Source organism: Quercus lobata, chromosome 9 (assembly GCF_001633185.2).
Source record: "Quercus lobata isolate SW786 chromosome 9, ValleyOak3.0 Primary Assembly, whole genome shotgun sequence".
In the NCBI taxonomy this organism is placed as follows: domain Eukaryota; kingdom Viridiplantae; phylum Streptophyta; class Magnoliopsida; order Fagales; family Fagaceae; genus Quercus; species Quercus lobata.
The window spans coordinates 4,487,879-4,632,057 of NC_044912.1; the positions used below are offsets into that span (position 1 = coordinate 4,487,879).

Genomic DNA, 144,179 nt, shown 5'->3' on the forward strand with positions numbered 1-144,179 from the left:
ATAGTGAGTGAGAGAGTGTGAAGAAATGTTCAAGATTGTGCAAGGATGCAGAGACTTGCGACTGGACTCACAACTGGCAAGCCGCCAAAGTTGGCACACATGTGAAGCATGCAGGAGAGTTGAAGAGTCATGTCAGCTGTTGCACTATAGGACAAAAGTCCCAGGCTGGCCAGGCCGTTAGCTCGCGGCTTGAACTCGCGACTCAGCCCAATCGCGAGGCCAAGTCGCCAGACCACCCTGTTTGGGAAAAATTGACTCTTCGCGTTCCTTTCTCACCCTACTATATATAGACCCTTATACCCACGAAATGTAGGGAGCTTCCAAAGAGAATTTTGAGAGAAACCCTAGAGAAAAACAAGATTGATTCATCCATAATCTTCACATATAGACTCTTCAAATTCTTCTACTCTTTTCCTCTCCATTGTTAAATTCTTGAGAGGTACATTACCAAAACCTTTTCTCACCATACCCATATCTGTGAGAAGGCTTTTTGGTGCTTTGGGAAGCAGTTAAGAGGGGACCAATTTCATATTGGTAGATGCTATGGTCAAGTAGCGGAATCTGGTAAGTTAAAGAAGAAATAGGTTTCGCGGAATCTCGTTGGAGTAGGAGCTTGGAGGGCTTAGGTACATTAGGTAGATTAGACTTGGAAGGTCTTCTACTGTTCATGTATCTCAATTACATTCTTTAGTGGATTATTTACCGCTTGGAGGACGGCGGAGAGGTTTTACGCCGAGGGTTTCGGTTTCCTCTTCGATAACACATCATTGTGTTGTCCTTGTATTTGCATCTCTCTTTCCTTAATCTTTGCCATTTAATTCCTGCTATGGACGTGATTTTATTTGGTTTAGATTGTTTATCAATTCTGTACGTATTAAGCTTATGTTCATATTCCGCACATTAATTGTTTGATATTAAACTTGAATTGGTAATTTGTTAATTGTGGGTCTAAACGTTCATAGTGTTTTATACACTAATTAAACTTTCAATGATGATGAACAGAGAGAGAGCAGTGGTGACTCTAGGATTTTTTTTAGGGGGGTCAACAAGAAGATGTATTTTGGGTAATGGATGAATTTTGTGCTTTACAAAGATTTCTTATTACAAAATTGCCCATAATATGCACGAGTAAAAAAATAAAAAATAAACTATAAGTTCATTTAACACATTATTTCTTAATACAATGAACATATTAATTATTTTCATTAAGTGAACTTTAGTCATTACTATTTAAAATACTTTTATCTATTAGTTTAGGACAATGATATGTTAATATTGTACTATTAATGTAAGATTTATAATGTAGACAAAGCAAATGTGTGCAATATTATAAAAATTTGCAAAAAATGTACAATACACATTTGTTTAGAGACAATGTAAATCTTATATATACACTGTAAACTAAGAATTTTCTGTTAGTTTATTTCAAATTTGTTAAGATCTAAATAGGTTTTTTTTAGGTTTAAGATGAATTTTTTTTTTTTTTTTGTTGGGCTTTTTTTGTGTGTTTAAAAAGACCAAAATATTGTTAAGAAGATCATATTTTAGCTTATTTTAATTGTATTAAAAAAAGAAAATTTAGGGTCAAAGTATTCAAATTTTCATTTTAAGAGGGACAAATCAAAAATTAAAATTAAAAATATTATATATTATAAAAAAAAATGCCAGCTCAGGGGGTTCATTTGAACCCCTTGAACTTTACATAACGTCGCCAGAGAGAGAGAGAGAGAGAGAGAGAGAGAGAGAGAGCTCCAAAAATGAAGATTGAAAATGAAAAGCTTTTTGTTTTTTCAGTTTTTACCTTCACCAAACTCGTCCAATTTTTTAAGTCAGAATTTGAATTTCAACAGAGAGTTAACATTTCTGGATTAACGGAAGTTAAAAAGTGTGTATTGTTTTTCAGTGAAGTGGCAGGTAAGCTGACATTGTAATCCCAGATCACCTAATAATTTCCCCTGAATTTGTGTAGTCATGCACACATATATATTTTAGGGAAATGCTAACGAGCGCCCTTAGGGCACTGGTTAAGAATCCAATTAAAGAAAGTTTATGTGGGAAAAGAAAAAAAAAACAATTAATGTTTTAATAGCTTTTTTCATTTTCCATAAAAGTGATGTCAAAACTTTCCTAAAATGGATTCTTAACCAGTGCTTTTAGGGCACTCGTTAACATGACCCTATATTTTATTTATAATTTGTAGGTTTTGAATCCTTTTATTCCTTTCAATAGTTATAGGCATGAAATATTCTTTTGAATGTAACCCATTTTTCACTTATCTTTCTCTATTGTTTAGTCATATATATTTTGTTTTGTTTCAATAATTTTTAAGTAGTGAATCATTTAATTCTTTTTAATATTTTTTGGTCTTTCAGAAGTTTTAACATCTAAATTTTGTAGTAATTAGACCCGCATCCGACTGACTTGGGTATTTGGATTTTGGAACCGACCGTGGGGCTTCAGGTCAGGCGGGTCCTGAAGCCAAAATCTGAACAGCTAAACAAAAAGAAAAACAAAAAAAATACGGGGCCGAGGTCTGACTCTGAACAGCAAAACAAACCCAAAATCTGACAGGTGTGTTCGGAATCTATCTTCTCAGATTTTCTTGGGGCCCAGCCCACTTTTTTTTTTTTTTTTTTCTATTACCCATAAAGAAAAAAAAAAAGAAAAGAAAACAAACCTATATTTCCAAGGCGGAGGGAGGAACACGTCTTCCAAGCTTGTGAGTTGGACCAATGCTGAAAGTTTTGTACTCCATGGATTTTTGTCAGCCACAAAAACAGTTGGCTTTTGATCCCAAAAAAAGCAAAGAAATTAGAAAATGACAGAACGAACAATAATAGTACATGTTACTGGGGGTAGCAGCCAACCACACGCAGAGGGCACCCGCGCCATTGAATCATAGAATCAACACTCAGCCAATCACAACACGCGTTGTGGATCTCCAACGACCCCCCCATGCCCAATGGTACACGATAACGACCCTCATTCTCTCTGTATTCAAATATCATTAAGCGGCTCATATTTTCAGTTATAGTCGTTGTATCAGTATTAGAAATCTAAGAAGGAACAACTTTCACGGCAACATTCCTCAATTATGCAAGAAGGGGAGCAAATTGAAAATGATTGATTTTAGTCAAAATCAATTACAGGGGTGGATACCAAGATCGTTGGTGAATTGTACTATGTTGGAAACTCTTGTTCTCGGAAACAATCAGATAAATGATTCTTTTCCCTCCTGGTTGGGGGTTCTTCCAGAATTAGGGGTTCTTATATTACGATATAATCAACTCCAAGGTGCATTTGGGAAACCTGAAAATAATTTTGTATTTCCAAACTTGCATATCATTGACTTTTCTTACAATAACATCACTGGTGAGTTACCATTTGAGTACTTCCGAATTTGGAAAGCCATGCAAATCATTCATAAGCATCGTCAAATGTACATGCAAGCGAACACAAGCTTCAATGTACCTGGATATAAATGGACAGATCAATACAGTTATTCAATGACATTCACAAACAGAGGGATAGAGATTGCATACGAGAGAATCCCATATATTTTCATAGCCATCAAGCAATAATAATAATTTTTAATTATACAATCTTGTTACAGTACCATCCTAAAAATAGGATGGTACTGTAGTAATATTATAAATTTTTTTTACAATTTTCATATTTTGCAAGTTGGGCTGGAACGACATTTTAAAGTTGTGATGGTAAAAATATTTTTTTGGTAAAAATATATCATCATATACAGTATATCATTTGGACTGCAGATGCTCCTGGACAACGAAGTTTGCTTTAAAAAGGTGTTCATAACTTTTTTCACAGTGCCTAATGTTTGTGGTGACGTTTGGAAATACGTGGCTGTGGATGGGAATGGGGTCTACAGATTCTGAATAAGTTAGGAGTGTGCATTTGTGGGTTGAGGGGATTTTTTGACCCAATCCATTATGATAGGTCAAAAAAATTTAATTCAATCCAATTCATATGAGTTGGGTTGGGTCAAGTTGAACCTATGGGTTGGACAATTATTATTATTATTATTAAATTGAGTGGAAAAAAATACATCACACTTACCACCTGAGTTAATAAACAAAATATACATTAATATATAAACTAATATTCCAACTTAGTTGTAAACAAAATATATTTAAGTATCCAACTGAGTTGATAAACAAAATATAAATGAACTAGTATCCTAATTGACTTATAAACAAAATATGCATGAATTCCTAACTCAATTATAAATAAAATATATCTAAAATTTTTAATATTTTTTTATTAATTATATAATATATTTAAATATATATTAAAAGAATAAATAGGATTTTATATTATATATGATAGTAGGAACCGAGGAAGTGCTCTAGAGCTGGTTTTTTTTTAAAAAAAAATTTATTAAATATATAATATATTTTAAACATATATTAAAATATGGTTGGGTTGGGTTTGACGGGTTTGTAATTTTATGACTTAAACCCAACCCGACTCGCTATAAAAATTTTTTTTGTAACCCAACCCAACCCACCAAGCCTTAAAAACCGACCCAACCTGACAGGTTGGGTCGGGTTTAGTGGGTTGGCGGGTTTTCTGCACACCCCTAGAATAAGTCTAATGCCACATAAAGTGGCACAATAAATGTCACAACTCGATTATGTGGTGAGTTGTGGTTGGTGGAGGAATAGTTGTGGGTCCACGTGGAGACACCCTTTTACCAACTACAGCTCTCCACATAGGTGAATTGTGGCATTTATTGTGCCACATTATGTGACACAAGACTTATTCACAGATTCTACGCTATACATTGAACCCTCAAGAAAAGTTTGGCCCCCAATGTAGGAGAAAGTATACCATGTTTCGGTAATACCAATTCAACATCTATTTTGATATTTCCTACCCAATAAATGAATGATATATATTTCAAAAAATCACATCACTATTTAAAGTGAGAGAAAGTATACTATGTGTAGGGACACGTTTTGCAGCCCAAGCCCAAGCCCAAGGTGTATGGGATCTTGGACCAATGAGCCCAACACAATAAATTTGTAGAGAGTGAGTCAAAGAGTTAGGTTTTAGTACATGGATAACAGTTAATATGGTGTTCATGATAATCAAACAGAGATGAACTGAGTTTATCAAAGAAAGTTTGTTCTCGGCATAATCCGAGGAGTTTTGTTCTCGTAAATATTAAATGAGAATGGTTATAGGAGTTCTTGAGATTGCTACAGTACTTTCTCTGTTAATCCCAAAATCTTCTCTCCATGGTGGGTTTCTCCTATTATATAGTCCTATTTGAACAATCTTGGCATTCCACATGTTGATCATCCAAGCCTATATTTGAGTGTCTGTCCCTCTCTGGCATTCTGTGAGTTGCGGTAACTGAGGTAGCACTATTCAGGGGTTTTGTTCACATAAATGCGGTGTTAGTAACTTTCCCTTAGATATTCCTGAGTTCCTATCCTTTAGAACTTCCTGGAAGGTCACTCTGACTATTTAGGACTAATATCTGATCGTGTTTTAGCTGGTCCGAGGAGATATACCTCTTCGAACTCGTACTACCACGCTTTTGGCCAAAACCCCATGCCCCATTGTATGATTTTGAGCCCATGACCCCACACCATGTTTCAGAAATCATCTATCACCACTTAAAGAATTAGCAAAATGAGAGTTATGATCCATTAAATTACTTTGAAAAAGATGTTTCTTCAAAAAGATTTAATTTTTATTTAAAAAAAAAATTATCTAAAGAAGTAATTGACAAGACCTTCATTGATTTGAAAACCACAAAAAGAGAGAGAGAGAGAGAGAGACAAAATTAATACTTCTTTTGGATCATGAAGGTATAATAGCTCCATTATGTGTTTCACATGATTGTACAGTAAGGATGGGGCGCCATAAATATTCCATTCCAAAAAAGGAAATTTCAAGATCTTATTGCATTTAAAAAAAAAAAAAAAAAAGGAAAGCTCATGATCTTAGGGCTGTCTAACACGCCAAAAAGTGGTGGTTGGTTGTCTGTGACTACCATAGATATAGGACTCAATAATGATTTTGACAACTAATTTAGAGCAAGTGGTGTCTGCATATCTAAAACAAAACTAAGAAGATTTTGAAAGACCAACCAACTAAAAGAACCATGCTTTTGAAAAAGTGGCATGCAACCACAACTCTAGCCTTTTCTACTGAAATGACTAAATAATATTCTATTCAATGGTGACATAAAACATCCTTTTTAGCTGAAATGGCAACAACATTAGCTTTTTGTCCAACCAACCACGGTGATTTGATTTTGTTAAAGCATTGGGTGCTAACCAGCATCAGGTCCTCTAAAAATTTTAGCAATATTTAACACATCAAAAAGTTACTTTATCTATTTTAACATATCATTTTATATTACACTTTATATCACATCTTCTATTTTAAGATTACATCAAATTAAAATAATTTAAAACAAACCTCATCTGTATTAAAAAATTAACAAAACAAATATATTTTATTGTGGCCCCCATGTGACAAAGAGAGAGAGGTAGAGAGAGAAAGGGAGAGAGGACTTGGGATGTGACATGGGAGAGAGAAATTGAAGTAAAAAAATACCAAAATATGTTTAGCACATATAAGATTTTATGCCCCTACATTTCTAAATATGAAATTGTATTGTTCATCAATGCTAAATTTTTTAGCATTTAGAACATCTGATGTGGGAGGTTTTTTGTGTGCCAAATGCCAAATTGGCATTTGTCACACCTAATGCTAGTGCTCTAAATAATCAACCGATAAAGTTTAGCTACAAAATTAGTTATAACCTAAGGTTACAATCTTACTCAATATCTTCTTATTAGAGGTGAATTTTGAGAATTCCACCATTGAATTACGTCTTCTTCTTATATTCGCCATGTTTGTAAAATTTCTAGAAAATTAAAAATCAATAGCTATGTCATCAATAAATTATTTAAATTGCTAGTTTTTATAGTTTAAAATTATGGGTAAAATATAAGCTTATAAATCATATAGTATATAATATCCTATTAATACAAAATTTGACATGTGTATTAACATTGTAAAGAACATACAATTCAACGGTTAGATTTTCAAAATATATAGTGATGTTTATTTTATTAAGTAATTACAATCAATTTTATATTTAAACTTTGTCCATAATTGAATACGATTTCTTGAAAGTTGAAACCTTTGTAAACAAAACAATTCATCATCCCAACTGGGATATGTCACAAACTCACAATCACAAAAAAATCAAAACCCATCACACATACTAGCAATTCAGATAATACTAAACAACAAAAACAAAAACAAAAAAGAAAGAACTTTGCAAGGTGTATTGGTAAACCTATGGGAAAGGTTGAACTTGCCCAGTTTGTAAGGAGTAAGAAGAGGAATGGTGGGAGCTTCAGCAGCCATTTTCAATGATTCTATTCTATTCTATTCTATTCTTTCGTGTTGAATGCTAGTACTTTGCTAGTTTGCTTCTGTTCCTGATTTCAGACAAAAGTGGGAATGAAATGCTTGTTCCACCAATGGGTATTTAAAGATTTGTGTCAAAAAGTCTCCAATAAGCTAGGAGGATGGTTCCAAATCAATTGGACAATGATGTTTGCTTAAACATTATTGATAATGATGTCTGTGCTGACGTTTGGAAATACTATACATTGAACCCTCAAAAAATGTTTGGCCGCCAATGTGGACCATGACCCTATGAACCATGTGTTCTGCTTCTATGAATAGCACCACTTTACGTGGGCAATAAATTTCATAATTTTTTTTTAAAAATAAAATTTTGAGAATACAGATTGTGTTTTAGAATTTAGTATATTATTTTTACATCATATCACCACTAATTTTATTTTTTATTTCAAGAAAAAATAATTTTTATTATTTATTACTCATCATTTTATTATGAAAATATTGTTAAATTTGTTGTGTCATCAGTTGTTTTACTTAAAAAAGAGCAATCTTTGAGACATAAAATAGTTCACAATTATGTTTTATGAGATTTCTAGAATTTGGGCCAAAGAAAATTTTTTTTAGCCCCCGTAATATAATTTTATTCCCCTTTAAATAATAACAAAAATAATTCAAACAACGGTTGTGACCACAAAAACAACATAATTAGTTCAAATAACAACAAAACATCTAGCCCATACAACAACAAAAATTAGCCCAATCAACTAGAACATCACTTTAAAAATCATTATTTATCAAATCTGATCAATAAATCTTAGATCTATTAATTATTTTTTATTAAAAAAAATCCCTAAATTTATACAAATACCAATAGAATAAAGAGAGAATATTTCCTAGACATTGTCAATTGACTAATACACATCTATAAGTTATAAATTTATAATTAGCTCAACTGTTAAAGTCTCTGATGATTGAATAAGAAATTTGAAGTTCAATCTCCGCTTACATCAAAAACTTATTTGTGTTTTGATCTAGGGAACGGATGCTATAGGTTGATAAATTTATAATTAGTGACTGTTGTTGGATGGGTTGGAATCATTATTTTTTAACTTACTACCTTAATACTTTAGTTTATTTTATCTATTTTGTCTTATCTATTTTATTGGGCGGTCCACTATTTTTGTGAGTCAAGTTTGTGATCTATGTCTCTGTGTTTTGAGGACTTTGGCATTGTTAAGGCTTACTAAATATAATTCCTCACTTGTTTATTTATTTAATTATTATTATTTTAGTTTGGCATTTTTTTCCTTTCTCAAAAAAATAAAAAAAAGTTTGGCATTCTTTCCATCTGATTCCCCATATTGGATAGAGTAATTGCGGCTTTAGAAGACCAAACTTGCCTTTTCAATTTGAAAATTTCTATGGACAAACTCAAATCCATATTTTGTAATTAGCCATTATCAAAATTTTTTTTATGGAATCCTGGTTGAAATCACACACACACACAATGGAATGATACGCGAATGTGGACACACAAAATTTGGCTAAATGCTAAGTTCATGTTCATAGTAAATGGATGTTTCTGTGCTATGCATCTAGGAGCGTTCCAAATTTTATTATCTACTTCTATGCATAGAAAATCCAACTAATTAAAAGTCCTTACTGCTAAAGGTAAGTTTCTGTATGTTATCTTTGAGGTGAGACTCCCCAAGGCCTCATGAGACTTAAGAATTTTCAATTTTTCCTCTATCTCCTGTCTGATCTTCTATTACTTATTCTGAATTTCTGCACTACTGTGCAAACTTGTCATCTGTATGTCTGTCCTTTCTCCCATACTTATCCTTGAAGTGCTACAGCTTTGTCCAAAAACTCTAAACCTAACTCTATGCAGCTTTCAATCTTAAGATTGGATGCAATTGAAAAATATCATAGGTTTGCTTTGGATTTATTATTTATCTAGACCTGCTCCCATCATCCTGAAGAACCTGAACTTATTAGAATTCAGAGCAATTGCTTCCCTAATTCACATTAGTGAACTTTTGTAGTTTAGTCTACTTTAACTTTATTAGTGCTGTTGAGTTTGTCCCTCTGCTTCAAGATGGACAATATATGTTAGCAGCACAAGGATGACTGCAGAATGGTCTGTCAGTGATTTTGATATACTGGTTCCTGAAGATGTTGCTAGCTCTGGTGTTAGCTTTGATTGATCTTTGCACAATATATTCACCTTTTCATTTGGTAAAGAATAAGTAAATAGAGTAAGTAGAACCCATTACAGTTCTACTTAAACCACGTTATCATGTCAGAAACTGATTCAACACACCTACACGTGATAAGTGTTATGTATATGTTATCTGAAATCCACAGATAATCCTCCTGACTTTCTTTGCTTTTCAACTATAAACATTGGAGCTAATCTCATGATGCCAATTGTCAATCATAACTTAACTTTTCCTAGATTCCTCTTGGTTGCCAAGAAACTGAGGAAATGCTATTTGCTAATCATGTGTATGTGTATAATTCCATTTGTAAACTCCACTTGTGTTTGTGCTTAATGTCACATATTTTATACACAACCTGTCTCAATCTTAGAAAGATAAGGTTGACAGCTAGTTTGAAATTTAGTCACAAGTGATTGAGTAGCCACTTATAATGGTTCATGCAGTCCTTATTTAAGCCAAAAAGTAAAGGAGACTGAGTCCATTGTAACCAAAACTGAAGCCAAAATCCTATTCGCATAGTAGTCAAGTGAAGCAAAGAATCATTGCTTGTAATAGACAAATTATGCTTCAAAATCATGATTAGTCTGGCACAGAAGCAGATCCACACCAACAATACTATCACTAGAAGAGAATAACCACTTCAAAATTATTTAGATCTATGAAATCTTTTTGTTGCACTTACACAGTACAATGAAAACACTAAAAACAAGAAAGGAATTACATAGGGCAATGTTTTTGGACAATTTATTTTCACTCTTCTCCTTGAAAACCTAAGCAATGTCTTCAAGGAATGAATAATCACTGTATCCAAGGACAGGGTCAGAGATGTAGAATGTGTCTCTGTTGTACTTGTTGAGAGGAGCATTGAGCTTCAATCTCTTAGGCAAATCTGGATTAGCTAAAAACAGACGACCATAAACAACAAGATCCGCACGGTTTTCAGCAATAGCTTTGTTCCCATCTTCCCTGTCATAACCCCCAGCAACAAAAAAGCTCCCCTTAAAAGCCTTTCTCATTGGCACAAGATTATGGGGACATTCACTCTTTTCTCCAACTGTCTTCATTCTTGGCTCAACCATGTGGCAATAAAGAATCCCATATTTGTTTAAGGATTCAGCCATGTAAAGGCCCAAAGCTTCTGGATTTGAGTCTCCGGATTCCATGTAGTTTGCAAAAGGAGATAGCCTTATTCCAACCCTGTCTGCTCCAATCTCTTTAGAAACAGCTTCAACAATTTCCAGAGCAAACCGGCAACGATTTTCAAGGGATCCACCATATTGATCTGTTCGATCATTCACTTGATCCTTCATAAACTGGTCAATTAGGTAACCATGAGCCCCATGGATCTCTACTCCATCAAAGCCTGAGTATAAGACAAATAATGACATTTTAATGAAGGGAATATGTAATAACAAAGGAAACCATGAGCCCCATTGTTCTTTCAGTTTTCTTTCATCAAGTACAAAGTACATTCCTTCATTCCCTTGTACATTTGACCAATCAAATATCTTTTATCTTATATAAACACATGAAAAGAACTTACCAGCTTCAATAGCATTCCTTGCAGCAAGCCTAAAATCATTGACAATTTGAGGAATTTCCTCTATCCTTAGCCGCCTTGGAGGAGTGAAGTCTGCAACGTCAATTCCATTAGCTCGAATTTGAGGGGTCAAAGGCTTGTCAGAGGAAGAAATTGGGGCTTGACCATTTGGCTGAAAACCTGTAGACATCAATATAAAGAAAAATAAATATCCAAATAATTCAAATGAGTTTGATAAGACATCATCAATCACCACTTAAAGAATTAGAAAAAATGAGAGTTATGATCTGTTAAATTACTTAGAAAATGATCTTTCTTTTCTTTGCAAAGATTTTTTTTTTTCTTAAAAAAAAACATTTATCTAAAGAAGTAATAGACAAGACCATTATTGATTTGAAAACTCACCCAAAAAAGAAAAATAAAAATAATAAATAAGATGCAAAATTAATGCTTCTTTTGGATCAAGAAGGCATAATAGCTCCATTATGTATTTCACATGATTGTACAGTACAAGATGGGGTTCCATAAATATTCCCCTCCAAAAAAGGAAATTTCAAGATCATGTTCCATGTCAAAAAAGGAAAGCTCATGATCTTAGGGCTGTCTAACATGCCAAAAAGTGGTGGTTGGCTGTCTGTGACTACCATAGATATAGGACTCAATAATAATTTTGACAATTGATTTAGAGCAAGTGGTGTCTGCATATCTAAAACAGAAGTACAAAGATTTTGAAAGACCAACCAACTAAAAGAACAATGCTTTTGAAAAAGTGATATGCAACCATCCACTCTAACCTTTTCTATTGAAATGAGTAAAGAACATTTTATTCAATGGTGATACAAAAATGCCTTTTTAGCTGAAATGACAACATCATTAGCTTTTTGTCCAACCACCTACAGTGATTAGATTTTCTTAAAGCAGTGGGTGTCACCTTATTCGTATCCTAAAAACAAAATGACATTAACATATCAGACTTATAATGGAAGATGCCCCTTCCACTGAGGCAATGATCATCATAAAAGGCCCCCTGAAAGAAAAAATCCATGTATAGTAGAGAAGATAATGCAAAAAATAACACCACTAAAATGATAGATCAATAGTTTTTCAAAATAATTATATTGTTGCATAAATTTTCCTTTTACTCCATGAATCCAACAATGATCATCACTTTTGCTTATTTTTACTCTCTAAAATGATAGTTAAGCCAATTAATGCTCTTCCTCAAAAATTATGCTTCTTTTCAAATGTGGCACTCATTTTGCAAGGAATAGCATTCTACAGCACCGACGCATGGTTATTTCAGCAGTCAACCAAAACTTCCATCTAATTTGATCTTTACCAAATAGGTTCATATGCAATACTTCCTTTAGGATCAACAGCAATCAATAGTTAAGTAGCACAATGTGGTATAGAAAACCCAAATCTACTCAATTATTGAATCATTTACCATAAAGTCTTTGTAATTTAGCATATTACAAAACATTCAACTCTCTCCATCCATTACAAAAGTTCAATTGTCAACAAGCAATAATAGAAGAGAAGATATAAAGGTGGTCTCAGTCAAAGACAAACCTTGATTTGAAACCCTCCCCACATGCCAAATTTGACAAAAGAAAACTCCACCTTTGGCATGAACAGCATCTACAATGGGTTTCCAGGCTTCAACTTGCTCTTTTGTCCATATACCAGGTGTGTCTGGATACCTTTACAATAGCAAAGAAATCTAAGAAGTCATAAAAATTTTCAAGGCAAGAAAGAGAACCCTCAAAATGGCGATTGTCTTTCAGTGTGAAACATGGTAAAAAATTTATTACCCTTGAGCAGTGTCAGAAACTCCAGTGGCTTCAGCTATCAGTAGACCACCTTTGGAGGTTCTCTGAGAATAATATAAGATAGCATGTGGCTGAGGAACATTGCCATAAGATCTTTGTCTGGTCAATGGTGCCAAAACAACCCTGAAAATACAAATTAAATGATAAATTGAGTAAATCAAGCAAGAAATCTTTTAACTGAAGAAAGTAGTACCCTATAAGAATCAAATATATATTGCCCGTAGCAAAGGCTGGAAGAATAATATGATTAAGCCCCTTTTCTATATGTTATAATATATACTAATAAATAAAAAAGGCCAAGTAACAACTGAAACCAAATCAAACAATTCATTTTTGAATGATTATGGCAGAGATAAGGACAGATTCACAACTTCACCTGTGGATTGCTTAAATACAAACCATTAAATAAGGTTTGAGAAGTTGAAGAAAAACACAAAATCAGAAAAACTCTGCAAATAGCATAACGCTTTTCCTTGTGAGTAAACAAATAAATACCTAAATGAGAAAGAGTGACAAAGACAGAGACAGAGAATGCTTGACTTGATCTACAACTTATTTTTTTCCTTTAGAGTTTGTTCATCCTTAAAGTACAACCATATTGTCAAGTATTAAAGATATATTTCACAAAATGCAGTACTGGAATGGGGTAGGAGAACCTCCAAGATCCTATAGGTCCTTTAACTATGAAAATTTCTGTATCAATCATAGCTAATTTGCCATGCACTTGAAATTTGAAAATACTTAGTTTCAAGTTCAGGGCCTACGTTGTTTTTAATTCTTGTAACTCTCTTTTCAACCTATGTTTATATCATAAGCTTACCTTTTTCCAAGACCTACAAAGCTGCAGCAAAAGGCAGTAAGTTTTTTTTTTTTTTTGTTGAAAAAAAAGAGTGGCACTTAGTTTATGGCTTGTGCAATACATGAATGAGCACGTTTTACTTTAAGAAAATACCGGAAAAGATAAGTAAGAAACAAAATGAAGCATGTAAAAACTTGGAACAGTAAGAAACAAAATGAAGCATGTAAAAACTTGGAACAATTAATTTGATGAATTTTTATGCACAGAATAGGGTGAATTAGTTTTGTTAATCACATGTAGTTTCAAGATCATCAAATGACAACATTCAGCATTTGAAGAATGACTTGGGTACTATGGCAGGATATAGATGAGGGAGCCAAACTGGATTGCTTTTCATCATACAGAATGTGTAGTCATAGGTATCAACATAACACTGATAAACTGAAGGGTCTCATCTCCCCTCCCCAGCCCGAAAAAAGTCAGACCAAAATTGTTGAGTAATGATTTCATAACTATAGATTGATATCTTATATAATCAAAGCAACTGTAAATAAATGTCAGCACGCTCATGATGAAGCTACAAATACATTACTTAGAGGTTCTGAAAACACAAAGAATCCTGACAGCCAAGGTGATCAGATACCCCTCTAATCTGTTAGATGTTTTTCAGTTGAGCCTTTATGGCCTTTGTCATGTCAGGATGTGTCCTGACTCTAATGTAGTTGCTGGTTCTAAGTTTGTTTTGAATGAAGTTTCCTTTTTACCAAAATAATAATAATAATAATAATTTTCAGTTGCAGCCAAGAATGCAACCATGAATAAGAAAGCAGTTTCTCAAAAAAAGAAAAAGAAAAGGAGAACAAGAAAGCAAAACTTTCTCTGGAGATCTTTTCCTAATAAAAACATTTTGTTTGAAAAATATTTTTTGACATCATTTTAAGGGTGAGCTCAGAATTTCAGAAAAATGATTATTGTATTGATGAAAGTAAGGAACAGTGGTTAATTATGGGTACCTTTGCAATCATACAAAGAATTAAGCAACGGGGATAAGCTATGACAACTAAAAACTATTTTTGGCATTTGGCACACCTAATTCTAGTGCTCTAAATAATCAACGGATAAAGTTTAGTTACAAAATTGGTTATAACTTAAGGCTACAATCTTACTCAATATCTTCTTATTAGAGGTGAATTTTGAGAATTTTACCATTGAATTACATCTTCTACTTATATCCTCCATGTTTGCAAAATTTCTAGAAAATTAAAGATGAATAGCTATGTCATCAATAAATTGTTTAAATTGTTAGTTTTTTATAGTTTAAAATTATGGATAAAATATAAGCTTATAGATCATATAGTATATAATATCCAATTGACACAAAATTTGACATGTGTATTAAGAGTGTAAAGAACATACAATTTAATGGTCAAATTTTCAAAATATATAGTAATGTTTATTTTATTGAGTAATTACAACCAATTTTATAGTTAAACTTTCTCCATAATCAACTACGATTTCTTGAAAGTTGAAACCTTTGTAAACAAAACAATTCATCATCCCAACTGGGATATGTCACAATAAAAAAAAATCGAAACCCATCACACATATTAACAATTCAGATAATACTAAACAACAAAAACAAAAACAGAAAAAGAAAGAACTTCACAAGGTGTATTGGTATACCTATGGGAAAGGTTGAACTTGCCCAGTTTGTAAGGAGTAAGAAGAGGAATGGTGGGAGCTTCAGCCGCCATTTTCAATGATTCTATTCTATTCTTTCCTGTTGAATGCTTGTACTTTGCTAGTTTGCTTCTGTTCCCGATTTCAGACAAAAGTGGGAATGAAATGCTTGTTACACAAATGGGTATTTATAGATTTGTGTCCAAAAAAAAAAACAAAGTCTCACAGTAAGCTAGCAGGATGGTTCCAACTGGACAATGATGTTTGCTTTAAAATGGTATTCATAATGATGTCTGTACTGACGTTTGGAAATACCATACATTGAACCCTCAAAAAATGTTTGGTCGCCAATGTGGACCATGACCCTATGAACCATGTGTTCTGCTTCTATGAATAGCACCAATTTACGTCGGCAATAAATTTCATAATTTTTTTAAAAATAAAATTTTGAGAATACAGATTGTGTTTTAGATTTTAGTATATTATTTTTACATCATATCACCACTAATTTTATTTTTTATTTCAAGGAAAAATAATTTTTATTATTTATTACTCTTAATTTTATTATGAAAATATTGTTAAATTTGTCGTGTTATCAATTGTTTTACTTAAGAAAGAGCAATCTTAGAGACATAAAATGGTTCACAATTTTTTTATAGCTTCTTAGGGCAGTAAATTAGTATGTACATCCAAAAAAAGATTATAAGTAGTTTTCTTAATATGAACTACATATTTTTTATTTTGAAAGAAAATTGGAATTTGCCTACTTTTTTGAGGAAAAAAATTTTTATTTTTGGAAGGGAGGGACAGAGCCACCCAAGGGGGCCATGGATCCTCTAGATTTTTATTTTTAAAATTAAGAGTATATATGTTTTATGAGATTTCTAGAATTTGGGCCAAAGAAAATTATTTTTAGCCCCGATAATATAATTTTTGTCCCCTTTAAATAATAAAAATAATAATTCAAACGATGGTGATGAGCACAAGCACAACGTAATTAGTTCAAATAACAACAAAACATGTAGCCCATACAACAACACAAATTAACCCAATCAACCAGAACATCACTTTAAAAATCATTATTTATCAAATTTGATCAATAAATCTTAGATCTATTAATTATTTTTATAAAAAAATCCCTAAATTTATTCAAATACCAATCGAATAAAGAGAGAATATTTTCTAGACAATGTCAATTGACTAATACACATAGACACAATTAATTAATATCGAAATGATAACTTATAAATTTATTATTAGCTCAACTAATAAAGTCTTTGATGATTGAATAAGAAATTTAGGATTAAATTCCTACTTACACCAAAAACTTATTGGTGTTTTGGTTTTAAGAGTGGACATCATAGGTTGATGAATTTATAATTAGTGATTGTTGGTGGATGAGTTGGAATCATTATTTTTTAACTTATTACCTTAATACTTTAGTTTATTTTAACTATTTTGTCTTATCTATTTTATTGGGCGGTCCACTATTTTTGTGAGTCAAGTTTATGATCTTTGTCTCTGTGTTTTGAGTAGGGATGGCCATACCCATTGGGTAATGGATATCCAACCTTATCCGATCCAAATGTTTCGGGTAATACCCAGTTCTCATGGGTAGAGCTTAACCGGGTAGGGTATGGATATTATCCGAATTGTTCGGGTAAGGTATGGATATTATCCAAACCCGACCCGTAAAAAAAAAAAAAAAACCCTAAACCTTATTTATATATATCTAAAAGCTGAAGCGTAGCATTTATTGCTGCTGAGTTCCTGTTGTGCCACCTCATCGCCACATCAATCGTCACATAATTATTATTTTTCTTATTTTTTTTACAAAAAAATAAATAGATTATTGACTTTACATATTCATCTTGGACAGTTTTAACGTTATATATTAATTTTGCCTTCACATATTCTCCTACTTTAATTTAGAATTTATTTTTTATTCTTATATAAATCAATTGATTAAACTATAGACACAACTTTCTGTCTCCTAGGAAGTTACAAATTTTGCACCTTTTATATTCCTTTCCACAAAAAACAAAAAGGAAAAAAACTTTTTTTTTTTAACTCTCTACGCTCTTCTTTCTTTGTAATTTATTTCTTGCACAACTTTGAAACCAACGCCACTTCGTTTTAGAGGAGTAATAGTAGAAGAAAAAGAAGGAAGATGAGAGGACTGTCTGCGGTCTTCACCCTGATAGAGCATCTCTTCTTTCTCCCACTATTTTTTCCCATAATTTAAATGGTTAATTTGACATGCTCTGTTTTTTTTTTTTAATCTATTTTTTCTGTTTTTTATTGTTGTGTTTGGTTTTGGGGACAGAACTTCAAAGCATAAAAGCCCTAGAACCATCTGTAAACCAAAATCTACAATTTATTTATTTATTTATTTTCATTTTACTTTCTACTTCTAATTTGTTTTGTGTTTTCTTCATTACAGATATGCCTTTCTTTTTTGGTTTTCAGGAAACAAAAGTCTCTTCTCATGAAAGCTTGCAGCAAGTTGTCGTCCTAGCACAGATTCTAATATGTACATCTTATTTCTTTTTAAAATTTTATTTCTGGACTTTGTTTGCTTAAGTAATCCAATTTATTGCTCTCTTAACACATTATTATTATATTAATACGCACTTGAATATTGTCCTAGCAACGTTGATCGAATATGGGCTCAAATTGCAAATTTGGAATTACTAAGTTGTAAGTGTAAAACCACATAAGTGATTCATTTTAATATACATACCTGTTTAGGACGTTTTTCAGTGATTCATTAAGTGTTGTTTCTTTTACACGTGATGTTTTGTTGGCCCAACTTTAGCCCAAAACACCGACTCCTTCAAGAAGGTCACTCTTTTCCTCTCTCTCCAAAAAAATCGGATCATATATTTGTGAATCATTTTAATTTTTATTTAGTTTTACTAATTCGTTTATTTTCAAATTACTTTTAGTTTGAGAATTGTTGGTTTCAAAAGTCAATTTGGATTATAAGACTCTAATCTGCACCTAAGAATTTGTTAAATTGTTTGTTCGTTTTTCAGATTTCAATTTGCCTCCAATAAGGTTCCCTTTCTTTCTTTATGCATGTTTTCTTTTTCCTTTTTTCCTTTTTATTGTTGTGTTTGGCCGCAGAGAAGAGCTCAAATATTTTCAGTAGTATAATTTGAGTTTATTTATTTATTTGTAGGTGGTATTGACAACTTTCATTGTGATTTAATGGTTGGGATGGTGCACACGAAAGCTTCTTCGAGAGAAACTTGGCCATTGTTGGTGGCAATGTACGGTTAGTGAGGACGGTTATGACTTGTGAGGTGATTGGAGCAACGGTATTCCATATTACCTTTCTGTCACTCTTAATTTCTTGCTTAAGGTAATAAAAGGTTTCCACCTTCTGTTGGGTGTGAAAGGAGTGTGGGCTGTTTTTTATTTTTTGGTTTTGATGGGTTTTCCCAACTCTTTCATGTTAGAGCTTATTGCATTGATATTAGCAATGGTCATGAATTTTTTTGGGGGAAGGGTTTGTGTATAACATGACTGATAAAATTCCTCAATGAAGGAGTGGTACTGGAATAAATATATATATATATATATATATATATTAAAAAGGAGTTGTAGCTGTAGTTTCCTTTATTTAATTTAATTTTTTTGTTAGCCCACCAAGGAGGTTAAATTTAATCTCAAACCATTGATATATATGTAGAACAAGATGCTTTTTTTTTTTTTTCAAGTTATCCCATTTAGTTATAAAATCTACTAAAAGTTGAAACTATCTATGTTTGGTATGGCTTTTGGAGCCTAGATATGTCTTCTCCAGCAATCACTTCAGCCCAGAGATGTTTGCCAAAGCTTTGTAGGAGTTTCTTTATGTTGTCTTGCTCTGAGTCTCTCACCCTCAGTTCGTCTTCTTCTCCCTTCAATTATAACCTTCTTAGATGCCTATTTATTTATTTATTTATTTGAATAACATATTGGTAAGCTATCTCAGTAAGTGCAATATATATATATATATATATATATTAAAAAGGAGTATTTTTCTTTAATGTTTGGTTTTTCTTTATGTCTTTTAAGTTTTGGATTTTCTAAAAATAAATTAGTCTTGAAGGTGTTAGCAGTTAGCACTATTTGAAGAGTGAATTGCACTGGATATAGGATCAAGAAAGTTAACCAGTTTGTGTTGAAAATTTAGAATTGGGTATTGTTGAGAGTGATTTATCTAATGAGGAGAAAAAATAATCTATTCAAGTAGTAATTCTGCACTAACAAATGCATTTAAGAAATGAGAACCATGAGAACAAAAAAGAAAGCTTGATACTTTACAACTACTAAGTTTGGTCTAGAATATCAAATTTTAAGGCCTACTGTTATTGGCATCATAAAGCACGAAACAACTTGCTATATTCTATTTTCATTAAATACTTGGTATTATTTTGTTATGAGAGATGGTAGTTAAATAGTATTAATGTTATAGGTTATAGCAATCTAACACTGATCATCTTGAATGCCATTTGATATTCTATTATGAATTAAATTGCCATAAAAGGCTAGGATAAATCTATTAGCCAAAAAAAGAAAAAAGAAAAAGATAGATCATCTATCTTAGCATTTATCTAGAGATTGTGTTTGTGTAATGTGTAATGAGCATTGACTTTACTGTGTGTTTGTTGAGTTTGCATCATCTTTACATGTTTGATAAATTATGTTTGGTCCTGCATTTTATTATTGTCATTTTTTTTTCCCTCCCAAATGAAAGGCTTTGGAGTGCCATTTGCTGGGTCTAAATTGCTAAATTATTTGATTGGTTGCACTTGATGTCATATGAGCTTGCTGTACTTTTTTGTAGAATATTTGTGTGGACCGCATAACAATAGATTGTATGGATTAGGGGTGGCTATTCGTGATAGTGCAAGCCAATGTATATGAGCAATGTGTGTAGAATTAGAAGTAGGGAATGACCATATTGAAGTGCAGGCTATAAGATTACGAAGTGTAGTGCTTTGTGAATTTGTGGCTTCAAGAAGTTGAAGTAGAGTGTGTAGTAAAAAATTTGATAGATGAACTAAAGTCAGTTGGTCCACTAATTTGCAGATTGCCCAGATCCTTAATGATAGTAGTGGGCTTGACTCTTCTATCAAGAATATATGTTTCTCTTATCATCTTCCTCGAAGCAGCATATGAAGCAAAGAACTATATTGATGCAATATATTGGCTAGAGGAGTCCCTTCCATGTATTATGAGTCTAATAGGCAGTGATGTACCTGTTACTTAATATTATTAATAAAGTATACACTACAGTTTTATTCACACACACAAAAAAAAGGTGTCTCTATTAAGCAAATTCAAAATATTGTTATTTTTCCAACAATCTAAAAACATTTTTAGGCATGTATGATTAGAGATTCCAAACATGTAGATACCTTCATACAAATGTATTTTTAGTGTAGTTACTCCTTTGTTTGATATTCCGTGTGTACTTAGATACATTTCAATAAAGATTGTTGTTCATAAAAAAAAGAAATAGTCATTTTATCCATTTTAAAATCATAGTACCTTCAAGCAAAGTAAATATTAGTAATTTTTATATTTAACTACCCCGTGCATCGCACGGGTTAGCGACTAGTTAAGTTAATAAGGTTTACAAGCACAAAGCAAAACCTGTATTTAACTCTGACAAGTATATAACAAGTGCATACCCAACTATAATCTCCACCAACAAAAAAAAAAAAAAAAAAAACTACTACTTTTGCAAAGAGATTGACTCAGTCGTCTGGGTCCTACTAATATTCCCCAACCACTAATAAAAACTACAACATGATAGGTGTGAAACCATAGAAAGATGGGATGATTAAACTATACAAGTAACAAAAGTTGACGTTTGGTAATTGCAACTGGCACATGCTATTTGCTCATGTTGACGCAGCAGGTGACATAGACTCCAAAATCATCGACCACAAAAATTTTCACAACCATTCGAAAGTAGCAAGTTCTTAACTCAGTCATACCTGTCAATTTGTAAGTCATGAAATAGTTGTGAAAATATTGTATTTTCGTGATCAAAGCTCAGATTTTCCAGCCCGAGTTAATAGGTATGGATTTAATGAGTGCTACTCTTGAGGCTGAAAATTTTCAGAGTTATTTTGATACACCACTTATGAAAGTTTCAGGGAGGCTTTATCCAGTGGAAATATTTTACACTGATTGAAAGTGACTTTTATTACTGTTACATTGGCCTTGATTTTGTAAAATTTATTTTAGGAGTTGCCATTTGCTTGACAAACAATTGAAGAGGCAAAGGAAAATGTTGCTTCTTTATTTTATTTTATTTTTTATCTAATAAAATTTCTATCTCTATCTCAAAAAAAAAAAAAAAAAAAAAAAAAAAAAAAGAAAAGAAAAAGAAAGAAAGAAGCAGATACAAACTAATCAATAAAATTTTTTTATTGATTAGTTTTTCCTTTTTTAAGATTGGTTAGTTTTTATGTTAAAAAGTTTTGAATTAAAAAAAAAAAAAATTAAATGGGTTTTGGGTTTCGAGTAGGGTATGGATATCCATAGATAATATATTCGGGTAAGATTCGGGCATGGATATTAACAGGTATTGATAATTGGGTATCCATGGGTAAACTTTTCGGGTCGGGTATGGGTATACCCAATCCATACCCTATCCATGGCCATCCCTAGTTTTGAGCACTTTGGCATTGTTAGGCTTACTAAATATAATTCCTCACTTGTTTATTTATTTAATTATAATTATTTTAGTTTGGCATTTTTATCCTTTCTCAAAAAATAAAAAAATTTTGGCATTCTTTCCATCCGATTCCCCATATTGGATAGAGTAATTGTGGCTTTAGAAGACCAAACTTGCCTTTGCAATTTGAAAATTTCTATGGACAAACTCAAATCCATATTAGTAACTTAGCCATTATCAAATTTTTTTATGGAATCCTGGTTGAAATCTCACACACACACACACAAAGGAATGATATGCGAATGTGGACACATAAAATTTGGCTAAATGCTAAGTTCATGTTCACAGTAAATGGATGTTTCTGTGCTATGCATCTAGGAGAGTTCGAAATTTTATTATCTACTTCTATGCATAGAAAATTCAACTAATTAAAAGTCCTTACTGCTAACGGTAAGTTTCTATATGTTATCTTTCAGGTGAGACCGCCCAGAGGCCTCATGAGATTTGAAGAATTTTCAATTCTGCTTCTATCTCCTGTTATCTTCTCTTACTTACTCTTAATTTCTGCAGTGCTGTGCAAACTTGTCATCCGTATGTCTGTCCTTTCTCCCATACTCATCCTTGAGATGCTACAGCTTTGTCCAAAAATTCTAACAATAACTCTATGCAGCTTTCAATATTCAGATTGGATGCAAATGAAAAATATCATAGGTTGGCTTTGGGTTTATCATTTATCTATACCTGCTCCCAGCATCCTAAATTACCTGAACCCATTACAATTCAAAGCAATTGCTTCCTCAATTCACATTAGTGAACTTATTTTAGTCTACTTTAACTTGATTAGTGCTGTTGAGTTTTTCCTCTGCTTCAAGATGGACAATATAGTTATAGGGCACTAATGGGAAACATATTACTATTGACCAGGATCCAGGAACTGAACCAGCAAGGCATGTATGGTGTTCAATTAATGTTGGTACAGAGATACATGTTAGCAGCAGAGGGATGACTGCAAAATGGTCTCAATGATTTTGATATATTGGTTCCTGAAGATGTTGCTAGCTCTGGTGTTAGCTTTGATTGATCTTTGCACAGTATATTCACCTTTTCATTTAGTAAACAACAAGTAAATCCAGTAAGTAGAACCCATTACAGTTCTACTTAAACCACGTTATCATGTCAGCAATAGATTCAACACACATACCCATGATATGTGTTATGTATATGTTCTCTTCAATCCAGAGATAATCCTCCTGACTTTTTTTGCTTTTGAACTATAAACATTGGAGCTAACCTTATAATGCCAATTGTGAAACATAAATAACTTTTCTTAGACTCCTCTTGGTTGCCAAGAAACTGATGAAATGCTGTTTGCAAATCATGTGTATGTGTATAATTCCATTTGTAAACTCCACTTGTGTTTGTGCTTAATGTCAAATATTTTGTACAAAATTGGTCTTAAGCTTAGAAATATAAGGTTGACAGCTAGATTGAAATTTAGTCACTTTATTATGAACGGAAGTGAGAAAATAAGCCTACTTGCCCTAAATATGGATAATATCACAAGTAATTGAGTAGCCACTTATAATGGTTCAATGCAGACCTTATGTACGCCAAAAAGTAAAGGAGATTGAGTCCATTGTAGCTAAAGCTGAAGGCAAAATCCTATGTGCATAGTTGCCAATTTAAGAAAAGAATCATTGCTTGTAATAGCCAAATTATGCTTCAAAATCATGATTAGTCTAGCTCAGAAGCAGATCAGCACCAACAATATTATCACTAGAAGAGAATAACCACTTCAAAATTATTTAGATCTATCAAATTTTTTTGTTGCACTTGTACAGTACAATGAAAACACGAAAAACAAGAAAGAAATTACATAGGGCAATGTTTTTGGACAATATATTTTCACTCTTCTACTTGAAAACCTAAGCAATGTCTTCAAGGAATGGATAATCAGTGTATCCAAGGATAGGGTCAGAGATGTAGAATGTGTCTCTGTTGTACTTGTTGAGAGGAGCATTGAGCTTAAATCTCTTAGGCAAATCAGGATTGGCTAAAAATAGACGACCATAAACAACAAGATCTGTACGGTTTTCAGCAATAGCTCTGTTCCCATCTTCCCTGTCATAACCCCCAACAACTAAAAAGCTACCCTTAAAAGCCTTTCTCATTGGCACAAGACTATGGGGACTTTCACTCTTTTCTCCAAGTGTCTTCATTCTTGGCTCAACCATGTGGCAATAAAGAATCTTATATTTGTTTAAGGATTCAGCCATGTAAAGGCCCAAAGCTTCTGGATTTGAGTCTCCGGATTCCATGTAGTCTGCAAAAGGAGATAGCCTTATTCCAACCCTATCTGCTCCTATCTCATTAGAAACAGCTTCAACTATTTCTAGAGCAAACCGACAACGATTTTCGAGGGATCCACCATATTGATCCGTTCGATCATTCACTTGATCCTTCATAAACTGGTCAATTAGGTAACCATGAGCCCCATGGATCTCTACTCCATCAAAGCCTGTGTATAAGACAAATAATGACATTTTTTTTTTTTTGATAAGTAATAAAGATTCATTGATATCAAAAAGAGAGAGACACCCAAGTACACAGGGGTGAACAAATCAAAAACGAACATTACAAAAATCAAGTAAATCCAAAATAGAAGAAAAAGGGTGGTTTCTCTGCACAGAGAACCAATCAAGTAAGGTTCTAAAAAAAGAAGCTTGAGATCAGGCATGGAACGCTCCTTGACAAATAAAGGTAACCATGAGCCTTGTTGTTCTTTCAGTTTTCTTTCATCAAGTACAAAGTACATTTCTTCATTCCCTTGTATGTTTGACCAATCAAATATCATTTATCTTATATAAACACATGAAAAGAATTACCAGCTTCAATAGCATTCCTTGCAGCAAGTCTAAAATCATTGACAATTTGAGGAATTTCCTCTATCCTCAGCCGCCTTGGAGGAGTGAAGTCTGCAACGTTAAATCCATTAGCTTGAATTTGAGGGGTCAAAGGCCTGTCAGAGGAAGAAAGTGGGGCTTGACCACTTGGCTGAAAACCTGTAAACAACAATATAAAGAAAAATAAATATCCAATTAATTCAAATGAGTTTGATAAGAAATTATCAATCACCACTTAAAGAATTAGAAAAATGAGAGTTATGATTCGTTAAATTACTTTGAAAAAGATGTTTCTTCATAAAGATTTAATTTTTATTTAAAAAAAAAAATTATCTAAAGAGGTAATTGACAAGACCTTCATTGATTTGAAAACCACAAAAAAAAAGAGAGACAAAATTAATACTTCTTTTCGATCATGAAGGCATAATAGCTCCATTATGTGTTTCACATGATTGTACAGTAAGGATGGGGCTCCATAAATATTCCACTCCAAAAAAGGAAATTTCAAGATCTTATTACATTTTTAAAAAAGGAAAGCTCCTGATCTTAGGGCTGTCTAACACGCCAAAAAGTGGTGGTTGGTTGTCTATGACTGCCATAGATATAGGACTCAATAATGATTTTGACAACTGATTTAGAGCAAGTGGTGTCTGCAAATCTAAAACAAAACTACGAAGATTTTCAAAGACCAGCCAACTGAAAGAACCATGCTTTTGAAAAAGTGGCATGCAACCACCACTCTAGCCTTTTCTATTGAAATGACCAAATAATATTCTATTCAATGGTGATATAAAACATCCTTTTTAGCTGAAATGGCAACAACATTAGCATTTTGTCCAACCAACCACAGTGATTTGATTTTGTTAAAGGTGTAACCTTATTCGTATCCTAAAAACAAATTTACATTAACATATCAGACTTATAATAGAAGATGCCCCTTCCACTGAGGCAATGATCATCATAAAAGCCCCCTTGTAATAAAAAAAAAAAACCATTTATAGTAGAGAAGAAAATGCAACAAAATAATTATATTGTTGCATAAATTTCCTTTACTCCCTCAATCCAACAATGATCATCACTTTTGCTAATTTTACTTTCTCCATAATGAGAGTCCATCCAATTAATGCTCTTCCTCAAAAAGTATGTTTCTATTTCAAATGTGAAACTTATTATGCAGGGAATAACATTCTACGGCACCAACGGATGGTTATTTCAGCAGTCAATAAAAACTTCAATCCAATTTGATTCTCTACCAAATAGGTTCACATGCAATACTTCCTTCAGGATCAACATCAATCAATAGTTAAATAGCACAATGTGGTATAGAAAACCCAAATCTACTCAATTCATGAATCATTTACCATATAGTCTTTGTAATTTATCATATTGCAAAACATTCAACTCTCTCCATCCATTACAAAAGTTTAATTGTCAACAAGCAATATTAGAAGAGAAGATATAAAGGTGGTCTCAGTCAAAGACAAACCTTGATTTGAAACCCTCCCCGTATGCCAAATTTGACAAAAGAAAACTCCACCTTTGGCATGAACAGCATCTACAATGGGTTTCCAGGCTTCAACTTGCTCTTTTGTCCATATTCCAGGTGTGTCTGCATACCTTTACAATAGCAAAGAAACCTAAGAAGTCATAAAAATTTTCAAGGCAAGAAAGGGAACCCTCAAAATGGAGATTGTCTCTTAGTGTGAAACATGGTAAGAAATTGATTACCCTTGAGCAGTGTTAGAAACTCCAGTGGCTTCAGCTATCAGTAGACCACCTTTGGAGGTTCTCTGAGAATAATATAAGATAGCATGTGGCTGAGGAACATTGCCATAAGATCTCTGTCTCATCAATGGTGCCAAAACAACCCTGAAAATACAAATTAAATGATAACTTGAGTAAATCAAGTAAGAAATCTTTCTAATTGAAGAAAGCAGTACCCTATAAGAATGAAATATATATTTCCTGTAGCAAAGTCGGGAAGAATAATATGATTAAGCCCCTTTCTATATGTTATACTAGATACTAAAAAATAAAATAAAATAAGGCAAGTAACAAATGAAACCAAATCAAACAATTCATTTTTGAATGATTATGGTGGAGATAAGGACAGCTTCACAACTTCACCTGTGGATTGCTAAAATATAAACTTTTAAATAAGGTTTGAGAAGCTGAAGAAAAACACAAAATCAGAAAAACTCTGCCTATAATATAATGCTTTTCCTTTTGAGTAGACAAATAAAAACCTAAATGAGAAAGTGATAGAGAAAGAGACAGAATGTTTGACTTGATCTATAATTTCTTTTTTTCCTTTAGAGTTTGTTCATCGTTAAAGTACAACCATATTGTCAAGTATTAAAGATAGATTTCACAAAATGCTGTACTGGAGTGGGGTAGGAGAACCTCAAAGATCCTATATGCCCTTCAATTATGATAATTTCTATATCATTCATAGCTAATTTGCCATGCACTTGAAATTTGAAAATACTTAGGGTCTGTTTGGATAGAACTTATTTTGTTGAAACTGAAAACTGAAAACACTGTAGCAAAATAATTTTTAAATGTGTGAATAGTATTGTGGGACCCATTTTTAATGAAAAAGTTGATGAAAAATATAATTTGTGGGACTCGTGAACAGTGCACGCAGAAAACGCAATGCAGAAACGTGGGATCCAAACTGCCCCTTAGTTTCAAGTTCAGGGCCTACGTTGTTCTTAATTCGTGTACCTCTCTTTTCAACCTATGTTTATATCATAAGCTCACCTTTTCCAACACCTACAAAGCCGCAGCAAAGAGCACTAAGTTTTTTTTTTTTTTTTTTTTTTTTTTTTTTTTTTTTAAAAGAATGGCACTTTGTTTAGGACTGTTTTCGAACATAAAACTTAACAATTCTAATGCGAGCATTTTGGAAAGAAGGCAAGTATATATTAGTGTAGTATGGACTTCAAAAGTGACTGCTTATGACATTTCAACTCTTGTAGTATCCAAACCTAGCCTAGACTTAGTGTACAATAAGTTAAATTGGTGAAGTCGCTTCCACTCCTGGTCCAACCCCTGTACAAGCAGACCAAACCGAATGCAGCAGTTGACCTCGGATATTTCTTATTTCAACAGAATCACAGTCGCTGCTTTTCTAAGGTAGAAAATCATATTTTGGCAGATCCAAAAGGAAGTTTGTACTTCCCAGTTGTCTAGTTTAAACACCCTTGAGTAAAATCCCATGAGTACTGTAAATTTGCTGCTGAGGGGCCAGTGGCTTGTGCAATACATGCATGGCCACGTGTTACTTTGAGAAAATACTAGAAAAGATAAGTAAGAAACAAAATGAAGCATGTAAAAACTTGATGAATTTGATGAATTTTTATGCACAGAATGGGGTGAATTAGTTCTGTTAATCACATGTAGGTTCAAGATCATCAAATGATAACATACAGCATTTGAAGAATGACTTGGGTACTATGGCAGGATATAGATGAGGCAGCCAAACTGGATTGCTCTTCATCATACAGAATGTGCAGTCATTGGTATCAAAACAAAACTGATAAATAGAAGGATTTCATCCCCCCTCCCCAGCCCCAAAAAAGTCAGACCAAAATTGTTGAGAACTGGTTTTATAACTATAGATTGATATCTTATATAATCAAAGCAACTGTAAATAAATGTAAGCACTCTCAATCTCTCATGATGAAGCTACAAATACATTACTTAGAGGTTCTGAAAACACAAAGAATCCTGACGGCCAAGGTGATCAGATACCTTAATCTGCAAATCTGAAACCAATTTACACAACAGAGATGCCGTACAAGATTCAGGTAAACCAAATGACAGCTTGATTTTCCTTTGAGATCAAGTAAACAAAATCATCACTAACAACTCATGAACTGAGTAAAGCTCAGCAAGACAGCTAATACAGTTCCAACAAAATCCATCAATCTTAACATTAGAAAAATTAGCATAGTCTCAGACTTTTAGCAGATTAATATTGAGAATTCTTGAAAAAAAATGTGTAATTTCTTGGTCAAAACACAAAACAAACACAAATGTGAACTGACAAGAAAATGCTTAAAAGGGCAATAGTGTTACATAATGAAAACGACATATATAAATAATCAACTACGATTTCTTGAAAGTTGAAACCTTTGTAAACAAAACAATTCATTATCCCAACTGGGATATGTCACAAACAACTTTTTTTTTTTTTTACAAAGTCAAAGTCAAACCAAAAAAAAACATAACGTGATTCTTAAAAAAAAAGAAAACCCAAAAAAATAAAAAATAAAAACACATCACACATATTAACAATTCGGATCATACTAAACAACAAAGACAAAAAAAGAAAGAATTTTGCAAGGTGTATTGGTATACCTATGGGAAAGGTTGAACTTGCCAAGTTTGTAAGGAGTAAGAAGAGGAATGGTGGGAGCTTCAGCAGCCATTTATAATGATTCTATTCTATTCTTTCCTGTTGAATGCTAGTACTTTACTTCTGTTCCTGATTTCAGACAAAAGTGGGAATGAAATACTTGTTACACAAATGGGTATTTATAGAAATGAAAAAAGCATTAAAGATTTGTGTCCCAAAAAAAAAAAGTCTCCTATAAGCTAGCAGGATGGTTCCATTTGGACAATGATGTTTCCTTTTAAAATGGTATTCATGACTTTTTTCACAGCGCCTGATGTCTGTGGTGACGTTTGGAAGCAAACACGTGGCGGGAATGGGTCTACACTATACGTTGAACCCTCAAGAAAATTTGGCCACCAACGTGGACCATTGGCCTATTTAACTAGAAAATACCATGTATACTGGATGCGTGATATACCACCTTTTATTTAACTATATGTTCTGCTTCTATGAACAGAACCACTTTAAGTCCACAATCAATTTCATAATTTTTTAAAATAATTTTTTTGAGAATATAGATTGTGTTTAGATTTTTGTATATTATTTTGAGTAAAACTTAGGTACAATATTTAGGTTTTATTGTTTAGGTTCTCTTTTTAAAATTATGCCATTTGGATTTTTTCTTATAGGATGAAAGTGTATTTTTTAATTAAAAAGCTACATGGTTGAATCTTAAAAAGAGAATCTAGGGAACAGCATCTAAGGTATTATACCTAAGTTTTGTCCAATTATTTTTATATGAGATCACCACTGTTTTATTTTTTATTTAAAGAAAAAACATTTTTATAATATACTACTCATAATTTATGTCCTCAAAAATCATGAAAATATAGTTAGATTTGTCATGTCATCAATTGTTCTACTTAAAAAAAGAGCAATCTTTGAGACATAAAAGAGTTCAATTTTTTTTTAATTTTTTTTATAGCTTCTTAAGGCGGTAAATTAATATTTATAGCCAAAAAAATTATAAATATTTTTCTTAATATGAACCACATATATATATATATATATATATATTTTAATTTTGAAAGAAAACTAGAATTTGCCAACTCTTTTGAGGATATATATATTTGGAAGGTAGGGATAGTGCCACCCAAGGAGGCCATGGCCCCTCTAGATTTTTATTTTTAAAGTTAAGAGTATATATGTTTTATGAGTTTTTTAGAATTTGGCCAAAGAAAATTATTTTTAGCCCCCTTCATATAATTTTTTCCCCTTTAAATAATAAGAAAACGACAATGGTGACGACAAGAACAACATAATTATTTCAAATAACAACAAAACATCTAGCCCATACAACAACAAAAATTAGCCCAATCAACCAAAACATCACTTTAAAAATCATTATTTATCAAATCTTTTTTTTTTTTTGGAGAAAAATTATTATTTATCAAATCTGGTCAATGAATCTTAGATCTATTAATTATTTTTTTATATAAAAAAATCCCTAAATCTATACAATACCAATCAAATAAAGAGAGAATATTTCCAAGACATTGACGAATGACTAATACGCATAGACACAATTAATTAATATCATAATGATAACCTATAAATTTACAGTTAGTGATTGTTGGTGGATGGGTGGGAATCATTATTTTTTAACTTACTACCGTAATACTTTAGTTTATTTATCTATTTCATTGGGTGGTCCACTATTTTTTTTAAGTAAAGTTTGTGATCTATGTCTCAGTGTTTTGAGCACTTTGGCATTGTTAGGCTTACTAAATATAATTCTCACTTGTTTGTTAATTTATTTATTATTATTTTAGTTTTGACATTTTTTTTTCCTATCGGATTCCCTGTATTGGATCGAGTAATTGTGGTTTTAGAAGACCACACTTGCCTTTTCAATTTGAATTTCTACAGACACACTCAAATTTATATTTGATCTCACATGCTTGAGAGTGTCATCTTATGGTACATAAATATTTTTTTCTTTTTCATAACTAGTCGACCCATTTGTAAGTGACGAACCAATTGACAAATTGAGAATCAAGCATTTTATTTTTACTCTTGTTAAAGGCAACAGATTTTTTTATTTATTTTTATTGAGTAAGTCCATAAACACTCTCTTTCATTTTTGTCAAGAAAGGCAACTCATTATGACTTATGAGAACGACCAAAAAAAAAAAAAAAACCCTCATAATTATGTATATACAGACTACGTACAGAGGACTCCGGTGATGTGGATGGATCATCTGTTTTCATATGATATGAATTTAGACGAATGGCTGTCGAAATTCAGATTAGAAAGGAAGTAGTATAGAAAAGAGCTTCTTCTTCTTCTTCTTCACCAAGTAAAAACCAATGGGTGGTCAAAGAATGAAAATTTTAAAACAAAGACCAGCACAAAGTAACAAAGTTCGTCTCATTATTAAAGTTTGCATGGAATTTGAATTTTTGTTCTTATAAACTATTAGTTTTCGTATGGTCCTTAAATTATTAAAAACAATTTTACTTTCTGTTGATTTTCTATCATGTTTGTCTGATTTCAAACAAACTTTAGATATGAAACCAATAAATTCTTCCCAAAAGATAAAATCATAAAATTAAGGAAACACAAAAATCTACATAATTCTAGGATTTACAACAATCATATTTTCTACTGATACATATTTTTTTATGTGTTCAATCTGACCGAAATGTAAGAAAAAAGAAACAAAGAGTAGAAGATAATGATAATAAGTTGACAAAGCCTACAAAATTTTCCAAAAAGAAACAATTCTCATAAATCATGGTTTGAGAAGCCAAGTCAAGTTGATATCTTTTTCAGCCACCTTGACCTCTAGATTGGTAAGAACTTCCTTGATAGGCTCCCAAAACTTAGCCCTCTCTTCATCACATATCACAAGCTTCAATTGCTCAAGATTTGTGGTTGATGGTGGCAACTCATTACGCAAGCTCAAGCACCCTTTCATGTGGATCTCCTCTAATTTACGTAACTCACCAATCTCTTTTGGCAAGTGTCCAATGCTTAGGCAATCAAATATGTCGAGAAGTCTTAAGTTTTTAAGGCCTGTGATAGATTCAGATTTTTTAAGGCTTGTGATAGATTTTGGCAACTCAGATAAATCAGTACAAGACCTAAGCCTGAGCACTTCTAAATTCACTAGCTTTCCAATCTCTTTGGGAAGTGTAGATAGTTGATGACAATTGGTGATAATGAGTGTTTTTAGGAGGATAACATCACACAACACTGCAGGCAATTCACTACAAAAAAAGAGTACTAGCGATGGTAAAATGCCCTCGCAAAAATTCAAATATTGTCGCAAAAAGTTATTAGCGAGAGTGTATGGCTCTCGAAGGCTGTCATATTTGTTGTTGTTGCTAAAATAGATTTTGCGACTGTACCTTCGCAAATAGATAATTTACAAGGGCAATCCATCATCGTTACTGAACAAATCTGCCCTCACAAATATATTATCAAATGACGAGAAAAGTCAACGACTTATTTTTAGTGAGGGGAAGCAGTCGTCGTTAACAACTATTTGTGAGGACCTTTATACCCTCGCAATTAGTTATTTGCACTACAAAAAAATTGTACTATTGTGGCGGGCCAAAAATGCCGCTATAGGTCTTCAATTATATTAAAATGTTTGCCCTTTAATGGCGGTTTTTGCTCACTGCTATGGGTTATTTTTTTTTTTTTTGTGGAGAAATTTCCTCATGGATTCTAAACCCACATATGTATTACAAATAACTTGTAATAATTTTAGTTCCACTAAAACAATACCACAAATGTAATTAAATAACACCATAAATGTCTCCAAACTAACATTATATTAACATAGAAATATATTATCAAATACATAACGTTGTCTATAACCATTATCAAAGTTCCAAAGTATTTAAACAAATCCTTCAACACTTCCAAAAAATGCAGTTGTTTAAATGTGGTTCTTTGTACATAAAAAGCTATCAAAAAATCAAAGCATCTTCAGTATTGTAGCACCATCATTAGTAATTGTCACATCTCCAATATCATCAACAAGCATCTAAAACCATCAACCAAAAAGCGAATCAAAATTATACCCTTTGGTAGAACCACATAGTCCAAATAAACCACCTGTAAACAAATGAAATTGTAATTAAAAAGCAAGAAAAAAAAAATCATTGTGTTGCTTTGAAATCATAGATTGAAAAGTATAATTGTTACCATTCAAGCATTTTCTTAGTGGTATAGCTTGACCAAGTCGAGAGAATATCAAACATGGAAGTAAAAGTGGAAAGACCAACTACATTCCACAAATAGTGGGAACAATGATTTATGGTGCTCAAATTTGCTGATACGTAAATCTAAGTAGCAAAGAAAGTTAATAATAAGTGAGTATCAGTATGACATATTCAACAACAACACCAGTAACAAGAAGCTTTAGTCTTAAAATTTTAGGGTTAACGAGTATTACCCCATTTAAAAGTTTCCTTCCACTAGCAAGCAAAATGTTGAGATACTTGGAAGCCATAAGGAAGCCTTAATCTTTCATCTAAGATATATATTATAAAAAACAAAAATAAAAATAAAAAGGTAAGGAAGCCCCAGACTTCCTTACAATATAGTATAAGCCAAGATGCAACCCTCATAATCATGCTTTTATACACTGGACTAGGGCTGTCCACAAGTCGAGTTTGTACCTAACCAGGAATTGACCCGACTAAATCGGGTTTCAAAAAAACTCACATGCTGCTGACCGTCGGAGTAAACAAGTTTGGCGGATCAGACTTCAATGGGTACACAAACAGGTCGATCGGAGTCAAAGATCTGAGAAAACGACAAAAAAGGGCGAGGAAACTGAGAGAAAAGGTGAAAAAAAACCTAGATCTGGCAAAAATCTCATCGGAATCTATGAGATTTCGCCAGATCCGATGGTAATCTCACCGAATTTGATGAGATTTCGCTAGATTCACTCAAAATTTTGTCAGATCTACGTGAAATAGTGCCTGAATCCAGGTTTTTTGGCCGAGATCTGGGTTTTCTATTGCTAGAATCTGGAATTTTCTCGTCGAAATCTGGATTTCTTGTCAGAATCTGGGTTTTTCTTCAGATTATGGGTTTTTTTGCTGGTCGGTTTGGGTTTTTTTAGGTTTTTGGGGAGAGAAACAGAAACCGACCCACCGGAGTCGATTTCTGGTGGAGAAAATCTGCTGCCAACCACTGGAGTAGGTCGGGTCGGCTGGTTTCGAATTAGTTCCGATCGTGTCTCCGATGGGTCGGGTCATCAGATATGTTTGGACAGCCCTACACTAGACAAAGCACATCAGCCTTGACAAAGTAAAAATAATCAATCCCAATCTACAATACTATAAACCCAAATATACATCTAACATCTCTAGAGTACCAGGATTCTCAATTTGTCATTTGAATCTCCATAATTAAAATAATTCCTTTCTATTGGTAACAAGATCCAACTATTATTAGATTGCCAACTTGGCAATTTTGCAGGCCAGGCTTTTGGAGGACCACCTAATGGCCATAATTATAACACGAAATTTAACAAGTTCTTTGCAAAAACTTATCCTTTGCACATGAAAAATGTAGACAAAAGTTGAGGAACTCGAAAGTCAAAATGACATGAGTCCAATTATACGGGCATGGCCCACAAACCCATGCGATCCGACCATTCTCCTAACACCTTCATTGCTCCTTTCTTGTCCCATCCGTACCGTTTGCTCAGCTCCCTCACTCTCTCATGCCTAAACACAAAAATTGAAAGCTTTTAATTTTTATTTTTTTTAGACTTATTCTAATATAAGTAATAGATTTAATATTTTTTGGCAAAATTTTTGTTGCCATTCATGGGTTAGTAGCAACAACAACAAACTCAACACTTTTAAAGTGAAGTGAGTACCTTAGCCGGGTAGGGCACTGATTCATCCGCATCCAAAATGCCATGAACCCCAGGAGAGCTAGTATAGATCAGTCTCTTCACTTTAAGCTCAATACAAGCATCAACAACATTCTTGGTCCCTATAATAGATCATAAACAAACCACAACATAATAAGACAAACAAATCCAAATACCCAAAACAAAGAAAGATTTAACAAAGTACAAAGGAACATCAAAAAAGCCAATAGGCTAGATACCCATCCCGCGCCTAGCACTCTGTACCTTCCACATTGACCGAATAATGTAGCTGGTAATCGTTCATCGAAGAACTCATCGAAGAATGCTGTTTATTATCATTATTAAAACAAAAAAAAAAAAACAACAACAACAACAACAAAATTCAAAACTTATGCAGAAAAATTTTCAGCTAGGCATTTTTTCAAACAGTTGGAAGGGATGAGCAAACCTTTGAGAACTTGGGCCTCGTTTCAAAGATCCATGGAAACATAAACAGCTTGAGCAGAGCGCAAGGCTTGGCTGAGAGTTCCATTCTCCTCATGAGGGTCAAGGTTAATGGTGGGACCCATATCTGCAATTCGGACGAGGAACATGTTATATGAGATGAGCTTTTCAACCAAATGACGAGCAGCAAAACCACGACCTCCTATCACCACGCACCATCTCTCAGTGCCATCATCCCCAGATGCCATTTCTCTCTGTAAAACCAGAAAAACCCAATTGACTAAAGCATTAATTGTGTGTATTTGTAATGTGTTTGACACAGATCTTGATAAGGAAGAAGAATTATGAAGTAAACTTTCAATAAGGGAGTGGTTGATGGCTGGGCTCGTCCAAAAATATGCATCACAAAAATTAAATTACTTCACCAAATCCAAACCCAAATTTCATAAAAATCATAAAATAAAAATTAAATAAAGTATCTACATATTACACCACAAAATCCAAACCCAAATTTCACAAAAATCAAAACTGAAAATTAAATAAATAACCTAAATGTTAAGTATCCAAATCCAAACCCAAAATTTCACAATAATCAAAAACAAAAAATCAAATAAATAACTTACCAAGCAAAATCGGAATGGGTATGGGTATGGGTATGGTGAGGAAAAATGAATGGGTATGGGGGTGGTAATGAGAGAGAGGGAGAAAAGGAGAAAGGATCTTCTAGTGAGGGAGAGAGAGATCGAGGAGGAGAGGAGTCGATGGCTGGGCTCAGCCTCGTCGGCGTCGTCGCTGGGCTGGGCTGGGCTCTGCTGGTCGACGCCGGCGGGGTTGTGTGTGTGTGTGCGCGTTGTGTGAATGTGAGAGGCCGTGTGAGAGATAGAGAGAAAATGAGAGAGTTTTGTGAGTAAAAACTTTGTGTGAGAAATGAAACTTTTGTGTGGGAAATGAAAATGTAAGTGGGAAAATTTTTTTGGAGAATTTTGTGCGGGAAAGGAAAAAAAAATTTGGGGGGAAATTTTCTTCCTAACACCTCTGTTCTTTAACTTTTCATTTTCGTCCTCAACTACCTAACTCCTTATATCTATATTTGAGCAGTGAACAGCATTTGGTTAAGTGTGCCCTTGACAAGTGACAACATCACTACACTCATGTGAAGTACTGAAGTTTAATGGAGTGTTTATTCAACTTTTTTTTGAAATTTTTTACCATCTGTCAAATTGATAACGTGTTGTGCACCACAAATACTATTATTATTATTGTATTATTATTTATTAAATAAATAAACTAAAAAAAACTATCTATTGAGTATTTATTGAATAGATAAACTATCTATTATTATTATTAAAATGAGCTAACATTTTAAGTTTTTAACTAAAGTTTAGCATATTATTTAAGATATAGACTTATAATTGTAAATATTTTTAATAAATTATATGGATTTTGACTAAAGAACTTATAAATAAGTAAATAAATAGTTATATAATTATTTTTATATATACATATATAAAATTAGCGGTAATCCCGAAATGGTACACTAGTTTTAATCGGTACTGAAATATTTCATTTATTTGATCAAACCGAAATAATCTCTGGTACACTAATGAAAATTGCTTACATGACAAACAGAGTCCATTGTTTTCATACTAAATGCTGACATGACCATTAAAAAAATGATCTTGAGATCATTAGACTTGGTGAAATTCATATTCAAATCTTAATCAATAGAATTGAAGAGTATGGTGACACACTAGACAATTGGATAGTCAGATTGAGTAAACATAACCATACAAGTACAAAGCACATGTCTATCATGCGCTATACTTAGATTTGAAATCTAACCGTTAGATTTGAAGAATATAATGAAAGGTTAATTCTAGTAACTTATGATAATAATCAAATTATTAGATTTAGAGAAATGCGTGGTCAAAGTTGGTCAAATCCGATCAAACTTAATAGATGGTCCCAATAACACTGGATTTGGTGAAATTCATATTCAAATCTTGATCATTAGGATTGAAGAGTATGGTGACATATTGATGTTGGTGAAATTTGAGACCAACTGGATGGTCAGATTAAGAGAATATATATAGTCATATAGGTACACAACACATGTCCATCACGTGTCATGCTTAGATTTGAAATCTAACCATTGGATTTGAAATCTAACCACCTAGTAACTTATTATTGAAATCATATTTTGGAAATCCAATCATAAAATTACATTTTCTATATGTTTTTAACATGCATGCCAATTTTCATGCTAATCGGATGTAATTTACCATTTATTATATAAACTCATCTTTTATGCATTATTTTAAACTATAAAAACTTGAATTTAGACAATTGATTGTTGACATACCTATTAATTTTTTATTACCTTCAAATTTTATAACCATAAAAAATGTATGAAAATAATGTAATCTAACGGTAGATTTGTCAAAATTCACATCGAATTAAGAAATATAGAATTGGGTTCAAGTTATACCTGATGTAACTCTAAAAAATGTTACACCACCAATAACTTATTATTGAATTCATATTTTGAAAATCCAACCATTGGATTACATGTTCTATATGGTCTTAACATGCACGCCAATTTTCATGTCAATCGGATGTAATTTACCATTTGATCTCTAAACTCATATTTTATGCATTGTTTTAAACTACTAAAACTTGAATCTAAACAATTGATTGATGACATGACTATTAATTTTTGATCACTTTGAAATTTTGTAAGCATGAAAAATATATGAAGAAATTGCAATCTAACGGTAGATTTGTCAAAATTCACATCGAATTAAGAAATATAGGGTTAGGTTCAAGTTACACTTGATGTAATTCTAAAAAATATTACACCACCCAATAACTTATTATTGAATTCATATTTTAAAAATTCAACCATTGGATTACATGTTCTATATGGTCTTAACTTGCATGCCAATTTTCATGCCAATCGAATGTAATTTACCATTTGATTTATAAACTTATATTTTATGCATTATTTTAAACTACTAAAACTTGAATCTAGACAATTGATTGATGACATGACTATTAATCTTTGATCACTTTAAAATTTTGTAAGAATGAAAAATATATGAAGAAATCGTAATTTAATGGTAGATTTATTAAAATTCACATCGAATTAAGAAATATAGGGTTGGATTCAAGTTACATGTGATGTAACTCAAAAGAATGTTGCATCACCAAATAACTTATTATTGAATTCATATTTTGAAAATCCAACCATTGGATTACATGTTCTATATATTCTTAACATGCATGCCAATTTTCATGCCAATCGGATGTAATTTACCATTTGATCTATAAACTCATCTTTTATGCATTATTTTAATGGGAATAAATTTTTATTCATTTTGTGAGAGAGAGAGAGTACAAAAGGCTGAAATTCTTGAATTTTAGGCTACCATTTTGAAGTTGAAAGTGCTATCATTTTTTTATGGGTACAATTGTTTAGAAAATAAAGACAAACATTTCTTATATATGATGTATATAAAAGGTTTTTTAAACAAAAAGTTCACCTAAAGAATACAAAGTGCTCTATGTTTATACGTTTCTTTTTATTTTTCTTTGAATTTTAGAATAACTTTTATCTCCAAAAAAAATTAATATTTTAATGATTTTTTGCGAAGGTCAATTGTGACCCTCTCAAATAATTTAGTGTTAATAAGGGCATATTTTTAACCCACACAAAAAATAAACTTTTTACAAGGGATTTTTATTGTCCCTCGGAAATAATTTGGTAGGAATATTTCCCTCCAAAATTTTTGACATTTTTAATGATTATTTGTGAAGGTCAATTTTAACCCTCACAAATAATTTAGTATTAGTGACAGTTTTTTTTTACCGTCACAAATAATACACTTTCTACAAAGAGATTTTTAATTGTCCCTCGCAAATAATATGGAGGGAAAATTTCCCTCCAAAATATTAGTATTTGTGATGGCTATAACACATAATTGCGACAGCTTTTCTTGTTAGTAAAAAATATTTCACATTTTACCAAGTATTTGAGAGGGCTTTATTTTGCCTTTGCAAATAAGATTTTTTGAGAGGGCTTTTTGGGTCTGTCAAAAGTTCTTAGTCGCTAATAGGCATTTTTCTTGTAGTGATTCCACAAGATCATTACAATAGTCAATGTTTATCTCCATTAGATTTGGCAATGCATCTGAAACTTGGATAGTACAATTCCCAAAAGCCTGAGCAATATTACACATGAACAAGGATATTTTCTTCAAACTCTTCAACAATATAGGGGCATTGCAAAGGGAAGGGATTGAAGCCTTCTCCAATCTGATTGTCTTTAAATTGGGTAGAGAATTGAGTAGTTGAAAATTTCTTAATTCAGTAGGAAAGAAACCATAATTGGTGATGATCAAAACCTTGAGATTATCCATTTTATCCACAAACGCAGGTAAGCTGTAATTATTTGTTTGGAAGTTCAGAACTAGAACCTCAACTTTGGGTGCTTGAATGTTGCACCAAGTTGACGAGAATGATTCATCTGCAAAAAGTATTATAAACGATGTGAGAGGGCACTCAACATGTATTGTGTGCATGTGTGATAGAGGGAAACATAAACAAACCAGTTAAGATTAATAACAAGCGGGCATTGATGGGTTGCTGAGCCTGTTTTGTGCACCAACTTGGTAGAGTGTTTCTACTTATGTCCATAATCAATCTTTGCCTTTGTCTTTTTGGCCCTTGGCAGCTTTCAAATATAGCTAGCTCTCTAAGAAGATCATGTTGTGTGACATAGTCTTCATTGTAATATTTGTTGATCTCACCTGCATCTTTCCTGGTGATTGGCAAAAATTATAAGTTGGAAAAGTTTCAAATTATTTCTTCAAATGGTTCATAAAAAAATAAAAATTTCTTTCTTCAAATGTAAAAAGTATATCTTAAATAATCTATGATAAAGAGTAGGTTTGGATAGCAACGTAGTTTGCGTTGCTATCCACATTTGCGTTTTCTTGGGTGGATCCCGTGCACTGTTCACAGGATCTACAAGTACCTCTTTCAGCAAATATAACTTCTAACCTGGGTCTCACAGTACTATTTACACATTTAAAAATTATTATGCTGCAGTGTTTTCAGTTTTCAGATTTCAGCCATAAGCAGTATCCAAATAGACAGAAAACGTTGTTGCCATAAGAAGTTAATTAATCTATAACTTACAGGACATTAAAATAATTTGTGCCTAAGGCTGTGTATAGAGTTATTGCTAATTATATCTAGCAACTAGCAATGGTTACATGAAGAAAGAGGCTACAAGAATATCAGACCATAGAAATAAAGAGTCAGTATACCTTTTCCTCACAAGATTAGCCAGATTCCGGGTGGTGATTTTATGTAAATTGTGAATGGCATTGTTGCCAACTTCATCTAGTTTATGTAATTCTGCCCACATATCAATAAGGGCAGAAACAGGGATCCTTTGCCTTTGGTCTTCAGGAAATGAACCTAGATCCATGAAACGTTCTTTGAAGATGACCTTGTGATCTGAAAATTCTAGGCTTTTTCGAAGACAATCAAGCAAATCAGAACTAGAATTGAAAATATAATGACTATTAGACCAATTCTTAGCTATACTGCACCAGGCCTCAACAGGGTTCTCATCGAGTAATCTACCAATCACTTCGAGCGCCAGTGGGAACCCACCACAACCTCTCACTATCTGCAATTTAAGAAACCAAATAAAATCAATCATAGTTTGGAGGCTACAGGGGTAATATTGGCCAATGCTATAGAAACTCAAACCACATGATTTGTTTGGAAATATGAAACAAGGCCAGTAGGGACCTTCTTATTTTTCTCCTTTTTCACTCAAGTTTTGGGAACAATTGGTTCAAAACAAAACAAGCAAGCTCAAATGTATGTATAAGTATGAAAGCATGATTTTGGCAAATGCATATGTTTTTTTTTTTTTTTTTTTTTTTGGTTGGGAATAGGGTACATACGGTATCATGTACTCATCAAAGACCAAAACCTGATAGTATTTCTTCATTCATATGCATATACATACCTTAACCAATGGTGATAAGTATAAATAAAATTAAGCACTTTTCATCCGAATATTTATGCAAGATTAACAAAGCACCTTGTTGATGGCTTCAACAGGAATGTTAGAACTCTCATGTTGCAGAGATGCTGAATGATGAAGCAGCATCGTTGCATGGTCATCATTTAACGGATTTAAGTAATATGTAAAGCTAAATCCTGGAAGTGCAGTTCTTGAGGTCACCAGAATATTGTAATTTGGAATATCAAACATAAACTTCTTAAGACGGAATTCTGATCCAGACCAAACATCATCCAAGATCAATAATATAGGATTTGATCCAATTTTGGTCAGCCCTTCCCGTAGCTAGTTGATTGCATCTTCATCACTTTGGAACTCGGGCACCTGATCACTTATATATTGGTATAGTCTTCGCACAATGACCATCAGGTTGAAATTTTAAGAAACGGGGACAAAAAAAATATTGTCCTAAAATTTTCCTACCCAAAAACAATCCAGTTAGAAAGTTGCCATTGAGGCACATTTCATTTCTTATAACATAGTAAACTGAAAACATGGACAATAATGGTGGGCAGATGAAGTGAATTACACACAATTTCAATCGCGGCTAAGATTAAGAGGTGTGTGTATGTATGTTACATTTTCTTTGTTACTACGCTTCTAAGGCAATAAATGCAGAGGATGAAATGTTCCAAGAACAGTGCTTCATGATTGTCAAGAGGGTTAACACTTAACACAAAATAATGAACATAATTAGCAAAGGCCTATCATATCTTACCTAATGAGACATAAATTTGTTTCAAACTGTAGTTTAATTTCACCTTTACTCTTTTTTTTTTTTTTTTTTTTTTTTTGAGAAACCAGACTAAACTTTCACCTTTACTTTTTTAATTTTTATGAATCGTTGTTTAATTTCACTTGCAGAAATTCAATTCTTCATGTGTGATCACATTGCAATCCCATTTATTCCAATTACCCATCTATATATATATATATATATATATGTATATATATAAAAGCTAAAGTGTAGTATTTATTGTTACTATGTTCTTGTTAAGCCACCTCATCTGCTACATCATTGACCACACGATTAGTCTTTTTCATATTTATTTTTACCTCTAATTTTTTTTTTTACAATATTAAATAGAAAATAATATTTGCTTTACAAATTCATTTTAGATGGTTTTAACTTTACATATTCATCTACTTTAATTTTGATATTATAACTAAATAATAAATCAATGAAAAATCAAAATCAAAATGTTGTCTATATATATTCCTCTCTCAACTTTTTTTTTTTTTCATTTTTTTTTTTGGTTGAAATTTTTTATTTTTCTTGCATCTTTACCTTAGATTGATGAATATTATTGACTAATTCATATGTGTTCCCTAATACAAGTATTTTTTTTTTTATCATTTTCTTTACAACACTAAATACTTTTAATGAATGGTGCTTGTTGTTGATCTTATTTGAGGAAAATCATATTATAATATGTAAAATTTTGTGTTGTTTTCAGGTTTTAATTTATTTGAAAAAAAAATTTGGATAAGCTAATTAAGAACAGTTAGTGTAGTTGAAGACAATAATTTTTGTGCAGTTTACTTTCACTGTTTGTAAATATTTTGTTTAAAAAATTAGTAATGGATTGTTATGTCTTTTTTATACGATGTTCTTAGATGCTTCAGCAATTACTTTAAGCGTTTACTAATATTTTATATTGTCCTTTATCTTCCTTATCTTGTTAGTGTATTCTTTGAGATTTTTAAGAAAACAAATTCAATTTTGTGCTTCTAATTATTTATTTATCTCTTCATTTTTCACATGTTGGATTAGATGTAACATTAGATTATAGCAAAATTAACACAACACTTCTTCTTTTTCAAAAACAATTCTCTACTTTTTTCCCCTTTGGAATTGTACCCTTGGTTTTTTTAAAAGGAAAAAGAGTTACAATCTTTTATTTTTCCCTTTCTTTTTATTATTATTTTGAATTGTAGTTTTGTTAAGTTTTATTAATTTTTTTAGATACGTTTCTTGGTGTTTTTGATTGTGTGGTAGAAAAAATTGGGTTTGAAAAAATTGCTAGTTGTGATATAAACGATTGTACCTTAAGATTATTGAGTATTTTACTGCTAGTCGTAATGCAGTAGTTGCGATATAATCGATTAATTGTAGCTTAAGATTATTGAGTATTTTATTGCTAGTCGTAATGCTTGAGTGTGTCAGGTGTTCATTAAACCATAACACAGCATTGTACTTCTTTCTCATCTGATTTAAAAAAAAAAAAAAATGTGTAGCACTCTTGTTTATATAGCATTTTAACAGACTTCTATACGTATTTTGTTTTAGGTGGTACCTAACAGTTTACTAAGATCCACATACTAGCACAATAAATAGCTTTAAGAATATGCAAACACATGCCAATTATGCATATAAAATTACATACACAAAAAAGAAGAGAGAGATCAAATACCTTTATTTCCTGGTCATGACCAAGCATTTTCACCAGTGTGGTCTTTCCGCATCCTCCAGGGGCAGTCAGTAGAATCTGCTGCCTCTTCTCATTCAGCAGCTGCATCTTCAACACCATCAATGGCAGATCCATCCCGACAGTAAAATCCGGGGTGGAGGGACCACACACGTTGCCCCACTTTTAATCGCTAGCGACTCCATTCGCTTGCAAAGAAAATTCTGCTTCTCCAAAATCTGCAATATATCCCTTCTGTTCTGAGCTGAGATATGAAGCTGAAAGAATGTCACAACGGACTCATCCAACTCTGCAAGTTCTCTCCCAAAAGAGGCTTGTGAAGGGTAGTCCAACTCTTGGTTGTCCAACATGCCAATGAGCTCCTTGGCCTTCCTCATATCTTCGATCAAGCTCTTTGTTTCCTCTTCTCGGTGACCAAGTATTTCATTTAATCGTGTTATCTCTTTAACCACTGGACCTAAAAGATCTAGATTGAATTTGACGCTTTTAAGAATTGGCTTGAACATAAGGGCATCGCTTCCAACACTCTTAACTGTGTCATGCAACACATTAAATACCTCTCCAAACACTGCCCCCAGAGCAGCCCCTCCTACCAATGATGCCATAGCTTTGCTTTGCAAACTAACTCAAACTACCAATATGACAAAAGAAAAGAAACCAAAGATTCTGTATGCAAGATCTTTGGAAACTAGTTAAGAAACAAACACACTACATATCAACTTATCAAGGAATAGGCCAAATACTAAAAAAAAAAACTATTGGATACCAATTTAGATCTCTATCTCTTCTGTTTCTCCTGATCAGTTACCTTGCGCTGATAAGGAAACAGAGCAGAGGATCAAAGTAAAGCCATTTGAGACGAAAGAAGAATGTATGCTTCTTCCCTGGAAAACAATCATAGGGGTATAAATAAAAGACTAAACCAAGTTACAGATTTATACTTTTATCTGCAATTGTGCATGTAATTTCATGCCACGAACCTGGAAGTTTCCCAGTTTGAACACATTGACTTCTTTGTGTTTTTGAGTATAGACTTAGAAGGAAGGCATAAAGTATAAACCTTAAGAAGATGCTAGAGTTTTATTTATTTATTTATTTATTTATTATTATTATTTGGAATAAAAGACTAAACTCTGAAGTAATAGATTTACACTTCTATCTGCAATTGTGCATATAATTTCATGCCACGAACCTGGAAGTAACCAAGTTTGAGCACATTGACTTCGTTGTTTTTAAATAATGACTTTCATTCTTCTTCTTCTTCTTCTTCTTCTTTTTTGGGAGTAAATATTGACTTAGAAGAGAAGCAGGGTATAAACATAGGACCATGTTAAAGCTACTAAACATATTGTTCATATGTTGGTGCCTTAAATATTCTTTATGATATATGGTGATTTACTATTAAAAAAAAAAAACACAAAATGTTTTCATATCATCTACTGTATGCTAAAAATTAGTTCTTTTTTCTTGGGAGAATCTTTTTAAATATTGACTTAGAAGGGAAGCAAAGTATAAACCATAGGACCATGCTAAAGCTACTAAATATATTGTTCATATGTTGGTGTCTTAAGTATACTATATGATATATGGAGATTACCATAAAAGAAACACCAAATGTTTTTATATCATATACTTTATGATAAAAATTAGTTCTCTTATACATGGTTCTTGTGTCATCTACTGATTCCTAGGTTTATTTTTGTTATTTTCTGTCTTTGTTTATTTTTATTTTTTTGAGAGAGATTTTTTCTGTCGTTGTTGATTGTCAATCCCTTTGAAAATTTGTGTTGCATCTGGAGAGCCATGTGTGTACATTAAAATAAGGTACTCGGGGAAAAGAAATCAAAGTCTAAGAAGAATAGAAGTGATTACTCACTTTTTTTGTTAGCAAAGAAGTAAGTACACACCATAAAAGAAAAAGAAAGACAGAAAGAAAGAAATAAACATGATTCCGATAGCCATGATGTAATGTCAAGAACCATAACTGATTGAGTATCTAACATCAACACACTTAAGTATCTAACATCATAGGTCATCAAATTTGGGATAATAGTCCCAACAGATAGATGAAGATAAGAGAATAAAAAAAAAGTTACAAATTCATCATGGGTCATCATGATATAATGAATTTATCTTCTTCTTAATAAAGTTACGAGTTTTTCATCAAAAAAAGAAAAGAAAAAGAGAATCTTTTTACTTCTTGGTTCCACTCACAAGCCATCGATTTAAATATAAAAGTGAGGAAATGATTGCACATTCATGGTTTAGAAATACGCTTAATTAATAAAAGTTTGGGGAAAGCTCCTGCAAACAGAAGTTCAAAGGAGATGCTAACAAACTAAGTCTTAAATCAGCTGCAGATTTGTTTATTTATTTTTATCAGAAAAATATAAGATTAGACCATTCTTCTTATCTAAAATTACATATTACACTTTCTAATGTCTCTAGAGTTCAAATCCCCCTTTCCCCAAGTACATATAGTTTTTCCTTTTAATAATAAAAAGGAAAAACTTTAAAACATTATTTTCCTTATTTGATCCTATCGTTCAAAGATTTAAAAAAAAAAAAAAAAAATTAATTGTTATTAATGTGTGAAAACAGTTTAGACCCTTTAAAAAAATAGATACCAAAAAGTTGTATACCATGACAGAAAAAAAGTGACAAAAATATGGTGTTTAGAGATGAATTGCAGGCACCTACAATAGCATTGGATTGAACCGGATTCCACCTCGTCATCACGGTTTTGGGCTTGCGCATATGATATTTCACGAAAACTTCACGATGTCTACTGAGGTCATCAGAGAGAGGCCAGGGCAGCTCATTCTTGTTGTGAGAGGGCCGCCTCATGAGCCCGCCAAAAATCTTCCGTTCCAAAAAATTTGTTGGCTTAAGATTTGTACAAATTGTACCAAATCTGGCTCATGGAGTATACGTGCACCACACCCTTTAATCTCAATATCTGGGCTGTTGGTTTTAATGAATGGCCTAATGTCATCACATCCATGTAATAGTACTCCTAACTTCGCATGTGAAATATATAGCCAAATTCCAAATGAGCCAACATGAATTTTGTCTCTAGGGACCTTATAGTTTCGTGGAAAATCTTCAGGACCACCGTGCATTTCCAAACGAAACTCATGAAACTCTGTAGGATCACCAGGAGAAACCTCGCTTAAGTTTTTTTGGACTTTAATATCAACATATAGAGCAATTCCTGTCCAATTAGTATCATACTGATGTAGCGGGATTGAAACATATGACCCACCATTCTGATGATCGAACCACGTTGGAATTTCAATTTGATTTAACACGCTATAAAATTCTTCACTTTCACGAATATGATCCTGTAAAATATTAATGCAAAAGTAAAAAGATGTTCAAATTAAATAAAAAATAAAAAAGTGTAAAAAGATGTTTTCAATGCATGCATGTTTGTGAGAGAAAAACCTCCATGTAAAATCATAGGTTGATGAATTTATAATTAGTGATTGTTGGTGGATGAGTTGGAATCATTATTTTTTAACTTACTACCTTAATACTTTAGTTTATTTTAACTATTTTGTCTTATCTATTTTATTGAGCGGTCCATTATTTTTGTGAGTCAAGTTTATGATCTTTGTCTCTGTGTTTTGAGTAGGGATGGCCATACACATTGGGTAATAGATATCCAACCCTATCCAAACCAAATGTTTTAGGTAATACCCGGTTCTTCATGGGTAGAGCTTAACCGGGTAAGGTTTGGATATTACCCGAATTGTTCGGGTAGAGTATGGATATTATCCAAACCCGACCCGTAAAAAAAAAAAAAAAAAACCCTAAATCTTATTAAGTTAATAAGGTTTACAAGCACAAAGCAAAACTTGTATTTAACTCTGACAAGTATACAACAAGTGCATGCCCAACTATAATCTCCACCCAAAAAAAAAAAAAAAAAAAACCCTATTACTTTTGCAAAGAGATTGACTCAGTCATCTGGGTCCTATTAATATTCCCCAACCACTAATAAAAACCACAACACGACAGGTGTGAAACCATAGAAAGATGGGATGATTAAACCATACAAGTAACAAAGTTGACGTTTGGTAATTGCAACTAGTACATGCTATTTCCTCACGTTGACGCAGCAGGTGACATAGACTACAAAATCATTGACCACAAAAATTTTCACAATTGTTCGAAAGTAGCAAGTTCTTAACTCAGTCATACCTGTCAATTTGTAAGTCATGAAATAGTTGTGAAAATATTGTATTTTCGTGATCAAAGCTTAGATTTTCCAGCCCGAGTTAATAGGTATGGATTTAATGAGTGCTACTCTTGAGGTTGAAAATTTTCAGAGTTATTTTGATATGCCACTTATGAAAGTTTCAGGGAGGCTTCATTCAATGGAAATATTTTACACTAACTAAAAGTGACTTTTATTACTATTACATTGACCTTGATTTTGTAAAATTTATTTTAGGAGTTGCCATTTGCTTGACAAACAACTGAAGAGGCAGAGGAAAATGTTGTTTCTTTATTTTATTATATTTTTATCTAATAAAATTTCTATCTCTATCTCAAAAAAAAAAAAAAAAAAAAAAAAAAAAAAAAAAAAGAAAAGAAAAGAAAAAAAGAAGCAGAAACAAACAAATCAATAAAATTTTTTTATTGATTAGTTTTTCCATTTTTAAGATTGGTTAGTTTTTATGTTAAAATGTTTTGAATTAAAAAAAAAAATTAAATGGGTTTCGGGTTTCGAATAGGGTATGGATATCCATGGATAATATATTCGGGTAAGATTCGGGTATGGATATTAACGGGGATTGATCATCAGGTATCCATGGGCAAACTTTTCGAGTCGGGTCGGGTATGGGTATACCCGATCCATATCCTATCCATGGCCATCCCTAGTTTTGAGCACTTTGGCATTGTTAGGCTTACTAAATATAATTCCTCACTTGTTTATTTATTTAATTATAATTATTTTAGTTTGGCATTTTTATCCTTTCTCAAAAAAATAAAAAAAAGTTTGGCATTCTTTCCATCCGATTCCCCATATTGGATAGAGTAATTGTGGCTTTAGAAGACCAAACTTGCCTTTGCAATTTGAAAATTTCTATGACAAACTCAAATCCATATTAGTAACTTAGCCATTATCAAATTTTTTTATGGAATCCTGGTTGAAATCTCACACACAAACATAAAGGAATGATATGCGAATGTGGACACATAAAATTTGGCTAAATGCTAAGTTCATGTTCACAGTAAATGGATGTTTCTGTGCTATGCATCTAGGAGAGTTCGAAATTTTATTATCTACTTCTATGCATAGAAAATTCAACTAATTACTGCTAACGGTAAGTTTCTATATGTTATCTTTCAGGTGAGACTGCCCAGAGGCCTCATGAGACTTGAAGAATTTTCAATTCCGCTTCTATCTCCTGTCTGATCTTCTCTTACTTACTCTTATACCATCCAACACAATTGAACAAAAATGACTACCATACAATCAGTTCCACATGCCTTTTCGTCAGCTAGCAATGTGACAGTTTCTCCTTTCCAACAAAGTCCAAATACTTCTTTGTATCTAGCAAAAATGAGAAAACAAATTACCAAACTAAAAGAATTGGCATATGATTTTTCAAAAAGAAAAAAGAAATACACAACTACAAACAATCTCACGTAAGAGGGAGAAAAGATGGTGTGACTTACAATAAAATCAGAGAGAAGAAAGTTGATCGGCAGTGCAGATTCCATAAATGCTATAACTTTCATTGAGATTCCTCTTCCTCACAATCAGAATTCCCAAACCAATTTTCAATTAGATTTAGGTGTGGTGGTTCGTCATTTGGGGTAGCTTCTCCACTAGGTCCAGCCCCTTCCCCATCAAAGTCATCACTGCTTCGCTTAATTTTGGTATCTTTTTCTGAATCCTCAAAACCATCCTCATCGTGAGTGATGATGCAGCTGCTAGACCCAACCTTAGTTTGGTTTATTAGGTCTTCAATGTCTCGCTCGAATACCAGATGGGCCCCGCATTTTGTAACCTCCAATCCTGGACCTTCGGGTTCACATTTAACTTCAATCTGGTTGAATCCGTTAGCGTCGACTTGATTCAATATTTCTTTCCATTTCGCTGCAAAGAATGCAGAGGGAAAATATCTCAGCGACAGCTGATACGATTCAATCTCACCAAATTCCTCGGATAAAATAAGGCTCGCGCTTGTTGTAGATCCACCAACGGAACAACAAAGATAATGCGTACCTATCATATCTCCATAATCGTTAATATGAAGTTGGTGAAGTGGATGATGCTGGCGGAATATAAAAACAGCGCATATTGCGATTCCCATCAATTTGTTACATAATAAATCTGAGGGCACTTGCAGACTCACTGAAGCCCCCAAATTTTGGTGGCTAAACCATTTCGGAATTTCACTTCCAGGAATGAGATGGTAAAAAGGATAATTATGCAGACCCTGAAACATACACTTCATGATGCTTAGAACTTCACATGTGAGAGAGAGGGAGAGAGGGAGAGGGAGAGGGAGAGGGAGAGAGAGAGACAGACCTGGGTATTAATGATATAACGTCCAAAAGGAAAAGGAAAATACTTTTCTTACAAAACAATTTTATGAAATTTTCATACAGTTATTGAGTGAAAGCTGCCCTACAGAGATACGTTTAGGACTCCATACTTTGTGTAGGGGGTAAGTCTTTTGAAAGAGAACCACACCAAGATTCCAACCGAGCAAGGTGACGGGCAGGCTTCAAATTAAACAATAAGGTTAAGTTAGAGGAAAGATCTTTGAAAATGAATTGTAGATTAGTGAAGCTTAGGAAAAGCCATACCTTTGTTTTTGGCTCAGAAGGGTGTATTCATGGTTTTTTCTTGAGTGGAGTTGGTTATCAGTTCCCTATAAAGCGGGGGGATTTTGATGACACACCATCCCCTCAAATTGGCTACTAGGGTGCTTGCCCCAATGATGTACAGTGACGGCCTGCCTCCTTGCATTTAATCCAAAATGGTTGGCGGTTGGTCCGAATAATAAATGCTGACATGATGGGTTCAACTTTTCTCATGTGTGCTTGTCAAGATTAGAGGAGCTTGACTCTCAAGATTATTTTTTATTTTAGTCTTTATAAATGTGTTTAAAAAAATAAAAAATGTGTAGCATTCTTGTTTATATAGCATTTTAACAAACTTCTATACGTATTTTGTTTTAGGTAGTACCTAACAGTTTACTAAGATCCACATACTAGCACAATAGATAACTTTAAGAATATGCAAGCACATGCCAATTATGCATATAAAATTACATACACAAAAAAGAAGAGAGAGATCAAAATCTGCAATTACATACACAAAAGTGACCAAGCATTTTCACCAGTGTGGTCTTTCCGCATCCTCCAGGGGCAGTCAGTAGAATCTGCTGCCTCTTCTTATTCAGCAGCTGCGTCTTCAACACCATCAAAGGCAGATCCATGCCGACAGTAAAATCCGGGGGTGGAGGAACCACACACGTTGACCCACTTTTAATCGCTAGCAACTCCATTCGCTTGCAAAGAAAATTCTGCTTCTCCAAAATCTGCAATATATCCCTTCTGTTCTGAGCTGGGATATGAAGCTGAAAGAATTTCACAATGGACTCATTCAACTCTGCAAGTTCTTTCTCGGAAGAGGAGTCCAACTCTTGGTTGTCCAACATGCCAATGAGCTCCTTGGCCTTCCTCATATCTTCGATCAAGCTCTTTGTTTCCTCTTCTCGGTGATCAAGTATTTCGTTTAATCGTGTTATGTCTTTAACCACTGGATCTATAAGATCTAGATTGTGTTTGAGGCTTTTAAGAATTGTGAAAGTTCAAAAACGTGTATAAACACCCTTGAACGTTTAGACCCCCAAATACAAAATAACCAATTCAAGCTTTATGACAAACAACTAGTGTGCGGAAAATGAACATAAGCTATAAACAGAATTGGAAATCAATCTAAGCCAATTATAAATCACATACACAGCAGAAAATAAAAGGCAAAGATAAAGGGAAGAGAGATGCAAACAAGGACAACACACGATGTGTTATCGAAGAGGAAACCGAAGCCCTCGGCGTAAAACCTCTCCGCCGCCCTCCAAGCGGTAAACAATCCACTAGACAATACAGTTGGGATACATGGACAGCAATAGACCCTCCAAGCTTAATCTACCCAGTGCACCTAAGCCCTCCAAGCTTCTTGCTCCAACGAGGTTGCGCCGAACCCTTTTCTTTTCTAGCTTACCAGATTCCACTACTAGACCGTAGCATCCGCCATCCTTGGCATCTTCCAATGCTTCCCAAAACTCCAAAAACACTTAACACTCTGAATGGGTGTGGGTAGTGTTTGGATAGAAATCTCCTCTCAATAGGTATGACAATGAGAGAGAGAATGAGAAGAGACTACAAAGATTTCTCTCTAAGAATGAGTAGCTCTCTCTAATTGGGTGGGTGTTTTGAAGAAACCTCTCTTAGGGTTTTTCTCTCTGAATAGCCACACATATCTTGTGGGAATGAGGGGTATTTATACTGGTGTGAGAATGGAATACGAAGAGTTAGTTTTTCCAAAAACAGGGCTGGCTGGCGACTTGACCTCGCGACTTGACTGAGTCGCGAGTTCAAGTCGCGAGCTAACTTAATGGCCAGTCTGGATTTTTGTCGTGTAGTGCTCCAGGTGGCGTGACTGTTCAGCTCCCCTGCATGCTTTGCACGTGAGCAACTTTTGGCGGCTTGCAAGCCGTGAGCCACCCGCGAGTCCTAACCGCGAGTCTCTGCTTCACTGCACTGTCTTGAGCATTTCTTCACACTCTCTCACACACTACCCTTACATGATTCCCACTTAAATACAAGGTTTCTAAGTGCTATATTACAAGCAAATTTGTCATGGAATAAAGCCAACACATGGTTGATTAAATTCAACCTTACAATCTCCCCCTTTGGCTGTTCCATGACAAAACACCCTAAAACAGACTCTAGACTTAAACGTGAGTTTGGGAACAATGGAAAAATTCACTCACACCTAAATCTAGAAACTGTGTAGCTCTTGAATCATATGAACATGAATCTCCTGAAACACAACAATACACCATGATCATTGTATGCAGAAAAGCATGAAATGCATATGAAGCAAGCAATATATGATCAAGCAAAGATGGAGTTGAGAAACAAACCATGGCTTGATCAAACAAGCAATCACTACAAGGTAGTGATCACAATGCTCATTCACACTTGGAATGAACACTTGAAGTTAACAAGAACAATACAAGTTACTTGTATGCCCAACACTCAACCAATGCATAATACACTAAGTATATGCATCTAGGAAAAATCCTACAAGGGCACAAGAGTGACAGTACTTAAAAGAAAATGCAATACATTTATATAAAAGTACTGATTTAAACAAAGTATAAAAGGCTGCATAAAGTATGGTACAAACCATAAAGCCTACAAATATGCATAAAAACATAACCCTAAAAGCTTACAAAAGCACATGGGTACAAAACACATTATATTGAATAAAAACTTAAACAATATAAACTAAAAGTGCTTAAAGTTTCTCCCCTTCAAAATGATGAGAAGCTGTGATGCACTTGGAACATATATACTTGTAACCTGAAACACTTGCACAAAACACATTAGACCCTCAAGGTAAAGCAAGTAATAAAAGGACAAGTATAATGTAACAAGCAAATTGCGATCAAGTAAACATGATGTGAAACATGCGAGCAACTTGATCATACACCAAAACAGTCATATAGAAATGACTACAATGATCACATAGCAAAACAAATGATCGTACGAACATGCATTCAAAGAAGCACAATAGCATAGGGATAAATGCATGTCCAAAGCACAAACATGATGCAATGAGAACAGCAAAGCATAACTCAAAGCACCATAAAGCCAACAAGAAAACAAACAGAACAAAGTTTTCAAGATAACACAATGTCTTCTCCCCCTTGGTATATGCATCTCCACTATGGAAAATCTCTCCCCCTACAAATGTGCACGAGAAATAGAATTTCTCCCCCTAAGGATGTGCACAAGAGTCATAACAAGAGTCATATAGAAATGACAAAACACTCCGGTATACTCTCTAGAGTATACTCTCCCCCTTTTTGTCAGGAATAGACAAAGGGTCAAGGAGAAAAAAAAGGCAAGAGAAGAATGAACAAACAATGATAATGATGCATGAGGGGTGCAAGATGAATGAGAAAATGAAACTCAAACCTAAGACAAAGTAACATGCTACAAAGCATAAGGTAACCATGACATGCTAGGATGAAGAAATAAAGTAAAGACCAATGCATGACAAGGGTAGCAAAGGTGTGTGCAAGAGGTGGCTAAGTGCAATGCATGACCAATGCATGAAAAATGCACATGTGGGGCTAAGTGTGCAAAATATACAACTAATGAACCAAACATGTTCCTAATGAGGAAACATGAGAAACCCCAAAGTTTGGTACTCATCGGAGTCCAAACAAGCGAGAAAATGTCTAAGAGGCATTTTATCAAACACCTAGCATGCACACTATGAACAATAATGTGAAACAATGCATGAACATCATGAAATCCACCCTTAATACATGTTCTTTCTGCCACAAGGGGCCAACATCCAATGCATATCAACAAAAGAAACCAATCCCATAAAGAAATTTGACAAAAATTAAGTTTTCCCAACCCCAATGATAAAAATCCCAACCAAGAGCACAAAACTCTCCAAAACATAATCCAATGATCAAAAATAATAGAAAGAATTTATAATTACCTTAGAAATGTTAATGGAATGAAAAACCATTCAAATTTGTTGGGTTTTGATGTAAAAATATTGAAAGAGGGGTTTTAGAGAGGATGGGAGAGGTTTAAAACAAGTTTCCCACAAAAAGCCCTTTAAAAAGCTGTTTCTGGGCGTTTCGTGACTGGGCGAGTCGCGAGGTTCAGTCGCAAGCAAGCCGCGAGCCGCGAGTTTCAGTCGCGAAAATTTTCGCGAGTCGCGAGTGAGCTGCGAGCAAGCCGCGAGTGAGCCGCCAAAAGCTTCTGGATGAACTCGCGACTGGGGTTTCGCGACTGGCGAGTCGCCAGCTGAGCCGCGAAAAACTCTGACACCTGTTTTTCAATACAGAACATGTTTAAACATTGAAAAACAAAGTAAGCACTAAACATAAACACAAAAAGTGATAAAAATCACTTCCAAAAACATATAAAATGATCAAAAATCTTTTTGGATTAATCCATATAAGATTGAGCACACACACATCACATTTAGACAAGTACAATCTAACAAATGAATAAGACATTCATTGAACATTAGGCATGTGTGTTATGTGTGTGTATCAAATGTGGAATAGTCCTTAGTCTAGAGTGAAGCTTCAATGATCAATTCAATCAAGTCATACACAACTAGTGCTAAGTTAAGTGGTCTATCTCAATTATAGAAATGAGCATATATGACCTCCCACAAGAAAATGATTACATATGATGAAGCTTTTCATTTGGCTTCTTTACAATTCATAACATTTGATCATTTTGAATCAAAACATCTCATTTTGAGATCGATGCCTGAAATTTGTGATATTTCAATTTGATGAACAAGCCTTTGGCTTTTTGGGCATCATACAATTTCATTTAAGTCGCTTTCCCTTTTTCCTAGTCGAATACTAGTATGTGCGACGGCTTTTGCAGCTCATTATCTCTTTTCATTTTGAGATTTACATTTATTGAGCTCTTTAAGCAATAAAAATAAAAGAGTGGGAAGAGATATAAGCACAAGTCTACGCATGTATCAAAACCAACATGACTATTGACAAATCATTCATGACAAACTTGAAGATCGATTTACAACAATCCCACAAAGATGTCAAGATTTTTCCCACAAAGATATAAATGCAAAAATAACAAGCTAAGCTCGTAAATGTACAAAGCCATTTGTACAAAGGTACAAGGCCAAACTCACATGTGATATGTGCTCAAACATATACGATCGAACTTTTTGAATTTTTCACTTTTTATGTGGTTTTGGATTTTTTTTTTTATTTATTTTTTTTTTACTCACACAAAACTGAAATATAAAAGAAAGATCAAAAACAAAACAATGCATATAAATAAATGCAAGATACACAAAATGCATGATGATATGACATTTAATGCATGAAGGGTCCTACAAAGATCGAAAGAATTAGATCAAGGACCAAAAAGAGCACAAGCTCAACCATAGGAACCTTTCCTCATCCAAACGGAATGATTGTTTGGAATGAGTGTCTCATGGGATGTGAGACGAGGGTTGGAAGAATGAAAACCGGAGATGCACATAGACAAGGAGGTAAGAGCATTAACCACTTTCTTCAACAACTTACCATTTTCCATCCAATCCGGTTTAGCTTTCAAAGCACAACTTCCAAAAAGCTCAAGTTTTTCTTTTCTTTTGATTCTTTTAAAAGCATGAAACTTAGAGCATTGAGGTCTTAGATGACCAAAGGCACCACAATGGTGACAAACAATGTGTTTAGGTCCACTAGGCTTTTTGGGAAGGGATCTAGCAACATGGTTTTGTTCCCTCTTCAACTTATGACATTGAGGTCTTATATGACCAATCACACCACAATGGTGGCAAGTTGGAACAAACTTAGATCCATTCAAAACCTTAGGTTGAGACCTAAACGAAGGCTTTGACTTAACAGTCTTGCTTTCCACCTTTTGATTTCTTTTATGTGGAGGAATGTACACCGATTTGTCCTTTAAGGTAGAACACACACTAGGCATAAAATCGGGTACCACAACATGATTGCAACAAATATTTTCATCCTTTTTAACAATAGGTTCAGCAATCAAACACTTGGCATGCATCTTAAGAGATTCATTTTCACATTTAAGATCATCAACAAGTTTGTTAGACAAAACAAGTTTAGCATCCAAGTTCATATTCAAACATTCAAACTCTTTCAGCTTTTCAAGAGAAATTTCAGCAAGTTTTTTATATTTCTCAACCAATTTGTAAGATTCATTGAGCTTAGCAATCAAATCATCCTTTTCACAAAATAACTTGCTCAAATTCTTTTGTTAGCATTTTTCTTGAAGAGTTTGTCAACAACACCCATAGATTCAAATAACATGTCATCACACTTATGAGGATTAACACTCATAGAGGCATTTTCACAAACACGTGGCATGCTACATTCATCACCAACCAAATCATGCAAAGAGTCATACAAAGCACAATCCATGGCAAATAAACACAAGGGGTCAAGGATCACACTTAGGTATTAAAACCACAACAAGTGTACCTGCTCTGATACCAATTGAAAGTTCAAAAATGTGTATAAACACCCTTGAACGTTTAGACCCCCAAATACAAAATAACCAATTCAAGCTTTATGACAAACAACTAGTGTGCGGAAAATGAACATAAGCTATAAACAGAATTGGAAATCAATCTAAGCCAATTATAAATCACATACACAGCAGAAAATAAAAGGCAAAGATAAAGGGAAGAGAGATGCAAACACAAGGACAACACACGATGTGTTATCGAAGAGGAAACCGAAGCCCTCAGCATAAAACCTCTCCGCCGCCCTCCAAGCGGTAAACAATCCACTAGAAAATACAGTTGGGATACATGGACAGCAATAGACCCTCCAAGCCTAATCTACCCAGTGCACCTAAGCCCTCCAAGCTTCTTGCTCCAACGAGGTTGCGCCGAACCCTTTTCTTTTCTAACTTACCGGATTCCACTACTAGACCGTAGCATCCGCCATCCTTGGCATCTTCCAATGCTTCCCAAAACTCCAAAAACACTTAACACTCTGAATGGGTGTGGGTAGTGTTTGGATAGAAATCTCCTCTCAATAGGTATGATAATGAGAGAGGGAATGAGAAGAGACTACAAAGATTTCTCTCTAAGAATGAGTAGCTCTCTCTAATTGGGTGGGTGTTTTGAAGAAACCTCTCTTAGAGTTTTTCTCTCTGAATAGCCACACATATCTTGTGGTAATGAGGGGTATTTATACTGGTGTGAGAATGGAATACGAAGAGTTAGTTTTTCCAAAAACAGGGCTGGCTGGCGACTAGACCTCGCGACTTGACTGAGTCGCGAGTTCAAGTCGCGAGCTAACTTAATGGTCAGTCTGGATTTTTGTCGTGTAGTGCTCCAGGTGGCGTGACTGTTCAGCTCCTCTGCATGCTCTGCACGTGAGCAACTTTTGGCGGCTTGCAAGCCGTGAGCCACCCGCGAGTCCTAGCCGCGAGTCTCTGCTTCACTGCACTGTCTTGAGCATTTCTTCACACTCTCTCACACACTACCCTTACATGATTCCCACCTAAATACAAGGTTTCTAAGTGCTATATTACAAGCAAATTTGTCATGGAATAAAGCCAACACATGGTTGATTAAATTCAACCTTACAAATTGACTTGAACATAAGGGCATCACTTCCAACACTCTTAAATGTGTCATGCAACACATTAACTACCTCTCCAAACACTGCCCCCAGAGCAGCCCCTCCTACCAATGATGCCATAGCTTTGCTTTGCAAACTAACTCAAACCTCCAATATGACAAAAGAAAAGAAACCAAAGATTCTGTATGCAAGATCTTTGGAAACTAGTTAAGAAACAAACACACTACATATCAAGGAATAGGCCAAACAGATTTTTTTTTTTTTTTTTTTTTTTTTTTAAAATGGATACCAATTTAGATCTCTATCTCCTGTTTCTTCTGATCAGTTACCTTGTGCTGATAAGGAAACGGAGCAGTGGATCAAAGTAAAGCCATTTGAGATGAAAGAAGAATGTATGCTTCTTCCCTGGAAAACAATCATAGGGGTATAAATAAAAGACTAGACCAAGTAACAGATTTATACTTTTATCTGCAATTGTGCATGTAATTTCATGCCACGAACCTGGAAGTTTCCCAGTTTGAACACATTGACTTCTTTGTGTTTTTGAGTAGACTTAGAAAGAAGGCATAAAGTATAAACCTTAAGCAGATGCTAAAGTTTTTTTTTTTTTTTTTTGGAATAAAAGACTAAACTCTGAAGTAATAGATTTACACTTCTATCTGCAATTTCGCATATAATTTCATGCCACGAACCTGGAAGTTTCCAAGTTTGAGCACATTGACTTCATTGTTTTTAAATAATGACTTTCTTTCTTCTTTTTCTTCTTCTTCTACTTTTTTGGGAGTAAATATTGACTTAGAAGAGAAGCAGGGTATAAACATAGGACCATGATAAAGCTACTAAATATATTGTTCATATGTTGGTGCCTTAAATATTCTATACGATATATGGTGATTTACTATAAAAAAAACACCGAATGCTTTCATATCATATACTTTATGCTAAAAATTAGTTCTTTTTTCTTGGGAGAATCTCTTTAAATATTGACTTAGAAGGGAAGCAAAGTATAAACCATAGGACCATGCTAAAGCTACCACATATATTGTTCATATGGTGGTGTCTTAAATATACTATATGATATATGGGGATTTACTATAAAAAAAACACCAAATGTTTTCATATCATATACTTTATGATAAAAATTAGTTCTTTTATACATGATTCTTGTGTCGTCTACTGATTCCTAGGTTTATTTTTGTTATTTTTCTGTCCTTTTTTTTTTTTTTGAGAGTTTTTTCTGTCCTTGTTGATTGTCAATCCCTTTGAAAATTTGTGTTGCATCTGGAGTGCCATGTGTGTACATTAAAATAAGATACTCGGGGGGGGAAATAAATAAAAGTCCAAAAAAAAATAGAAGTAATTACTTTGTTAGCAAAGAAGTAAGTACACACCTTAAAAGAAAAAGAAAGAAAGAAAGAAATAAACATGATTCCAATAGCCATGATGTAATGTCAAGAACCATAGCTGATTGAGTATCTGACATCCAACACACTTAAGTATCTAACATCATGGGTCATCAAATTTGGGATAATAGTCCCAACAAATAGATGAAGATAAGAGAATAAAAAAAAAAAGTTACGAATTCATCATAGGTCATCATGATGTAATGAATTTATCTTCTTCTTAATAAAGTTACGAGTTTTTCATAAAAAAAGAAAAGAAAAAAGAAAGAGAATCTTTTTACTTCTTATTGGTTCCACTCACTAGCCATCGTTTTAAATACAAAAGTGAGGAAATGATTGCGCATTCATGGTTTAGCAATACGCCTAATAAAAGTTTGGGGAAAGCTCCTGCAAACAGATCGAAGTTCAAAGGAGATGCTAACAAACAAAGTCTTAGATCAGCTGCAGATTTATTTATTTATTTTTATCAGAAAAATATAAGATTAGGCCATTCTTCTTATCTAGAATTACATATCGCACTTTCTAATGTCTCTAGAGTTCAAATCCCCCTTTCCCCAAGTACATAATAACAAAAAGGAAAAACTTTAAAACATTATTTTCCTTATTTGATCCAATTGTTTAAATTTTTTTTAAAAAAATTAATTGTGATTAACGTGTGAAAATATTTTAGACCCTTTAAAAAATATAGACACCAAAAAGTTGTATATTGATAATATATATACACTCACTAAGCTATCATGACAGAAAAAAGTGACAAAAATATGGTGTTTAGAGATGAATTGTAGGCACCTACAATAGCATTGGATTGGACCGGATTCCGCCTCGTCATCACGGTTTTGGGCTTGCCCATATGATATTTCATGAAAACTTCACGATGTCTACTGAGGTCATCAGAGAGAGGCTGGGGCAGCTCATTCTTGTTGTGAGAGGGGTGCCTCATGAGCCCGCCAAAAATCTTCCGTTCCAAAAAATTTGTTGGCTTAAGATTTGTACAAATTGTACCAAATCTGGCTCATGGAGTATACGTGCACCACACCCTTTAATCTCAATATCTGGGCTGTAGGTTTTAATGAATGGCCTAATGTCATCACATCCATGTAATAGTACTCCTAACTTCGCTTGCGAAATATATAGCCAAATTCCAAATGACTGAAATGAGCCAACATGAATTTTGTCTCTAGGGAACTCATAGTTTCGTGGAAAATCTTCAGGACCACCGTGCATTTCCAAACGAAATTCATGAAAATCTGTAGGATCACCAGGAGAAACCTCGCTCAAATTTTTTTGGACTTTAATATCAACACATAGAGCAATTCCTGTCCAATTAGTATCATACTGATGTAGCGGGATTGAAACATCTGACCCACGATTCTGATGGTCGAACCACGTTGGAATTTCAATCTGATTTAACACGCTATAAAATTCTTCACTTTCACGAATATGATCCTGTAAAATATTAATGCAAAAGCAAAAAGATGTTCAAATTTTTGTATATAAAAAAAAAAAAAAAATTTAAAAATTAAAAAAAAAAAAGTGTAAAAAGAAGTTTTCAATGCATGCATGTTTGTGAGAGAAAAACCTCCATGTAACTTTGTCACAATGGCTGGAAGTGTATATCTGGCAAAGAATTCTCAATTATTTTGCCTCCATTCTCGAGCAAGCTGTCCAGCAAAAAACCCTCGGTGATTTTTCCTTCTTCATCCTCAAGAAAGCTAAGGCAATGAATAAAAGCCAATCCTGCTTCACCCGAAGTCCAGACAACAGAGTTATTTGAATAATTTTCCAATGAAGTACATCCTCGTGCCATTACATACTTCGTACTTAATGAAAGACATGACAATGATTGAAGCTTGCTACAATTATCCAAGAAAAGAAGTTTAAGCATAGAAAGTTTTGAAATGGCATCAGGCAAGCGTGTAAAATTGTTTTTGCTCAGATTCAGAGACCGCAGTGAGGATAAGCTACTAAGATCAGGGAGTGCTCCATCTGACAAATTGCAATCACTTAGATCAAGAGATTTTAAAGAGCTTAATCCTGAGAATGACTCGGGTAACAGCAGGTTGGCGGGCTCTGGTTCAGGACGTTGAACATAGAAAAATCTATATGTCCATAAAGCAAGGGAGAGCCCGGGTAAATGGCATGTTTTTGGTAGTTGAACCTTACATCCAGATAGAGTAAGGATTTCAAGAGATGTCAAAGCACAAATGGCACTAGGAAAACTCGAGAGGTACTTGCAATATTTAAGATTCAATATGGTCAGGCCAGCTAGATGTTTGATTGATGATGGTAGTTCTTTTATGGCAGTCCTGTCCAAATAAAGCTTTGACAAGCGTGTCATATTTTCCCCAATCTCTGGAAGCGTCTTGAGTCTTGCACAGCCTGATAGAATAAGAACTTTAAGGGATTCTAATTTGATCTCCTGTGGAAGGTTCTTAAGACTTTCACAATCTTTTAGATTTAATAAAGTAAGATTTTTGAGAGCTCCAACTGATGGATGAACATTATACAGTCTTGTACAACCTTGAAAAGTTAAACTCCTAAGATTTTGAAATCCACTGAAATCAAGAGTCTTGATTAAGTTTTGAGAGTAACTAAGGTCCATAACTCTTAGCAGGTTCAAATTCTGTGATTAATCAAAAAATAAATACGAAAAATTAAGCATATAATAACTTAGTCTTGATGGTTTTTAGACCCCTTAAAACCAATTGATTTAACCTAGGTAATTAGCTAAGTTGTTACTTAGTTCAATTTAACAAGTTCAGGTTATCACAATAACAAAGATCAAATCATGCAAAGCAGCGGAAAATAAATAACACAAGATATGATCACCCAGGAAACCAAACCGATAAAAACCTGGGAAGGATTTGACTTAGCTATCCTCAAGGTAAACTTGAATCCACTATCTTGAAAAAATCGAAGTTCATACAATAAGACTTACAAGCCCCCACGCTCGACTTCTTATTGCTACAAACCAGTAGAACTTACTAACACGACCACGTGCAAATTCCGAATCCACGGACTCCTTCTTTCTTGGATTCACCACCAGATACAAGCACACCCACTTGTGTTTTCTTTAAGTTTTAATGGCTGCAACTGAGTTGATCATCAAGGTGTAGATAAAAATCCTTGAAAATCCTAAGTTTGTGTAAAGGAAAGCTCCTCTAGATCTCACAAGAGATTTACACAAATCGCAATATAAGCAACACTAAAATGTGGCTAGGATTTGCCTTTTATACTTAGGACAAATAAGAAACCCTAAAAATGTTTTAAAACAACTAGGGATGAGTTGGAAAATTCTGCAGAAAAACATTCTGCCTGAGCTTCGATCGATCGAGCCTAAGCTTTGATCGATCGAGCCAAGCCGAAATGCATTAATCTTTTCTGCATTAAGCTCGATTCCAACTTTACATAAACGCACAACTTTGAGCAAGACTAAAACACTTCTAAACACATTGTTTTGATCATGGTTTGCCAACAATACAAATTAGAGTTCTAAATACATAAAAACCCTAAGTTTTTAGAACCTAACAAGTCTAATTTACAGTAATAATAATAATAATAATAATAATAATAATAATAATAATAATAATAATAATAAATTGCATTAGTAACAATCTTACATTAAATACTTCTGGTAGTTGCTTAAGCTGGCTATTAGGCATAGTAAGTTCAACAAGATTGCATGGTTGAAAACTCCTTGGCATGGATTTCAATGGATAATCATGCCATTCCATCATTCGTAATTGATTAGAAAGATGATTAAGGCCCCAAAAACGGACTGCATTGCAGATCTTAATCAACTCTAGTCCTTCCATCTTTGAGAAGGCATTGGCATTCAAGTCTTCTTTACATGGAGGGGAGTTTAGCATCATGCCTTTAACATATTATGTTCCCTAGTTACCATCAAAAACGAAATTAGTGTAGGAAATTTGGAAAATTATAGAAATGTATACTTCCCTAAGCTTATGTGTATATATATTAATGCACTTACAGTATTATTCCTCAGTATAGAAAAGATATCCTCATACTTCCACAATCTACTTCGTCTTCCAGGCTCGTGTATTGCTTCATGATGAACCATTGCCCTACCCATTGCTTGTAGCAAATCATGCATCCATAATTTTCCTTGAAAAATAGTAATGAGAGAATTGTTCTGTAGAAATACTAGGTTTGCAAGATAACCACGATCATTTAGAATATTTGCAACTTGATTTTTTTCCATTCCCTTGAAGAAAAATGCAATGTCCAAAAATAATTCATTCACATTCTTGTCCAATATTCTCTTATAAATAATTTCAAGTTTAGTCAAAATTTCCCCTTCAGAGTTTTCCTCTAGTTCACCCAAGTAACTTTTCCATACATCTATTTCTTTGTTATGCAAGAAGGAACCAAAACATTCAAGAGCTAAAGGAAGGCCTTGAGCATACTTCACAAAATCATTTGACAAATCCACAAAATCATTTTTAGGTTGGGCTTGCTTAAAGGCTTTCCAACTAAAGAGCTCCAACGCTTTATAATTATCTAGTGGCTTTACCTCATATATATCATCCACTTCATGTGTTACCAACAACTGTTTGTCTTCACTTGTTATATTGATTCTACTCCCTTGAGCAAACCAATCATGGCTCCCCACAATTGCATCTAGTTGGCCTTTTTTAGACACATTATCAAGAGCAATAAGAACCTTTCTACCACAGAGCATTTTCCTAATAATCTGCTTTCCACTATAAATACTTGTTATATTAAATTCTCTTTTGAAAATGTGCTTAAGAACTTCCTTTTGATAAGAAACTAGATTTCCAGTTTCTGTATCATGTTTAAAATAAATAAAGCTTTTGTCATCAAAATCTTGAGAAATTTCGCAATAAATAATTTCCGCCAAAGTTGTCTTTCCCACCCCACCAACCCCCCAAATCCCAATAAAGAGAACATCTTTCAACCTTTTATTTACTAAATCCATCATTTCCTTCACACTGGATTCCATTCCAACAAGATCTTTGGAAATATTTAGGAAGTTGTTTCCATCAACAGATTCTCTTATAAGTTTAACAATTGCCTGAATGACGGCGACGCTTGATTTAGAACTGTAGAGAAGACCAAAAAAAAAAAAAAAAAAATCCTTAAAATGATGCTAGATTAATTACTGCAATTTTTACCATATAAATCTCATGCATCAACTTTTAAATGCAAAACTAGAACATGTGTTTATTATTTTGTTGATGTAATACCAATCACATTAATTAAAATGTCAATTTATAGATTTTTTAGAATTAAAATTGAAAATCGTAGTTTTAGTAATTTCTATTCATTTATTATATTATGTTATTAATGTAATACCAAGTATCAACACATTGATTGTTAGCTAAATTTATAAGGGTTCTTTTATTTATTTATTTATTTATTTTTTTATAAATAAAATTGATAGCAGCCAAGGAAATCTCTAAGCTATAGTGTCTACAAGTCAGTCTCTCACCAAAGCATGTGAGCCTACAAGTCAGGGTCGGCTCTAACGATGTGTATTATAAGAAGGTCCCAAATTTTGAGGAATGATAGCAGTTTATATATACAAACTAGAAAATATATATATCAACTTTAGTTTATATATATATATATATATATATATATTGTGAAACAAATTATGGTCTTGATTGGGGAAGTGAAGGAAAGAGTACACACTATGTTACTTTCACAATATATAGTATCTAAACAAAATTTTACGATGTTAAAAATCTGAAAATAAATTAAATTAAATTAAGAATCCAACATATATGTTACTTTCTCACAGGTTAAAGCAAAGTAAGATATTACCTTAGGTCCATATCCCATCCGGCTATATTGGCCACTAGTCTCAATGCATCCCTCCACTTCTGTATCCTCTCATCGTTGACGCTGGTTCCATGAGCAATATCAATTGCAAATGGCCCAGTCTGTTTGCGTACATTAGAGGGTTTTACATTGTAAAAGACCGGCAACACTGTTTGTCCCGTCTTATTTTTGCATTCAACAATTTTGACAAATTCATCCAAACACCACTTGGAACTAGCATAATTTTCTGATAAAACAACGATTGCATACTGGGACCCTTCTATTGCCTCAATGAGCGCTGAAGAAATATATTCTCCTGGTTGGATACTTTTGTCGTCTCTAAATACAACAAAGTGCGCCCGTTCCAATGCCTCATATAAATGGTCTGTAAAGGTATTGCGGGTGTCTTCACCCTGAAAACTGATAAAAACATCGTATTGCTGTCTAGGTGTTGAATATGATGAAGATGGTCTTTCAGAGCTAGTGGAAGCCATTGGAAACTTACTAACAAGCTTGTTTGTGTAAAATCTACAAAGAGAGTTTCAGAACAAAGAAAATGGAAACCTGAAACCTGAAAATTGAACCATCCGAGCCTTAAGAGTGCTTACTTTCACGTCAAATCATTAGAAACTCATCAGAAATTAAGTCATACCTAAGCATCTATCCTAACCTATATTTTTTATTTTTTTATTTATCGTTGGAGAACAGCTTTGGGAGTTATGTTCCAAGCATTTTCCTGGACATATTAATATTACCTTTTTAGTATTTTTCTATTTGTTGGTAGGGAACAGTCGTGGAGGGGTGTAATCGGTGCGGTTCGGTCCGTTTGAACTGCGATTTTTCCACTGAACCGAAATTTTCGATTTTACCAAATTTGGCACTGACACCAAACCGTAAGGGAGGAACACGGACACCGAACAAAATGGATTTCAATCGGTTCGGTTCGGCTGGCTTTCGGTTGCTTCCAATTTCTTAGAAACCAAACAGATCAAAGAAAAAGAAAAAGCCTATTTCCCTTTGGTTTCCCACATTTTCTCAGCATCCAAACACCAAGCACCAAGCAAAAAAAAAAAAAAAACTCAAAATCATGTATATATTCAGAGATCATACCAAAATAAGAAAATATATATATTTTCCTTTGCTTTCCCATGTTTTCTCACCACCCAAACACCAAGCACCAAGCAAAGTGGCAAAAAAAAAAAAAAAAAAAAAAAAAAAAAAAAAAAAAAAAAAAATCCGGCAAAGAAGTGTATTGAAGCAGCGTGATAGAGAGAGAGAAACGGAAGCATGACACTATGGCAGAAAGAGAGAGATGGGGAGGAAGAGAATGTCTGGAGAGGGAAAGAGGAGAATGGTTGCTATTGAAGTGAGAGACAAATGCTGAAAAATAGGGTTAGTAGGGATATAAAGCAAACCCAAAAGCGACGTAGTTTTGGGAATAAGGAGAGACAAAATAAAAAATATATTACAATGGGTTGAACCTAGGTTGTCTGGCAGGAATGCGCGTGCCCTTACTGCTAGGATACCAGGAACTTGCTTAACATAGTCTGGACAAATTTAATATTTAATATATTTCGGTTTGGTTTCGGTCAGGTTGGTGTATTTGTGTGGGACACCGAAATCGAAACCAAAACCAAAATTTTCGATTTTTATAAAATGAAAACCAAAACCGAATCGCACTGAAATCGAACAAAAATTTTGGCAACAATTCAATCAATTTCAGCTAGTTTTTTTAGTTTCTTGGTTTTTTGCACACCCCTAGTCATGGGAGTCGATGTGTGTGGAGACAGCAAAGTCTTCATATGTGCCAAGGGCATAAGACAACTCTCACTAAAAAATTAGGCTATGATGTTGATGTTGCTTGTATTTGCTGTAGAAACTGAACCAATCTCTTGAAGGACTAGATGTTACAAAAAGGGTACACTTAATAGGTGTCTTAGGAAATTTATTAATAAACTATCTAAAAAATGTTTTAATATCGCTTTTATGGAAAAAAAAAATTGGTTAAAAAATCTTTTTTTTTTTTTACTTTACTTTTCCGATAAAACATTTATTTTCTTATAAAAATTTTCCTAAAATGGTTTACTAACAAATGACATTAAGGCATCCATTAACAAAATTCTTACAAAAAATTCAAAAGGAAATTTCAAATGCTTATTTTGTTGGCTACTCAACCATGGTGGATGGAGTTTGGCCCATTAATCCATGGTTGAGGGATCTTTAGCCTGCGTTGAAGTTGATGCATGTGTAAGGATGGCAATTTTTCCCCCCGCTTAACCTGCGCCTCCCCGCTTCGCCTCGCATGGGTTTTCCCTGCTTCGCAAAGATGGTGGGGTAGGAATGGGGCAAGATTTTAGCCCTGCACCATGGGGCAGGGCGGGGATGAGTTTAAACTTTTTAGACCCACCCTGCCCAGCCCCACCCTTCCCCATCCCCATCCCACCCCACATTGTCAAGGGTTATAATTGTAAATTTTTCATATCCTAAAACTCTACTATTTAAACAAACATATCAATATTAGCTTCTTTTATTCTACCCAATGTAGTTCTCTATTTTTATTTTGTTATGTGTTATACTATGAGATTTTTATTTTTTATTTTTTATGATTGTCCTGTTAAACATTTAGATATATTATTCAATTTTTTCTAAAAATTGATTTGATTTAATGGGATAAATTTAGTTGTAATTTCAAGTATATTTTTATTAGTGAAATAGGTTTCATTAAAAAGATTGTGCTAGTTGTAGGGAAAATTAACAAAAAGTAGAGTTTTACGGGGTTGGGCAGGGTTTCGTGGGGCCCCAAGGAGCGGGGATTGGGTGAGAAAGTTTTTCCTATCATGCGGGGCGAAGCGGGGCGGGGATGGGGTAAGATAAAATAATGCGAGGCGGGGACGAAGACTTCATCCTTCAGCCCCACCCCGCCCCATTGCCATCCCTATGCATGTGTCCCATGAAAGCCTAAGCACTCACATTGAGGTTTTATTATAGCAAAAAATTTATTTTATTTCTAAAAAAAAAAAAAAAAAAAAAACATCGGGAGTGCTAAATTTTATTATTATTATTTTTTCTTTTATAGTTTTGAGCTATAGTAAATTGTTACTTGTAGCAAATATTGTAACTCAATTGCTATTCTCAATTATTGTTTTTTATTTTCTCTCTCTCTCTCTCTCTTAGATTTCTTCTCCTCTCTCACCCTTGCCCCCCACACTCTACAAACATTTATATTTGTAGAGTGACCATCATACCAAAGGCACCCATTAACTTTACAATTAACACTTTAGTTTGTTTTACCCATTTGTCTTGTTTATTTCATTGGGTGGTCCACTATTTGGGTTAAGTTCGTGATATGTCTTAGTCCTTTGAGCAATATGGCATTTTTTTTTTTTTTTTTTTGGTGATGAGACACTATAGCATTGTCAGTTTATATATATATATATATATATATATATATATATATTTTCCATTTTCGTCTTGGCCTTTCCCATATTCCAACTAGTTAGACCGTATTGGGTCGAGTATAAATTGAATGTGTATGTGGAATTTTTCAAATTGAAAAGGCAAAAGTGGAGTCAGAATTAAAACCACAATTACTCGACCCAATACGGCCTAACTAGTTGGAAGATGGAAAAAGGCTGAGACGAAAACTTTTTATATATATATTAATATATTTATTTATTTATTTCACATGCTTGAATGTCATCTTGCGGTGCATAATAACTTCATTTTTTCATCAACTACCAATAGTTGATTGAGATGAATCCAATCATCAATAAATTGAGATCCAAGCATGTAATGAAAATTGGTGTAACTTTGGATATGTCCATATTGTTTTCATTTTTATCTTTGTTAAAGTCAATTAATCATTTTTATTGGAGAAAATTTAGGATCACAATCTTTTGTGCCACAACTTTACTTTGGTAGAATGAGTGGAAAAGAAAAAATGATCGATTTATGTAAAAGTAACCGCATAGGATAGTTGTGAAAAAAAATGTCTAAAATGATCGATTTATGTAAAAATAACCACATAGGATAGTTGTGAAAAAAAATTGTGGTCTTAGACCACAATTTTTTTTCACAACTATTTTTATAAGATAACTCTTTTTAGGTTTTATTAAGTATGTAGTACGTGGACACAGATTTACCACGAATTTTCCACATTTTTTTTTTTATGGGATCCACGCTCTCTTTCATTTGTGTCACGATGGGGTTGTGGCGAATATATGTAACATTGTATCCCTAGCCGGATTTTTTTTATTATGCTCAAGAAAGGCAACTAAAAAAAATATTTAATTAAGTATTATTATTTATGAGAACGACAAATAAAACTCATTATATATATGTACAATGGACTCCAATGATGTGGATGGAGCACCAATTTTTGTTAATATAAGCACCAAGAAACATACGATTATTAATATAGAGTCTTATAGAAGTAAGGTTGTTGAAATTCAGATAAGACAGGTTAAAAGGTAATAATATAGAAAAGAGCTTCTTGTTCTTGACCAACAAAAAACCAATGGATCAAAGAATATTAAAAAAAAAAAAAAAAAATTAAAAGCAAAGACCAGCACAAAGTAACAGCGTTTGTCTCGTTATTAAAGTTTGCATGAAATTTTACTTTTTCGTTTTTATAAACTATTAATTTTTGTTATGGTCCCTAAATTATTAAAAACATTATACTTTCCGTTGATTTTTGTTCTTAATTATAATGAGCTGCTCAGCAGCCTCCATATCTGCCACATCCTGAATGGGCTGTGCATGGATATCTAGGACTTGGCTTATCGATGTGGGCGACTTGGCTTATCGATGTGGGCGCTTTATCTAGTCGGTTATACTTCTACCAGGTAATTATGTTGTTTCATTAACTTAGCCATTAATATATTTGTTATAGAATCCTGGTTGAAATCACACACACTCACACAAAAAGGAATGTTATGCAAATGTGGATTAATAAAATTTGGCTACATGCTAAGTTCATGTTCATAGTAAATGCATTTAGGAGCATTTAAATTTTTGTCATCTACTTCTATGCTTTCACAATTCAACTAATTGAAATTCCTTATCACTAATGGTATGTTTCTATATTTTATCTTTGAGGAGGGACTCCCCAAAGGCATTGTGAGACTTAAAAATTTTCTATTCTTCCTTTTATCTCCTATCTGATCTTCTTTTTCTTACTTTATTCTTAATTCTGCAGTACTGTACAAACTTGTCGTAAGTAATCCTGTCCTTTCACCCATAATCATCCTCGAGGTGCTACAGCTTTGTCCAAAAATTCTAGCCCTAACTCTATGCAGCTTTCAATCATCAGATTGGATGTGGTTGAAATATATCATAGGTTTGCATTGGATTTTTCATAGCATCCTGAAGGACCTGAACCCATTAGAGCAATTTCTTCCCTAATTCACAATTGTGAACTTTCTTAGTTTAATCTAACTTGATTAGTGCAGCTGAGTTTGTCCCTCTGCTTCAAGATGGACAATATAATTATAGGGCACTAATGGGAACCATATTACCATTGCACAGGATCCATGAACAGAACCAGCAAGGCGTGTATGGCCTTCAATATAATTCTCATTTGTTTATTATTATTATTATTTTAGTTTTAGCATTTTTTTTCCATCGGATTCCCTATATTGGATTGAGTAATTGTGGTTTTAGAAGACCACACTTGCCTTTTTAATTTGAAAATTTCTACGGACAAATTCAAATTCATATTTGATTTCACATGCTTGAGAGTTTCATCTTATGGTACACAAATATTTTTTCTTTTTCATAACTAGTTGACCCGTAAGTGATGAAAGCAATTGAAAAATTGAGAACCCAACATGTTATTTTTACCCTTGTTAATGGCAACTGATTTTTTATTTATTAAGTCCATAAACACTCTTTTAATTTTGCTCAAGAAAGGCAACTCATTAGTTTAGCATTATGATTTATGAGAAAAAAAAAATTAAAAAAAAAAAAAACTCATTATTATGTATGTACAGTGGAATCCAATGATGTGGATGGAGCACCAATTTTTCTTGATATAAGCACCAAGAAATATATGATTATGACTATATGATCATGAATTTAGACGTACGTCTGGTTGTCGAAATTCAGATTAGACAGGAAATAATATAGAAAAGAGCTTCTTGTTCTTGACCAAGAAAAATCCAACGGGTCAAAGAATATAAAATTTAAAACAAAGACCAGCACAAAGTGACAGCGTTTGTCTCATTATTAAAGTTTGCATGGAATTTTAGTTTTTGTTCTTATAATATACAAACTTTTAATTTTTGTTATGGTACCTAAATTAAAAACATTTCTACTTTCCGTTAATTATATGAAACCAATATTTTGGTCCCAAAAAAAAAAAAAAAAACCATAAAATTAAGGCAACACAAAAATCTACATAATTCTAGGATTTACAACAATCATATTTTCTATTGATATATATTTTTTCATGTGTTCAATATGACCGAAATGTAAGGAAAAAGAAACAAAGAGTGGAAGATAATGATAATAAGTTGACAAAGACAACAAAATTTTCCAAAAACAAACAATTCTCAGAAATCATGGTTTGAGAAGCCAAGTCAAGTTGGTATCTTTTTCAGCCGCCTTGACCTCTAGATTGGTAAGAACTTCCTTGATAGGCTCCCAGAACTTGGCCCTCTCTTCATCACATATCACAAGCTTCAATTGCTCAAGATTTGTAGTTGATTGTGGCAACCCTTTACGCAAGCTCAAGCACCCTTTCATGTGGAGCTCTTTTAAATTACATAACTCACCAATGTCTTTTGGCAAGTGTCTAATGCCTAGGCAATCGGATATGTCAAGAATGCACAACTTATGGAAGCTTCTTATTGACTCTGGCAACTCTGATAAATCGGTATAGGACCCAAGCCTGAGCACTTCTAAATTCACTAGCTTTCCAATTCCATTAGGAAGTGCAGACAGTTGATGACAATTGGTGATGCTGAGTTTTTTAAGGAAGATAACATCACACAACATTGCAGGCAATTCAACCAGATCATTGCAATAGTCGATGTTTATCTCCATTAGATTTGGCAATGCATCTGGAACTTGGATAGTAAAATTCTGAAAAGCTTGACCAATTTTACACATAAATAAGGATATTTTCTTCAAACTATTCAACAATACAGGGGCCTTGCAAATGGAAGGGATAGAAACCTTCTCCAATTTAATTGTCTTTAAATTGGGTAGAGACTTGAGTAGTTGAAAATTTCTTAATTCGGCAGGAAAGTAACCATAATTATTTATCATCAAAACCTTGAGTTTATCCATTTTAAACATGAAATCAGGTAAGCTGTAATTCTGTGTCTGAAAGTTCAGAATTAGAACCTCAACTTTGGGGGCTTGAATGTTGCACCAACATGACAAGAATAATTCATCTGCAAAAAGGATTCTATACGATGTGAGAGGGCACTCAATATTTGGTATGTTATATATATAAATGTATGCACATGCGCACGTGTGAGTGCTCACACGTGTATGCATTCCTGCACGTGTGTGTGCATTCGTGTGTGTGATAGAAACAAAATGAACCGACCAGTTGAGATAGATAATAAGCAGGCATTGATGAGGTGCTGATCCTGTTCCGTACACCACTTTGGTAAAGTGTTTTTATTTATGTCCATAATCAATCGTTTCCTTTGTCCTATTGGCTCCTGGCTGCTCTCATACATAGCTAGCTCCCTAAGAAGATCATGTTGTGTGACAAAGTCTTCATTATAGCTAGTAGGATAACTGTTGTTCTCACTTGCATCTTTCGATTCTTTCCTGGTGAATGGGCATAAATTACAAGTTAGAAGAAGGCTCAAAATTTTCAATCTCAAGTAAGCTTATAATTATAATAAAATATTATTGACATCAGAAGTTGATTATGTCTTATTAACATTACAATAACTTGTACCTTAGGACCATGAGCCGTGTAGGGAGCTATAACATATTACAAGAATAAGCTGGCCAAAGCTAAACCCCAAGAAAGCACACTACAAGAATATCAGACAATAAAATAAAGTCACCATCCCTTGTCATCACTAGAGTAGCCAGATTCCGGGTGGTGAGTTCATGTAAAGAGTCAATGGCATCATTGCCATCTTCATCAAAATCATGTAATACTTCCCATATATCAATTAGGGAAGGAACATCAATCCTTTGGCTTTCAGCAAATGAACCTAGATCCATAAAACAATCTTTCAAAATGTCCTTATCATCCAAAAATTCTAGGCTTTTCCGAAGACAATGAAGCAGATCAGAACTAGTATTGAAAATAGAATGACCATTTGACCATTTCCTAGCTCTACTGCGCCAAGCCTCCAAAGGCTTCCCACAGAGTGATTTGCCATTCACTTCGAGGGCTAGTGGGAACCCCCCACAGCCTCTCATTATTTGTAATATAAGAAACTGAATAAAATCAGTTATAGTTTGGAGGCCACAGGGGTAATATAAGCCAATGATATATCTATTCAAATCACATGAATTGTTGAAAATGGCAAAACTTAGGTACAGTACTTTATGTATAGTACCTTGGGTATCCCTTTTAAATTGTACGCACCTGCAATTAAATGACTCAGTTAACAGAAGTTAACACTTAACACATCTTTCTTTTTTCACCATCTCTTTCAGATCTCCCACAGTCAAACTTCTCACAGATGCGTTGAACCCATTATTAGAAAACCTAGGAGAAAAGAAAGCCATCGATCCTCTTCGACTTTTCACACTCAAAGAGGGAGAAATTTGGCTTAAGTGAAGTTTCAAAAAGAATATCATTGAAACGTCCTAGCATTCTTTAGAGGGAAAATCTGGTGCAAAGAATGAGTTCAAGTGTAAATACAGGGAATAAGGGAGACAAACAGGTCAACCTCATAAGCCAACATTCATTCACCATGTGAACCAAGAATACAACCAGATCTGGCTTTGCATCATAATGAAAATAATGAGATTAATAGAGAAGATTGCCCTTTGTCCTTCTTTGCTTGATTTCGTTGAGAAATTTGAGAGTTTGAGTGTGAGAAGTCAAATGCTGTTGAAGGATTATCAATTTAAAGAAACCATTGGATTTTTCTGAGATTGTGCGGGAAAAATCTGAGTTTTGTTGTTGATGTGATGCTCATAAGCCAGTTCCTTCGCCATTCTTTTCTTGGTTTTGATTAGAACTTAGAGAGTTTGGGTTTGAGAAGCATAATGGTCATTGAGTTCTTTTGAGTTCTAGCTTTTGAGATTGTGCGTGAGAAGTTTCAAGTTTGAGAAGCTACAGGTTTTCTCTCATTGAAAGAGATAGTGAAAAAAAGTAAAAAGAAAAAAAAAGAAAAGAAAAGAAAAGAAAAAAAGACAGCGTTAAACTTCCATTGATTGAGTCATTTAATTGGATAGGTGTATGCAATTTAAAAGGGGTACCTAAGGTACTGTACCTAAATTTGCTCATTTGAAAATATGAAAATAAGGCTCGTAGGATTTTGGGGCCAAATGGTTCAAAACAAATCAAGCAAGCTCAAATGTAAATATAAGTATGAAAGCAGGTACATATGGTATTACATATGTACTATTCAAGATCAAAACTAGAATGTATTTCTTCATTCATATGCATATATACATTAATGCATACCTTACCCAATGGTGAAGTTAATACATAATCCCAATCACAGCAAAGATTAAAAAGGAGCGAAAATAAATAAATTAATAATAAGTTTTTTTGAGAAACAACAACAATTCTTATGTAATCAGTATTTTTTTTTAGTTTACATATTCTTTGATACTAGTTACTACTCTTTTAAGGCAGTAGTTCCGAAGGATGAAATGTGCCAAAGATACAGCTCCTATTGTTGAAAGAGCTAAAACAAAATAATGAGACATATATTTATTTCAAACTGTAGTTTAATTTAACTTGCAGAAATTTGAATCTTCATGTGTGAATGCAATTCCGTTCATTCCAATTACAGTCATGTATATGGTGCTCAAGCAATAGTTCAATTTAATATTCAGCAATGAATTACTTCTCTATGTATTTTTTTTGTGGTAGTACCTAACAGTTTACTTTTACTGTAAAGGATCCACCTACTAACACTATAAATAAATTGAAGAAAATGTAACAATAACAACAACCAAGCCTTCGTTCTAAAAGTTTGGGGTCAGTTTTAAATCTTTAGCAGACTAGTCTTTCATTTCAACTTAGAAATATGGAAACACTTGCCAGTTATAAATTAAATTAGACACACACAACAAAAAAATTAAATACCTTTAATTTCTTGGTCATGACCAAGCCTTTTCATCAATGCAGTCTTCCCGCATCCGCCAGGAGCAGTCAGTAGAAGTTGCTGCTTCTTCTCCTTCAACAGCTGAGTTTTCAACACTTCCAAAGGCACATCCAGCCAAACAGTAAAATCTGGGGGACTAGGAACTAAGTACGACAACCTACCCATCTTCAAGCTCAGTGTTCCCTGTTCTGGGCAATCAAGTTTTTAAAAAAAGGATTTGACCATAAGGACTTTGCCTCCCACATTATTAACTCTGTCATGCAACACCTGCAATACTTCTTCAAGCGTTGCTTCCAGAGAGGCCCCTCCTACAAATGGTGCTGCCATTAGAAAAGAAACCAAAGATGACAAAGCAATTTAGATCTCTAACTCTTCTATATCTCTTGATCAGTGCACCTGTGCTGATAAGGAAACGGAGCAGAGAATCAAAGCAGCCATTTGAGAAGAAAGAAAAATGCAAAGAAGAATAGAAGACTATACTCTTTAGTAATAAATGTTAAGTAGGACAGAAGATTTTTATTCAAAATATTCTATCCTACTTTCTATGTTCCACTCTATGTAAGAAGGAAAGAAATACTAAGCATATTGACTTCCTTGTTTTATTAAGTATAGACTTATTTTATTTTATTTTTTAAATCAAGTATAGACCTTTTTTTTTTTTTTTGTTGAGAAACAATCAAGAATAGACTTAAAAGGGAAGCAAGTTGTAAAACATAGGGAATATATTGTTCATATGTTGGTGCCTTAAAAAGTTCTTTATGATAAGTGATGCTTTATTAAATATACCAAATATTGTTAGTATAATATACTATATGCTAAAATGTCGGTCTTATACATGGTCATTGTGTCATATGCTAATTGTGAATTATGATCTTCTAAAGATTTTAGGGAAACTTCATGAAATTCTTAGAATTCTATCCATTCATTTTGCAATAAGTAGATTGGATTTTATCACGTGATTAATAATTTAAATAGGTTAAAAAATGGTCATAATCATTGATTTTCAAAACATTGATGTCGTGATAAAATCAAAACTCATTTCTAAATTAATTGATAATATTTTAAGAGCTTTATGGTGGAGGTACACTAAAAACTATAGAAGATGTACTACAACAAATGCCTAATAATTCTGTCATTTCCTCCACACACAATTGCATTCCAACTAGTCCAACAAGTTCCTTGGTAGAAGTAGAGAATTTACCACATAATTTATTATGTACGTCTCCACAGATATCCTGGATAACTTTTGATTCATATCTGTAACAGAGGAAAATAATTTTGAAGAGGCAGCCATTGACAGGCGTAAGAGATAAAAATAACTCAAGGTTTCTTACTATATATATTTAGTCAGCAGCCAAAAGGAATAAACATGAAGAACAATAAAAGGAAGCAAATAGAACGGTGGGAAACTTAGGGTGTCTAAAATGACCCCAATGTAAAAATGCTGCATTTTACCATAAGTTGGGAGTTTAACTTGAGCAAAAATAAACCTTTTCTTGTCTTATTGCCATTTGTATTCTTATCTGAAATTGAGTTTTTAGCCTTTTGGATAGATTATTGTTTTTTGACATTTGATATCTTTCTAGTTTACTTATTCATATGTTGTTTGCTTGTTATGAGTTATGACTAACTAATTGGTAACCTGTGCAAATGCAGAGGCACCATTTCTTTATTTACTGGCCAAAGTTTGGTTGAATTCAATTGATTTTTCAATCTAACTAATATTTAATGACATCTTAAATGTGTATTTAAAAAATTTCACTAAAAGCATTGTTAATTTAAGGATAAAGATTTCATATATTTTCATGAATTACATTTCACAGATTTAAGAATAATATAAATTACACGTATAAACATAAAAATATAATAACTATTGTGTTTTAGAGGGAGTATAATTTGAAAACTGATATTTAATTAATCTAACACTTATAGATGGCATGATCTATATTGATTAGGAATCCTAAAAACATGTATAAAAAAGTCTATTAGCTAGGTGTGTGTCTATATAAATATATCATCATGCTTGTTTTCAACCTAAATTGATGATACTATATAATAATATCAATTACTATGAAAATGTTTAAGGAAAAATACTTGTAGGATGATTATGCCTTCAAGGAAAATGCTCCACTTGGGTTTTATTTGTTTGTAGTCTTGTGCAACAAAAATAGTGTAAAATAGTCAAGAAAAAAACCATAATTTAAAGATTTTAATTGAATAAAATGACAATTTTTGAACTTAATGGATTAAAATCATAATTCATCAAAGTTACAGGGTGTAATGTGTTTTTCTCAAAAAATAAAGAGAGTAAATGACTTTTTTTTTTTTTTTTTTTGGGTAAAGGTTAGCTCAATCGATCTACAAAAGAAACTTTGAGAAGCCAGGGGGCATGGCCCCCCAACTCCCTTAGCTTAGCTTTGTCTTTGTTAATTGGGTTACAATGAATCCCCTAGTTGTAACTATAAAATTATCAAAAAAAAAAAGTGTCCTGTACTCAATTTGATTTGAAACATTAAAAATTAACAGTAAAAATTTCATGTTGAATCAGTCAAGTATTACTGTATTAGTCTGATAATTACAGATAATTTGAAGAAAGTGACTATCCAAGGTTGGTACCATATTTGCTTAGAATTTATCAAAAGATATAATTTTTTGTAACTTCTTTTATTTTAAATTTGTGATAAAACCCTGAAAACTGAGTTATTTCAAAAAAAAATAAAAGCTAGGATTCAATTTTATATTTGCAAAAGAAAAGAATAAAAAATACTAACTGAGACAAAAATCAAAAATCCAAACACACATCTATTCAAAGCAGAAAAGGAAGACTTACATGCTGTCTTTTACATCAAACCCAGCAATCCCGCTCACGCATTTCAAAGCATTTTCCCACGTTTGTATCTTCTCACTCGTAGCTCTGGAGTCCTTTTTATGTTTAGTAAGAGTCAGCATGCCTACCTTGTCATCACAAGATTAGCCAGATTCCGAGAGGTGAGTTCATGTAAAATGGCAATGGCATCAATGCCATCTTCATCGTGTTTATATAATTCTTGCCACACATCAATGAGGGCAAGAACAGGGATCTTTTGCTCTTCACGAAATGAACCTAGGTCCATAAAACACTTTTAAATTGTCCTCATCAACTGAAAATTCTAGGCTTTGTTAAAGACAATGAAGCAGATCAGAAGGATAGAATGACCACTAGACCATTTCTACCTCTATGGCGCCAAGCCTCTAAAGGCTTCCCACAGAGTGATTTGCCATTCACTTTGAGGGCTAATGGGAACCCCCCACAGCCTCTCACTATTTAAGGAACCAAATAAAATTCTGTTACATATATCTTACATTTTCTTTGTTACAACTCTTCTAAGGCAATAAATCCTAAGGATGAAATGGGCCAAAAGCAGTGCTAGACTTTTAAAAGGGCTAAAATAATAATGAACATAATTAGTAAAGGCCTATCATATCTTACCAAATCCTAGTAAGACATAAATTTGTTTCAAACTGTATTTTAATTTCACTTACAGAAATTCAAATCTTCATGTGTGAATGCATTGCAATCCCATTTATTCCCATTATAGTCATGCATATGATATTCAAATTTCAAGCAATAGTTCAATTTAAGGTTCAACAATGAAATTTGTCAAGAATTCAACTGATGAACCATTTGATTTGAAGAAATTTGATTTTGCTGGTTGTGATATAAATGATTGTAGCTTAAGACTATCAAGTATTTTACTGCAAGTCGTTCTATGTATTCTGTGTAATGTTTATACATGTGCGTCTCATAATACCACCAGCAGACCAGGACACATTGGTTCTTATATTTCACTAGTGGAGTCAGTTATTTTCGTTAAGGGTAAATACTAGTATACACTGCTTATTTCACACAAATGTACACACTTTTTGCACTGAAATTGTGACTTCAAGTGGTGTGAAATAAACATCACCCTTTGGTTAATACAGTATAATGGCTAATACAGTCAGCTAATAAGTTTTGTAACCTGTTCTTGATGTATAAAAACATAACACAGCATTGTAATTCTTGTTTTAACATTTTTAAAAAACTTGTATATGTATTTTGTTTTAGGTAGTTCCTAATAGTTTACTAAGATCCACATACTAGCACTATAAATAACTTATAGAATATGCAAACACATGCCAATTTTGCATTAAAATTACATACACAAAAAAAGAAAAAAGAAAGAGAGAGAGAGAGATCAAATACCTTTAATTTCCTGGTCATGACCAAGCATTTTCACCAATATGGTCTTCCCACATCCACCAGGAGCAGTCAATAGAAGCTGCTGCTTCTGCTTCTTCTCCTCTAGCAGCTTAGTCTTTAAGACCTTCAAAGGTTCATCCATCCCAACAGTAAAATCCGGAGGTCCAGTAACTGAGCACGACAACTAACCAATCTTCAAGATGGGTGACAGCAAAAGAGATTTCAACTGCTCCAAAATCTGCAAATTATCCCTTCTGTTCTTGCATATGAACCTGGAAGAACATCACAATGGCCTCGTTCAACTTTGTAAGTTGTCTCCCGTAGTAGGCTTGTAAAGGGTAGTCCCACTCTTGGCGGCCCAAATTGCCCCTGAGCCCATGGGCCTTCTGTAGGGAATTTAACCAAATTCCCAACCTGTGAGAAACAAAACAAATAGAGAAAACACACGCCAAAGAAAACAATCACACGCACAAGACAATATTTACGTGGTTCGGCAATTTGCTTACATCCACGGAGTTGCAGGGATTTCACTATTATCAGGGAAAATACAATAGTGCACAAGAACACTCTCAAGAAACCCAAATCCCAATTACACCCTAGCACTCTCTCACAGAAAAAATAAGAATAGAAGCTGACTGCCTCTTTTTTCTCTATTTTCTCTCATGCGGCTGCTCACTAGGTTAATTGGAATTTTTCTCTAATCCCACAGCACACAGCTACACTTAAAATATAATATGTACTAGTTATAGGCCCGTGCGTTGCACGGTTTTATGAAAAAAATTATAAAATAAATGTATAAATAATTATATATTTTAATAGATTCAATAAAGATAAAAGAAAATAAAAATTATCAAGTGTAAATAATTATCTCACTAAAATAAGGGGTAAGATTTCTTCCTAAAACTAAATTAAATTGATAATTCCAAATTGAATTTTAAATTGATAATTATTTAAAAAAAATGTACTAAACAATTGATAAATCTAAAACTAATATAATCTTGATAACATTATAAATTTAAATTAAAGTTGATAATTCAAGAATGCACATGTAGAACATCTTGATAATTTGATGTAACATAAAAATCAAATAAGAAAATTATTAAAATTAATCTATTAATTCTAACGATATTTAATCATTAAGTCTAAGACTCTAACCCTAAGCATATAAATTAGATCAAATCTAAGAAAATTAGTTTAAACAAAAGGCAACCAATACACAACCTAATCAATTTAATAAAAACAAAATACAAAAACAAAGAAGGAGCCTTTAGAAACTTGACAATGTTTTCGAATGTTTTGAATTCGTTAATTAAAATCACATGAAGACAAAAAACCAATAATAACACTAAAGAAAATAAACAAAATGAAAATAATAATAATAAAAGAAGAAAAAATGCATATACCTAGATTGTCATGAGATTTAGGCATTCACATATTGAAATAAGCTTCACTCCAAAAATGATAATATTATAAATTAAAATTAAAGTTGATAATTCAAGAATACACGTGTAGAACATCTTAATAATTTGATGTAACATAAAAATAAAATAAGAAAATTGTTAAAATTAATCTATTAATTCTAACCATATTTAATCATTAATTCTAAGACCCTAACCCTAAGCATATAAATTAGATCAAATCTAAGAAAATTAGTTTAAACAAAAGGCAACCAATACAAAAAAACCTAATCAATTTAGTAAAAACAAAATACAAAAACAAAGAAGGAGCCTTTAGAAACTTGACAATGTTTTTGAATGTTTTGAATTCATTAATTAAAATCACATAAAGACAAAAAACCAATAATAACACTAAAGAAAATAAACTATATGAAAATAATAATAGTAAAAGAAGAAAAAATGCATACCTACATTGTCATGGGATTTAGACATTCACATATTAAAATAAGCTTCACTCCAAAAAGGATATATAGGGTTATATATATTGGTAGAGTACCATTTGAAATATAATTCATATAAATCTTATTGAAATTAAAAATATCTAATCAATGTGTTTGTTTTTATCCCATAAAAATTGGAATTAAAAAAAGGTCATAAGAATAGAATGAAAAAAGAAAAGAAAAAAAAAAAGAGTTGATTCAACATAACGTAACATATAAAAAATTAAAAATTAAAAAAAAAAAAAAAGAACGTGGTTGATAGCTATAAGGAATTTTGATATATATATATATATATATATTAAATTTCTAAATTAAGATCATTTCGTTTTTTTATGATAGTGAAAGACCCGTGCGTTGCATGGTTTTATACGTAAACTAAAAAAAAGTTTGCAATGAACTAAAAAAAATTGCAAAACTTTTCATATACCACGTAATTTTCTCACTACTATTCGGAATAAAGAGAGAATAAAACCATTTGTTCAACCAATAAGGCTAAAAGAGAGAGAATAAGGAGGATGATGAAGATAAAATAAAATCTATTGAACCTCCTCTTTTGTGAACTTGGGTAATCTATCCCCAATAATTTCTTACATTCTTTTTGTATACTCAAAATATACAATGGGTAACCAAGCTCTTTGTTTATACGTTATATGAAAAGAATTCTTAGTAGAAACTTTTTTTTTTCCTTTTTTTTTTCTTTTGAGAATGTTCTTAGTAGAAACTTGAATTCTATTTTATTCTCTTATTTCCATTTACTTGCAAATTATATATATATATATATATATTAAATGTCAATAGTTTTCTATTCTATTTTTGGATGCATGGTTATACGTATACCATCTATTCATTTATGGATTTTGTTTTTTATAATTTTGCATAATATATATTTGAAAATAAGTTTCATATCCAACCCACTACAAAGGGAAAATGAGATTTATCTAATAACTTTTCAATGATAATATATCACGAAGGCCAAAAGTTTTGATCAAATACACCAAACATGAGGAGATAAATGTAGGTCCTAAGGATTTTTACCATCCAACATGGAAGTCTTTTGCAGTCTTGCTCTTTGAGTTTGAGTTGCTAAATTATGATTTGGTAAGAGGTTTGTACCAAACGAAATTCAAGAGAATTTTAGTCCTTCCAGCAGTCATTCTATTGAAAGAACAATGCTAATCTTTCTTTGATACTTTGAATATCTCTGCATCGCATATTCAAATGAAAAAACCATGAATTCAATAATTAAAAATATCCAAAAAAATAATTGAAAGAATATTTAGGTGAAAATCTCAATTAAATAATTAAGAACAATCTAAATTACTAAACATTAAAAATTTGAAGTAGAGAGACTCATACCATCACATGAGAATTGAATTATTCATATAAATTAGATCAAAGTTAAGAAAATTATCTTAAACAAAAGGCAAGAAATACACAAAACCTAATCAATTTAATAAAAAAAAATAAAAGAAAAAAATGACAAATACATACCCGAAAAATGTACGATCTAAGAAGTTAGATGATGAAAAAGTTGGATTTCTTACCAATTAGGAATAACATTGTCACAATTAACGTAAAAAGAAGAAGAAGAAGAAAGGAGCAGAACCTAAAAATTGCATAACGTAAAATGCTTAATACAATATATAGCTACATGGTTTATCATTTACGGTCTCTCTTAAGAAAGGCTCTACACCTTAAATCCATCACTCTTCCCTGTTGCATTCAACTACTTTAAGGATAGGTTCATTATCCAATTAATTAGATTACAATCTAAGTTAAACCATGCACTATAGTAATTAAAAAAATAAGAAGAATTAGATTACACTAAGTCTACAATGCTGCAATTCAAGATGCATTAGACTTCTTAAAAAAATAAGGATTACACGGATTAGATGAAGAATTTAGATTATAATTAAATTAAGATTTTTATTAACTTATAAATTCTAAAAAAAAATTATATATATTTTTTAAAATCTAAAAATCTAAAAAAAAAAAATACTTTTAAATTTGTTAATGTTATTAGATTGTTATTAGAATTTTTTTTAGTTTACCTTAAAGCTAATAAATATTAGCTATTTTTTTGTTATTTATTTCAAAAGAAAAAAATTTTGAGAAGAAAAAATAATACTTTTAAATTTGTTACTTTATTATTAGGAAATAGATGAAGTAGGATAAATGTTTATCCCAAAAAAAAAAAAAAAAAAAAAAGGAAGAAGAAGAAGTTCATTAGAACACTTATTGTTACTTTATCCAAAGAAGTTGATAAAGATCAAAAACTTTTTGATAGCTATAAGGAATTTTGATATATATATATATATATATATGTTTAAATGTCATCAACGTAGAAATTATCAAATTAATGGAGATACATATTGTTTTTTTGGGATAGATAGAGATTATCAAATTATTGGAGATATATATTGCTTCTTGGGATAGATTATATTAATCACCTCTTGAAGAATTTGGATTGTGTTTATCCCTTAATAATCAAGTTTTGTTGCTTGATATTGTGATTAAATAATATTAATTTAATAATATTAAAATTTTGAAAATTTAGATGATAAATATTATCTAAATTAAATTTTTGTATGTTAAATATTATCACCTAATTTAAAAAATAATGTTAATTAGATGATAAATATTATCTAAATTAAATTTTTGTATATCCTAAAAAATAAAAAATAATGTTAATCTAAGAATAAATTAGAGTCCTGGTAGTATACTATTCTTTTTTAGTTCTTTAAAATTCTAAAAATTTAATAAAATTTCTACAATTTGGTGAAGCCACATGGCGCAACCACAGTGTCTAAGCCTAACTTTTATTATATATAATATAATATAATATGATGTTTATATATATGTCAAAGTCAGCTGGAGCATTCCCTTTACAACTAGGATTCTATTAACTTATGTTGACTTGGGCTTGGCAATTCAAGTCACACACGGCCCATTTCAACACCTTCCTCATATCTTCTTTCAAGCTCTTTGTTTCCTTTTCTGTGTGATCAAGCTTTTTGTTTAATTGTCTTATCTCTTCAACCACTGGCGCTAAAAGATTTAGGTTGAATTGGAGGCTTTTACGAATTGGCTTGAACATAAGGGCATCGCTTCCAACACACTTAACTGTGTCATGCAACACATTAAATACCTCTCCAAACACTGCCCCCAGAGCAGCCCCTCCAACCAATGATGCCATAGCTTTGCTTTGCAAACTAACTCAAACCTCCAATATGACAAAAGAAAAGAAACCAAAGATTCTGTATCCAAGATCTTTGGAAACCAGTTAAGAAACAAACACACTACATATCAACACACATGTCATATCAAGTTATAGGCCAAATATACAGAAATGAGACATCTCAGTTTCCGTATTCTACTCATCATCTCTATTGCAGTCCAGGAAATGCCAATTATTTGGAGAAACCATATGATATCTGTGATCCATATAGCAATCCACAGGCACAGGAACTGGTGCAAATTCTGCCACATCCTGAATAGGCTGTGCATGGATATCCTGAAAAGCAAGGAGATGGATGGGTTGGAGACTCTAGGACTTGGGTGCTTGATGTGGGTGCTCTCTCTAGTCGGTTATACTTCTATCAGGTAATTATGTTATTTTTAGTAACTTAGCCATTATCAAATTTGTCATGGAATCCTGGTTGAATTCACACTTACACACACACACACACACACAAAGGAATGATACACGGATGCGGACATAAAATTTGGCTAAATGCTAAGTTCATGTTCATAGTAAATGGATGTTTGTGTGCCATGCATCTAGGAGCGTTCAAAATTTTTATCATGTACTTCTATGCATAGAAAATTCAACTAATTATAGTTATAGGGCACTAATGGGAAACATATTACTATTTCCGAGGATCCAGGAACTGAACCAGCAGGTAGCCCAATGGTAGCCCTTAGTTATTTTAATCTAGCCTTTAGGTTGCCCCCTTTGGGATCCGACCATAAAGCCACAACTTATTTAATCCCTTACTCAATGAGTTGAGTCCGATTACTCAATGTGGTGGTTGGCTGAGATACCAAATGTTGCAAACCTATGGGTAGAACTCACCCTTGAAAACCTGCTTGCAAGGGGAGGGTGTTTAAGAGCTTATAAACACATGGTTAAGCTTATACTTAATCCATGTGGGACACTAGAATCATAACATTAAGAAATTGAGGAAATGCTATTTTGTAATCATGTGTGTGCATATAATTCCATTTGTAAACTCCACTTGTGTTTGTGCTAAATGTCACATATTTTGTACACAACCGGTCTCTAGCTTAGAAAGATATGGTTGACAGCTAGCTTGAAATTTAGTCACTTTATTATGAATGGAAGTGAGAAAATAAGCCTAAATGCCCTAAATATAGATAATATCACTAGTAATTGAGTAGCCACTTATAATGGTTCAATGCATACCTTATGTACGCAAAAAAGTAAAGGAGACTGAGTCCATTGTAGCTAAAGCTGAAAGCAAAATCTTATACGCATATTTGTCAATTTAAGTAAACAATCATTGCTTGTAATAGCCAAATTATGCTTCAAAATCATGATTAGTCTGGCAGAGAAGCAGATCAGCCCCAACAATATTATCACTAGAAGAGAATAACCACTTCAAAATTATTTAGATCTATCAAATCTATTTGTTGCACTTGTACAGTTCAATGAAAACACTAAAAGCAAGAAAGGAATTACATTGGCAATGTTTTTGGACAATTTATTTTCACTCTTCTCCTTGAAAACCTAAGCAATGTCTTCAAGGGATGGATAATCACTGTATCCAAGGACAGGGTCAGAGATGTAGAATGTGTCTCTATTGTACTTGTTGAGAGGAGCATTGAGCTTAAATCTCTTAGGCAAATCAGGATTGGCTAAAAACAGACGACCATAAACAACAAGATCTGCACGGTTTTCAACAATAGCTCTATTCCCATCTTCCCTATCATAACCCCCAGCAACTAAAAAGCTACCCTTAAAAGCCTTTCTCATTGGCACAAGACTATGGGGACATTCACTCTTTTCTTCAACTGTCTTCATTCTTGGTTCAACCATGTGGCAATAAAGAATCTCATATTTGTTTAAGGATTCAGCCATGTAAAGGCCTAAAGCTTCTGGATTTGAGTCTCCGGATTCCATGTAGTCTGCAAAAGGAGATAGCCTTATTCCAACCTTGTCTGCTCCTATCTCATTAGAAACAGCTTCAACTATTTCCAGAGCAAACCGGCAACGATTTTCAAGGGATCCACCATATTGATCCGTTCGATCATTCACTTGATCCTTCATAAACTGGTCAATTAGGTAACCATGAGCCCCATGGATCTCTACTCCATCAAAGCCTGTGTATAAGAAAAATAATGACATTTTAATGAAGGTACTGTGTAATAACAAAGGTAACCATGAGCTCCCATTGTTCTTTCAATTTTCTTTCATCAAGTACAAAGTACAATTCTTCACTCCCTTGTACGTTTGACCAATCAAATATCATTTATCTTATATAAACACATGAAAAGAACTTACCAGCTTCAATAGCATTCCTTGCAGCAAGTCTGAAATCATTTACAATTTGAGGAATTTCCTCTATGCTTAGCCGCCTTGGAGGAGTGAATTCGGCAATGTCAATTCCATTAGCTTGAATTTGAGGGGTTAAAGGCCTATCAGTGGAAGAAATTGGAGCTTGACCGTTTGGCTGAAAACCTGTAGGCAACAATATAAAGAAATATAAATATCCAATTATGATCTATTAAATTACTTTGAAAACGATGTTTCTTCACATAGATTTAATTTTTATTTAAAAAAAAAAAAAAAAAAAAAAAAAAAACTATCCAAAGAAGTAATTGACAAGACCTTCATTGATTTGAAAACACACAAAAAAAAAAAAAAAAAAAAGGAGAAAAAATTAATAGTTCTTTTGGATCATAAAGGCATAATAGCTCCATTTTGTGTTTCACATGATTGTATAGTAAGGATGGGTTCCATAAATATTCCACTCGAAAAAAGGAAATTTCAAGATCTTATTCCATTAAAAAAAAAAAAAAAGGAAAGCTCATGATCTTAGGGCTATCTGACACTCCAAATAGTGGTGCTTGGCTGTCTATGACTACCACAGATGTAGGACTCAATAATGATTTTGACAATTGATAGTTTTTAGACCCCTTAAAAACACAATTGGATTAACCTAGGTAATTAGCCAAGTTGTTATTTAGTTCAAATTCCAAATCTAGATTATCACAATCAAACAATCATATAATGCAAAGCAGTGGAAAGATAAATAACACAACGATATGATCACCCAGGAAACCAAACCGGTAAAAACCTGGGGAGGATTTAACCTAGCTATCCTCAAGGTAAACCTGAATTCACTATGAATGAATATGAATGAATCGAAGTTGTTCAACAAGACTTAGACCACTAACATCCTATTGCTACCCACTAGTAGAAACTTACTAACAAGACTACGTGTAAGCTCCGAAACAACGAACTCCTTCTTTCTTGGATTCTCCAGCAAGTACAAGCACACCCGCTTGTGTTTCTTTAAGTTCTTATGGCAGCAACTGAATGATCATTAAGCTCTTGAAGAAATCTCCTTCTTGATAATCCTAAGCTTATGTAAAGAAAAGCTCCTCACAGATCTCACAAGAGATTTACACAAACAGCAATATGAGCCACACTAAAACGTGGCTAGGGTTTGCTTTATATACCTAGGGCAAAAACGCAAAACCCTAAACGTTTTAAATAAACTAGGGCTGAGTTGGAATTCTGCAGAAAACGCATCTGACTCGATTTTCGATTGATTGAGCCTAAGCTTCGATTGATCGAACTAGGCTGAAATGCTTTATTAAATCTACACCAACTTAAATCCAACTTTACATAAATGAACCAACTTTGAGCAAGTCTAAACACGACTAAATACTTTGTTTTGATCATGGTTTGCCAACAATACACATTAGAGTTCTAAATACATAAAATCCTAAGTCTTTAGAACCTAACAACAATTGATTTAGAGCAAGTGGTGTTTGCATATCTAAAACAAAACTATGAAGATTTTGAAAGACCAACCAACTGAAGGAACCATGCTTTTGAAAAAGTGGCATGCAACCAGCACTCTGGCCTTTTCTACTAAAATGATATAAAACAGCCTCTTTAGCTAAAATGGCAACAACATTAGCTTTTTGTCCAACTATAAGAGTCAATCCAATTAATGCTCTTCCTCAAAAAGTATGTTTCTTTTTCAAATGTGATACTCATCATGCAGGGAATAACATTCTACACTATGAAGCATGGGTGTGTTTCTAGATGCGGGTGTGGGTGCGGGAGTCAGAAATTTTTGTAAGGTGCAAGTGCAGCAGGGTGCGGTGATTAAAAGATTATTAAAAATATTTTTATTTATATTTTCTATATATTACTAAGCATATTTTTTCACATTATATAAACATATACCAAATTTAAGAGTAATAATAGATAATAACTAAAACATGATGTTCATAAATTAAGTACAACCCATAAGTTTGAAACTAAAACATTTCAAGATGTTCGAAAATTAGAATATAGGGGGGGAGGCAAAGAGCAGAGAGGCAGGGAGGCAACGAGAAGAGAATGAGAGATTTTAGGGGTTTTTTTTTTTTTTTTTTTGGGTTTAAAGATGTTCAAGTTCAAACAGTGCGTTTTGCACATTTTATTTATTTATAATATTTACTTGAATTTCGGCGTGATTCAAAGCCGGTTTCGGCCGGCCAATACAATCCGATCCGGATTAGTGTGGATTGGCCTAAGTTGGCAAGAATCGGCGCATATTCGCAAAAAAAAAAAAAAAAAAAAAATTCTGATGTCGACACGTGGACAACGGCGTCACCCGCCACACCCCATGTCAGGTTGCATCGAACGCAGGTGCAGCACTCCTGTAGCCGCTTCGATGCTTTCTAGATTCTACAGCACCAACGCATAGTTATTTCAGCAGTCAATCAAAACCTCCATCCAATTTGATTCTCTACCAAATAGGTTCACATGCAATACTTCCTTTAGGATCAACAACAATCAATAATTAAGTAGCACAATGTGGTATAGAAAACCCAAATCTAGTCAATTCATGAATGATTTACCATATATAGTCTTTCTAGTTTAGCATATTACAAAACATTCAACTCTCTCCATCCATTACAAAAGTTTAATTGTCAACAAGCAATATTAGAAGAGAAGATATAAAGTTGGTCTTAGTCAAAGACAAACCTTGATTTGAAACCCTCCCCACATGCCAAATTTGACAAAAGAAAACTCCTCCTTTGGCATGAACAGCATCTACGATGGGTTTCCAGGCTTCAACTTGCTCTTTTGTCCATATACCAGGTTTGTATGGGTGCCTTTACAATAGCAAAGAAACCTAAGAAGTCATAAAAATTTTAAGGCAAGAAAGGGAACCCTCAAATTGGAGATTGTCTTTCAGTGTGAAACATGGTAAGAAATTGATTACCCATTAGCAGTGTCAGAAACTCCAGTGGATTCAGCTATCAGTAGACCACCTTTGGAGGTTCTCTGAGAATAATATAAGATAGCATGTGGCTGAGGAACATTGCCATAAGATCTCTGTCTGGCCATTGGTGCCAAAACAACTCTGAAAATACAAATTAAGTGATAAATTGAGTAAATCAAGTGAGAAATCTTTCTAATTGAAGAAAGTAGTACCCTATAAGAATCAAATATATATTTCCTGTAGCAAATTCGGAAAGAATAATATGATTAAGCCCCATAGCTAATTTGTCAGGCACTTGAAATTTGAAAATACTTGGTTTCAAGTTCAGGGCCTACGTTTGTTTTTAATTCGTGTAACTCTCTTTTCAACCTATGTTTACATCATAAGCTTACCTTTTTCCAACACCTACAAAGCTGCAGCAAAGAGCAGTAAGTTTTTTTTTTTTGGTTGCCAAAAAAAAAAAAAAAAAAAGAGTGGCACTTAGTTTAGGACTGTTTTCAAACATAAAACTTAACAATTATAATGAGAGCATTTGGAAAGAAGGCAAGTATATATTTGTGCAGTATTGACTTCAAAAGTGACTGCTTATGACATTTCAACTCTTATAGCATCCAAACCTAGCCTAGACTTAGTATACAATAAGTTAAATTGGTCAAATGGCTTCCACTCCAGGTCCAACCCCTGTACAAGCAGACCAAACCGAATGCAGCAGTTGACCTCTGATATTTCTTATTTCAATAGAATCACAGTCACTGCTTTTCTAAGGTAGAAAATCATATTTTGGCAGATCCAAAAGAAAGTTTGTACTTCCCAGTTGTCTAATTTAAACACCCTTGAGTACAATCCCATGAGTACTATAAATTTGCTGGTGAGGGGCCAGTGGCTTGTGCAATACATGCATGGCCACGTTTTAATTAAAGAAAATACCAGAAAAGATGATAAGAAACAAAATGAAGCGTGTAAAAACTTGGAACAATTAATTTGATAAATTTTTATGCACAGAGTAGGGTGAATTAGTTCTGTTAATCACATGTAGGTTCAAGATCATCAAATGATAACATACTGCATTTGAAGAATGACTTGGGTACTATGGTAGGATATAGATGAGGAAACTGGATTGCTTTTCATCATACAGAATGTGTAGTCATAGGTATCAACATAACACTGATAAATTGAAGGGCCTCATCTCCCCTCCCCAGCCCGAAAAAAGTCAGACCAAAGTTGTTGAGAAATGATTTCATAACTATAGATTGATATCTTATATAATCAAAGAAACTGTAAATAAATGTCAGCACGCTCATGATGAAGCTACAACTAAATTACTTAGAGGTTATGACAACACAAAGAATCCTGACAGCCAAGGTGATCAGATACCTTAATCTGCAAATCTAAAACCAATTTACACAATAGAGATGATGTACAAAATCCAGATAAACCAAATGCCAGATTTATTGTCCTTTTGAGATCAAAGTAAAAAATCATCACTAACAAGTCATGAAATGAGTAGTGCTCAGCAAGACAGTTAATGCAGTTCCAACAAAATTCATCAATCTTAATATTATCAAAAATTTGCAAAGTCTCAAACTTTTAGTAGATTAATATAGAGAATTCTTGAAAAAATGTGTCATTTCTTGGTTAAACACAAAATAAACACAGATGTGAACTGACAAGAAAATGCTCAAAAGGGCAAGAGTGTTAGTACTAGGATCAGCTCTTGTAAAAATTTTAGCATTTGACACATTAAAAAGTTATTTTATCTATTTTAACATATCATTTTATAATATACTTTACATCACATCTTTTATTTTAAGATTACATCACATTAAAATAATTTAAAACAAACCTTATTTATATTAACAAAATTAACAAAACAAATATATTTTATTGTGGCCCCGTGTGACAAGGAGAGAGGTACAGAGAAAGAAAGGGAGAGAGGACTTAGGATGTGACATGGGAGAGGGAAATTGGAATTAAAAAAAAATATATCAAAATATGTTTAGAACATATAAAATTTTATGCCCCTACATTTCCAAATATGAAATTGTACTGCACATCAATGCTAATTTTTTTGCATTTAAAACATCTGATGTGAGAGGTTTTTTAGGGAGTACCCGAACTTGCATATGCTATAATATGCTATATTTTAGCATCAAAGCACAATAATACCCCATTACCCAATTTTGCAATTATACTACAGTACCATCCTAAATTTAGTATGGTATTGTAGCTCACTTACAAAATTAAAATAATATTTTTTATTCATTCACCTCAAAAACATCTTCTCTTTCTCTCTCTCCCTAACTCACCACAAAATTAAAATATTGTTTTTTATTGTTTTGGGTTATATATTTTAGAAAAATGCTAATGAATACCCTTAGGCTATTGGTTAATAATCTATTTTAAAAAAGTTTTTATGGAAAAAGAAAAAAATTAATATTTTAACAATTTTTTTCATTTCCTATAAAAGTGGTGTCCTAAAATAGATTGTTAACTAATGCCCTGAAAGTACTCGTTAGCATTATATAGACATATTATTTTAATGTATTGTATAAGAATATAAAAGTTGAGATATTAAATGTGTTATAAAATGGTACGGTATAATAAATAAAGTACATTTTGAGACAATAAAATAAGATATTTTGCAAAAACTGATGCTTAGCACACTAAATAATTATCTACGGTTTCTTGAAAGTTGAAACCTTTGTAAACAAAACGATTCATTATCCCAACTGGGATATGTCACAATCACAAATACCTTTTAATTTTTTTAGAAAAAACCAAAGTCAAACCCAAAAAAAAAAAAAAAAACACATAACGTGATTTCATTTTAAAAAAAAGAAAAAAAAAAAAAAAGAAAAAAAGAAAAAAAAAAAAGAAAAGAAAAGAACTTTGCAAGGTGTATTGGTATACCTATGTGAAAGGTTGAACTTGCCCAATTTGTAAGGAGTAAGAAGAGGAATGGTGGGAGCTTCAGCAGCCATTTTCAATGATTCTATTCTATTCTTTCCTGTTGAATGCTAGTACTTTGCTTCTGTTCCTGATTTCAGACAAAAGTGGGAATGAAATGCTTGTTACACAAATGGGTATTTATAGATTTGTGTCCAAAAAAAAAAAAACAAAGTCTGACAATAAGGTAGCTGGATGGTTCCAATTGGACAATGATGTTTGCTTTAAAATGGTATTCATAATGATGTCTGTGCTGACGTTTGGAAATACGTGGCTGTGGATGGGGATGGGTCCGCACCACATACATTGAACCCTCAAGAAAATTTGGTTACCAATGTGGACCATTGGCCTATTTAACAAGAAAATATATTGGATGCATGGTATATTACCTCTTATTTAATCATGTATTCCCCCTCAATTATCGGCACCACTTTACGTCTACAATTAATTTCATAAATTTTTAAAACAATTTTTTTAAGAATATAGATTGTGTTTAGATTTTAGCATATTATTTTAATATAAGATCACCACTAATTTTATTTTTATTTAAAGAAAAATTATTTTTATAATATATAAGTTATAATTTATGACCTCAAAAATTATGAAAATATAGTTAGATTTGTCATGTCATCATTTGTTTTACTTAAAAAAAGAGAAATCTTTGAGACATAAAAGATTTCTTTTTTTTTTTTTTTTTATAAAGCTTCTTAAGGCGGTAAATTAATATGTATAACCAAAAAAAAAATTAAAAATATTTTTCTTAATATGAACCACATAAATGGTTTTTTTTTTGAAAGAAAATTGGAATTTGCCAACTCTTTTGAGGGAATATATATATATATATATATATATATATATGTATGTATGTATGTATGTATGTATGGAAGGTAGGGACAGAGCCACCCAAGGGGGCCATGGTCCCTCTAGATTTTTATTTTTAAAATTAAGAGTATATATGTTTTACGATATTTTTAGAATTTGGGCCAAAGAAAATTATTTTTAGCCTCTGTAATATAATTTTTTTCTCCTTTAAATAATATGAAAATGACTGTTGTGATGACAAGAATAATATAATTAGTTCCAATAACAACAAAACATCTAGCCTATACAACAACAAAAATTAGCCCAATCAACCTAAACATCACTTTAAAAATCATTATTTATCAAATCTAATCAATGAATCTTAGATCTATTAATTATTTTTTATTAATAAATCCCTAAATTCTATAGAATACCAATCGAATAAAGAGAGAATATTTTCAAGACATTGTCGAATGACTAATACACATAGACACAATTAATTAATATCATAATGTTAACTTATAAATTTATAATTAGTGATTTTTTTTAGGGGAATAATTTGTGATTGTTGGTGGATGAGTTTTTTTTTTTTTTGAGAAACTGTTGGTGGATGAGTTGGAATCATTATTTTTTAACTTACTACCTTAATACTTTAGTTTATTTTATCTATTTTATTGGGCGATTCACTATTTTTTTTGAGTCATGTTTGTGATCTATGTCTCTGTGTTTTGAGCACTTTGGCATTGTTAAGCTTACTGTATAATTCTCACTTGTTTATTTATTTATTTTTTGAAAGTTCAGAAACGTGTAAAAACACTCTTGAACGTTTAGACCCCCAAACACAAAATAACCAATTCAAGCTTTATGACAAACAACAAGTGTGCGGAAAATGAACATAAGCTATAAACAGAATTGGAAATCAATCTAAGCCAATTATAAATCACATTCACAGCAGAAAATAAAAGGCAAAGATAAAGGGAAGAGAGATGCAAACACAAGGATAACACACGATGTGTTATCGAAGAGGAAACCGAAGCCCTCGGCGTAAAACCTCTCCGCCGCCCTCCAAGCGGTCAATAATCCACTAGAAAATGTAGTTGGGATACATGAACAGTAATAGACCCTCTAAGCCTAATCTACCCGATGTACCTAAGCCCTCCAAGCTTCTTGCTCCAACGAGGTTGCGCCAAACCTTTTTCTTTTCTAGCTTACCGGATTCCGCTACTAGACCATAGCATCCGCCATCCTTGGCATCTTCCAATGCTTCCCAAAACTCCAAAAACACTCAACACTATAAATGGGTGTGGGTAGTGTTTGGATAAAAATCTCCTCTTAATAGGTATGACAATGAGAGAGGGAATGAGAAGAGACTACAAAAATTTCTCTCTAAGAGATGGGTAGCTCTCTCTAATTTTGTGGGTGTTTTGAAGAAACCTCTTTTAGGGTTTTTTTTTCTGAATAGCCACACATATCTTGTGGGAATGAGGGGTATTTATACTGGTGTGAGAATGGAATACGAAGAGTCAGTTTTTCCAAAAACAGGGCTGGCTGGCGACTTGACCTCGCGACTTGACTGAGTCGCGAGTTTAAGTCGCGAGCTAACTTAATGGCCAGTCTGGATTTTTGTCGTGTAGTGCTCCAGGTGGCGTGACTGTTCAGCTCCCCTGCATGCTCTGCACGTGAGCAACTTTTGGCGGCTTGCAAGCCGCGAGCTACCCGCGAGTCCTAGCCGCGAGTCTCTGCTTCACTGCACTGTCTTGAGCATTTCTTCACACTCTCTCACACGCTACCCTTACATGATTCCCACCTAAATACAAGGTTTCTAAGTGCTATGTTACAAGCAAATTTGTCATGGAATAAAGCCAACACATGGTTGATTAAATTCAACCTTACATTTTTATTTTAGTTTTGGCATTTTTTTTCCATCGGATTTCTTGTATTGGATCGAGTAATTGTGGTTTTAGAATACCACACTTGTATTTTCAATTTGAAAATTTCTACCGACACACTCAAATCTATATTTGATTTCACATGCGTGAGAGTGTCATCTTATGGTACATAAATATTTTTTATTTTTCATAACTAGTTGACCCATTTGTAAGTGATGAACCAATTGACAAATTGAGAACCAAGCATTTTATTTTTACTCTTGTTAAAGGCAACTGATTTTTATTTTTATTGAGTCCATAAACACTCTCTTTCATTTGTGTCATTTTTTTTTTTTTTTTTTTTTTTTTTTTTTTTTTTTTTTTTGCAAACAGAAAGGCAACTCATTATGACTTATGACCAAAAAAAAAAAAAAACCTCAAAATTATGCATATACAGACTATAGTGGACTCCAGTGATGTGGATGGATCATTTGTTTTCGTATGATATGAATTTAGACAAATGGCTGTCGAAATTCAGATTAGGCAGGAAATAGTATAGAAAAGAGCTTCTTGTTCTTGACCAAGAAAAAACCAATGGGTGTTCAAAGAATAAAAAATTTAAAACAAAGACCAGCACAAAGTAACAGCGTTTGTCTCCTTATTAAAGTTTGCAAGAAATTTTAATTTTTGTTCTTATAAACTATTAGTTTTTGTATGGTTCTTAAATTATTAAAAACGATTTTATTTTCTGTTGATTTTCTATCATGTTTGTTTGATTTCAAACAAACTTTAGATATGAAACCAATATATTCTTCCCAAAAAATAAAATCATAAAATTAAGGAAACACAAAAATCTACATAATTCTAGGATTTAAAACAATCATATTTTCTACTGATACATATTTTTTCATGTGCTCAATTTGGCCGAAATGTAAGAAAAATGAAACAAAGAGTAGAAGATAATGATAATAAGTTGACAGAGCCTACAAAATTTTCCAAAAAGAGACAATTCTCAGAAATCATGGTTTGAGAAACCAAGTCAAGTTGATATCTTTTTCAGCCAGATGGCCTTCTCTTCATCACATATCACAAGCTTCAATTGCTCAAGTTTTGTAGTTGATGGTGGCAACCTTTACGCAAGCTCATGCACCCTTTCATGTGGAGCTCTTTTAAATTACATAACTCACCAATGTCTTTTGGCAAGTGTCTAATGCTTAGGGAATCGGATATGTCAAGAATGCACAACTTATGGAGGCTTCTTATTGACTTTGGCAACTCTAATAAATCAGTACAGGACCCAAGCTTGAGCACTTCTAAATTCATTAGCTTTCCAATCCATTAGGAAGTGTAGACAGTTGATGACAATTGGTGATGCTAAGTTTTTTAAGGCAAATAACATCACACAACACTACAGGCAATTCAACCAAATCATTGCAATAGTCGATGTTTATCTCCACTAGTCACAGACCCGCACAACGCGTGGGAAAATTTGATATAATTACTTTTTATTGGAATATTATTGAATTAATATAATATAGAATGTATATATTTAGAAAGTCAATATGTGTTATTTGAAATTGTGTTTTAAATTACAACATATGAAAAAATCCCACAATATATTGCCCTTTAAATTCATAAATGAATTACATGATTACTTGCATTATGTGGTAAAATAAGTCCAACCCATCCATCATGGCATTGTAAAGTCATCTAAATATAATCATATAAAACCACCGTTTTGTTGATCTTATCTCATAAACCAAAAGTATCATCTATACAGCTAATAAGATCTTTAAAATGTAACATATGATAGAGAAATCTAGTAGACTACCTCAACATTAAGATCAAGATTTTTTTTTTTTTTTTTTTCTAGAGAGCATACACGTTCAACCAAGAGAATTTAATTAAGGAATAGTTAATCACTGTCAACCATGTGAGTTTTCTCTTTAATTTTCCTAGTTTCTCACTTTTCAGAATGAAGATGACATTGGCATATACAAACAAAAATGATTGTAGAGTAGTTATGCAAAACTGTTTAATACATTATTACTCAAAACTTTGTATAGATAAATTCAACCTCTTTTTCCATGTGTTGTATATAGTTATGGAATCTCAAAGTTTATTCTCCACTTAGGCTTGCATTACAAATATCAATGACTTAATCATAGAAACCAACACTATTGAGAAGCTTATATGGTATAGTGCTTTAGCTGGTGCTAAATGTTGTAATAGAAGTTATGCAATTTCAAAACTTGCAAAGAGTCTAAAATGGGGAAATGAAAAACAAAATATTAATTCAAAAATGTTAAATGAAATAATCATTGCATATATGAAATATTTAATTAAATAATGGGATACCACAAAAGATGTTATTACTGGTAGACTATCACTTGAAGTCTTGAACCCCCCACAAATTAATCTAAGGGGCTAGATATAAGGATAATTGGAATAATAATAAGTGCCAACAAAAATTTGTAAGCTTCAATAACTAATTGAGCTTGATTGTTTCCAACAACAAAACATTTATAAATTAGTTTAAAAGGAACATTGGCTGCTTCAAATCAAATTTTTTGGTTCTTTTGATGTTGGCAATTGTTCCCCTGTTGTGTTTTTTTCTTTTTCTTTTTTGGCTTTTTTTCCTTCAATAAAATCTTGCAATTCATCAAAAAAAAAAAAAAAACTTTTATAGTTTGGTCATTTTTTATTTTTATAATTAGAAACTTTTATAGTTTTTTAGCGTTTCAAGTCATATCTATAAAATTATACAAAAAGTGTAAAATATAGTTTTACAACTATCGAACATTGCAAACCCACATACCCACATCGAACATCTTATTTCTACTACTAACAAAGTAGGTCTTTTTCCTCTTCAATCTTATTCTTGCAATTACTTGCTATTGTGTATTTAAAACAAAAGGAGACCTCCAGTTAAAAAAGTACTGGAGGTAAGCCAAATCCTACAAAAAGAGAGTGCATATGCAAATGTGACTAATAGAAACAAAATCAATAGAGACAAAAATATTAAAATCAAAACCCTCACCGTAAGGAGCTGTAATTCATGCAATATGTAGATGGCATTTATGGACATAAACTTAAGAAACTTCTCCCAACCATTACATGCCACAAAAACATTTGAAGCTCAAAGGAGAATAGGGTGCCCAAGTTTAGAAATAGTGTTCAAAAGTATTCTTCCCATTGATTACCTGCTACAACACATCTAAGAGAAATTTCATCAGTTATATGTCATGCAACAATAACCAAAAAAAAAAAAATTATCGACATTCCACATGGGATAAAAAAGCGAATGGGTGACAATTAAAATGTTTTTATTGACAAAAAGGAGAAAAACAATTGACAAAGAATTGGGTCTAAAGATTGATCTCTTTTTCAATATGTCTCTTTTGTTTTTGCACTGTCTAGTTCTCTGGTTTTCTCAATAGATTAAATTAGATGGAGAAAGGAGGAACCGAGAGTATGAGACAGAAATTAGGAGAGACAGAAATTTGGAGAGACAAATTGGTTACCTGGTTGATTGAAGAAGAGCAAAAAAGACCGTGACATTACCTAGTTCGATGGTGTTTCAGCAGCTTCTGCAGAAGTAGAGAAGGGGCAACTGCGATATATAAAGAAAATAAATCAATAAAGAAAGAATAGGAGTTGAGATCAAAGAATTGAAGTAGTGCTATTGAGGTTAAAATGAATTTAATAAGGTGGTGGAAAAGTGGGGTGATGTTATCCCTTTGTTCAATGAAGTGAGAGGCCAAGGAGGACGGTTAATTGAGAATTGGAATAGTTAGCCGGTTGGGTTTAGTGGAGTAAATGGAGAAGATGAGTGGGTTGCACTCAGTCATTCTGGAAAGGATTCTACATATTCTATCCAAAAAAATATAAATTGAGGAAGTTGAAAAATAGGAAAACATTCAATGGATAGTTGGGTGTGAATAATAGGAGGAGAGCATAATTTAATGCAAAAAGAGTCATGAGAATATGTAAAGTCATGATATATTGTAAAGTCACGAGAATATGTAGCAAAGTAAAAGAATTAAGACTATTTAGAATGTGTAAAGCCATGAGAATATGTAAAGTCATCATATATTTTGCATTCTTTTAAAAAAGGTAATAAATTAACAAAAAAAGAAAAAGAAAAGAAAAAAAAATGACATGGATGATGATGTGGCTCAACTGGAGCATAACAACAATAAATGCTAACTTCAGCTTTTAGTATTATATAAATATAAATTAAATTTGTCAATGCATCTGAAACTTGGATAGTAAAATTCTAAAAAGCTTGACCAATATTACACATAAATAAGGAAATTTTCTTCAAACTCTTCAACAATACCTTCTCCAATCTGATTGTTTTTAAATTGGGTAGAGACTTGAGTAGTTGAAAATTTCTTAGTTCGGCAAGAAAGTAACCATAATTAGTTATCATCAACACCTGGAGTTTATCCATTTTAAACATGAAATCAGGTAAGCTGTAATTCTGTGTCTGAAAGTTCAGAATTAGAACCTTAACTTTGGGTGCTTGAATGTTGCACCAACTTGACAAGAATAATTCATCTGCAAAAAGAATTCTATATGATGTGAGAGGGCACTCAACGTTTGGTATGTTATATATATAAATCTTTGCACATGCACACATGTGAGTGCTCACACGTGTATGCATTCATGCATGTGTGTGCATTTATGCGTGTGTGATAGAAGCAAAATGAACCAACCAGTTGAGATAGATAATAGGCGGGCATTGATGAGGTGCTGATCCTTTTTCGTACACCACTTCGGTAGAGTGTTTTTATTTATGTCCATAAACAATCGTTTCCTTTGTCCGATTGGCCCCCCGGCTGCCCTCATAAATAGCTAGCTCTCTAATAGGATCATGTTGTGTGACAAAGTCTTCATAACAACAAGTATAATAATTGTTGTTCTCACTTGTATATTTCGATTCTTTCCTGGTGAATGGGCATAAATTAGAAGTTAGAAAAGATTCAAAAATTTCAATCTCAAGTAAGCTTATAATTATAACAAAATATTATTGACATCAGAAGTTGATTATGACTTTTAACATTACAATAATTTCTACCTTAGGGCCTTGAGCCGTGTAGAGAGCTACAACATATTACAAGAATAAGTTGGCCAAAGCCAAACCCGAAGAAACCACACTACAAGAATACCAGATCATAAAATAAAGTCACCATACCTTGTCCTCACTAGAGTAGCCAGATTCCGGGAGGTGAGTTCATGTAAATTGTCAATGGCACCATTGCCATGTTCATCTAGTTCATGTAATTCAGCCCACATATCAATTAGGGTAGGAAAAGTAACCATGGCCTTCATGGCCTTCAGGAAATGAAGCTAGATCCATAAAACACTCTTTCAAAATGTCCTCATCATCCGAAAATTCTAGGCTTTTATGAAGACATTGAAGCAGATCAGGACTAGACTTGAGAATAGAATGACCATTAGACCATTTCCTAGCTCTACTGCGCCAAACCTCCACAGGCTTCTCTTTGAGTGATTTGCCACTCACTTCAAGGGCCAGTGGGAACCTCCCACAGCGTCTCACTATCTGCAATATAAGGAACTGAATTAAATCAGTTATAGTTTGGAGGCCACGGGTAATATAAGCCAATGTTATATCTATTCAAACCACGTGAATACTTTGAAATATGAAAACATGAAAACAAAGCTTTGTAGGATTTCGGGGCCAATTGGTTCAAAACAAAACAAGCAAGCTTGAATGTAAGTATAATTATGAAAAGCATGATTTTGGCAGGTACATATGGTATATCAAGACCAAAACTAGAATGTATTTCTTCATCCATATGCATATACATTAATGCATACCTCACCCAATGGCAAAAAGTATAAATAAAATTAAGCAAATTTCGTCCATATATATATATATATATATATATCACAGATTGATAAAAGCACCTTTTCAATAATTTAAACTGGAATTCTTGTAGAGATGCTGAGTGACGAAGCAGAGTCGTTGCATCTTCATCATTTCACGATTTTAAGTTATATGTAAAGCTAAATTCTGGAAATATAGTTCTTGAGGTCACCAGAATATTGTATTTTGGCATATCAAACTTAAACTTTTCAAGACCGAATTCTGATCCAGACCAAACATCATCCAAGATCAATAATATAGGAGTGGATCCAATTTTTGTCAACAGTTCCTGCAGCTGGTAGATTGCATCTTCATCACTTAGGAACTCAGGCTCCTGACCACATATATGATGAAATAGTCTTTGCACAATGACCATCAGGTTGAGAATTTTAGAAACGGGGCCAAAAAAATTATCCTTCAATTTGCCTATCCAAAAGCAATCTAGTTAGAAAGTTGCCACTGAGGCACATTTCATTTGTTATAAAACTGTAAACAGAAAACATAGATAATAATGGTAAAGTTGAATGAAGTGAATACATAATCCCAATCGCAGCAAAGATTACAAAGGAGAAAAAAAAAATAATAATAAACAGTTTTTCGAGAAACAACAACAATTCTTAAGTAATGAGTACTTTTTTAGTTTACATATTCTTTGTTACTAGTTACTACTCTTCCAAGGCAGTAGTTCCGAAGGACAAAATGTGCCAAAAAATACTGCTACTATTGTTGAAAGGGCTAAAACAAAATAATGTGACATATTTATTTCGAACTGTGGTTTAATTTAACTTGCAGAAATTTGAATCTTCATGTGTGAATGTAATTCCGTTCATTCCAAAATCAGTCATGTATATATGGTGCTCTAGCAATATTTCAATTTAAGATTCAGCAATGAATGACTTCTCTATGTATTTTGTTTGTGGTAATACCGAATAGATTACTTTTACTGTTAAGGATCCACCTACTAACACTACAAATAAATTGAAGAAAATGTGATAATAACAACAACCAAACCTTAGCTCTAAAAGTTTGGGGTCAGTTATAAATCTTTAACAGACTAGTCTTTCTTTTCAACTTGAGAATATGGAAACACTTTCCAGTTATAAATTAAATTAGACACAACCAAAAAAAAAAAAAAAAAATCAAATACCAATAATTTCCTTGTCATGACCTAGCATTTTCACAAATGCAGTCTTCCCGCATACGCCACGAGCAGTCAGTAGAAGTTGCTGCTGCTTCTCCTTCAACAGCTGAGTTTTCAACACTTTCAGAGGCACATCCAGCCCAACAGTAAAATCCGGGGGTCTAGGAACTGAGCATGACAACCTACCTATCTTCAGGATGGGCAACTTCATTTCCTCCTGAGTAGGTTTCCACTAATCCAAAATCTGCAAAATATCCCCTGTTCTGTGCATTCATATGAACCTTACAGAACCTCACAATGGCCTCATCCAAATTCATTAGTTTGTTGGTGTAAATGCGGAAAATTTGTTCATATCTCCGATATCTGAGCACATGTCAATGAGCTGCTTGACATCCTTCATTTTTTTGATCAAGCTCCGTGTTTCCTGTTCTGGGCAATCAAGTTTTTCTTTTACCTCTTCGACCACAGGTGCTAAAAGATCTAGATTGGATTCGAAGTTTTTAAAGAAGGATTTGAACGTGAGGACTTTGCTTCCCACATTCTTAACTGTGTCATGCAACACCCCAAATACTTCTCCAAGCTTTGCTTCCAGAAAGGCCCCTCCAACAAATGATGCTGCCATAAGAAAAGAAATTAAAAAGGACAAAGCAACTTAGATCTCTAACTCTTCTATATCTCTTGATCAATATCCTTGTGCTGATAAGGAAACGGAGAAGAGAATCAAAGCAAACCATTTGAGATGAAAGAAGAATGCAAAGGGGATTAGAAGACTAAACTCTGAAGTAATAAATATAAGTAGGACAGAAGATTTTTATTCAAAATATTCTAACCCATTTTTTATGTTCCACCTTTATGTAAGAAGGAAAGCAATACTAAGCACATTCACTTCATTGTTTGATTAAGTATAGACTTTTTATTTTTTTTATTTTTTAAATGAAATCAAGTATAGACTTAAAAGGGAAGCAAGCCGTAAAACAAAGGGAATATATTGTTCATACGTTGGTGCCTTAAACATTCTTTATGTTAAGTGATGCTTTGTTAAATTTACTAAATATTGTTCATATCATATACCATATAACATATCCATAAGATAAAAGTTGGTCTTTTTATAAATGGTGATTGTGTCATATGCTAATTGTGAATTATGATCCTTTCAAGTTCTTAGGGAAACTTCACAGAGTTCTCAGAGAAATAAGTGGATTGGATTTCATCATGCGATTAATAATTTAAATAGATTACAAAATGGTCATAGTCAACGATTTTCCAAACATTAATGTTGTGATAAAATCCAATCTCATTTCAAAATTAATTGATGTAGCATTTTAGAAACTTCATAGTGGTGTTACACTAAAAACTATAGAAGATGTACTACAACAAACGCCTAATAACTCCGTCATTTCCTCTGCACATGATTCCATTTCAACTAATCCAATAAGTTCCTTAGGAAAAGTAGAGAATATACCATACAATTCACGCTTTATGTCTCCACTGATATGCTGGACAACTGTTGATTCAGATCTGTAATAAAGGAAAATAATTTTGAAGAGGCAGTGATAGGCATAAGAGATGAAAATAACTCAAGGTTTCTTACTAAGCAGCCAAAAGGAATAAACATGAAGAACAATAAAAGGAAGCAAATAGAATGGTGGGATAACTTAGGATGTTTGATAGTGAGGAGGCAGGCCCAAACCCACTAAAATTACCAAGTGTAAAAATGCTGCATTTTCCCATAAGTTGGGAGTTTGACTTGGAACAAAAATAAACATTTTCTTGTCTTATATATTGCCATTTGTATTCTTATCTGAAATTGAGTTTTTAGCCTTTTGGATAGATTATTATTTGTTGACATTTGGTATCTTTCTAGTTACTTATTCATATGCTGTTTATTTGTTATGACTAACTAATTGGTAACCTCTGCAAATGCACAGGCACCATTTTTTCATTACTGGCCAAAGTTTGGTTGAATTCAATTGATTTTTCATTCTAATTAATATCTAATGACATCTTAAATATGCATTTAAAAAAGTTCACTAAAAGCATTGTTAATTTCATGATAAAATTTCATATATTTTCATGAATTACATTTCACAGATTTAATAGTAATATAAATTACACGTATAAACATAAAAATATAATAACTATTGAGTTTTAGAGGGAGTATAATTTGAAAACTGATATATCCATTTTTGACACCTCCTCCCTTGACCTCCCCCTTGTGCATGTATTTACCCCAATATCTAAGTCAATTCATGTTAGCCTATTAATTACCACAATTAAAACAATAAAAAAAAAAAATTAGTCTCTTCTTTTCAACGCGGGATTAAACATTTTCTTTAACTTCTCATTTTCCATATTAACTCCCACATCTTCACATTTATGTTGTAATATTTATTCATTTTAATTACTTATCAAAAAAAAAAAATTTATTCATTTTAATTAATATGAAAATGCTCCAACACTATATAATAATATCAATTACTACGAAAATGTTTAAGGAAAAATACTCCTAGGATGTTTATGCCAAGAAAATGGCCCACTTGGAGTTTATTTGTTTGTAGTCTTGTGCAATAAATATAGTGTGTAAAATAGTCAAGAAAATCCTATAACTTAAAGACATGTTTTTAATGGAATAAAATGACAATTTTTGAACTTAATGGATTAAAATCATAATTCTTCAAAGTTACAAAGTGTAAAATGTGTTTTTGTCAAAACATAAAAAAGTATATGAATTTTTTTTTTTTTTTTTTTTTTTTTTTTTTTTTTTTTTTTTTTTTTTTTGCGTGTGAAGATTAGCTCAGTAGATCTACCAAACATACTTTGAAAAGCCAGGGGTCATGGCCCCCCAACCCCCTTACCTTTGCCATTGTTAATTGGGTGACATTGAATCCCCTAGTTGTAACTATAAAATTATCAACAACAAAAAATTGTCCTATACTGGATTTGATTTGAAACAGTAAAAAATTAACAATAATAATTTCATGTTGAGTCAGCCAAGTATTACTGTAGTGTGACAATTACAGATAATTTGAAGAAAGTAACTGTCTAAGGTACGTACCTTATTTGCTTAAAATTTATCAAAAGATATAATTTTTGATAACTACTTTTATTTTCAATGCGTGACAAAACCCTGAAAAAACTAAGTTATTTCAAAATATGAAAGCTAAAATTTAATTTTATATTTACCCAAAAAAAAAATAATAAAACACTAAACTGAGACAAAAAGTAAAAAACCAAACACACATCTATTCAAAGCAGAAAATGCAGACTTACGTGCTATCTTCTACAACAAACCCGGCAATATGGATCACGCATTTCAAAGCATCTTTCCATGTTTGTATCTTCTCACTCTTAACTCTGGAGTCCTCTTCATGTTTAGCAAAGGCTAAAGCAAAAGTTCCATTTTGCTGCCTTACATTAGAGGGATCCACATGATAAAAGATAACTTTTAGACCCGTCTCTTCTATGCATGCAACAATCTAGGCAAGTTCATTCAAGCACCATCCTGAGTAAAGCATAGTTTTCTGAAAGGACGACAATTGCGAACTTGGATTCTTTTATTGCTTTCATGAGCTCTGGGGCGACGAATGTTCCTTGCTCAATTCCTTCTTCATCCCTATAGGCCTTAATGACATTGCCTATCAACTCGGAATATAAATGATTTGTAAAATTATCACGGGTGTCATTGCCGTGAAAACTTAAAAAAACATCATATTTGAATCGAGGTGAATGATGATGATGAAGAAGCTCAGCCTGCAGAACTGGTGGAAGCCGTACTGGAAACTCACTAACTAACCTGTTAACGGAAAAATTACAAAGAATTTCAGGTAATAATGCTAAAAGAGATTTATGAGAGCTTTACTTTCTGGATCATGGCTTGGTTATACGGTACGAGGATGAAATAGTATTTATTAAAAAACTTAGGTTACCATACATCAGGGAGCTTATTAACTATTTTATTTATATTTTTTATATACCAAATACCATTAAGTATTTATATTTCATATATTGTGAAGCATATATCAATTTAAGAGCAATAGTGGATAATAATTTCTAGGCAAGCATTCGAAAGATTAAATAAAATATAACTAGACAAGCATTCAAAATTAAAACCAAGTTATAAAAAATATAAATAAAAATTCTTAAGTTTGATATATTTTATAAAGAAATGTTATATCCACAATATTTTTACAATAAATTCTAAATGACAAATTATTATGGGTTATTATTGATGGGATAAAAAAGTAATTTTAATAGTAAGTTCAAATTTGAACTAATAATAACTAATCACCTATGATTTGTTGTGAAAATATTATGGACATATCACTTTTCTTTTCTATAGAATGAGTCATTTTTCAAAAAACATTTTTTAGAAAACTATCATATTTTCCTATATTTGGTAGCATCCTTAAAAATGAGCTTGAAAACATGATTCTTTACTCTTTTGTTTCACATGGCATGTAATAAGGTTGTTTTTAAGATAAATTTTAATGGAAACACAATCTCTAAAAAATAAATCTTTAGTTTCCATTGATCAAAAATAATTTTCTTTTAACCCACGTTTTTTTTTTTAATTTATTGCTACTCAACATGGAAAATACAGAAAACTAAATTTACTTAAAATAAACAGAGAGTGAAATTAACTTTGAATTTGTTTCACGTAAAAAAAACTTTTTATTATGATTATTATTATTATTATTATTACTTTGAGTTTAAGATAAAAAGTTGAAAGGGCCAGGGTAAGAGAAGAATACAAAAGAAGAGAGTTGAATTCCTGTATCTACAGTGACATGGCAAGCAATGGTACATTTTACAGAATGAAATTGAAAGCCTTGATGATGATCATGATGAAGCTTTTAATAATTCACAAACAAGACAAAACAAATGGGCACCCCAATTACAACCCATCTCTTTCCAGAAAACTGGAATTTACGATTTTCTTTCTCTTCAGACCAATAACAAAGCAAAACCAAGACCCATTTAGTATTTACTCTTTTCTTGACATGAAACAAAACAAAAGTAACATACTTTACAAACCCATATGGTATTTTTGAATTCTTTTTTTCAAAAGAAAAAAGAAAAACAAGAATAGGTATTTATTTTTAAAAGTATCCGGTATAATAAAAATGGAGTAGTGGTGCATCCTGATGGCTTGGGCTAACATAAAAATAAATAAATAAACATTTGATTACCGGTCACCAGAGTCCAGGGAAGAGCTTGTGTGTATATCTTGTGAGCCAGAATGTTGAAAGTGATGACAATTGACCAACATGGTTTCAAAAACCGGAAAAACAGTTTTGCCCTTCGAACCTCACGAACTGTTGTTCAACCGGACGGGTATACCGGTCGGATCTGTATTACTTGTCTTCCTCAAAACGGTGGCCGGAAGCCAAAATGAATCTTCCAGGCCAGAATTCCATGCCGATCTCGTTTGTCGGTAGCCCAATCCATCAATCCGTGGACTAGATAAGATCTTGCCCAGTGATGCAATGAGTACAAGAGACTCAGAAGAGACAGAGACTTAGACTGAAGAAGGGTCTCAGCGGAGAGTCTAAATTATGTGTCCACTTTCCACTTGTCTTTTTCCTTCAATAATTTAATAACAGCGGGGACTGTGGAGCAGTGGAGCGCCATAAACAAAATGGCTTAAAAAAAAAAAAAAAAAAAAAAGCTTAAGCACTTATTTGGTTTTTATTTTTTACATCATATTTTAATTTAATCTTTAATTTTTTAATTGTGTAGATTTAATTTCTAAATTTTTTATTTTGTGTCAATTTAGTTCATATTATTATATATTAAATGAAAATTAGTCACATGACAAATGAGCAAAATAAAATTTTAATTTATTCTCACATCAATGTAAGCTAATTTTTTATTTTGACCATTAGACATGTTATCAATTTTTATCCAAAAGATAATAGTAAGAATTAAATTGATATTGTATTGAAAAGTTAGAGACCAAATTAACACAATTGAAAAGTTAGAGATTAAATTAAAATATGGTGTATAGAATAGGGACCAAAAACGTTGTTTACCCAAAAGAATTTAAAACATCTAGTAAATAGCATGCCAAAAAATCTAGGAAACACTTTTGGTTTTGTCATAACTTATTTGGCAATTTTTTTTTTTATACAAGATATAAATTATACCATAATCTAATCTAATCTAAACGTAGAAATTAAAAAAATAATAGTAAAATAAAAAAATAAAAATAAAAAAACCTTAATTGGCATTGATTGAAGTGCTTTTTAAGTGATAGATTCATGTGTAAAGAGTTACGTGGTCAGGATTTCATTTAATTCATTTAAAGGGGCTGAAGGAGGAGCAAAATAAATTCTTGAAAATGCAAAATGATATCCACCTAGTATTAACAAAACTAAAAGACACAAAATGATTACTTCATAATATATTGTAATACATATATTGCTGCTAAGATTAATTATGGTTGAAAAAAAGAAAGAAAAAGAATATAAAAAGTATAAAGCCAATAAAACTAATTATTATTGATAAGTTAATTATTTCTGTTTAAGAATGTTCTTCGTCTCTTTAATATAAGGGTAATTATTTGGTATTTTCGGAGTATCATAAATGCATATTCATTCCTCTTACATAACTGTGGGTTTCACTAATTAAATTTATGGTGGGATTCACAATTCATGTGATTTATGATACTTTAAGAGTACCATAAATGCATATTTCTTTCTCTTATATAACTGTGGGTCTCACTAATTAAATTTATGGTAGGATCCACAATTCATGTGAGAGGAGAAAGTACGCATTTATGGTACTTTAAGAGTATTCAATAATTTTCCTTAATATAAAGATGTTAAATTAAAGATGAATGCACAACTAACTTTTTAAATATTTAGCAAGTCAGCAACAATTTTGACTATCAGATACCTTAATCTGCAAATCTAACACTAATTTACTCGATATGGATGAGTTACAAAATTTCGAATAACCAAATGATAGCGTGATTGTCCCTTTTGAGATCAAGGGAAGTATGAGTAGTTCAGCAAGTCAGCTAATACGTACATCCAATCTTAACCTTAGCAAAATCAGCAGAATAGCACATTTCTTACATTATGAAAACGACATGTATTATTATAAACTAGGACCTTTGTATATAAAGATGACGGTGATACACAATGACAGATAAATTCATTATCCCAACTGGGATTTGTCACAAACATTATTTTTATTTTGGAAAGTCAAGTCAAAAAGAAAAAAAAAAACCCATAACATGATTTCATCCCAACCAGAAAAAGAAAAGGAAAATCAAAATCAAAACCTAAGAGCATTTGTCTCGTTATCAAAGTTTGCATCAAGTTCACTTTTTGTTTTTCTTTAAACTATGTTGAAGGCCAAAATTTCACAAGAAAGCTCATTCCATGAAAAGTAAAGAAGGCCCAATTCAAGCAGCAAGAAGAATCAACATTAAGGCCCTATTTATGTTCAGATTTCCAGGAAAAAAGGCCATTAAAAAATCCAGCAAAATCTTGTGAAAGAACTAGGCCAGGATATCCAAAGGCTGCCAGAGGCCTGGGATCCTTGGGACGTGCAGCATAGCTAATGTGGGATTGAGACAACTCAAAAGAGGTACCACGAAATACAAGAAATGAAGAACATATATGTCCTTCTCAAGTATCCAATGGTGCAACAAAGAATCAGAAAGTATAAAGCAAATATTCATGAACAAAAGAGCTATATCACAAGGAACCAAGAATGAGAAAACCATAAGTAGAAGTGACTGGAAGGGAACTTTCAACCGAGCAGTAAAAGATTCCAACTATTTGGGAATAATGACAGCAAGGAAAGACAACCAAAAGCTGAGTCTGAAAAGTAAGAAACCTTGAAAAAAGAGAGATTGAAGATCAGCTGCCCAAGGATGCTCCGGAATGGAAAGTTAGCAAGTAACTTTTAGAGAAACAGCACTAAAAGATGAAAATTATGAGAAAAAAGGGAAGAGACTAGCCTCTGTGCAACTGTCACAGCACGAGCTCTAAAGGACAAAAGAGAGAAATCACTAGTACCTCGGAGCCCTAGAAAATACACTATAAAAGGAAGAGAAAACCCATGTTGAGGAAGGGGGATTTTTAGTAGGAAGAATATCAAAATAGAGCTATTAAAACTCTATAAAATTTAAGAAAAACAAAGGAACATCCCCCGGTATCCTAGAAACAGCCACTATAGCACATACTTAGATTCAAAAGAATTCAAACTTTGCAAGTGTTAGAGTCTTGGATAGCCATTGAAGTCTGTAATTTTTGAGCTTATTTGAACCTTGTATCACATCTTAGTGAGCACATTTGTGATCCACAATTAAGAAAAATAATGAAATATCTCATATTGATTTGAGGATTTCTAACAATTACTTTGCATATATCTTTATTATATTATCTTTCTTTAATGCTTCTTGCTGCCCAATACATATATCTTTGCTTGTTAATTTTTCTTTTTACTCAACCAAAAGTTGAGTCCTTTGCCCAAGTAAAACCACTCAGACTTGAGTTCCAAATCCCACAAGTCTTTTGCAAAAACACTAAGTCTGTGAGAATTGGGGCCAGGATCCTCGTGACTGAATCATTCTCATGAAATTCATTTACATATATGTATATGTATTAATATATATATCCTAATCTAAGAAACTAACAATTATTTGAAGATATGTGTATTGTATAGTTGTTCTTGTGGAGGACCTATAGAGGTAAAAGGAAAGGACAAAACTCCATTGCATAACAAGCATGGAGAAAGATTGTATAGTGCAGAGAATCAATATTCTGGATTCTTACAGGCCTAATACGCCCTAGGATCCCACGACAAGACGCCCGGGATACCAAGTGAAGGGATTCTTCAAAATGTTTATACGATAAAAGATAAACCTTAAATATTCTATTTCAACCTCTTTCTCATTGTGAATATTATGAATATCTATTTTACTTATTTTGTAAGAGTAAATGATCATTTTATGATACTAAAATACTTATAATGGTATTTTATTGCTTAGGAGGAATCGCATTTTTGTCTTCAGGAGATTTATGTGACTTGCGCTCAACTTAGTTTGTAATCAGCTCCCATTTAGCTGCGGTGAACCAAACTACAACCATTTGGCCTAGGATCCTTTGATAGGAGTGCTCTGGTGTAGTGGGTCTTGTTGGTGCGTGGAGTGCTGATGACTGGTGCATGGAGTGTTGATGTCTAGTGCGTGGAGTGCTGATGTGACCAAGGGTTGCTCCATTGGGATCAGAGGTGACTGCTACCATGTATATGGGTTTAAGTCATTGTGTAGTTAGTTAAGGGGTAGTTGTAATTGGTAGTATTCAGTTAGTTACAGCTATTAAGGGATGGGGTGGTTGGTTAGTTAGTAATAGCAGTTATAGGAAATGGCAAGGCATCACCAATTCTGTTAGGCTGGTATAAAAGAATGTAAGTTCAGAATATAGGAATCAATAAGAAATATAATGCAAGTTCTTGTATCCTCTCTCTTCCTAATTTCTATCTCTTCCTATCTTTTCATTTCTCACCGTCCCATTCAATCTTCAATCCCCTATTTCTTCTTGTTTGGATGAGGTGATTCTTATCAATTGGTATCAGAGCTGATCTCTATCACCATGAGAGAGACTCTATCCATTTCTATTCTCAATGAGAAGATCAATACTCTTTCCCAAACTTCAGATCAATATGATCAAGAACTCCATGGAATTCATCAAAAGTTGGATGCTGTTACTAGCATGTTGCAGACCCTGTCTCAAACTGTGCAAGGGTTGACTGAAGCGGGCAATCAATGAAGACAGAAGTCAATTTCACCAAAGGGACTTTCTTCTCCAAATCATCAAGAAACAACCGTGGCAACTATTCCGAGGAGTGTGAAGCTGGAATTTCCGAGATTTAAGGGAGATAATCCTTCAGGCTGGGTCTATAAGGCTCATTAATTTTTTCAATTGTATGGAACCCCCCCTAATCAGAAGATTTTCCTAGCTTCTTACCATATGGAGGAGGAGACCTTAATTTGGTTCCAAGAAGCAGAAAAGGCTGGCCAATTCTCGAGCTACGAGGCATTTATGAGGTCCTTGCATGTGAGGTTTGGAACATCAGCCTATGATGATCCAATGGAAACCTTGACTAGGCTGAGGCAGGTAGGTAGCGTGGCTGTGTATAAGGGTCAGTTTGAGGCTTTATCAAACAAAATTAAGGAATTGTCAGAGAAGCATAAGTTGAGCTGTTTTTTGAGTGGTTTGAAGAATGAGATTAGCTACCAGTCAGAATGCTTAATCCCCAGAACTTTAATACAGCATTTGGATTAGCTAAAATCCAAGAGGAATACCTAATGGCTAGCAGAAGAAGCATCAAATCTTGGGGTGATAGGCCTAAAGCTTCAATTCTTGGTCTTCCACCAGTGATCAGAATTGACTCTAAGGGTGCAAAGATGGCAATCCAAAAGATTTCTCCTTCTTAGATGGATGAAAGAAGGAAAAAAGGATTGTACTATTACTGTGATGACAAGTGGGTTATCGGGCACAAATGTAAGACCCCAAGAATTTTCCTTATGGAGGGTTTGCAAGAAGTGGGTTATCAGAATGTGCAAGACTTTCATTTGGAGGAAGTAGTTGATGCACCAAACTCTAGCTGGAATTACAGCAACTTGAGGTGGATAGAATTCCTGAAGGAGTAGCTGAAATAACTCTCTATACTTTGCTGGGTAGCCCTTCGCCAAGTACCATGAGGGTGTGGGGAAGAATCAACAATCAAGAAATGGTAATCTTGATTAACAGTGGGAGCAGCCATAACTTCTTGGATGTGGCACTTTGGAAGTTATTACAGTTGCCTTTATCAACTCAAGATTTTTTTGAAGTTAAGGTGGCTAATGGAGCTTTACTTCAAACGGAAGGGGTTATACCATGCTGTTCAACTCAAGATTCAGGGTACCCTTTTTAGTGTTGATTTGAATGTATTGCCCTTAGGTGGCTATGATGTGGTCTTGGGAACTCAATGGTTGTACTCTCTTGGCCTAATTCAGTGGGATTGCAAGAAACTCACTATGCAATTTGCTTATCATGGCAAATCAGTGTTGCTTCAAGGCCTCCAACCTTCTATTCCTATCCTCCAAGATGGAGATCAGTTCTTCAAACCCACTGTCAAGAAGGGTTTAGTATTGCGAATTGTATCTTGTTCTGCTCCTCTTCCATCCTTGCAACAATGTCCAGCCATTGCTGACTTGCTTCAAGAGTTTGCTAAGGTTTTGAAGTTCTAGTTGGCCTACCTCCACTAAGCGGTCATGAGCATCAAATCATATTGAAGGAGGGCTCTTCACCTATTTGTGAAAGACCTTACAGGTACCCATTTGATCAAAAAATTGAAATATAAAAAATTGTGCATGACTTGCTTGAAACTGGTTCTATTAGAGTGAGCCAAAGTCCTTTCTCTTCTCCTGTTTTGTTGGTTAGAAAGGCAGATGGGAGTTGGCGAATGTGTATTGATTATAGGTCTTTAAACAAAGCCACTGTGAAGGATAAGTACCCTATTCCTGTTGTTGATGAATTACTAGATGAATTGTATGGAGCTACAATTTTTTCTAAGTTGGATCTTAGATCAGGCTATCATCAAATCAGGATGAAGGAGAGTGACATTGACAAAACTGCATTTAGGACTCATGAAGGACATTATGAGTTTCTTGTTATGCCCTTTGGTTTAACCAATGCCCCTTCCACATTCCAATCCTTAATGAATCATATTTTTAAGCCTTATTTGAGAAAGTTTGTCTTAGTATTCTTTGATAATATTTTGGTGTTCAGTAAGTCTTTGGATGATCATGTTGCTCACTTATGGATTGTCTTATCTGTGTTACTATCCAATCAGTTGTTTGCCAAGCAAACAAAATGTGTATTTGGTTGTGGAAAGGTGGAATACTTGGGTTATATCATCTCTGCCTAAGGGGTCAAAACTGATCCCAAGAAGACTGAGGCAATGCAGCAGTGGCCTATACCTAGGACAGTTAAAGCCTTGAGGGGATTTTTGGGATTGACTGGGTATTATAGGAAATTTATTCAGAATTATGGCGTTATTGTAGCCCCATTGACTGCATTATTGAAAAAAGATGCCTTCCATTGGTCTTCACAGGCTAAATTGGCATTTGTAGCTCTTAAGCAGGCTATTTCAAACCCACCTGTACTTGCTCTTCCTGATTTTTCTAAAACCTTTGTAGTGGAGTGTGATGCTTCTGGACTTGGTATTGGAGCTGTCTTAATGCGAGAACACAGACCTTTAGCTTTCCACAGCCAAGCCCTCAAGGGTAGGAGCTTACATATGTCCACTTATGAAAAGGAATTTTTGGCATTAGTCACTGCAGTAAAATGATGGAGACCCTATTTGGTGGGTAAGCCTTTTGTCATTAAGACTGACCAACAGAGCTTGAAGTTCCTTTTGGAGAAAATATTGTGTACTCCTGCTCAACAAAAGTGGATTACCAAGCTTTTGGGCTACTCTTTCTTGGTTGAATATAAGAAGGGAAAAGAAAATAAGGCTGCAAATGCATTCTCGAGGAGGTTTGAGGCTTCAGATGCTTCAACATCTGATCATTTGTCAGCTATTGAGCCTTATCATGCACAACTGTACCTAATTTCCTTTCCTTGTCCTACTTGGTCGGATGTTTTAAAGGATGGCTATGGGACTGATTCAGAGTACCAAAGGCTGTTTTCTGACTTAGCAGCCCCTATTCCTACTTCCCCTCACTTTTCTCTTCAGAATGGTATCTTACTTTATAAGGGTAAAGTGTTCCTTAGTTCTGGTTCTCCCTTGAAACCTTTGGTCCTTCAGCAAGCTTATGACAGTCCATTGGGAGGTCACTTAGGGTTCTTGAAGACTATGCATCATGTCCAACAAGATTTTTTTTGGTATGGTATGAAGACAAATATTAAGGAGCACATTATTACCTCATTTGATCTTTCCCAGTGGTTGCTGCAATAGTAGCTGCTCCGATGGTCATTTCTTCTTTATAGTAGCTGCTGCTTTATTGATGTATTCTGCTTTCCTAGTGTATTCATAGTAGCTACTGCTTTACCGATGTATTCAGCTTTACTTCGTCATTGTTCACGTGATTTGAGTTGTACATGTTTGCCTTGTGGACAATGGGGTTAGCTCTTACAATTTGGGTTGTATTTGTTTACCTTATGGACAATGTGGTTAGCTGTTACAATTTTGGTTGTATTTGTTTTACCTTGTGGACAAGGTTTTCAAAGAGGGATGGAATGATAGGAGTGCTTTGGTGTAGTGGGTCTTGCTGGTGCGTGGAGTGCTGATGTTTAGTGCATGGAGTGTTGATGTGACCAAGGGCTGCTCCGTTGGGATTAGAGGTGACTGCTACCATGTATATAGGTTTAAGTCATTGTGTAGTTAGTTAAGGGGTAGTTGTAATTGGTAGTATTCAGTTAGTTATAGCTATTAAGGGATGGGGTGGTTGGTTAGTTAGTAATAGCAGTTATAGGAAATGGCAAGGCATCACCAATTCTGTTAGGTGGGTATAAAAGAATGTAAGTTCAGAATATAGGAATCAATAAGAAATATAATGCAAGTTCTTGTATCCTCTCTCTTCCTAATTTCTATCTCTTCCTATCTTTTCATTTCTCACCGTCCCATTCATTCTTCAATCCCCTGTTTCTTCTTGTTTGGATAAGGTGATTCTTATCATCCTTGGGCCTGTGTGCTGAAGAAAAAAAGCACTCTCACAAACTATTAAAAGCTTTTTTAACTCATTACTTAAATTATTAAAAACATTATACTTTCCGTTAATTTTGTTTATTTTCTATCATATGTGTCTAACTTTGTAAAAACTTTAGGGATGCAATAATATTTTTGGCCACAGTAAAATATCATATAATTAACGGATTATGTGATGCAAAAATTGATATTGAATTAATTGAGTGTATGTTATGTGGGTATTAATTGTATCCCACATTGGACATCTATTTGTTTGAAATGGTTTTATTTTAGCTTTTTTATTTTTTATTTTAATAATTTGATAGGTGGGGAGGGGGGATTTGATTCATCTAAATCTTGGACTCCTTCTCTAGAAACACTAGAAAATATTAGTTAAGCTACAAGGTTATTGGCAAAGTCAAATAAACAAAGAACTTTTTTTTTTTTTTTTTTGGAGAAATAAATAAACAATAAATCTATATAATATCTAAGTGTGCGTTTGGGATGATCTAAATTTTTTAGCTTATCTCCACTTTTAGCTTATTTTTTAAGCTATACATGGGTCCCCTTGCACTTTTTAATACTATTTATAGGTCTCATTGTATTATTCAATTTATTTTTTAACATTTTTTCTACACTTTCAGTAAAAAAATTTCAATTTTAGCTAAATAATCTATTTCAAATGGACACTAAATGTTGAAACATAGTATTTATTGTTGCTATACTTCTATTGAGCTATATCAGTGGCCATGTCATTATTTTCTTTTCATAGGAAGATGCCAAAGCTACTAAAAATATATTGTTCATATGTTGGTGCCTGAAATATAAATATTTTTATTTATAATAACTGTTGTTTTACTAAAAACAATACCAAATAGCGTTCATATATATACTATTGGCTAAAAGTTAGCTCTTATACAGGGTGCTCGGTCCACTTCAATTCATTGGGTTCACTTTTGTACATTCGGTCCATTTCGGTCTATTTAGTTTATTTTGGTCCAATGTTGTTCATTTCAGTCTATTTCGGTCCATTAGATCCATTTTAGTCCAATTTGGCCCATGTTGGTCTATTTCGGCCCCCTTTGGTCTATTTTGGTCCATTATAACAACAATAAATATTTGCTACTCTTCAGTTTTTAGATATTATATAGATTCATAAAATTTAGATGCTTAATGAATCCTTAATCCAACTAATTAGGCAGGGCTAGCTGCTCTCTCTACTTTTTGTTGATCAAAATTTCAAGATTTGCTGTACTTGACCGATAGTCACTTTTACTAGTTCTTTATATTCCATGGTTTATGAATTTGTCTTTCGAGGTTTGTTTTTTCAGTTGCTAGAATTTCCAAACTTCAAGATAAAACATGAGGGCCCAACATTCAATTTTATCTTCTTGATATAGAAAGCTGTCGGAAGAATAATGGAGATCCATGTGATGGTGATGTTCTGAGTTCTGACAGATGTGACTAGATAAAGAGAAATGATAATACATCCAGCAACAACAATTTATTTTGGAGACTCTAGGACTGGGGTGCTTGATGTGGGTGCTCTCGCTAGTCGGTTTGACTTCTATCAGGTCATTATGTTGTTTTTATTACCGTAGCCATTATTAAAGTGGTTATAGAATCCTAGTTGAAATTACACACACACAAAGGAATGTTATGCAAATGTGGACTCATAAAATTTGGCTACATGCTCAGTTCATGTGTCATGGTAAATGTATGCTTCTGTGCTATGCATCTAGGAGCATTTTCAAATGTATGTTTCTGTGCTATGCATCTAGGAGCATTTTGAAATTTTACTCATCAACTTCTATGCATAGACAATTCAACTAATTGCAATTCCTTACCAGAAATGGTTAGTTTCTATATGCTATCTTTGAGGTGCTACAGCTTTGTCCAAAAATTCTAGCCCTAAATCTATGCAGCTTTCAATCTTCAGATTGGATGCAATCGAAATATATCATAGTTTTGCATTGGATTTTTCATTTATCTAGACCCACCCCCAGCATCCTGAAGGACCTGAACCCATTAGAGCAATTTCTTCCCTAATTCACAATAGTGAACTTTCTTAGTTTAGTCTAAATTGATTAGTTCAGCTAAGTTTGTCCCTTTGCTTCAAGATGGACAATATAATTATAGGGCACTAATGGGAACCATATTACCATTGCACAGGATCCAGGAACTTAATCAGTAAGGCGTGTATGGTCCTCAATCAATGTTGGTACAGAGATATATGTTAGCCGCGCAGAAGTGACTGCAGAATGGTCTGTTAGTGATTTTGATGTCTTGGTTCCTGAAGATGTTACTAACATTGGCGGTAGCTTTGATTGATCTTGGCACAGTATATTCATTTTTTCATCTAGTAAAGAGAATAAGGAGAACCCATTACTGCCTACTTAAACCACGTTATCATGTCAGCGATAGATTCAACACAAACACAAAGACGCACACATACACATGATTAGTGTTATGTATATGTTCTCTTAAATCTAGAGATAATCCTCTTGACGTTCTTTGCTTTTCAAATTTAAACATTGGAGCTCAACTTATGATACCATTTGTCAATCACAAATAACTTTTCTTAAATTCTGGATGGTTGCCAATAAATTGAGTGGAAAAAGGAATTTCTAATACATATTGCCAAGTCATTATTTGAATAGGTTATTTTTCATTGGACAACCCCTGTATAATGCCATTTTACAAGAGAAGGTTATGCTTTGGTTATTTAGCTGATAATTTCCAATTTTCATGTTGTCCACTGATTGCACAGAAACATTATTTAGGCCTCCGATGTGGTGCATTGGTAATACCGTGATGTTTCTGTTAGACGTGAATCTTTGGTCATTGAAATATGTTTCTGTGTTAACTGGAGTTTTAAGGAACATAATGGAAGTGAACAGATAAAACTCTGTTTGCCTTTGCGCTTAATGTCATATATTTTGTTTGCGACTGTTCTTGAACTTAGAAAGATAAACAGCAGGTTGACTGCAAACTTGAAATCTAGTCGTTATATAGTGAATGAAAGTGAGAAGATTAGGCTGCATTCCTCAAATATGGAGACTTGAGTCCTTTGTGCCTAAAGCTGAAGGCAAAAACGTATATGCATGGTTGACAATTTAAGTAAAGAATCATTGCTTGTAATAGCCAAATTTTGCTTCAAAATTATGATTAGTCTGGCACAGATGCAGATCAGCACCAACAATATAATCACTAGAAGACAATAACCACTTTGAAATTACAAAGAGCAATGTTTTTAGACAATTCATTTTCCCTCTTCTCCTTTAGAAACCTAAGCAGTGTCTTCAAGGAATGGATAATCAGTGTATCCAAGAGCAGGATCAGAGATGTAGAATGTGTCTCTGTTGTACTTGTTGAGAGGAGCATTGAGTTTAAATCTCTTAGGCAAATCGGGATTGGCTAAAAACAGACGACCATAAACAACAAGATCTGCACGGCTTTCAGCAATAGCTTTGTTCCCATCTTCCCTGTCATAACCCCCAGCAACAAAAAAATGACCCTTAAAAGCCTTTCTCATTGGCAAAAGACTATGGGAACTTTCACTCTTTTCTTCAGCTGTCTTCATTCTTGGCTCAACCATGTGGCAATAAAGAATCCCATATTTGTTTAAGGATTCAGCCATGTAAAGGCCCAAAGCTTCTGGATTTGAGTCTCCAGATTCCATATAGTCTGCAAAAGGAGATAGCCTTATTCCAACCCTGTCTGCTCCTATCTCATTAGCAACAGCTTCAACTGTTCCCAGAGCAAACCGGCAATGATTTTCAAGGGATCCACCATATTGATCTGTTCGATCATTCACTTGATCCTTCATAAACTGGTCAATTAGGTAACCATGAGCCCCATGGATCTCAACTCCATCAAAACCTGTATATAAGACAAATGATGACATTTTTAATAAAGGGACTATGTAATAACAAAGGTAACCATGAGCCCCATGGATTTTAAATTTTTCTATCTCAAATTACATTTCTTCACTCTCTTGTACTCTCGCAAAATCATTAAAACACCAAAAAACTTACCAGCTTCAATAGCATTCCTTGCAGCAAGTCTAAAATCATTGATAATTTGAGGAATTTCCTCTGTCCTCAGTCGCCTTGGAAGAGTGAACTTTGGATTGTCAGTTCCATTAGCTTGAGGGGTCAAAGGCTTGTCAGTGGAAGATATTGGAGCTTGACCATTTGGCTGAAAACCTGCAGACAACAAAATGACATTTAACATATCAAACTTATAATAGAAGATGCCCCCTCGACTGAGGCAATGATCATCATAAAAGCCCCCTTGTGATAACAAATCCACATATAGTACAGAGGATAATGCAAAAAATAGCAACACCACAATGATAGATCAATATTTTTTCAAAACAATTATATTATTACATAAATTTCTCTTACTCCATCAGTCCAACAATGACATTTAACATTCAAATGCGACACTCATTATGCAGGAAATAAATAGCATCCTAGAACATCCACACATGGTTATTTTTTATAAGTTAATCAAAACTTCCATCTAATTTTGATTCTCTACTAAATAGGTTCACTTGCAATACTTCCTTCAAGATCAACAGCAATCAATATTTTGGTACCACAATATGTAATAGAAAACCCAAAACTACTCATTTGCAAATTATGACTTATTTAGCATAAAGTTTTTGTAATATTAGAAGAGATATAAAGGTGGACTCAGACAAAGACAAACCTTGATTTGAAACCCTCCCCACATGCCAAATTTGACAAAAGAAAATTCCACCTTTGGCATGAACAGCATCTACGATGGGTTTCCATGCTTCAACTTGTTCTTTTGTCCATATACCGGGTGTGTCTGGATACCTTTACAATCGCAAAGAAACCTAAAAAGTCATAAAAATTTCAAGGCGAGAGAGAGAACTCTCAAAATGGAAATTGTCATTCACTTTGAAACATGGTAAGAAATTGGCAAACTATTATTTGTAATATTACCCTTGAGCAGTGTCAGAAACTCCAGTGGCTTCAGCTATTAGTAGACCACCTTTAGAGGCTCTTTGAGAATAATATAAGATAGCATGTGGCCGAGGAACATTGCCATAAGATCTGACTCTGGTCAATGGTGCCATAACAACTCTGAAAATACAAATTAACTGATAAATTAAGTAAATCAAGTAAGTAATCTTTCCAACTTAAGAAAGTAGTACCCTATAAGAATAAAAAATTTATAGGCTGTAGCAAAGTCGGGAAGAATAATATGATTAAGCCCCTTTCTATATTATGATTAGCCCCTTTCTATATGTTATAATAGATACTAAGAAATACAAAAGTTAAGTAACAAATGATTCCAATTAAGGACAGCTTCACAACTTCTCCTATGGATTACTGAAATATAAAACAATAATTAAGGTTTGAGAAGTTAAAGAAAAACATCAAATCAGAGAAACTCTACATATATTATAATGCTTTTCCTTGTGAGTAAAAAAATAAATACTTAATTGAGAAAGAGTAACAGAGATAGAGACAGAGATAGAGAATGTTTGATATGATCCACAAATTCTTTTCCTTAAGAGTTTGTTCATCGTTAAATTACAACCATATTGTCGTGTATTGAGGATACATTTCACAAAATGCAGTATTGGAGTGGGGGAGGGGATACTCAAGTCCATACTACAAAAAAAAATATAATTGTTACTTTCGAAAATGCTCTCATTAGAATTGTTTAGTTCTATGTTTGAAAACAGTTCTAAATTAAGTGTCCATCTTCTAAAAAAAAAGAAAAAGAAATAAGAAAAGCCTAAACTTAGTGCTCTTTGCTGTAGCTTTGTAGGTGTTGGGAAAATGTAAGTTTATGATATAGACAGGTTAAAAAGAAAGGTACAAGAATTTAAAAAAAAAAAAAAAAAGTGTTAGGCACTGAATTTGAAACTAAGTATTTTCAAGTGCATAACAAATTAGTTATGAATGATGGAGATATTGTCATAGTCGAAGGACCTATTGGATGTTTCAAAAGTGACTGCTTCATGACATTCAACTCTTATAGTATCCAAACCTAGCCTAGTCTTATTTTACAACAAGTTAAATTGGTCAGGTCACTTCCACTCCAGGTCCAACCCTGTACAAGCTGACCAAACTGAAACTGAATGCAGCAGTTGACCTCTGCTATTAAAGTCATTGCTTTTGTAAGAGAAGTATCACTATCATAAATGAAGGTGAAATTTATCTGGAAAATTATAGTTTTTTTTGGCAGATCCAAATCCAAAAGGAAGTTTGGACTCCTCAGTTGTCTAGTATAAACACCCTTGAGTACAATCCAATGAGTACTGTATATTTACTATTTGCTGCCCGTGGCTCGTGTAATACTAGCATGGCCATGTTTTACTTCAAGAAAATTCCAGAAAAGATAAGTAAGGAACAAAATGAACCATGTAAATGGAGGGGATATTACAGATGAATGATGAAAAAGTAAAAAGTTGGACCAATTACTTTGATTAATTTTTATGTACAGAATATTAATTCTTTTAATCACATGTAGATCCATGATCATCAAATGATAACATGGAGCATTTCAAGAATGACTTTGGTACTATGGTAGGATATAGAGGAGGGAACAAAACTGGATTACTTTTCATCATAGAGAATGTGTAGTCATAGGTATTAACATTACACCGATAGATGGAAGGATCTCATCCCCCCTCCCCAGCCCAAAAAAAGTCCGACCGTAATTTGTTGAGAAATGATTTTTATAACTACAGATTTATATATTATATAATCACAGCAAGTGTAAATAAAGGTAAGCACTCTCATGATGAAGCTACAAATACTGAAACCTGACTGCCATGGTTATCAGATACCTTAATCTGCAAATCTAAAACCAATTTACACAATAGAGATGATTTACAAATTTTGGACAAACCAAATGACAGCGTGATTGTCCCTTTTGAGATCAAGGAAAAAATCATCGCTGACAACTCATGGAATGAGTAGCTCAGCAAGACAGCAAATACAGTTCTAACTAAATTCATAAATCTTAACATTTGCAAAATTAGTTAAGTCTCAGAGTTTTAGCAGATTAATATAGAGAATTATTAGTAAAATGGTTCATTTCTTGGTTAAACATGAAACAAACACAGATGGAACCGATAAGAAAATGATCAAATAGCGCAAGAGTGTTTACATTATGATAATCAACTAGGATTTCTTGAAACATTTGAAAACAAAACAGCCAATGTATATAACGACTAAGAAGCACAGAAACTTCATTTGAGCGGCCGTATGCCAATGTCCAACATGTATTGGACACGCAGACACCTCTGGAACACAACTACATGCGTATCCCAGCCTTTTTTGTTTTTATACAAATATGACAGGACACGGCTGGGGTATATTTTGGTTTTTGGATTTTGTTATCGTATTATCCATTATTGTGATTAAAATTGATGTATGCTTAACGTTAATATGAAAAATAAATGTTTAACAACATAATAATAATTAATTAAAATACACATTCCTGCCTATTCTAATTTTTTAGAAATTGTTGTATCATCGTACTTATATCCTTGTTGGTGCTTCCTTGTATAACGATAACAATGATACATTATGGCAGATAAATTCATTGTCCCATCTGTGATTTGTTACAAAAACCTCTTCTTTCAGATAAATTCATTGTCCCAACTGTGATTTGTTACAAAAACCTTTTCTTTCTTCTTATTCTTCTCTTTTTTTTTTTTTGAGTAAATTGCAAAGTACACCCCTAACGTTTGGGGGTGATTGGATTTTACATCCCAATGTTTCGGAACTTTGATTTTACACCCCAATGTTTTGTTCCGTTAGCAAATCACCCCCGGTTAGTTTCTACTGTTAACTGTCATGTCATATTGCTGATGTGTGTTTTTTTTTTTGCCAAATAAGCCCCAATACGTCACAGTTTCAGCTAATAATAAAAACTTACCTGTCACAGTAAAAACGGTGGCGCTTTCTACAATGCTAAAACACAAAAAATCTAAACATAAACTACACCGTTTCATCTATTTCTAAAATCCCAAACCAAAACTGAAAACCCACGAAAGAAGCAGCTCCCTCCCAGCTCGCAGGGCAGAGACCCATCGTGAATCTACAACGGCGGCAGCCACAGTGAGACTCTTTTTCTTCTCTCCAGCTCTATTTCTCTCTTTTTTAGATTTCACTTATTCTTGTCATTGTTGGATTTGGATTTGTTGGGGATTCATAGCTGTGGTTTGCTTTCTCTTTCTTTGACAAATTTTTGGGGTTTCTATGTTCATTGTTGTAGTTTTTTCTGTCATTCTGTGCATCCAGCAACAAAAACTCAAACAAAAAAAAAAATTGAACAAAAACCTCAACAAACCCAAACAACAAAAGCCCCAGCAAACCCAATAAAAAACCCAAAATTCCAATCCAGCAATGGCAAGGAAAATCCAAAAAGAGAGGGAGAAAATGTCGATCATCTGGGTTTGTATCATGTGTATAACAAAATGGCTGCAATAATGGCTGCAAGGGAGGTGAGAATGTTAGTAATGGTAGTAGTAATGGTTGTGGCAATACCAGTAGTGGTAGTTCGGTGGTGAAGGAGATTTTTGGAGGTGCGCTGCAGAGCCAGGTGAAGTGTCTTTCTTGTGGTAATGAGTCGAATAAGGTGGACGAGATAATGGACATTAGTCTTGATGTTTTGCTTAGTAATTCGCTTAGAGACGCGTTTCAAAAGTTCTTTCAGTTCGAAGTTTTGGATGGAAACAATAAGTACAAGTGTGATAAGTAAGTTCTTGTTGTTATTTTGTTGAATTCCTTATTATTCAAGTGGTTCTTGTTGTGTCTTTAATTGAGGAAATCATGGTTGTTTTAGTTGTAAGAAATTGGTGGCGGCAAGGAAGCAAATGTCAATACGTCAAGCGCCCAATGTCCTTGTAATCCAGCTCAAGGTGTTATTATTTTGTAATTGTTGTTTAAGTTTGTAGTTTTTCTGTCATTACCATAGAGAATTTTTGGCCTTACCCGTCGCCGCCGCTGCCGCCGCCTTGGAGCTAACTTGGAGCCTTCGATGAACTTACGTCTGCTTCCTTCGTGGGTTTTCAGTTTTGGTTTGGGATTTTAGAAATAGATGAAACGGTGTAGTTTATGTTTAGATTTTTTGTGTTTTAGCATTGTGGAAAACGCCACCGTTTTTACTGTGACAGGTAAGCTTTTATTATTAGTTGAAACTGTGACGTTTTGGGGCTTATTTGGCAAAAAAAAAACACATCAGCAATATGACATGGCAGTTAACAGTAGAAACTAACCGGGGGGTGATTTGCTAACGGAACAAAACGTTGGGGTGTAAAATTAAAGTTCCAAAACGTTGGGGTGTAAAATCCAATCACCCCCAAACGTTAGGGGTGTACTTTGCAATTTACCCTTTTTTTTTTTTTTGGTGGCAAATGAAAGTAAAAAAAAAAAAAAACAAGACAAAAATACCCATAACATGATTTCAACCCAAGAAGGGAAAAGAAAAACCAGAACTCATCACACATTTTGACAATTCAGATCATAACAAAACAAATAATAATAATTTTGAAAGGAGTATTGTATACCTATGGGAAAGATTGAACCTGCCCAGTTTGTAAGGAGTAAGAAGAGGAATTGTGGGAGCTTCAGCAGCCATTTTTAATAATATTATTCCTTCTCCTTGAATGCTTTGTACTTTGCTTCTTTTCCTAATTTCAGATAAAATTGGGAATGAAATACTCGTTATCCAAATAGGTATTTATAGAATTGGATTTGTGTCAAAAGTCTTCAACAAGTTAGGAGGGGGATGCTTCCAATTGAACAAGACTGCTTGCTTTAAAAAGTATGCGTGGATGAGTGTGTGATTTGTATAATATAAATCAAATCACACAAGATGTGCCAAAATTAGATATTTAAATTCATCAGTCCTAAAATGAGAAAAATTACTTCTCAAATATGATATAATAAATATCACTGCCATCAAAGTTAATTTACTGTACATTACTACAATTTGGCCTTAGGCTGTGTACAAAGTTATAGCATATTACGACGAGCAACTAGCAATGGTTATATGAAGAAAGCACACTACAAGTATATTTTATGTTTATCAATGCATGCTAATGTTAATCGACAAATTATGTAAACAACTAGGTTTAATTTTAATTAGTATAAAAACTGACATTAGCCGTAAAATTCGGGGTCTAATTTTTTTTTATTTGAGAAACAATTCGGGGTCTAAATTGTTTGCATTGGATAAGTGCATTTCTCAAGGCGTAAACTTTATGGTAGAACAATTTTATTGTTTACTTCTTTCGCGATGGGTGTTGTTTTCCTGATGGATGTTGTTGGCAATTGCAACTTCATCAAATTTTGTAAAAGTTAGCGAAAATACTTCATAAAACAAATTATAAGGATGGTAAATTCCTTATAAAGCAAACCACAATGAAGGTAAGAGTTGCAAAATAAAACATAGAGAAGCTCTGTGTTTTAAGGGTATGCCACAGAGGCAGTGTCTTGTAATTTGAGAAAAAAATATTTATCTTTTCAGCTAATATAAAGTATAGAATATACACTACATTGAATTTTAATTTTTCTTTATTAGAATAATTTGAATAATTATTTAACATATATAGTCATTACCAATATTCTTTTTCCTTTTTATTTTATTGGAAAGTAAGATATTATCTTATTTTCTAAGCTGAAAGTTTTCCACTAATCTATTGTTTGGATTTTTTTTTAAAAAGATGGTTCCTTGTAATTATTTATTTGTTTTTCCTCAAATAATTCATGTTGCTACACCCTATTATGGTGTTTACCTTGAGATCTTCGTAACCATGAAATAATGGACATCATGTGGAGATGCTAAGTGTTGTTACCCATTCTAAACTCACTTTTAACCATGTATCAGCTAATAATCATAATTAAATGAACTTAAATTTTTTTATTGATCAGTGTATTTGTTGAATAATGGTATTGCAAAACAATAATATAACTAGGATATCCATCTTTCCAACCTTTCCTTTAGTTTACCAACTGAATAGATTACCTTTATTCAGTCCATTTTAATCAAATAGGCCACACTGATTCGCAAACTTGTTGCACCGGGTCTTTGCAATTATCATGATGTACCAGTTTTATTGAATAGGGATCAAAATTGACTTTGAAGATGAGGTGGTTCTGATGCGGTTGTTGTTTGTTTTGAGAAACATTGACCCCGAGATTCCCGAAATAATTGAGATGGGACTAAGAAATTAACTATTTAGAGATTAATGAAATAATTGAGGTAAGACGAAGAAATTATTTACTTAAAAAAAAAAAAAAAAGACTTAAAAATTTTCTACTTGGGTTTTGTGTGTTATTTAATTGCTTGGGATGTGGCAGTATTTGCGGTAGAAACTTGACTACTTCATCGAAGGAATAAATGTTATTAAAAATCACATGGAAATCTCAGATGCATATTTAAAAATCTTGAAGTTGATGGCAGAGGTAAAACATATTATTAGAAAAAGGTTTTCATAATATGTGAATATAGGAAGAAGAAAATAAAATAATGTAGAGAGACAAAGCAGATGTAAGAGAAAGCGAGAGAACACAGGAACTAACGTGGTTTGACCTGAATGGTTTATGTTCACAGCGAAAAGTCAAAGTCCTTGACTCCTCGTTACTTGTTAGGCTAAATAAATCCTATACTAAAAATACTTGAACTACAATAAACCCGATTTCTTGTATTGCTTGTACACCAATTAGGACTAGAAACTACTCAAACTAGATACATTGAATATGGACAACAACAGACTTTGACCTTAATCAAGATTGGAACTTAATATATTTAATGAACATATCAAGAGTGGATTATATATACCCAACCACACACGTGTTACACACATGCTACTAAATTTAGCAACTTTAGCATATTCCTATGGTTTATCATTTAGGCCTTGCTTCCCTTCTAAAAGTCTATAACTTAAAAAAACAAAGAAGTCAAAGTGCTCAAACTGGGAAACTTTCCTATTGAGCAAAATGATTCTGCTTAACTACAAGCTTACAGAACTAATTATATAATAGAAAACAGAGGTTGGCGCCAAAGTAAAAACTGAACAGCAACAAACTAATAGCCTTAACGGTTATTTAACAAACTTCAGTTAAACGACTTGTAGCTTTTCTTTTATCCTTAAAGACATAAGTAAAACGACATATAACATATCACGCATTTATAGTTAAGAATTTATACCTAATCTCAATTTTCACTTTCTCCATCACAGTATTACAGTTCAGGGGATCTCTTGACATTTTCCCCTTCTTTGAATATGTATGCCACTTTGTGGGACACGCATATTAACTTTTGATGAATTTTCTACACAACATAGTCTTTATTTCCAACCTAGCCAACTAGTACAACTGGCAAATAAATAGCCCATCTTACTAAACTGTTGCTTTGATTTGAATGGCTTGGGTACTGAATGGTTCATATGCACAGTCAAATGTCAAAATATACCACCCTCATTAAGAGCTCTCTCTTCCTTTTTCCTTGTTCATACATGACTAGTCTAATCACACAATCTACAAGGATGCTCTTTTTTTCTTTTCTTTTCTTTTTTGTCTATATTAAATTTTTTATATGTTTAGGAGAGAAAATTTCAAATGCTTATTTAAAAATCTTCAAGTTGATGTGAAAAATGAAAATAGAAATAAGAAAATAATATAATGCAGAGAGACAAAGAAGGAAGTAAGATAAAGACTAAAAGAAAGAGAACAGAGAATTAATGTAACTTGACTTGGATGGTTTATGTCTATATTTTTGGTATTGGTAGTTTTCAATATTTTATGATTCATGTTATTATGATATAAAAAAAGTTTTGTATTATAAAAAATATCAGAAGTGCCTATGAATCCCGTGATATATATGTGTGTGTCATATATATAGTAATAGTAGTTAATACCCAGATATGGTTTAAATCGAGTTTTTACTAAAATTCTGGACTTTGATCGGAGGCAAAATGCTTTTCTACTTGTTTTTAAATAATATTATTGGGCTATTGCTATTTTGGCCCAATATAAAAATTTTGGCATGAGTTTTTTAAAATTATAGGCTACCACATTAGTTTCCATTAGCAAATTGTTGAATTTTAACATAAGGAGTCCATTTGCCATACTATCAAAGTTTATGTACTAAATTAATTGGAAAAAAAAAAAAAAAAGAAGTTAAGAATGTCCTAGTGCATGTTATCTCCTATAAACGTTTGCCTAGCAATTTTTTTTTTTTTTTTTTGGATCTTATGAATTTTCCTTTTTTAAATCAATCGTAATCAAGCATTATGGAGAAGCACGCTTTGGGAATAGTACTTTTTAATGTGTTAGGAACATTGGTGGAAATGGGATAAATTAAATATATTCTCATGTCCAGAAAAATTTGGCTGGAAATGGGATAGGGACATAAAACAATTTGATTGAAAGTGGAAATTAAAAGAAATTAAATTAATTAATAATGTAGTTATTTTGGTAATAGCAATGAACTTAAAAGGAAAAACAAAGAACAGGAATACAAATGCATAGAAGTTGCAGGGAGAGATGAAATGAGCAGTGGGAAACTAACTGCTCAACGACCTGTAGTTTTGCTTTTATCATTAAAAACTCGAGTAGAACGACATATAACATATCACGCAGTACAGCCAAGAACCTAAACGGTTAAACCCAATCTCTCAACGGCATGCAGTATAACAGCATAGCTCCAAGAACGACATATAACTTTCTTTTGGCAGTGTCTCTCTGCAATCTTTATTTCTCTCTCTTTATAATATGCCTTGCATTGCAGCTCATGTTTTGAGATAGGACTAGGAGAAAGTGTACATCGACAATATTATAATGTTGTACAACATAAAAAAAAAAAAGAGGACTTTGTATGTGCCGATTAAACCGCCGATTCATCATTTTCATACTCATATAAACTGAGTTTCATTCCTTTTATCGAGTTTCGTGTTGTGCAGGTAGTAGTAGTGCAAAAGGAGGACATTGTTGTGTGCGTGTGGGCTGTTGAGGAAAAAAAACTTGGCTTGGAGTTGGAGTAGCAGAGAATGACTCTGCTGTGTTCACCTCTAGTATTATTTTTGTTATAATTTTTTGTTTTTGTTTAAGTTTTCTAGAGGATGATAAATTGCAAATAAAATAAAGAAAAAAAAAATGATTTCAAAAGCAAATGGCATCTTGGAATTATCCCGTAAGATTTTCGAAGCTAATAATTCATTTGAATGGAAGGGCAAGATCATCTACAGGAAACCACTAATTACAGACGCAGAAGGTAGAAAAATAGCAGGATGAAGGTCTTAAAAATGGAGGTTATTATGCTATTGAGAAATGAGAAGTGTATTGAAGTGTCCAGGAAATAAAATTGAAGATTCTCAAGATGGGAGTAATTTTGGCATTGACAAAAGAGATAATGAGATGAAAATAATGGGAAAACTTGAAAATTCTCAAGAACATGACCATAAGGAACCTGATGAGATTTATAAGGGTGTGATCACTAATTCCTTCTCTCTCCAAAACGTGAGCCATAAACAATTTATTATACCACTTTACGGAGGCATTTTTACCCAAGATATGTTCCAGAGCATGAGTAGCGTTTGGCATGGGGAAGTTCTAATTATAGATCCAACTGGGGAAGTTCTCTGTTGCTGTAGAAAGCCTATGAACAATTACTGTTGCAGTTGCCGTAGTGTTTATTTATTTTTAAGTAGTGCAATTTCAGTTGCTTTTTCGTGAGTAGAGGTGGGTGCAACAAGTTTTTACTCTTTTTATTTATTTATTTATTTAACAAGGATACTAGAGAAAGAGAAGTGGTTGCCTTGTTAATTTGTAAAATTGCAATAAAATTGTAGATGGAAAGCAATTAACAAGGAGAGAGAAAAAAAAAAAAAGAAAAAAAAAAAGCTATTTATTTTGTAAATGAGGTAAAAAACGATAAATATTTAGAGTTATTTTTTTAATGGTTAGATCTTTTAGAATCCTATGGTGTAAAAAAGATATAACTTGAACCCACATTAAATTTTCATGGTTTTTTTTTTTTTTTAAAGAATTATATAAGAAACAATTTGTTTGGAATATAACATTCTACAAATCAAGTTTAATAACATGTAGTTAAGAATATACTTACCATAAAATTTCAACTTATGATGTCTACCATGATAATTGCTCTTAATCATCAAACAAATACACTAATTTTAAGAGACCACATGTTGAGCTAACTATAACTCACAAAAATGGAATGTTTAAGTCAATGAAAATGATTAAATGTTTTTCAATTTATTTGCATAATAAGCTCATATTCATAACTATATTAATTTTACTAATTTGCATTTTATCTCTTTCTAATGAGATGGCATATAATTAAAGTTAATTCTCAAAATATTATAACATATATTAATAATTACTAAACATAGGTCATAAGTATAACATAATTTCTTGCAAAATATTTCTAATGACATATTATATAATTGAAGTTGATTCCCAAAATAATATAATAAGTATTAAACATATGCATGAGATAATTTATTACAAAATGTTTTCAAAAGCATAACCAATTGCACAGGATATCTTAAAAAAGAGCATTCAAAGAAGAGCAGCAGACTACTGAAAGGAGAGGTTAATCTAGAACTCACTTGCCCTTGTCTTTATGCAGCGAAGCAATTCATAAACCACATCATTAAAGTGGATATACTTAGAAAACAAAGGTTAGCGCCAAAGTAAAACTGAACAACAGCAACAAACCAGCCTTAACGGCTATTTAACAAACTTCAGTTAAACGACCTGTAGCTTTGCATTTATCATCAAAGACATAAGTAAAGCGACATATAACATATCACGCATGTATGGTCAAGAATTTAAACCCAATCTTAACGTTCACTTTCTCCATCACAGTATTACAATTCAGGGGGTCTCTGCCATTTTTCACTTCTTTGAATATGTGTGCCACTCGTGGGACTCGCATATAAGCTTTTGATGAATTTTCTAGAGAACGGTCTTTATTTTTAAACCTAGTCAACTAGTCCAAATCAAGTTCTTTTATTTGGTGAATAATAGAGGTTTTAATGTCCTTTAAAAGTGGAAAAGAAGGTCAAAGTGAAGAGGAGGAAGAAATAGCCCATGTTACCTAAAATTATGATTTGATTTGAATGGCTGGGGGACTGAATGGTTCATACATGTACAGTTAAATGTCAAAATCAACCGCCTTAACTTAAGTGCATTCATTTCCTTTTATTTTTTTTTGGCGAAAATCACATTTTCTTCCCTACATTTTCAGACGATTCTCATTTTGGTCCCTAAATTTTATTTTTACCACTTTTAGTCCATATCTTAAAAATTGCTTCCCATTTTGGTCCTTGCCGTTACATTAGAGACGGAAAATGCACACGTGAGAAACGACAGAATTAAAAAAATATTAAAAATATTTTATATTATTTTAAAATAAAATAAAATTTTAGTTATCAATAATTTTAAAATAAAAATATTAAAAATTTTAGTTAAAAATAATTGTTCTTCCTCCAAGAACATGGTTGCCCAGAAAATAAGAAATTCAAGATTTTCTTCTCTTTTATTTCATTTTCTTAGTATCCAAACAAGCAAAAACATATACAAAACCATGATCAAACTTAGATACTCTAACACAATCAACTAACAAAACCCAAAACTTATACCACAACCCCTCTTCAGAAACAACGTTGTACCCATCATTCTCTCTCACAGCAAACAAAAGCTTAAGCAAATCCACACGCTGCCCATTTCCAAGCATTAGAGGTAGAGGCTGAAAACAGTCTCGACCACATATCTCCTTGCCAAAACCTAGGAGAAACCCTTCGAACTCACATCGAAGCTTATCGGAATCTAGTTGGATATCAGATCCATTGGAACCCGATTTTAGATTGACCCAGAAATCGTTTTGCTTTAGCTTCTTTCCTAGGGTTTTGACGCAATCTAAAGCAGAACCATCAGCAAGCATCGACCACCCTGCCATTGGATTTCGAATTCAAACCCTAAAAACCAAATCACACTCTGTTTTGTAAACTTTTTTAGTTTTCTTCAACAACAAAAGCCATCAAACCCCCCCCCCCCCCACACACACACACACAAAAACCCATAAATAAATATTAAAAAAAAAAACAGAGAGAAAAAATGGATGTGAAAGAGTTATGAAGTGAATAAGAAGATGAAAGATGGAAAAAGTTACCGATTAACCATCTGGGTCATGCTTGGAAAACACCATGTTCTGGGTTTTGTTAGTTGATTGTGTTAGAGTATCTGAGTTTGATCATGGTTTTGTATATGTTTTTGCTTGTTTGGATGCTAAGAAAATGAAATAAAAGAGAAGAAAATCTTGAATTTCTTATTTTCTGGGCAACCATGTTCTTGGGGGAAGAACATGAAGAACACTTATTTTTAACTAAAATTTTTAATATTTTTATTTTAAAATTATTGATAACTAAAATTTATTTTATTTTAAAATAAAATAAAAGATTTTAAATATTTTTTAATTTTACCGTTTGCCACGTGTGTATTTTCCGTCTCAGATGTAACGACAAGGACCAAAATGAGAAGCATTTTTCAGGATAGGGACTAAAAGCGGTAAAAATAAAATCTAGGGACCAAAATGAGAATCGCCTGAAAATGTATGGATGAAAATGTGATTTCCGCCTTTTTTATTTTTTGTTAATTCGTGACTAGTCTCAACACAAGAGTGAATCCTCATTTCTTTTTTTTGCTTTTCTTTTCTGTCAATAGAAAAAAAAAAATTATGCTAATAAGAAAATTCATAGGTATGATTTAGAAAATTATAGTTCAAATGTGCAAAACAAAATTTTAACTACATTTCACCCATGCTATATATGTGCCTGTTCTAAATTTATTTGTTGGGAGAATTATTCATTGATGTATATACTCTTCATTTGTTAGAGTATTCTTCATGTGTGTCCACATGTTCATTAAGCGTTTTTTTTTAATAGGAAAAACATATAGAAATTCTTGGCATAAGCAACAACACTCTTTTTCTTTTTTCTTTTTTATAAAATATTTTTAAAAAGGAAACAAAATTATTGAATGAATATTTACCATTTAAGACATCAAAGATAGGATCCTTCATAGGATAGTAAAACATAAAATCATATTGTTTATAATATTTTTATGTAATGTTTCTATATACGAATAAGAAGAAAATAACAAAAAAATTGTTCCCTAGATGAGACATCACGATAATTTCTTTTGCATCGTTCTCTTGATCTCTTCTTTCACATGTATCTCCCTCTTCCCTATAAATTTCAATATGAAGATTTACATGCTTTCTCAGCATAATCACCTAATTAGTGCTAGGATTTTAGAGAGAGAGAATTGGGCTTTTAATAAATAACAATTTGCAATCTTGGATTTTGACACAATTTTATTTTGTTTATTAATGTTGGATATATGTGTGCTAGTGAAGTCTCACATTAAATAAATAAATAAATAAGTGAGTAGTTAACATAGTATAGTTAGGTTCAAACTCATAGACTTAAATTTTTTTTGGTTAAGTAGTGTTTCTATATGTTATATATTAATTGTTCAATTGGAATGTATTATCTATGGCAAGTATTGGCAACAATATTAACTCCATGAATCTTTAACATAAGTTTGTTTTCAATTAGGTTGTAAATTATACCTTGCAATTATCACCTGGAATGGGAAATTAGAAATTATACCTTGCACTTGTTCTTTATTAAACCACACGGATTTGAATTATCTCCTCTCTAAATATCTCTCTCTCTTTTTCTTTGTAGTTTGCACTGAAACCAGCCCACACCACCACACTTTTATCCACTGGCAACACTTTTATCTAAAAGTTGTCTTATTCACACCAGCCCTTTTGGAAAACAAAAACTTAGACTCGCCTCCTTTTTCTTGGATTGTTCAAACCAAAATTCGAACTAGTGTGGACTTGGCGTCAACGACCTTGTCTGAACTAGTGATGTTGTGTGGCTCATAAACCGAAGTAAGTCACCAGGTACTGTTTGATCAGAATTTCTGCTAATAAATATCGGATCCACCGAAAGTGAACGACCTTGATTTTGAGTACTTTTTGACAAATTGAACCACCCCACATGCTGTTTATCAACCCTTTTCTTTCTTTCTTGTTTTGATCTTAGTTCCGTTGAATTTCACTGTAATGGTGTGAATTGAAAGAACTTTGAGGCTCCGTGTTGTGTTTGTACTATTTTGGAAATTTTCTCAGTATATTTGCTATTCACTTTACATTAAATAATATGTTAGTACTATCATAATTTATAGAATTCCTCTTGGGAAAAATCTCTCAAAGCCTATTGTTAATCTGAGAACATGGCTAATGGCAAACCTTCCCGTAGAAGTCATAAACTATGCTGTGCTGTAACAGCAATTTTCTTTGTTATCATTGTCATTGTTATCGTAACCTTGTTCTTTACCATCTTCAAGCCTAAAGACCCCAAAATTTCCCTCTACCCTGAAGGCATAAAAAACATTGACTTCTCAGCCTTAACACCTAATGTCACATTGTCATTAGGCACTGTTGTTGCAATTGAGAACCCAAACTATGGAAGCTTCAAGTACAAAAACACCACATCTTATGTTACTTATCATGGGGAAGTTGTGGGTGAAGCTCCAATTGAGCAAAGATACGTGCCTGCACGCCACAAGCTTAACATTACAACTTCTGTGGAGCTTAAGGCTGGTAAATTGCTAATCAATCCCCATTTATTATCTGATTTTGCTGGTGGGAGCTTGAATTTGACTTCAACAGCCGTGTTGCCTGGGAAAGTGATAGTGCTAAACATCTTCAAGTTCCATGCCACCGTTTATAACAGTTGTAATATTTCTGTTTTTATTAGTCCTCAGAAAGTTGAGTCCATGTGCAAGACCAAACTCAAGTTATAATTTTTGTTGTTATTCATTCATTTTCCTGCATATTTCTTTATCATCTTGTAATCACATAAAAAAAAAAAATGGCAATCCAAGGAACTCATCATGGTCTCTCTCAATCAAACTCGTACATCATCTTAAAGTTTCAGTTTTTATAACCTCAGACTACTACTATAAAGGTTAGACCTTTTTGTAGTGATACTCTGGTTATGTAATTTATTATTAGCCTGTTTAAGAAACTCTATATACTATTTCATGTTCATGTGTTTTAATAAGTATTACTGTTTTCTCCACCAAAAAAAAAAAAAAAAAAAACCTCCTACATCATCTAAAAGAAAGTTTCCCATCTGACTTATCCAAGCATGAAAGATTATGAGTTTTTTTTTTTTTTTTTTAATATGAATTCTTTTGTATAAACCTAAAATCATTATCATTATTTGCTCAAAAAAAAAAAAAAAAAAAAAGAATCATTATCATAAAAGGAAGCTCATGTTTTGGAGCCTAAGATTCTGCCATATAGCATATTTTTAAAGAATTCATTTATTTAAACTTCTACCCCATCTTGTAATTATAAATTAGCACCATGTGTCATTCTTTTTTGAGAGGAAAATTATAGGAACTATTCATTAATAATTCCACCAAACTTAAAAGGTTTTAATATTTTGATTCATTCAACCTACGGCCTAAGAAAATATTATAATGAGTTATTTAATTTTTATTATTGTTTATATTCAAAAATAAAATAATTTATTAGTATTTAATTTTTAATAAAAAATTTGGGCAACCACTAAACAGGTTTTGTGTGTGAATATATATTGTGCAACAAATATTTAAAAAAAAAAAAAAAAAAAAAAAAAAAAAAAAAAAAAAAAAAAAAAAAAAAAAAAAAACAGAATAGATTGTGGTATTGTGCTCCATAATGGCTTGATAACATGCATGTAAACACCAAGTTTGTAAAAAGAACATATGTTAGATAATAAATCTTCAAAATAAAAGGTGTAAAGTATGTGTTATCCTAAAATCCCAATTAATAATGTTGTCCCACCCATTTTAAGCTACAATAGCCTAATGTTTTGCCATATGATGCATTCTTGATATCAAAATAAAATATATTTCACTTAGTCTTCCACCTAAGAAAAACTCTTAATTATTTGTTTAATTCTTTTATTCTAAAATATAATTTTTATCATTCTTTTTCTTTTCAGAAAAAAATAAAAGTGTTTTCTTTCATGAAAAAATATATTAATTTGTTGTCACATGTTTAATAAGGTACATGCATTTATTTTTGAAGTATTATTTTTTATAAGTAGTGCACTAATTATTAATATAAAAAAGGGATTTATATGATTTTTTTCTAATAATAAGTTGGCAGGAAGGATTTAAATTTTGGTGTCTTTTTTTTTTTTTTTAAGTGCCACTAAGAAACAAGAATTTTCGTAATTTATATGGTTTTTTTTTCCTATGATTTATATTTAAAAGTAATTGATTTGGAATCTGACATTCTTGCTTAATATAGTAAATTTTAGCTACTATTGAAACAAAAACAACAAAACATATATAGGGTGGACTCATTGGGTGTAATTTTTGATTTAATATAATTTTCTATCCACCATAATAAAATAAAAAAGGAAACAAAACACACAAAAAGAAAAATTAACAACACGGAGTGAAAGTAATTTTATGGTAAGGTTAGTCAAAATATAACTATATACTTGTGAGCACATGATTTTTTTATTTATTTATTTTTTCTCTCATAGAGAAGTTTATCTATTAAGAACTTCATATGGGAGAAAGAGAAGGTTACCCATAATTTACGATTATATTAATATGAAAAATTATCTCCCTACATTTTCGAGAACAGCATACCAAAACAAAGTTTTCAATGAGTTTTCAAAATTAGGCAAACAATATGTATGAAGGAAAGAGGAAAAAAGTAAAATAAAAATGGAACTGATAATAAGTATAATTGCATTCCTATTTTATTAAAACAATATTTTCATTCTTGGGAACGTATCAAACATGCTTATCTATATCTAATAGGCTAAGAATATATTGACCCCTTAGGTAAATTAACCAATTAATTAGTCAAGTGAATTAATTAAGTCAATTTAACATGCAATACGCATGGTAGCACAAACAAATTACTAAATAGCTAAATGTAGCAAAAATTAAATTTGACATGGGTGATTTGTTTATGAATAGGGAAAACCACCGAGGCAAAACCCCATTGGGTGAATTTAAGGTTACCACTCTCGAGAATCCACTATTATCAAAACAAGCGGTTACAAGTAAATGAATCTCAGTACCTTATACCAACCTACAGTTGAACCCTTACCCCAATTCATAATTGGACTTGTAATGCAGTGATGATCTCTTCTTTTAATGCACGGCTCCAAGTACGTGACTAACCAATCGATGTACGGATCCTAGTATATGACTAACACACTAACTTGAGAAGAACGTTGGCTGCAAAATTTTTTAGTTCATCCACACGATGAAGATCAAGAAGCTCATTGGTTACAAAACCCTACGACGCACAAACGCAACAGCTTCTTTAAGAGAAAGATGAACTAGGACAAATTGTCTCCGGTCACAATATGTATGTAACAACAAAGTGCCACAACCTTTGCATTCAATTGCATCACCTTAGACGATCCTTAAAATAATCCTTATATATGTCTAGGGTTGTGAGAAAAGAAACCCTGCACAAATGCACATGGATATGCGTGAAATCAGATCTGAAAATCTGAATTTCGTAATTCTCGATAGATATAGCTGTCGAGCTATCTGTCGAGTTTCAAATATTAAATCTTGATAGATACATCTTTCAAGCTCTAATGAACAACACTTCTTCACTTGATTCTTGGACAGATTTGCATAGCTACAATACTTGGACTTGAACTCTTATTCTTTGAAGTATTAAACACATCCTAGATCTACCCAATTACAAGTAAAGTGTGTTTTGTCAAAGGATTAATCAATTCTATATGACATATGTTCTTAACATGTTCCACATATGTCCTAACATTATTAGTCATTCTATCATACAATTTTTAAAGTTGTAAACACATATAGTGTGATCAAATTACTACTCCATTCTTATAGTGTTTTTGTATTTTGCCAATAAAATAGAATGACAAATTCTTTACGATGAGAATATTGAGATATTAGAGGAAACTAGTAAGCAACTGCACTAATTGAACCAATTTGAAAACCAACAACATGGAATCCAACTTCAATATCTAAAAAAATGAGTTCTTCTTTCATTTTTGAATTGATATGAAGTTCTATCACTACTCCAACTACGTCAATTTCCAAAAAGCAAATAAGGTGGTGAGAAATTATGGAATTGAGATCTTAGAAGATGGAAGTTTCATGTGTTTTGACTGAAAAATAATCGCATAGAACAACACTCATACAATCGTAGATAACTTAATCAGATTGGCAGATTTGTAAGTTGAGAAAAATATAATCATATATTAATGATATCATGTGTCTAGTCTCCCTGTAAAATGTACAAATACATGGTGTTCAAATGTTCAACGAGTGAGAAAAAGAAATACAAAAATATGGTGTTTAGGGAAGAATAGTAAGATATCTTATACAATATTGAAAGCATAAAATTGAGAAAACTTGAGTAATTAGATTCCGTATCAGTATCATGAAAATGATCAAGTCTAGGAAATTTTATCGGCTTGAATTTTCTACAAATTTTATCATATCTTGCTCATATAGTATACACACACCACCCTATTTAACTTTGATTATTAGCCTTTATTTTATTTTATTATTTATTTTTTTTTTTTGAAACAAGCACACACAAAGGAGAGGGAAATATGTTTTAACATAAAGGCACACCACAACTCCACTGAAAAGCCAGAGTATCTTGATTCTTAGCTATTGATTGTAATTGAATAACCAATATAATGCATTCTTCTAAATAATCTCTAAACCTTCAATACCATTTATGAAAACTCAATTAGTGTATAAAACACTAGTGAATGTTTAGACCTCCAATTACAAAATAACTAATGCAAGCTTATATTCAAACAATATATATGCGGAATATGAAATATAAACAATATCCAATTTGGCAAACTACTTTAACACATAATTAATCACTAACACAACAGTAATTAATGGTTAAAGGATAAGGGAAGAGAGATGCAAACATAATGATAACACCGGCTTGTGTTATCGAAGATGAAATCGAAGAACTCGGCGAAAAACCTCTCCGTCGCCCTCCAAATGGTAAAATGATCCACTTGAAAGTAAAGTTGGGATACATGAATAGCAATAGACCCTCTGATATTTTTTAGACCCCTTAAAACACAATTGATTTAACCTAGGTAATTAGCCAAGTTGTTACTTAGTCCAATTTAACAAATCTAGGTTATCACAATTACAAAGATCATATTATGCAAAGCAGCGGAAAGATAAATAATACAAGATATGATCACCCAGGAAACCAAACCGCTAAAAACCTGGGGAGGATTTGACCTAGCTATCCTCAAGGTAAACTTGAATCCACTATCTTGAAAGAATAGAAGTTCATACAATAAGACTTACAAGCCCCCATGCTCGACTTCTTATTACTACCAACTAGTAGAACTTACTGACACGACCATGTGCAAACTTCGAATCCACGGACTCCTTCTTTCTTGGATTCACCACCAGATACAAGCACACCCACTTGTGTTCTCTTTAAACTTTAATGGCAGCAACCGAGTTGATTATCAAGGTGTAGATAATATCTTCTCCTTGAAAACCTTAAGTTTGTATAAAGGAAAGCTCCTCTAGATCTCACAAGAGATTTACACAAACAGCAATATGAGCAACACTAAAACATGGCTAGGGTTTGCCTTTTATACTTAGGACAAATTAAAAAAACCCTAAAACATTTTAAACAACTAGGGCTGAGTTGGAAATCTGCAGAAAAAAACATTCTGCCTGAGATTCGATCGATCGAGCCTAAGCTTCGATCGATCGAGCCAGGCCGAAATGCATAATCTTTTCTACATTAGCTCGATTCCAACTTTATATAAAATACACAACTTTGAACAAGACTAAAACACTTCTAAACACATTGTTTTGATCATGGTTTGCCAACAATACACATTAGAGTTCTAAATACATAAATACCTAAGTCTTTAGAACCTAACAAACTCCCCATTTGGCAATCCGTGACAAAACACAACTAGAAACTCAAAATTTACAAAATAAAAGCCCTTTACACAAATAATGCTCATAAAACAAATTCAATCCTAACTACTATCCATCAGTTGCAAGTATAGACAGCAACTCAATTGAATCAACCTGTATATTTCCTGAAACACTAAACAAAATGCATAACGCATGTGTGGAAAAAATACAAGTAAACAAATTAAATTCTTGATTTCAAACAACACACAATAAAGACATATATCAATGAATAACTTATAAATATAAAATCAATAAATAATTTAAAACAAGAAACATATAAGGTACCAAAAAAATAACACTCCCCTTAACATGAATATCCCATAAAAAAAAAAAACATGGCAAGATCTAAAAAGCTAAAATACAATGTGAAGCACCTAGATATAATCTAAACTCCACAAGCTCCAACCAATAAAATACTCTCCCCTTGAAAACAAAAACTCTACAATGTACTCCCCCTTTTTGTGAAAGAATGCCAAAGGGCAAATAAAATCCATCATCAAAAGGGAGGTGGTGTGGAAGAGCGTCTAAACTGTGCCAACTCCGCACGCAAGGCACGGATCTCATCGAGCACGTCCACCAAAATCTGTCCATGAGCCGCCTGAATGGTCAAGACATGTTCTAACGTACGTCGAATGTCCGAATCATCCAAAGTAGTCGGTGGAGGAACATCAACATCAGCAGCAGCAGCACCAAATGTCTCAGCAGCATCAGCACCTGTATAAGAGGGAGGAGGGAGAACAACACTAGATGATGCACTTCTAGGACATGAAGGAGCAACTCTCAAGTAAGCAGCCCTTTGTCTAAGAAAGGTGGCACCTATGGGAGCAACAACATGAACAGGTTCACCAGAAGGGAAACCATCTAGACCCAAAAACAGCAGAATCCTATGAATGAAAATAGGATGAATAAGCGCATGACCTACGGCAGAACTCCTATGAACCTCGTTCAAAGAACGAAGGAACAGATGACGGAAACTGATAGACATATAGAAACGAATGCATACGAAAACACACATCGCTCTAGAAGGATGGTGTGGAAATGAGAAATAGGTCACAACGAATGACATGCTATCCTAAAGAAAAGACAGGCAGTCTTAGTAAGCTCAGCGGATGTGATCCAAGGATCAGAACCCCACTGGATAGATGACCCAGTGATGTATGACATAACAACATCTAAGGAAGGAGACTCATCATAGGGATAGTCAGGCTCTCGAACAACCGGAACACCAAGAGCCTCAGCCACTACCCAAGGGGTAATGGTGAACTCAACACCTCGTATCCAACTCCTAACAAGGGTATTGGAATCATAGACGTGACAAGAGAGGTTTGAGAAGAACTTTCTAATCAGGGCGGTCAGAGGTGGATGATCTATCTCTAAGAGAGGCAACCAACCTCTAGACTCAAAGTTAGCCCTAATGGCTGGATCAATCTCATCTAAAATCACAGCACGCTCAGCCCAAATCTTACGCTTACGGTTCAAAGTCTCAAAGGCCTCTCTGCTTCTATCATTCCAAAACACCGCACTCCTAGAGGGAGACACAGAGGAAGTGGAAGGGGTCTTATAGGCTCTAGTTTTCCTAGGCATGGTGCTAGGAGAAGGACCAAAACATAAAACAAAGAAACAAAAAAAAAAAAAAAAAAAAAAAAAACCAAGGGTAGACTGCAAGTTAGCACATAAAAAAAAAGAACATAAACTATATGATGCATGAACAATGTAAATGGCATGATGCGTGTCCTAATGCAGTGCAATTAAGTTCAAATAAGTTCAAATTCACAAAATTGGCTTGAGAATAGAGTTTTTAACATAAAAACCCCAAAACTTTGAAAAAACCACTTGAACAATTTGAAAGATATTGACTAATTGATCATCATACAAGAAAGAGTTCAATAAATAATGACCAATTACATCAATTGAACAAGCCAATTTCATCAATTTAGCCAAATTTGAACAAAATCCCCAATTCGGGTTAATTACAAGCCCT

At 33.1% G+C, this 144,179-nt stretch overlaps 9 protein-coding genes and 5 long non-coding RNA genes across 17 annotated transcripts; 2 read left to right on the forward strand and 12 right to left on the reverse strand.

Moving 5' to 3' along the window:
• Positions 1-10,266: 10,266 nt before the first annotated feature.
• LOC115959098 (12-oxophytodienoate reductase 2-like) lies at positions 10,267-15,592 on the reverse strand. Its single transcript, XM_031077401.1, has 5 exons — positions 15,499-15,592; positions 12,999-13,139; positions 12,757-12,887; positions 11,188-11,364; positions 10,267-11,007 (listed from the first exon to the last, which is right to left on the reverse strand). The coding sequence occupies exons 1-5, from the start codon at positions 15,567-15,569 to the stop codon at positions 10,415-10,417; spliced, it is 1,113 nt and encodes a 370-aa protein (XP_030933261.1). The 5' UTR covers positions 15,570-15,592; the 3' UTR covers positions 10,267-10,414.
• A 1,966-nt stretch (positions 15,593-17,558) lies between these two features.
• On the forward strand, positions 17,559-20,801 carry LOC115959336. Of its 4 annotated transcripts, none has more exons than XR_004084842.1 (3): positions 17,559-18,028; positions 18,146-18,555; positions 18,680-19,513. It is a non-coding gene; the product is annotated as an uncharacterized LOC115959336 (long non-coding RNA). The 4 variants fall into 4 exon arrangements; XR_004084840.1 differs by having other exon boundaries at positions 17,559-17,743; positions 17,939-18,555; XR_004084839.1 differs by having other exon boundaries at positions 17,559-17,743; positions 17,965-18,555.
• A 3,276-nt stretch (positions 20,802-24,077) lies between these two features.
• LOC115960790 (12-oxophytodienoate reductase 2-like) lies at positions 24,078-29,662 on the reverse strand. The gene is made up of 5 exons (XM_031079782.1): positions 29,446-29,662; positions 26,809-26,949; positions 26,567-26,697; positions 25,063-25,239; positions 24,078-24,695 (listed from the first exon to the last, which is right to left on the reverse strand). Exons 1-5 carry the CDS (start codon positions 29,514-29,516, stop codon positions 24,103-24,105), a joined length of 1,113 nt encoding a protein of 370 aa, XP_030935642.1. The 5' UTR covers positions 29,517-29,662; the 3' UTR covers positions 24,078-24,102.
• Positions 29,663-32,151: 2,489 nt separating this feature from the next.
• Positions 32,152-32,874, reverse strand: LOC115960982. Its single transcript, XR_004085273.1, has 2 exons — positions 32,837-32,874; positions 32,152-32,695 (listed from the first exon to the last, which is right to left on the reverse strand). It is a non-coding gene; the product is annotated as an uncharacterized LOC115960982 (long non-coding RNA).
• A 372-nt stretch (positions 32,875-33,246) lies between these two features.
• Positions 33,247-36,845, reverse strand: LOC115960980. Its single transcript, XR_004085271.1, has 6 exons — positions 36,396-36,845; positions 35,777-36,026; positions 35,568-35,653; positions 35,332-35,450; positions 34,036-35,176; positions 33,247-33,480 (listed from the first exon to the last, which is right to left on the reverse strand). It is a non-coding gene; the product is annotated as an uncharacterized LOC115960980 (long non-coding RNA).
• Positions 36,846-39,863: 3,018 nt separating this feature from the next.
• On the reverse strand, positions 39,864-40,467 carry LOC115961084 (probable disease resistance protein At5g66900). Its single transcript, XM_031080126.1, has 2 exons — positions 40,380-40,467; positions 39,864-40,297 (listed from the first exon to the last, which is right to left on the reverse strand). The coding sequence occupies exons 1-2, from the start codon at positions 40,465-40,467 to the stop codon at positions 39,864-39,866; spliced, it is 522 nt and encodes a 173-aa protein (XP_030935986.1).
• Positions 40,468-49,756: 9,289 nt separating this feature from the next.
• LOC115960981 lies at positions 49,757-50,756 on the reverse strand. The gene is made up of 3 exons (XR_004085272.1): positions 50,549-50,756; positions 49,996-50,419; positions 49,757-49,870 (listed from the first exon to the last, which is right to left on the reverse strand). It is a non-coding gene; the product is annotated as an uncharacterized LOC115960981 (long non-coding RNA).
• Positions 50,757-51,626: 870 nt separating this feature from the next.
• On the reverse strand, positions 51,627-58,952 carry LOC115961085 (probable disease resistance protein At5g66900). Its single transcript, XM_031080127.1, has 2 exons — positions 58,714-58,952; positions 51,627-52,134 (listed from the first exon to the last, which is right to left on the reverse strand). The coding sequence occupies exons 1-2, from the start codon at positions 58,824-58,826 to the stop codon at positions 51,627-51,629; spliced, it is 621 nt and encodes a 206-aa protein (XP_030935987.1). The 5' UTR covers positions 58,827-58,952.
• Positions 58,953-61,703: 2,751 nt separating this feature from the next.
• Positions 61,704-66,408, reverse strand: LOC115961086 (TMV resistance protein N-like). The gene is made up of 4 exons (XM_031080128.1): positions 65,918-66,408; positions 64,101-65,193; positions 63,730-63,924; positions 61,704-62,732 (listed from the first exon to the last, which is right to left on the reverse strand). Exons 1-4 carry the CDS (start codon positions 66,406-66,408, stop codon positions 61,704-61,706), a joined length of 2,808 nt encoding a protein of 935 aa, XP_030935988.1.
• A 5,942-nt stretch (positions 66,409-72,350) lies between these two features.
• LOC115961088 (probable disease resistance protein At5g66900) lies at positions 72,351-80,540 on the reverse strand. Its single transcript, XM_031080129.1, has 7 exons — positions 80,402-80,540; positions 76,444-76,496; positions 76,158-76,359; positions 74,449-74,477; positions 73,911-74,326; positions 73,470-73,699; positions 72,351-73,311 (listed from the first exon to the last, which is right to left on the reverse strand). Exons 1-7 carry the CDS (start codon positions 80,538-80,540, stop codon positions 72,473-72,475), a joined length of 1,908 nt encoding a protein of 635 aa, XP_030935989.1. The 3' UTR covers positions 72,351-72,472.
• Positions 80,541-87,003: 6,463 nt separating this feature from the next.
• LOC115960823 (12-oxophytodienoate reductase 2-like) lies at positions 87,004-93,854 on the reverse strand. The gene is made up of 5 exons (XM_031079816.1): positions 93,677-93,854; positions 90,767-90,907; positions 90,526-90,656; positions 87,820-87,996; positions 87,004-87,638 (listed from the first exon to the last, which is right to left on the reverse strand). The coding sequence occupies exons 1-5, from the start codon at positions 93,745-93,747 to the stop codon at positions 87,046-87,048; spliced, it is 1,113 nt and encodes a 370-aa protein (XP_030935676.1). The 5' UTR covers positions 93,748-93,854; the 3' UTR covers positions 87,004-87,045.
• Positions 93,855-101,112: 7,258 nt separating this feature from the next.
• LOC115962084 lies at positions 101,113-107,153 on the reverse strand. The gene is made up of 6 exons (XR_004085349.1): positions 106,689-107,153; positions 104,881-104,936; positions 103,425-104,033; positions 102,319-102,703; positions 101,582-101,950; positions 101,113-101,333 (listed from the first exon to the last, which is right to left on the reverse strand). It is a non-coding gene; the product is annotated as an uncharacterized LOC115962084 (long non-coding RNA).
• Positions 107,154-120,230: 13,077 nt separating this feature from the next.
• Positions 120,231-126,746, reverse strand: LOC115960810 (12-oxophytodienoate reductase 2-like). The gene is made up of 5 exons (XM_031079801.1): positions 126,673-126,746; positions 122,084-122,224; positions 121,824-121,954; positions 121,145-121,315; positions 120,231-120,989 (listed from the first exon to the last, which is right to left on the reverse strand). The coding sequence occupies exons 1-5, from the start codon at positions 126,741-126,743 to the stop codon at positions 120,397-120,399; spliced, it is 1,107 nt and encodes a 368-aa protein (XP_030935661.1). The 5' UTR covers positions 126,744-126,746; the 3' UTR covers positions 120,231-120,396.
• A 9,692-nt stretch (positions 126,747-136,438) lies between these two features.
• Positions 136,439-137,011, forward strand: LOC115961089. The gene has a single exon (XM_031080130.1). It carries the CDS (start codon positions 136,439-136,441, stop codon positions 137,009-137,011), a length of 573 nt encoding a protein of 190 aa, XP_030935990.1.
• The last annotated feature ends 7,168 nt before the right edge of the window (positions 137,012-144,179 follow it).

Excerpts from the sequence above, each read along its gene's own strand:
- LOC115961085 (XM_031080127.1), bottom strand. The coding sequence starts at position 58,826 with ATGGCATCATTGGTAGGAGGGGCTGCTCTGGGGGCAGTGTTTGGAGAG. Across the intron at positions 52,135-58,713 it reads GCCCTTATGTTCAAGTCAAT|TCTTAAAAGCCTCAAACACA; the intron begins TTGTAAGGTTGA and ends AACTTTCACAAT.
- LOC115960810 (XM_031079801.1), bottom strand. The coding sequence starts at position 126,743 with ATGGCTGCTGAAGCTCCCACAATTCCTCTTCTTACTCCTTACAAACTG. Across the intron at positions 122,225-126,672 it reads AGGTTCAATCTTTCCCATAG|AGTTGTTATGGCACCATTGA; the intron begins GTATACAATACT and ends TTGTATTTTCAG. Across the intron at positions 121,955-122,083 it reads GTTTCTGACACTGCTCAAGG|GTATCCAGACACACCCGGTA; the intron begins GTAATATTACAA and ends GCGATTGTAAAG.
- LOC115960790 (XM_031079782.1), bottom strand. The coding sequence starts at position 29,516 with ATGGCTGCTGAAGCTCCCACCATTCCTCTTCTTACTCCTTACAAACTT. Across the intron at positions 26,950-29,445 it reads AAGTTCAACCTTTCCCATAG|GGTTGTTTTGGCACCATTGA; the intron begins GTATACCAATAC and ends TTGTATTTTCAG. Across the intron at positions 25,240-26,566 it reads GGGGAGGGTTTCAAATCAAG|GTTTTCAGCCAAGTGGTCAA; the intron begins GTTTGTCTTTGA and ends TGTTGTTTACAG.
- LOC115961088 (XM_031080129.1), bottom strand. The coding sequence starts at position 80,540 with ATGGATGAACCTTTGAAGGTCTTAAAGACTAAGCTGCTAGAGGAGAAG. Across the intron at positions 76,497-80,401 it reads TCATGACCAGGAAATTAAAG|CACCATTTGTAGGAGGGGCC; the intron begins GTATTTGATCTC and ends TTCTAATGGCAG. Across the intron at positions 74,327-74,448 it reads ATTTAAAAGGGATACCCAAG|TTTCTTATATTACAAATAAT; the intron begins GTACTATACATA and ends GATTTTATTCAG.
- LOC115961084 (XM_031080126.1), bottom strand. The coding sequence starts at position 40,467 with ATGGACATAAGTAGAAACACTCTACCAAGTTGGTGCACAAAACAGGCT. Across the intron at positions 40,298-40,379 it reads CTTGTTATTAATCTTAACTG|ATGAATCATTCTCGTCAACT; the intron begins GTTTGTTTATGT and ends TACTTTTTGCAG.
- LOC115960823 (XM_031079816.1), bottom strand. The coding sequence starts at position 93,747 with ATGGCTGCTGAAGCTCCCACCATTCCTCTTCTTACTCCTTACAAATTG. Across the intron at positions 87,997-90,525 it reads GGGGAGGGTTTCAAATCAAG|GTTTTCAGCCAAACGGTCAA; the intron begins GTTTGTCTTTGA and ends TGTTGCCTACAG. Across the intron at positions 87,639-87,819 it reads AAGGAATGCTATTGAAGCTG|GCTTTGATGGAGTAGAGATC; the intron begins GTAAGTTCTTTT and ends TCTTATACACAG.
- LOC115961089 (XM_031080130.1), top strand. The coding sequence starts at position 136,439 with ATGGCTAATGGCAAACCTTCCCGTAGAAGTCATAAACTATGCTGTGCT.
- LOC115961086 (XM_031080128.1), bottom strand. The coding sequence starts at position 66,408 with ATGGCTTCCACTAGCTCTGAAAGACCATCTTCATCATATTCAACACCT. Across the intron at positions 65,194-65,917 it reads GGATGGGATATGGACCTAAG|TTCTAAATCAAGCGTCGCCG; the intron begins GTAATATCTTAC and ends TCTTCTCTACAG. Across the intron at positions 63,925-64,100 it reads CTATACTGAGGAATAATACT|ATGGAAGGACTAGAGTTGAT; the intron begins GTAAGTGCATTA and ends GCCTTCTCAAAG.
- LOC115959098 (XM_031077401.1), bottom strand. The coding sequence starts at position 15,569 with ATGGCGGCTGAAGCTCCCACCATTCCTCTTCTTACTCCTTACAAACTG. Across the intron at positions 13,140-15,498 it reads AAGTTCAACCTTTCCCATAG|GGTTGTTTTGGCACCATTGA; the intron begins GTATACCAATAC and ends TTGTATTTTCAG. Across the intron at positions 12,888-12,998 it reads GTTTCTGACACTGCTCAAGG|GTATCCAGACACACCTGGTA; the intron begins GTAATAAATTTT and ends GCTATTGTAAAG.